This window comes from Thamnophis elegans, chromosome 15 (assembly GCF_009769535.1).
Source record: "Thamnophis elegans isolate rThaEle1 chromosome 15, rThaEle1.pri, whole genome shotgun sequence".
Taxonomy (NCBI): Eukaryota; Metazoa; Chordata; class Lepidosauria; order Squamata; family Colubridae; genus Thamnophis; species Thamnophis elegans.
The window spans coordinates 43,917,312-44,046,976 of record NC_045555.1 but is presented as its reverse complement, the minus strand read 5'-3'; the positions used below and the strand labels follow the sequence as shown (position 1 = coordinate 44,046,976).

At 42.0% G+C, this 129,665-nt stretch overlaps 4 protein-coding genes across 4 annotated transcripts in view; 2 read left to right on the top strand and 2 right to left on the bottom strand.

The window, feature by feature from the left end:
* Positions 1–9,349: 9,349 nt before the first annotated feature.
* LOC116518353 (lipase member N-like) lies at positions 9,350–28,677 on the top strand. Its single transcript, XM_032231687.1, is given in 12 exon segments — positions 9,350–9,421; positions 9,798–9,860; positions 9,985–10,026; positions 11,033–11,187; positions 18,632–18,758; positions 21,636–21,753; positions 23,119–23,317; positions 26,533–26,575; positions 26,577–26,643; positions 27,722–27,736; positions 27,739–27,854; positions 28,588–28,677. Coding segments are annotated over 12 exon segments (1,107 nt in total).
* Positions 28,678–47,115: 18,438 nt separating this feature from the next.
* On the bottom strand, positions 47,116–68,692 carry LOC116518796 (ankyrin repeat domain-containing protein 22-like). Its single transcript, XM_032232328.1, has 6 exons — positions 68,567–68,692; positions 60,091–60,282; positions 51,870–51,977; positions 48,952–49,029; positions 48,307–48,405; positions 47,116–47,217 (listed from the first exon to the last, which is right to left on the bottom strand). Exons 1-6 carry the CDS (start codon positions 68,585–68,587, stop codon positions 47,140–47,142), a joined length of 576 nt encoding a protein of 191 aa, XP_032088219.1. The 5' UTR covers positions 68,588–68,692; the 3' UTR covers positions 47,116–47,139.
* Positions 68,693–79,351: 10,659 nt separating this feature from the next.
* Positions 79,352–116,640, top strand: LOC116518788 (AMSH-like protease). The gene is made up of 11 exons (XM_032232318.1): positions 79,352–79,610; positions 90,752–90,832; positions 93,125–93,342; positions 95,870–95,945; positions 97,303–97,398; positions 101,487–101,823; positions 104,001–104,125; positions 109,963–110,100; positions 112,412–112,524; positions 113,746–113,845; positions 116,332–116,640. Exons 2-11 carry the CDS (start codon positions 90,803–90,805, stop codon positions 116,386–116,388), a joined length of 1,290 nt encoding a protein of 429 aa, XP_032088209.1. The 5' UTR covers positions 79,352–79,610; positions 90,752–90,802; the 3' UTR covers positions 116,389–116,640.
* Positions 116,641–117,787: 1,147 nt separating this feature from the next.
* The window catches only part of LOC116518792 (actin, aortic smooth muscle), a 22,761-nt gene continuing 10,883 nt past the window's right edge, over positions 117,788–129,665 (bottom strand). The window contains exons 3-9 of the mRNA XM_032232323.1: positions 128,525–128,653; positions 128,137–128,247; positions 126,185–126,269; positions 125,931–126,092; positions 122,362–122,553; positions 120,734–120,915; positions 117,788–118,113 (exon numbers count right to left, since the gene is read on the bottom strand). Of these exons, the coding sequence (XP_032088214.1) occupies positions 117,970–118,113; positions 120,734–120,915; positions 122,362–122,553; positions 125,931–126,092; positions 126,185–126,269; positions 128,137–128,247; positions 128,525–128,653 (1,005 nt within the window). The 3' untranslated portion in view covers positions 117,788–117,969. The remainder of the gene's footprint in view (positions 118,114–120,733; positions 120,916–122,361; positions 122,554–125,930; positions 126,093–126,184; positions 126,270–128,136; positions 128,248–128,524; positions 128,654–129,665) is intronic.

Here is a 129,665-nt window from a genome sequence, read left to right as displayed (position 1 = left end):
TAACCCTAACCCTAATCCTAACCCTTACCTTAAGTTGAATCGGCTTTCTTTCAACGCGCTATTTAAAGCGCCCTTCTTTCTCTACACTGGCTGTTGTCGCCGCGTTGATGACGTCAGCGACGCAGTTTAATCGGGCGCGGTTTTGTCATTCGCCCTTTTTTTTAAAAAAAAATATATATTTTATTCATTTTCACATTCCATTTTGCAATCACTTATATACAGGGTATTTGCTATAAGAAAAGAAAAAGAAATGAAATAAAACAAAATAAAAAGAAAACACAACTCATCATTCACAACCCTACCTAACACTTCCATCCTCCATACACCCCATCTACCCCCTCCAACTTTCCTTTCTCCCTCTAACACTCCCCTTTCCTACTTCCCTTTCCCCTCAGACCTTCCCTTCTCCCTTTACTCCCCACACGCCCTCCTTACATTCCCCTTACTCCTTCCTTGCTCCTCCCTCTTCTTTCCCTCTACCTCCCTCCTTGGTGTATGCCTTTATTCGAGTGTTGTTTAATCTGGTAAAAAGTAAAATAAACCAAGGAAAAAAAAATATAAAGAAAGAAAAGAGAGAGAAAAGAAGAAAAAAAACAACAACCGTATATAAGTACATTCTTGTTCTTATTGAGACTATGTTAACACCCCCCCCCCCACAAATCCCCATCCCTAATCCTCCCGACTTCCCAGGGCCCACACCTGGCACTACCTTCTGTCTAAAGTATCTTGTGTACGTATGGATTAAAAATAAAAGTAATATATTAAAGGAAAGAAAAACAAGAAAAAAGAAAGAAAAGAAAAGAGAAAAAAAAGAAACCACTCTTTGTGTTGAGCTCAGCCCCCCATCTTTATCTATGCTTAAATAGTATAGGTCATTCTATCTATATTTTATTCTCGTCTCTTACTTCTTTGTTATTTACCCCAACCTTCTGTAGACTCTCCCGTTCCTCTTCCTAAACCTTATATTCAGATAAACATTTATACAAATTTGTGTAGGCATCAATATACAATCTAACCAAAAATAATCCCTTCCTATAAAATTTAAGCAACGTGGTTCATGCCACATATTCAAATATTACTTTACAGAAGAATAATCAAACTTTCCCTTCTAATAAAATTTAAACAGCGTAAATAATCTTTCTTAACCTCATTTTCAAACAATAATTCAAAATAATCTAACCAAGCTATCCCTTCTTAGTAAAGTTTAAGCAGCGTAGATCAAGTATTACTTTACACAAAAATCAGTTTACATTCTATCTTAAGATAATCCCAACCGACTTTCTCTTCTAATAGGATTTAAACAACGTAAATCATTCCACATGCATTTTACCCTCATCCCTTGCTTGTCTGATATTTACCACTATCAAATTTATGCAGACATTTGTTTAAGATCTAGCTCAAAGTAATTTCAACCAACTTTCCCTTCTAATAAGAATTAAATAGCATGGATCATTCCACATATTCAAATAATACTTTCAACAAAAGTCAGTTAACCTTCTGTTTTAAGGTAGTCCCTTCTAACAAAATTTAAACAACATAATTCATTCCGCATTCATTTTACATCTATCTTAAGATAATCCCAACCGGCTTTCTCTTCTAATAGGCTTTAAACAACGTAAATCATTCCGCATACATTTTACCCTCATCCCTTGCTTGTCTGATATTTACCACTATCAAATTTATGCAGACATTAGTTTAATATCTAGCTCAAAGTAATTTCACCCAACTTTCCCTTCTAATAAGAATTAATCCGCTTTTTCTACCGGAGAGAGGTCGCAAACCCCCATTCGGTCCACAACTTTGGCAAATATTTTAAAATGTCTAAATCCTCGATCTCCGCTTTTCTGCTTCTCCGAGGGAGGAAAGGCTACCCCCTCCATCTTGCAGCCACGCGGTCTGCCGCTTGCCTTCTCCTTCCGCTTGTCTCTCCTCTCTTCCAAGTGAGTCAGGAAGTCCCGCCTTCAAAGTCCTACAATAGAAATCTCGGGCCTCCGAAACAGAGTTAAGACGAAATCTTTGATTCTCCAATGTGACCGTAATGCCGGCAGGGGCCTCCCATCTGTATTGAATCTGTTGATTCCTAAGCTCTTTAGTTAAAAAGGCGTAGTCTCTTCTTGCTCTCAACATCTGGAAAGGTATTTCTTTGAAGACAATCAGGTCCTGGTCATCAACTCGGAGACTGTTATTATGAAACTTTTGCACGATCGCGTTTCTGGATTCTTTTGTGGAGAAATATATAATTATGTCCCTCGGGAGCTGTCGCTGTTCCGCTACCAATGAGTTCTGGCGATAGATTTTCCGAATCTGCCAATCAAAGTTAAGTCCCGGGCTTCCCACCGCATGGCTGAAGGCTTCAGCAAAGGTCTGTTTCAGATTCTCTTGCTCCTTTTCACGGAGTCCTCTAACTCTTATTGCAAATGCCTTCCTATTAAAATTTATCATCACTAGCTGTTCTTCAGTGTCTCTAATTTTTTGTTGTAATATTTGAATATTAGTAGTCAAATTAAAATTAGCCTTCTCCAAGCTTTCCAATTTATTCTCTATTTCAGCAGAATAATCTGACAGGGCAGACACGGCTGCGAACGTATTCGCCTTCATTTGGTCAATTTTAGACTTTAAATCATCATATAGTTCCAATACAAATTCCTTGATTTCTTGTTTAAAATCATTAAACATTTGAAAGAAAAATTCCTGTGTTAAAAATTCTCCAGTAGAGGGCATAGGAGACAAAGGCTGTGATTCCAGTATAGATTCTTTAGATTCTTTAGGCAGATTTGTAGCAAGACGCTTCTTTGACCTGGGTGCCATAATAAATAAGCAAATAAGCAGCGCTTTTGCTCCCCTCTGTTTCCAAAGAAAAAGAGTTTATTTTGTTAAGGAGCGGTCTGCAGGAAGGTAAAACCGGCTAAGTACATCCCCTATCAATCACCAACGGAGAGAAATCGCCATTTTGGAGTCCGTTTAGACAAAGAAGTCTCTAAGGCAAATGGTGCTGGTATTTAAGATAGTAATAAAAGCATAAATCTCACAGGAGTGGGACCCGCCCGTATTAATCCTAGCTTGAAAAAAACTTTGCTTTGTCCTGGGGGCGGGCTCGCCTGTCTGGGGCTGCCAAAAAAGGCAGCTGAGAAGAACTGGCTGAAGATAAAAGCTCCGCTCCCGCTGGATCTAATCTCTGTCCACAGCCAAAAAAAAGAGAAAGGCTGTGGATTACGAATAGACCCTAGCATACAGAGCTACTCCCTGCCCCTTTCTTAGCCAAAAAGGGGTGATATCTATGATCTTATTTAGATATACAGACCAGATCTCTGAGAGGAGCTCGGTTGAGCCCTCCTCGGCAACAGGCCATGCCCCAGTTCTTCAGTCATTCGCCCTTTTGACGGGTCACGAAAGAGGCAAGATATTATAATTCCCCAAAGGAGAAATGGAGAAAAATCTTAATAAAGGCAGAAAGCAGCCCCAACAGGTTCCAGCAGATGCCCAAGGTCTTTAGAGAGAGAGATGGATATTTTGTGCCCATTAAGAAACCCAGCTCAACCTTCTCACAAATAAAACATCTTCTGTTCCAGATGATGGGATTAAGAATTTAGAATCCAAATTCTAAGAACAGGACATGATCTTTAGGACATAATAGGATTAACCCACCACCATTAGAATAGCAAAGGACACAGTGCTCGCTACATTGCACAACCCCCTAGAAGTATTTCAAACATTGCACAATCCCCTGCAGCATCTCAGAACCCTATAAAAATCCTTGCACTGATAAAGCTAATTTGTCAGCTGTCCCAGAATTACATGATGGTGTTGGGTGTGCTCATCAATAAGCAGAGTCCTCCTTTCCAATCAGCCTCCATTTTATTTCCAGCGCCTTTCTCCTGGCTTGGAACAGGACTGGATTTTTCTTCCAACACACGCTACTAACATACTAACTGCAGTGACTTAACAGCTATGGCAAGAAAGATTGTAAAATCACTTAACAAATGTCTCACTAACAGCAGAAAATTTTGGCTTAATTGTGGTGGCAAGTTGAGGATTACCTGTATTTCTGAGCTAGGTGCTATCCCAGAGAGCCAGTTTGGCTAGGAAGCGGTAGACCTGAATTTTAGTACTACCTTAGGTAGCCTTGGCTGAATCCAGAGGTGGGTTCCTACCAGTTTGCACCTATTCGGTAGAACCGGTCCATCAAATCTACCGAACCGGTTAGAAGAGGGTCCACCAGTGGACCCGGAAAGCAGGCCACACCTACAGGAGAGGTTCCAAAATTTTTTGAAACCCACCACTGGTCCTTGGATGTGATTATTCTACACTATCATGCTCATATTTATAAAACTCAGGGCCTCTGTGAAAGGCAAGGATGACTACTGCGTTTGTGGTGCAATCAAAACATTGCGTGTGTTGAAGTTGTTTTAACGCAAGCCAAAGATGCCTCTTAAAAAACAAGTTTACATCCTATTCTTATGCATGCCAGTGCTGTGTGTGTGAGGTGATTTAAGGTAGTTCTGACAAGCGTCGTCGACATCTTCATATCCGGTCACATGGGCGGCAAGCCACTCCCATCCAGTCACATGGGTGGCAAGCCACTCCCACAAAGGAGGCCACACCCACAGAGTAGGTTCAAACAATTTTTGAAACCCACCACTGGTCCTTGGATAGGATTATTCTACACTATCATGCTCCTATTTATAAAACTCAGGGCCTCTGTGAAAGGGAAGGATGACTACTGCATTTGTGGTGCAATCAGAACATTGCGTGTGTTGAAGTTGTTTTAACGCAAACCAAAGATGCCTTTTAAAAAACAAGTTTACATCCTATTCTTATGCATGCCAGGGCTGTGTGTGAGGTAATTTAAGGTGGTTCTGACAAGTGTCGTCGGCATCTTCATATCCGGTCACATGGGCGGCAAGCCACTCCCATCCGGTCACATGGGCAGCAAGCCCCTCCCATCTGGTCACATGGGTGGCAAGCCACTCCCATCCAGTCACATGGGCAGCAAGCCACTCCCACAAAGGAGGCCACACCCACAGAGTAGGTTGGAACAATTTTTGAAACGTAACACTGGCTGAATCCCTCTTAACCTCTTCTAAAACCTTTTCAAAAACCTCAGGGTCTCACCCAGGCAGCTACCAGGAATCAATCCTTACTTGAAAGCTGTTGTATTTAGGCTTCAAGCTACTTCTAGCAACTTAGATCTATTGAGCTGTACAGTAAAAACTGTGATAACCAGCTTTCCGGAGATATATTAATTGCAAAAGCCCAGTTCTTGTCATGCCTTGAAGACAAACCTTCATATAGTGTCGCGTTTTTTTTTTTTTTAATCTCAGTCAGTGAGTCCAAAACATGAGAGCCAACAGAAAAAAGGGTTCATCCTTCACACTGCTCTGACTCATTTGGAACAGCTGGGGGGGGGGGGAGCAGCTATGGAGGATGCTTTTTATAGATTTTTAGCTCTGCGTTTCACACAATACTTCCACATAGACTAGTGTCCAAACTTACGGATCTTGGACTGCCTTATTCAATCTGCTTTTGGATTATGGATTTCCTGTCTCTCAGAGGGTCAGATTAGGTAATCATATCTCTTCAGCCCTTATTCCTAACACCGGTACCCCCGCAGGGTTGCATGTTGAGTCCATTACTCCATACCTGTGATGGCAATCCTATGGCACGCACGCCAAAGGTGGCACACGGAGCCATATCTGCCGACACACAAACTGTCACTTCCAGCGCGCATGGACACGCCGGCCATCTTATTCTTAGCCTTCTGGAGGGCTGGGGGAGGCCGTTTTCACCCACTCCAGGCTTCAGGAATGAACTTCCGGTTAGGTTTCAGGTTTCAGGTTTCGTTTTATTTATATGCCGCCCTATTCCCAGCAGGACTCAGGGCGGCGAACAAACCCAAAGGGGGAAAGGGAAACACAAAAGTACAAATACAAGCATTTAAAAATAGCCAACAGCCACACAGATGGAGAGGGGAAGGGAACTCATCAACCCCAGGCCTGCCAACACACCCAGGTTTTAACGGCTTTTCGGAAGGCCTGGAGAGAGGTGAGGGTCCGAATCTCGGCGGGGAGTTCGTTCCAAAGGGCCGGTGCTGCCACAGAGAAGGCCCTCCCCTGGGTGGTAGCCAGATGGCATTGGCTGATAGACGGAACCCGGAGGAGGCCAGCCTTGTGTGATCTAACGGGTCTTTGGGAGGTAATTGGCAGCAGGCGGTCTCTCAAGTACCCAGGTCCAATACCATGAAGGGCTTTATAAGTGACGACTAGCACCTTGAAGCGTATCCGGAGACCGATCGGTAACCAGTGCAGCTTGCGGAGGATAGGTGTAACGTGGGTGTACCGAGGTGCACCCACAATCGCTCGCGCGGCTGCGTTCTGGACGAGTTGAAGTCTCCGAATGCTCTTCAAGGGCTGCCTGTTTTTCATCCTCCCCAGGCTCCGGAGGCTTTCCTGGTGCCTGAGGAGGGCGAAAACGGTCTCCCCTGGTCCCCCAGAGGAAATACCAAGATCAGCTTGCAGGCGAGTAGTGCAGCACACAGAGCGGGGGGAGTGTGGTAGTGGTAGTTGTGCGTGCATGCGAATATGGGGGGCGCTTTGCATTATGGGTGCCAGCAAGTGCGTGTGCGATAGCTCGCACACCCTCACATTTTTGGCACCCAACGACAAAAAGGTTAGCCATCACTGCTCTTAACTCTTTAACTGCATTCTCTAGGATGTGTGTGTTTGCGGGTGATTGCTTCTTACAATGGTTATTAAGCTCCCCTAGTGACTTTGCTTATTAAAAGCTTGCAAAAGGTGATGATCACATGACTTTGGGACACAGCCATGGTCATAAGTATGAACCAGTTGCCAAGCATCTGAATTTTGATTCCGTGGTCGTGGGAGCCATGATACTGTTAGATAAATGGTCATTTAAAAGAATAATAATTATCATGTATTATTATTTTGTGTAAGAAAATGGAGGTGGTATTGTACTAAAAGGGTAAATGCTTAAGGTGACCAGACATCCCGATTTTGACGGGACTGTCACGATTTCTAACAATTTGTCCCGTGTCCCGCAGCATTTTAAAAAAGTCCCGATTTTCTGGCTTCATGTTGAAAGCGCAGTGGATTTTCTTAAGAAATCCTAATCGGGGCAAGACAAAAGACACTCTGTTTAACCCCCTCTATGTCTCAGTACTTTTATTGAAGATATTAAAATGTTAAAGCAAGAAAACTGAACACCCCCCCCCCGCCCCTTTTACCTCCTTTTATAAGAAAAGATGACCCAGTACCATAGAGCTCCAGGAAATACTTTGGCTAGAGAAGTAGCAACTGTTTCTTCCTGGATTTTCCGGAGGGGAGGGGCACGGATGTTGGAGGTCGGCTCGTGTGGGAAAAATGGTGGCAAGGTTTCTTTGAAAAATATTTCCCTGGGACTAATTTCACCATTTTAATTTGCTCAGTTCTTTGTATTAACATCTACATCATTCTGGATTGACTTGGAGTGCCTGCCTGCCTTGTAAGTGAGCTGGGTTTTTTTCTTTTCTTTTTTTAATGTATTTTAAAATAATATTTTATTTATTGTGCATAGGATTTTTTAAAATAGTGTTATTCTGTGTGGATTCTTTTTTTAAATTGTCTTAGACTATTTAAAAAAAGATTCTATCCAAAATAAAGTGAAGTGAAACCATTTTTAAAAATTCTATGCACAATACTTTGAAATGTAGTTTTAAAAATATTGCACGGAAAACTATTTAAAAATAGTTTTACTTCAATTTATTCTGTGTGGAAGAGTTTGAAATGTTTTACTTCAATTTATTCTGTGTGGATTCTTTTTTTAAATTGTCTTAGACTATTTAAAAAAAGATTCTATCCAAAATACAAAATACCAGCTGAAGTTATTCACTTAAGAACGGTGGCAAGAAAGGTGGTATAGTGACCAAAGTTACAATGGCATTGAAAAAAGTGACTGATGACCATTTTTCACACTTAGCAATCATTTTCACACTTAGCGACCATTGCAGCGTCCTCATGGTCACGCGATCAAAATTTTGATGTTTGGAAACAGATTCGTATTTATGATGGTTTCAGTGTCCTGGGGTCATGTAATCGCCTTTTGTGACCTTTTGACAAAGTCAAATGGGGAAACCAGATTCACTTATGTTACTAACTTATCAGCTGCAGTTATTCACTTAAGAACTGTGGCAAGAAAGGTGGTATAATGGGTTTAGTGATCAAAGTTACAATGGCATTGAAAAAAGTGACTGATGACCATTTTTCACACTTAGTGACCATTTTCACACTTAGCGACCGTTGCAGCATCCTCATGGTCACGTGATCAAAATTTTGATGTTTGGCAACAGTTACAATTTATATTTGTAAATTGTAGTTATGTTGAAATAAAAAAAATATTACAACACTATTTTTGCATTGTATGAAAATTTTTGTTGCTCCGTATAAAATTTTTAATACCCCCCCCCCCCCACCGGTCAAAGGTGTCCCTCTTTACCAATCTGAACATCTGGTCACCTTATAAATGCTTGATATGTCAAATGGAACAATTATAAGCTGTTTCAAATCAAAAATGTAGGTATATGTAAGATGTACAGAAGTACTTCTAATCTGTATTGGAAATGTGGAAAACGGAAAACATGAAAGGTCATTTTACCATGCAGGTGACCTTATGAGAGGGCCAAAAAAATGCAAAATGCATAACAGAATATCAAGAGTTGGAAGGGACCTTGGAGATAGGAATATTCTGCCCTCTACTGTTGAGTGCACGGAAAATCAAGCTTTTGATTGATAGATGAGTAGAATGACATTTGTTTTGGGATGTTGCTCATTTGTTAATTCGTACAATGAAACATGTACTTTTGTAAGCATGATAAATTTTATACGTGTATTATAATATACGTGTATTTAAAATATTTAAACTTATCGTTTCAAAGATATTTTCTCAGAACAGATGTGTAGGATAAGTGCAGGAAAACTTGGACCAGACATTCGTGGCCCTCAGAATCCTCTCCAAACTTCTGGAGTTGTCCATCTTATATACTGTATGTGACTTTAGTCAGCATATAGTAAAATAAATGAATAAAATCAGAAGTGGCATTCAGCCGGTTTGCACCGGTTCACCCAAACCGGTGGCAGAAATTTTGCCCAGTTTGGCAAACCGGTAGTAATGACTGGCTGGCCATGCCCCTGAACCAGTCCCCTTATCACCGGTTGCTCACCTTGCCAGTCCGGCCGCCACTCACTTGTGCCGCCTCTTTGCATACCGTTCCGAAAAAGGCCAGCTGCTGGCTGCAGACCACTGAAAAATCCTCCGGTCGGCGCAAAAGTGGCTGCCATGGCCGCCATCTTCTTCGCACATGTGCATCTTGAAAGTCACTTGGATTTGCAAGACAATGGAATACGTATGCGTGAAGAAGATGTTGGCAATGGTAGCCACTTTTGTGCCGAATGGAGGACTTTTAAGTGGCCTGTGGCCAGCTGCCACAGAAGGTAAGCAGCCAAAGAGGCAGGGGAGGAGGAAACCGGGAAACGGGAATGATATCAAGTCACCCAGCATGTATGGGACCAACCTAGCCCATAGCTGATGGTACCCAGAGCAGGCCCTCCTGCTGGATGGGACAGATAGAGACCCCTGGGGAGAGACGGTCTTATAAATAACTGAATCCCAAATCATGAAGACTTTGAAAGGTGGCAACCAGCACCTTGAGCTACATCTGGAAGCCAATGTAGCTTGTATAGCAGTGGTATGTTATAAAAATGACTGGTAATTCTTTTACTCAGTTCTGTAATTATTATTCATTATAGATGTATGATGGAAAGGTGTTTCAAGCATATGATTATGGCACTAAGGAAAAGAACTATAACCAGGTATGAAAATAAAAGTTTTCCTATTAAATACTTCATCTGAAGCTTTTAGATCAGAATAATTTCCTTCTTGGTTGTGTTGTAGATGGGTAAAATTTTGTTTTGTACCTTATTTTAAATTTTGCAGGCTGAGGTTGAGCGAAGTAAGAAAAGTGTCATCAAAGGTATTGTAAGTGTAGAGAAATATTTCTGGTTCTTCCTCCTCTGAACATCTAAATTTAAGGCTGTCTACCTTTCCTGCCCAGCCAAGCCATTTAGCAATGGAAATAGCGATAGCATTTAAACTTATATACCACCCTTTACAGACTTTCTGGGCAGTTTAAAATATAGAAGCATTATCTGCACATTGCCTCAATAATCTGGATCTTTGCTTTACCAACTTCAGAAGGACCGAAGTCTGAGTCAACCTTGAGCCCCATCAGAGTCAAACTCTAGACTGCGGGCAGAGTTTGCCTGCAATATTGTGCTTTAACCACCATTCACCAGAGCTCCTTCACATCAGCAATTGCATCAAAAGACTAATTTAAGATAGCATGTTCTCCTTTTGGACCAATGGCAGAATGTCCTGTCGTATCTGGGGCTCTGATCTGCTCAGCTATGTACTGGAGGCAAATGTCATAGTTATTTTTTAAAAAAACACATGTAATCCACACACACACAAACACACACACACACACACACACACACAAATACACCCTTCAGTTTCATCACAATTTCATCACTGAAATTCAGAAATTAGAAATTACTTTGCTTTTCTTTATTTTTTTATTATTTTTTTATTTGTTCCCCCTCTATCACTCCTCTCTCCCACCCTCTCTCCCCCTCTTCCTTCTATCCCACTCCTCCTCCCCTTGGTGTATTTCTACTATATGTCAATGTATTCAGCTTGTCCTATTTTTACGGAGAAATTAAAGAGAGATAGTATACATGTGAAATCGCCTTACGTTGAAATCTAACATATAGTATATGTCCCCCCCTCCCCACCCCTCCCCCCAAACACCCCACCTCGCTCCCCCCCTGACTTCCCTAGGTACATATACCTAGTAAAAATAACTGAGGAGTAAACTTTATCCTACTTTGCTTTTCTTAAAGTGGTAATTTGCAATGTTTTACACGTTGAATCTCTTCCTTTTACTTTTTGACTAATTGTTTAAATGTGTTGCTTTCCTTCCCAGATGACTTCTCCTGTATACAAGTTAGAAGATATAAAAATACCCATTGCACTCTGGTCTGGTGGAAATGACTTACTTGTGAACATAAAAGACGTCCACGAATTAATAGCACGGCTAAGTAATGTCATGCCATTCAGGAACAACATGTTCCTGAACGGGTAACATCTAGATTTCATTTGGGGACTGGAAGCAACTGAGGTTATGTATAAGCATATAATTGAGATAATGAAAAGATATCTGTGATTCCCCAGCAGTGATGTACAGAGAAATCATGTTGCATAATGACAAACATAAAAAACATCTTAAGGCTGTGATGATAAACACACCTTGAAGTCTTAATGCAGCTTATCCGATGAATTAGTTAAAGAAATATTTGCAACTTGACTTAACACTATTTCTCCAAATAGTATTTACATTAAAAAAAAATCACTTCTTCAAACTGTCCCATTTCCTCTGAATTCTTTGCCTTATTCCTCTACAATTGATAAACGAACTAAATTCTCATAGACAAGCAGGGAAATTTCTTTTAACAAAGAAATAATTCTGAAAAGATAACCCAAAATAAATTGTGGGATTTACAGGATGGTCCAAACCAGGCTAAGCAGTGGTGGGATTCAAATCATTGAACAACTGGTTCTCTGCCCTAATGACCAGCTGGTTAGGCGGGCCTTGGTGGTCATGTGACTGGGTGGGCGTGGCCAACTCAATGTCACTCATGTCGATGGGCGCTTCAAGAAGAGTTAACCGGAGAGGCAGTTTCTGTAAGTATGGCAATAAAGATTAAGCTAGAAACAACCCCAGACTGTTTCCTTCCTGCCTTCCTTAAGAGATTAGCCCTGTAAAGTGGAAAAAACAAAACAAAATGTGATTTCTTCCAACAACCCATTCTCCGAACTGCTTAGAAAGTTAACAACCGCTTCTCCTGGATAAGTGCGGAGTGGCTGAATCCCACCATTGAGCCTAAGTTTATTAGTAACACCCAGATCTATGATTCAGAGGTGGCTGCGGTCATATAGTAAGAGCAAGAATCAGAATTAAAACCTAAAAGATCTCTAACTCCCTAATAAAGGAATTCCATGTGATAGTAATGTGCAAAGAATCACCCCAATCCCACAGAACTACCAAAAGGCAAGAAAGCATAGGCTACATCATGGTACTTGTGGTTATATGCCATGCCATAAACTGGGCTAACAAAATGCTAAATGAATAATCATGAAGGGGGTTATGATAGTTTTTTGCATGCAATTAAAGGAGCAAGCATCAAATTAGTATAGCACCATTCAGAAAACTACAGGTGGAGCACTTAGATATTAAGATAGCCTTTTCCTCCCATGTGTGATCAGAGAGAAGACATTTTACATGTGCTAACCATCAAGTTTGGAAGAGCCAGAAAAAGAAAATTGGTTTGGAAGAACCAATTTTTCATTGATCACGGGTGGAAAGAAAAATGCAACATGCTGCTCCCATTCATTTGTTTGGGCACATAGTAAAATATATCCTCTACAGGAGTGAAATTCGACCAGATTGGACTGGTTATTTCAATAATTGGTTTCTTTGCAGTTAGTGTTTTCCCTTCTATACATTTCTATCTTGCATTCATGGTCTCCTTATTCGTTATCCATTTTTATGTGCAATTCTATATTTATTTATACTTAGCTATTTATAACCAAATATTGTTTACCTATATTGTGCTTTATATTCTTACTGTCATTTATTCTCTTACATACAATTATAGGTATACATTCACATAGTTATTCTTTTTCTTTGCCATTCTTATATTATTGTTATTCCATTTAAAAGGTTATAAGGTATAGTTTGGATTGCTTTGTTTACCATCCTTCGCACCTGCTATGACACCACCTTATTTTCTCTTTCTTTTCTTTTCTTCCTCCCTTCCTTCTCTACTTCCTTCCTTCCTCCTCTCCTTCCCCTTCTTCCTTCCCTTAATTCTCCCCTACTCCTACCCTCTTTCTTCTCCTTCCTACCCTCTCTCCTTCTCTTTCTCTCTCTTCCACCCACCTCTCCTTACTTCTTTCTTCTTCCCCTACCTCTCCTCCACATTTCACCTTATTTTCTCTTTCTTTTCTTTTCTCCCTCCCTTCCTTCTCTACTTCCTTCCTCCTCTCCTTCCCCTTCTTCCTTCCCTTACTTCTCCCCTACTCCTACCCTCTTTCTTCTCCTTCCTACCCTCTCTCCTTCTCTTTTTCTCTCTTCCTCCCTCCACTCCTTCTCTTTCTCACACATTTTTTCTTACTGGGTCCTGTGGGCATGGCTGGAGGGGGGGTCGTGTGACTGAGTGGCAGTGGCCATGAGTGACATCAGGTTAGCTACACCCACTCGGTCACAGGATACCATCAAGCCAAGCCCAGAGAACTGGTAGGGGAAAAATTTGAATGTCACCCCTGAATCCTCTATATGTATCAGTGTGTGTGAGAGTTTTGTTGGCAGGATGCAGGCAACAATAGATTGGGTTCCAAGGTTGCCAGGATCTTAGGTTGCCAGAAGCTGGACATCAAGAGCTAAGCAGAGGGAGCAAGACAGAACAAATGGACAATAAACATGTGATGGGAAATAGGGAGGGCAGAATGATAGCTTGACAAAGACCAGGGCAGTACAGAACCAGTTTGTGCCAGCACTCAAGGCCACACACCCTGAGAATGGAATGCGGATTGCTCCAAACATCTCAGTGATTCTCAAAACGCCTAGATGACCTTCCATTGCCTGAAGATGAATTGGTCAAAGAGGGAAGGGCTGGGATGAGGAAAACAATGTGTAACCTTTTGCACAGGAATCTTTCATTCTGGCTTTACTGCAACCAGAAACCTTTAGTAGAAGAGCCTATCGGTTAAGTGGAGTCAAGGGTCTTTCTTTCCTAAGGGATCTGACTGGGGCAGGTTTGACAAAAAGTCTTCAAGGAAAACCAAGTCCAGTTGCCTTTTGAAAAAAGCACCTTTGGGGATATTGCCAAATTAGAACTTCACATGACTGAAATCAATATTCCTTCTGGTGAGAGCTGGCAGCTCCACAAGGAACTGTATTTTGGCTTCCTTTCTATCAGCCCTCATTATCTGAATTTAATTTTAAGGGAAGCACTGGTTCACAAGCAATTCCATTAGCTATTCCTCCCTTGTTGATGCTGTTCAAAAGGATCAACCACTGAGAACATTCTATGTCTATGGACAGAAAAGTGGCTGTAAGGAAAACCTCATGAGCAAAGTCCTCCCCCCCCCCCCCCCCCGGCAGCTATAAACGCCAAATTCATATCAACACTGACTCCTTCCACAGATTCAGCTTTGACTGAGCCTTCTAGAGAGATGATAGAAGAGCTAGGAAATTAAGAAATCCCCTATTTGTTAAATTCATTTAAATAAATCTACACACTGAATTTGTTTTCCTGTTCAAAAACTATTGGTGCTTTCTTTCAATAAAATAGTGAATGAGAACAGATCTTTCTGAGCTTAACTCACCTAGTTAAATTGCGATCTACATCTCCAAGTATTATCTGGAAATTCATCTAATGATGGCCAGTTACATGAATGAACTCTCATTGTCATAGGTTTTCCCACCCCTTCTACAAATTTATAGTTCTGCACAGGCCCTATATTTTCCAGTGGTAACTCTTTCATGTTCTACCCAGGCTGGATGAAAATATTGGTCTCCTCACCACCTCCCACTGTACTGCACAGGCTTCGGTTTCTTCTGAAACCTCATTTTTCTATAATTTACAATCTGCTTTTATGTTTAGATGGTGAAGGGTGCTTAAAGACTTTGGATTTTGGCTATCTCACTCCCTCTTTCTGTGCCCAGATGATGCAATGGTTAAAGTGCAGTATTGCAGGAAACTTCTGCCCACGGCCTGTGGTTCAATCCTGCTAGGGCTTTAGGTTAGCTTGACCTTTTATTCTTCTGAGGTTGGTAAAACAGTTTGTATATAAGCCAGACATGTTTTATTGCATAATACTGCATAAGTAATATTGTGTAATGAAATTGAATCTTTGCAAGCAACCAATACAGTAAGCTCCATGATGATCATGAATAGTTCACCTTGGATATAATTTTATTATATGACTTTCCATTGGCTGATTCTCAAAACACCTAGATGACTTTCCATTGGCTGAAGATGAATTGGTCAAAGAGGGAAGCGCTGGGATGAGGAAAACAATGTGTAACCTTTTGCATAGGAATCTTTCATTCTGGCTTTACTGAAACCAGCAATCTTTAGTAGAAGAGCCTATCAGTTAAATGGAATCAAGGGTCTTTCTTTCCTAAGGAATCTGACTGGGGCAGGTTTGACAAAATGTCTTCAAGGAAAACCAAGTCCAGTTGCCTTTTGAAAAAAGCACCTTTGGGGATATTGCCAAATTAGAACTTCACATGACTGAAACCAATATTCCTTCTGGTGAGAGCTGGCAGCTTCACAAGGAACTGTATTTTGGCTTCCTTTCTATCAGCCCTCATTATCTGAATTTAATTTTAAGGGAAGCACTGGTTTACAACCAATTCCATTAGCTATTCCTCCCTTGTTGATGCTGTTCAAAAGGATCAACCACTGAGAACATTCTATGTCTATGGACAGAAAAGTGGCTGTAAGGAAAACCTCATGAGCAAATTCCCCCCCCCCCCCGGCAGCTATAAACGCCAAATTCATATCAACACTGACTCCTTCCACAGATTCAGCTTTGACTGAGCCTTCTAGAGAGATGATAGAAGAGCTAGGAAATTAAGAAATCCCCTATTTGTTAAATTCATTTAAATAAATCTACACACTGAATTTGTTTTCCTGTTCAAAAACTATTGGTGCTTTCTTTCAATAAAATAGTGAATGAGAACAGATCTTTCTGAGCTTAACTCACCTAGTTAAATTGCGATCTACCTCTCCAAGTATTATCTGGAAATTCATCTAATGATGGCCAGTTACATTAATGAACTCTAATTGTCATAGGTTTTCCCACCCTTTCTACAAATTTATAGTTCTGCTCAGGCCCTATATTTTCCAGTGGTAACTCTTTCATGTTCTACCCAGGCTGGATGAAAATATTGGTCTCCTCACCACCCCCAACTGTACTGCACAGGCTTCTTTCATATTCTAAAACCTCATTTTTCTATAATTTACAATCTGCTTTTATGTTTAGATGGTGGAGGGTACTTTAAGACTTTGGATTTTGGCTATCTCACTCCCTCTTTCTGTGCCCAGATGATGCAATGGTTAAAGTGCAGTATTGCAGGCAACTTTTGCCCACGGCCTGTGGTTCAATCCTGCTAGGGCTTTAGGTTAGGTTGTCCTTCTATTCTTCTGAGGTTAGCTTGACCTTCTATTCTTCAGAGACTAAGGTTATTGGGGCAATATGCAAATAATGCTTCAACATTATAAACCAACCAGAAAGTGTGGTAAAGTGCTATGGGCAGTGTATAAGCCTAAATGCTATTGCTCTTTCTCCATGAGTTAAAAAGGAGGAAAGGTATTTTTCAACATACAGTTGCTACACCCTTGACTTGAATATTCCAGCTATGAAGAGACACCTTACCTCTCAGCGATATTACCAACAATTTTTCTATCCCTCCTTAGATTACCAGCCTTCCAGTGTAATCAGCAAAACAAATGAAACAGCACTATAAATTAAGAATAAGTAAGACTAACAGCACTATAAATTAAGACTGTCACAATGCAATTAATAATAGTGTAACAGATATTCACGTAATATTCCACCAATTAAGCACCATCTGAATTGCAACAAGGGTGATGGGGCAGCCTCAATTTCAATAACACGTTTTTTGCATAATACAGAGTCAGATAATAAAAGCACACGCTCGTCATCACCATTACCACTGCAATAGGCTGGGGGTTGGACTAGAAGATCTCCAAGGTCCCTTCTATCTCTGATATTGTATTGTATTGCATTGTATCAAGATTTCTTGCCAAACAAGGGAATAAATCCCTTGATTATGGATAGCAGACTGTACTCTTATTTAAGAAGCAGCTTTGATGCACGCTGCCTTTTCCTGTCTCTGGGAAACAGTGACTGATTTCTAGCTCTTATATGATACTTGTGTGTGGCTTCTATCTGTGTAAGAAACTTGGAACCTCTGATCTTTCGACTAGATGACAACCCTGGCTTGGCTTTTGGACCCTGGCTGGATTTAGATGCATCTTCTGTCAGTTTCTATTAAAAACAAGCTTCTCAGGTAAGCTCCTGTTTTATTTACATATTTTGTTCACTGTTTATCTCTCACGTCTTGAAGTGAAGTGTTAAATTCCATTTCAATTCCCTCTCTCTCTCTTTCTCCCTCCCTCCCTCCCTCTCTCTCTCTCTCTCTCTGGTTAGAACTTGAAACAGGACAAATTGCATATGCAAATTGCTTATTTTGGGTAAGAAAATGTGAAGAAAAATGTAATATCTAGTGTCCTACAAATGCTTTGAACTACAGTGGCATCTGGCATCCAACTGTTGTGAAACCATTGCATTTGGTACTCAATGCATTTTGACATAAAAAAATGACCCGGTACTCATCGTTTATTTAGTATTCAATGCAGAAGCTAGACTTCAATGTTTTTTTTAATATATATATAAATTTATTTATAGGCCGCCCTTTTCCCTGAGGGGACTCAGGGCGGCTTACAACGTATAGGGAAGGGAGTACACACAATGACATATAAAAACAGTACGTAATTAAAAATAGAAGCAACATTCATTCATCATTCGGGAGGGGACGGATTATAATCTTTAACCCCAGGCCTGACGGGATAGCCAGATCTTGAGGGCTGTGCGGAAGGTCTGGAGGGTGGTGAGGGTACGAATCTCCACGGGGAGATCGTTCCAAAGGGTCGGAGCTACTACTGAAAAGGCTCTCCTCCGCGTAGTTGCCAGTCGACGCTGACTGGCGGATGGAACTCGGAGGAGGCCTAATCTGTGTGATCTAATAGGTCGTAAGGAGGTAATTGGCAGGAGGCGGTCTCTCAAGTAATATCCCTCCTTAGATTGGCTACCTTGTGATTCACTACATTATTCCTTAGGGGAAAATGTATTTAGTACTTATTTTTTTGGTACTCATCACATGTCCTGAAACCAATAAATAATGATTAACGAGACACGACTGTACAAACTCTGTAGCACCTCTTGCCTATGGGTAAGATAATGCAGTGTAATTATCTTTGGCAAAATCTGCAATATTAAAACTCAGCAGTTGAAATCCAAAGGGAGACTGAGCAGATGGCTTCAACTATTTTTGATTGGTTGGAAATTCATCCTAGGGTCCTTTTTCTTTTCGTTTAATTCACATTAGGGGTACAATAGGTGAAACTGGTAACAGGGGAAGATGAGAGAAAGATCCCTATAAATCCTAGCCAGTAAATGCCTTTGTGGCTTAATCTTGATGCAGATCCTCGGCTAGTTATGTGTTTAATTAATTATTTTACAACACTCTTTCAGATTTAAGCTCAGCGGGATTTGACTTGTTTCCATTGTTTTTAGAAAGTAAAATTCTGCTCAATGGGCTGTTTCTGGTTAAGGCCACAGATAGCAGAAGATATTTGAGGGCAAGTGTGATGCTTTGTATCTCCAGGAAGCTTATGTTTCTCAAAGGTGACTAAATTGCTTCGTACAGGATGAAGATGAGGAGTTTCATCATCATGGCTTGTTTATGCCATGGACTGCTCAGCTTGGAAGAACTGGGAACTTCAGAAAGACTTGACACTAATTCCAACGCGAACCCTGAGTGTTTTATGAATATCGTATGTTAAATTCATTTTTTACTGATTTTAGATTTAGATTTTTTTTTTTTAGATTTAAAGTTTATTTATATGCCGCCCTTTTCCCTGGGGGGACTCAGGGCGGCTCACAACTTAAAAGGGGGGGGGGGAAGACAAACTTTTAACATATAAGACAATACATAATTAAAACACAACATTCATACTATTCGGGCGGGTTGTAGTCTTAACCCCAGGCCTGATGGGATAGCCAGGTTCTGAGGGCTGTGCGGAAGGTCTGGAGGGTGGTGAGGATACGAATTTCCACGGGGAGATCGTTCCATAGGGTCGGAGCTACCACCGAGAAGGCTCTCCTCCGCGTAGTTGCCAGTCGACATTGACCGGCAGATGGAACTCGGAGGAGGCCTAATCGGTGAGATCTAATAGGTCGTGTGGAGGTAATTGGCAGTAGGCGGTCTCTCAAGTATGTATTTTGATGTATTTTGATAGCTGAAGCCAGATACACAAAGGAAATGCGAAAGAGGCACCACTGCCAAATCTATACCCTTCGAAGGGTTCTTTATTAAATTTACTCCAGTGTGATGTAGAAATGTTTAATGCCAAATGCTATTTTATACAATATAGAAACCACCAAATAATAAGAGTAAAGTCAAGAACATTTTTTTAATTTTTAATTTAGTTTTTTATATCCAACCTGTATTTACATCCGGGTTATATCCAACCCATCATGCTGATGTCTCAAGTATAAGTGATTTAAAAGTCTTTGCAGAATCTTTATCCCTCGGTGCTTATGAACAGATGGTATCAAGATGGTACGGATATAGGTAACCCTTGATTTATGACCACATTTGAGCCCGTATGTTGTTAAGTGAGACATTTATTCAGTGAGTTCTGCCCCATTTTACACCCTTTTTTGCCTCAGTCAGTTGTTAAGTGAATCATTCCAATTGTTAAGTTAGTATCCCGTTGATAAGTGAATCCAGCTTCCCTACTGACTTTGCTTGTCAAATATTCGGAAAAACGGATCAGGTGACCCCAGGAAACTTCAACCGTCATCAATCGGGACCAAGCATCTGAATTTTGATTATATGATCACGAGGATGCTGCAAAGGTCATAAGTCACTTTTTTCAGTGCCACTGTAACTTTGAACGGCCACTAAATGAACTGTTGTAAGTCGAGGACTACCTATAGATAATTTCCATTATAGGAGAGATGTCAGCTTCTGCTTTGCTGCTGCTTCGGCTGCCATTGAAACAGGGAGGGGGGGGGCATGGTATTGGGGAAGGGAATCATGATGTGCTGGAGGAAGATTCTAGACGCTGTCCTGACCATCTCATTGCGCATGCGGAGGAAGGGAGTTTCCCGCCAAGGTTTACTGTCCAGCATTCCACCCTGGTGATGTTTTTTGAAGATATCTCCCACCTGACAGTTGGGTGAATTATAATTGGACTATGGACTGGGGTGCCAAGGGAAGGGGATTGAATTATACATGATATTCTTTGCTTTCGTGCCTAATTAACCAGATTCAGCTTTGCTTCGCTACTATTCATTTGTAATTAGTAAAAGTACACTTAATCTCAAGCATATACAATAATTGTTATAGAAATCTGTGGGCTTAGAGATGATGTTTCAATGTACTTTATTTTTTCTGAGAAAAAAAATAATCGATTCCAGGACCACCCTAATCCAGATCTTAAGTTCTAGACCCCTAATGAGGATCCCTACAAATAAAATTGTTTCCCAATCTTATCACAGGCCAACTATGAAATTTATATTTCACATGTTAAATTTTTACAGGCTTGGTTCTGATAGCCCTTGCACTAAGCATAGAGTAATAGCTTTGCACATGTTAAAACAATTCCATCTACACCGAAAGGAAGACAATTATCTAAGTGCAGGACTCTGTGCTCTACAAAGAAGCCAAAATACATTTATTATTATTAATTATTATATCTATATCTATATCTATATCTATATCTATATCTATATCTATATCTATATCTATATCTATATCTATATCTATATCTATATCTATATCTATATCTATATCTATATCGTCTATATCTATCTATCTATCTATATCTATATCTATATCTATATCTATATCTATATCTATATCTATCTATATCTATATCTATATCTATATCTATATCTATATCTATATCTATATCTATATCTATATCTATATCTATATCTATATCTATATCTATATATCTGTCTATATCTTTCTATCTATCTGTCTATATCTTTCTATCTATCTATCTATCTATCTATCTATCTATCTATCTATCTATCTATCTATCTATCTATCATCTATCTATTTATCTATCTAATCTAATCTATATCTATATCTATATCTATATCTATATCTATATCTATATCTATATCTATATCTATATCTATATCTATATCTATATCTATATCTATATCTATATCTATATCTATATCGATATCGATATCGATATCGATATCGATCTATATCTATATCTATATCATCTATCTATCTATCTATCTATCTATCTATCTATCTATCTATCTATCTATCTATCTATCTATCTATCTATCTATCTATCTATCTATCTATCTATCTATCTATCTATCTAACATTTGAGATTCTCAATTCTCCTAAAGGAGAAAAAAAATCCTAGTATTTATTTTTGTCGGTGTCATTCAAAGTACTTCAGAAAAACACCAGTTTTTTGTTCCACTGACTTTGGGGATGGATCCTCAACAAATAAATTGGATCTTGCTTATGCTTCACCCTTTGAAGGTTTATATTTTTGGCAACCTCTTTGTTGTTCCTGAGCTTTCTGCACTATTCATCATCTTGTCTGCCCGCTTAAGTTCAAAAATATAACTTCAGACAAGTGTGCTCTGTTATCTTATTTTTCTCCTTTTAGAGTGAAATTATCCATTTTCATAACTATCCAAGTGAGGAATATCGTGTTGAAACAGAAGATGGATATATACTTACCATTAACAGAATACCATATGGAAGGTATAATGGCGAAAATAAAGGTAAGACCAGGGACAAATCAAATGGCATCCAATGGCAGTCGGGTTTGAGAAATGACAAATGGGCTACCTTTGCTCTCCACACCCGGGAAGCAACTATTTCTCTTCAGATCTGAAGTGGAGGACCATTCTACTCTCAACGAACCTACGTGACCTCGTGCGAGGTTCTTATAGAACATGGCTGAGAATACTTTTCAATAACTGAGGTGGAATGATCTATCTCTTCAAAATGAAATGCGATAATCTCAGAATGGACACCGACATTTGTATTGGGTGTTACAAGAAATTGTGCTGTAACCTTCCTCCTTCAATATCTTAGAAAAGAAGATGGTCAAAGGACCTATAAGCTGAAGAGACCAACTGACAAATCATGGTAAGATGTTGCAAGAAAGAAACTACCATGAACAAAACCGCCCAATTATAAACTATTTTGTTTCAGATGTTCAAAGGTGAATCCCTTTGAACATCCCATAGACCTCCCATAGACCAATTAGATCTCACAGGTTAGGTCTTCTCCGGATTCCATCTGCCAGCCAATGTCGGCTGGCGACTCCCCGGGGGAGGGCCTTCTCTGTTGCAGCTCCGGCCCTCTGGAACGACCTCCCCGTGGAGATCTGGACCCTTACTACCCTCCCGGCCTTCCGCAAAGCCACCAAGTCCTGGCTGCTCCAGCAGGCCGGGGGGCTTTTGAAATATCCAGCCCCACGGAAACTGTGACTGTTGTGTATTTTAAAGTGTTGTTTTGTTTATTTATCCCCCTTCCCTTGTTTATTGTAAGCCGCCCGGAGTCCTTCGGGAGTGGGCGGCATACAAGACCGATAAACTCAACTCAAACTCAATCCCATTTAAGAAGAATTGGGAAAAAGTTTTAGCTATTAAACCGTCTTAGTAGTCCAATGCATAATTTAAATAGGTTGATTCTTGAAAGATTAAGAAAAATATATCCTCAATTTGTGGGAATTCTGAGGGATCCTGAGGTATTGTACGTCATGATACTGCTTCTAAGACAATTGATAATCCAATAAGATAAACAGCCTAGGTAATTTCTTTTAAAAAAGAAAAGTTCTACATCCTTTGCATATAAGATTTGGAGATTTTATCACTGTTGAGAATATATCATAATGTTGGAGGCAAAGTAGATCCAATGCATCATTAAAACCTCTGTTCCTAAATTCTATAAATTTAATCACATAATGACCATGCTTTCATTCCAGCCAGTGTAACATATACTATTTCTAATAAGAGATTATGACAATGAACCACAAACACTGATTCTTTGAAAGTTTTATTTCAAACAATAATTCAATTGTTTTGCAGTCTTCAATGATCTGGCTCATTTTTAAAAAAGCATCTGTTCTTATTTTATAGCTCCAAGACCTGCTGTGTTTTTGGCACATAGCTGCCTTGGAGATGGTTCCCACTGGATTTCTAACCAGCCCCACAACAGTTTTGGTTTCATATTAGCAGATAACGGTTATGATGTTTGGCTTGGAAATAGCAGAGGAAACACCTGGTCTTCGAATCATAAGACACTGAAACCATGGCAGGAGGAATTCTGGAGCTTTAGGTAAGAAAATCTAAAGGGGATTAGCAGATTATTATTATTGTATTGTTATTATACTTTGTTCATTAAACATGAAACTCAATCAACTGAACATTAAAAAATGCATCACAAATACCATTGACTGGTGCTAAGGGTTAATACGGGTTGCTGCCAGTGTCCTAGATATCAAGCAAGTATCTTCTTAAAATAGTATGTTATGTCCGAGTAATGCAGATTTTTGTAGTTCTCCTTGTGTTATTGCAGGAAGATGCGACTTGGATTTGGATTTGGATTTATTACATTTATATGCCGCCCTTTTCCCCGAAGGGGACTCAGGGCGGCTCACAATTCAGTCAGGGAAAGGGGTACAGACAGGGGATAAAAAGACGAAACATAACAGTACACAATTTAAAACACACAATAACCATACCATTCGAGGAGGGGGGCAGAAGCTCTTTAGCCCCAGGCCTGTCGGAATAGCCAGGTTTTAAGGGCTTTGCGGAAGGCCTGGAGGGTGGTGAGGGTTCGAATCTCCACGGGGAGTTCATTCCAAAGGGTCGGAGCAGCCACAGAGAAGGCTCTCCTCTGGGTAGTCGCCAGTCGGCATTGGCCGGCGGATGGAATTCGGAGGAGGCCTAATCTGTGGGATCTGATCGGTCTATTGAAGGTAATTGGCAGATTTCTTGATATGTTTTATAAAACTCTTGGACATGGTACCAAGTGCCTCGATAACAATGGGTATCACTGTGGTGGTGGGGCAGAGGTGGGTTCCTACAAGTTCGCACCTATTCGGTAGAACCGGTTCGTCAAATCGACCGAACCGGTTAGAAGAGGTTCCACCAGTGGACCCGGAAAGCAGGCCACACCTACAGAAGAGGTTCCAAAATTTTTTGAGACCCACTACTGGTCCTTGGATATGATTATTCTATACTATCATGCTCCTATTTATAAAACTCAGTGCCTCTGTGGAAGGTAAGGATGACTACTGCGTTTGTGGCGCAATCAGAACATTGCGTGTGTTGAAGTTGTTTTAACGCAAACCAAAGATGCCTTTAAAAAACCAGTTTACATCCTATTCTCATGCATGCCCAGTGCTGTGTGTGAGGTCATTTAAGGTGGTTCTGACAAGTGTCGTCGGCATCTTCATATCCGGTCCCATGGGCGGCAAGCCACTCCCATCCGGTCACATGGGTGGCAAGCCACTCCCACAAAGGAGGCCACACCCACAGAGTAGGTTCAAACAATTTTTGAAACCCACCACTGTAGTGGGGATTATCTAAAAGGGATAGCAGATTATGATGGATTATCCACTTTAAAAGATAGGAGCAGGAGGCAGTTTGTCCATCAGGTTAGAAACCAGGTGATTATGACTTCTAATTCTATCTTGGGCAAGAAACCAGTCTGTCTCTCTTAGTCCTAGAATACAGGCAATGACAAACCACTTCGGAAATCTTGCCAAGTAAACTTCAGGGACTTTTCCAGACAGTTTCCTGCAATCAAGGCTGACTTGAAGGGGCCAAAAGATAAAATAATGAGATTAAAATTAAAATGAAAGATAAAGGCTTTCATTCTACCGATTTTATTCCAGTTCTTTCCTCAAAACAATATATAACTCCCTCAGAGTCAAACAGTGGTTGCTGGCCATGTGTTTCTGGAGAATACGAAGACCAGGTTCAGAAGGGAACCTGAAGAGAAAGTTCTTTAATGCTGCAATATCTAGTGATAAATAACAAAAATATATTTGCTAACTTATGCAATTGACCTATGTGTGAATTTGATTGAACCAAGATTGACTTGAGGGACAAAAATAAAATAAAGAAATCAATATGAAATCGAACATAAAATAAAATAATAAAATATAAAATATGATATAAAATGTAATAAAACAAAACAATAAAATAAAATACAGAACTAGGGGTTAAAGCTGATCTCTGAGGTTTTATTCCACTGAGTTTATTTCCATTCTTTCCTCAAAACAATATATAAACTCACTTGGAGTCAAATAGAAGTTCGTGGCCATGTGCTTTCAGGCAACACAAAGACCACGTTCAGAAGAAGAGAGGATTTGATTTGATTTGATTTATTGCATTTCTATGCCGCCCTATTCCCAGAGGGACTCAGGGCAGCTCACAAACCAAAGTAAGGGGGGATACAAACAGGAGGAAAACAAGGGACAAACAACTACAACAATTTAAAAACAATCAATAACCACACAATTCGAGCGGGGACGGGGAACTCGTCAGCCCCAGGCCTGTCGGAACAGCCAGGTTTTAAGGGCTTTTCGGAAGGCCTGGAGAGAGGTGAGGGTCCGAATCTCCACGGGGAGCTCGTTCCAGAGGGCCGGAGCAGCCACAGAGAAGGCCCTCCTCAGGGTGGTAGCCAATCGGCATTGGCCGGTAGATGGAATTCGGAGGAGGCCTAATCTGTGGGATCTAATAGGTCTGTTGGAGGTAATTGGCAGCAGGCGGTCTCTCAAGTACCCAGGTCCAATACCATGAAGGGCTTTATAAGTGACGACTAGCACCTTGAAGCGTATCCGAAGACCAATAGGCAGCCAGTGCAGCTCGCGGAGGATAGGTGTTACGTGGGTGTACTGGGGTGCACCCACAATCGCTCGCGCGGCTGCATTCTGGACAAGCTGAAGTCTCCGAATGCTCTTCAAGGGCTGCCCCATGTAGAGCACCGTAGAGCGCCATGTAGACGAGAGGAGAACAGAAGAGAAGAGAAAGTTCTCTTTTTCTGAAGAGAAAGTTCTTTTAATGCTGAAATACCTAGTGATAAATAACATAAATATATTTGCTAAGATATTTGATATTCAGTGAACTAGCTACTTCCAAGATTAGGTTCTGGGCTGTGAGTATTAATCTGGTAATACTAGTTCAGCAAGTCTTCCAGGATTGGGCGGCATACAAATCTATTAAAATTACAAATTACAAGTTCTTATTTTCTCCTAAGATTTTCCAACAACCTGATTTTGATTTCCCTCTTCTAAAATCCTTCTTACGCCTGCAAGAATATTATTACAGCTTTTACCCTGTGATCCTTTCCATGTGATCAACGGAGATAATTTCTGAGCAAGATGACCTAGGCTGGCATTTATAAATCAATGTTCTTTCTTCTTTCTCTTTCTTTCTTTCTTTCTTTCTTTCTTTCTTCTTCTTTCTTTCTTCTTTCTTCCTTCCTTCCTTCCTTCCTTCCTTCCTTTCCTTCCTTCCTTCCTTCCTTCCTTCCTTTCCTAGTTTCCATGAGATGGGATACTATGACATTCCAGCCGTCATAAACTTTTATCCTGAACAAAACCAAACAGCCGCAGCTTTATTATGTGGGCCATTCAGAAGGCACAACTGCTGGTAAGTTATAGAGGCAGATCCATGAGCAGGGATGAATGGGAAAACTAATACAGTCTACGCATTGCAATTGTGCAACTTGCAGTGAACAATTTGAGAATGAACCTCTCATGGCAAATAGTTTATGGAGGAGGCCGAGGCAGGAAGAATTGAACAAATCAGCTTCTGAATTCCTATGAATCATGAGTCACTTTGAAAGGCTTGGCTCATCTAACCCAGCCCTTCCTCTCTAAGGGTTTTCTTGCAATTAGCCTTTCTACACTCTGCACATAAGCCTAGGACTTTTGCATGTAAACAATGTGTTCTAGCATGAAGTGATAGTCTTGTGTTTCAGCAATTTTCTTCTGGCTGATCAGTGAGGGCACCTGAATCATGTAATGCATCTTCCCATTGTGACATGAGAGCAAGAAATAGCTGTATTCCTCCTCCTCTGCATCTCACACTCATCATGCAATCCAGCTCTTTGATTGCAATCCAAAGATTTAGATTTAGATTTAGAAGGTTATTTATATGCCGCCCTTTTCCCTGGGGGGACTCAGGGCGGCTCACAATCAAAAAGGAAAGGGGGGGAAAACAGACTTTTACATATAAGACAATACATGATTAAAACACAACATTCATACCATTCGGGCGGGTTACAATCTTTAGCCCCAGGCCTGACGGGATAGCCAGATTCTGAGGGCTGTGCGGAAGGTCTGGAGGGTGGTGAGGGTACGAATCTCCATGGGAGATCGTTCCATAGGGTCGGAGCTACCACCGAGAAGGCTCTCCTCCGCGTGGTGTTGCCAGTCGGCATTGACAGCAGATGGAACTCGGAGGAGGCCTAATCGATGAGATCTAATAGGTCGTGTGGAGATAATTGGCAGTAGGCGGTCTCTCAAGTACATTCTCCTCCATGCATTGTGTACAGAATGCACAATTACTGTGTACTTGTACACTGTGTACAGAACACACAATTACCCTGCAGAAATGCAGGAGCAAGAAGAAAAATAATAGTTGTTTAGTGCAAAACTTTGCTCTCCTATACAGTTGAAGAGATCCAGGTTTGTTTGTTTTTTGCAAACCTTTTCTTTTTCTTCAGGTTTTATCTCATTCTCTTCTTGGCCAAACTGGCTGAAAAAATCAAGGTCTTTTTTGGAATGGGACCGGCAGCCGCAGTAAAATATACTACATGTCCTGTACTGAACATCTTTTTCAATCGTCTGGTAATAAAGGTAAGTGCTTTTGGGCTCTGCTGATGAATAATTTAGTCAAATGCCTTATTCCAAAGAAAGTAATAAAAACTGGGCATAACTCAAAAGGTGGGCAATTATCTTACCTTAGCCTGATATTTATCTCTAAGACAGGGAGGCACAAATTGTACTTCCTGACCAAAATTGACTGGGGGGTGGGGGGGTGGTTGAACAGATTTGTCTAATGCAGTGATGTGCGGTGAGGTTTAAGACTGGTGAAGCACTGACACAATTTTTTTAGACTTGTGGACTTCAACTCCCAGAATTCCACAGCCAGGCATGCTCAGTTCCGATTTAAAGAGACAGCATTTGTTTTTCTCCTTTGTGAAATAAGTTTCCTTCTTTTTTTTTCTCAGGAGGAGGCAGGAAAACGATGTGCTTCACCTATGTCGGGAATTTTTAGGCTTTTAACCCTTGCTTAACTCTGCTCGAGTGATCATAACATGCCTAAAGTCAGACTAGATGAGGCACATCATTCTCCTGCCTCCTCCTGTAGAGGGCGCTTTTTATAGGCTTTTTTTAAACAGTTAAGCACTAAGCAGAGTCATCCACATTGACTCTGGGAGCAACTAGCTCAGCCTGACCTCAGCTCTTGCCTTTTTCCTTTTATATTTTTTTTCTTTTCATGATGACAGTGGTGAGGCTCTGCCTCCCCTGCCTCCCCTGACTGCACGTCACTGGTCTAATGTGCCAATTGTGCCCTCTTGTGGATCAGGAGGCCTTGATCATGGTGCCCCTGGAGAAAAAAACACGAAGAATGGTTGCGGGAATTGGGTATGGCCAGTGTAGAGAAAAGGAGGTCTAGGGTTGACATGACAGCAGTGTTCCAGTATTTGTGGGGCTGCCACAAAGAAGAGGGGGGACAACTTATTTCCAAAGCACCAGAAAGCAAGAAATAAACAATGGATGGAAATTAATCAAGGAGAGAGGCAACCTGGAATTCAGGAGAAACTTCCTGGCAGTGAGTGCAATTAACCAGTGAAGCGGTTTTGCCTTCAGAGGCTATAGGAGCTTCACCACTGGGGGATTTTTAAGGAAAGATGGGACAGCCACCTGTCTGAAATGGTACAGGATCTCTTGCTTGAGCAGTGGGATGGACTAGAAGACCTCCAAGGTCACTTCCAGTTCTATTTTGATTGATTAATTAATGAATCGATTAACCCATGCCTGTTCACCTCCTGTATGGATTACAGAAACACGATACACACAGGACTGCCCTTGAAGACCAGCTAAAAACTTCAATTGGTCCACAGTGTGGTAGAACTCAAAGTAATGGCAGCCGCAAGGTTTCCCCATGTAACACCTCTGTTGGCGTTTCTTTCATGACCTTCTGTTTCCCTGCAAACAATGAAACAGAAACGCATGAAAGGAAAAGATCTTACCTCTTGCCATGCTTCTGGTGTTGGGATGCCCCACCTCCACCCAGCCAGCTGGTCTTTGGGTGTCTGCTCCACATGCATGCATATCAACATGTGCGTGTATCAGAGGTGGGTTCCTACCGGTTTGCACCAGTTCGGTAGAACCGGTTCGTCAAATCTACCGAACCGGTTAGAAGAGGTTCCACCAGTGGACCCGGAAAGCAGGCCACACCTACAGAAGAGGTTCCAAAAGTTTTGAAACCCACCACTGTCATGCATGCACATGTACATATATCCGCACATGTCCACATGCATTTGTGCATATGCACACACCTTTCATTTTGGGCACTTGCAAACATGCAGTTTAGGTGCATGCAGTTTTAGACTTGGTGTCTAAAAGATTCACCTTCACTGGGCTAGTTTATACTATTATGTAAAAGTAAAAATAGCAATAGCAATAGCAGTTAGACTTACATACCGCTTCATAGGGCTTTCAGCCCTCTCCTAAGCGGTTTACAGAGTCAGCATATCGCCCCAACAACAATCCGGGTCCTCATTTCACCCACCTCGGAAGGATGGAAGGCTGAGTCAACCCTGAGCCGGTGAGATTTGAACAGCCGAACTGCAGATAGCAGTCAGCTGAAGTGGCCTGCAGTGCTGCACCCTAATCACCCGCGCCACCTCGGCTCTTTTCAACTTCAGAAAGTTGAAGTTTGATGTTAATATCCTATTCTACTGCAAGTCAATGCCTTTTCTTTCTTTTTCCCTTTTCCCCGTACTTTCCCCTTCCGTTTTCCTTCCTTAATTTCCTAATGTTTGCTTTTTATATTATAATCTAATAAACAAAAACTTGTTTTTTTTTAATCTCCTGGAGCCACCCAAGTTGGCTGAAAGATGGTGGCTATATAAATGTTTGAAATAAAATAAAATAAGATAAAAACTTCAAAACTGACTACAGATTACTTGTAGGAAAAAAAACTCATTAAAATCATTATATGATACGTGAATATTATCTATCACATTACCGATATTTTATTATATAGTTCTAATTAAAATCACCTAAATTAAACTTTTTTTTTTCCTTGTCCACCTTTTGGAATTTCAACTCACATGTAGCGTGCAAAGATCCAGTTTGGTGTATTCCTGAACGAAGGAGTTTCTTTCTTAAATTTATAGTAGGAGAGAAACATCTAGGATTTACAGCAGAGATGGGTTTGGAATGACATTGATTTGACTGAATTACATCAATTCTAATTAATTCATTAATTAATATATTTCAGACACTGTTTGGCTACAAAGGAATTATGCAAGATCCTAGTGCTCTGAGAAAGCTAAAAGTGCGATTTGCAACCGTAAACCAGAATTCTGCGAATCGTGTATGTCTGTAATAGTTGGTTCTAATACGCCCAATTACAACATGGTATGTATAAAGGGAAAATGAGGTAAGGCTTGTTTTCTGTTCAATATGTTTGCAATGCCAGTTGCAAAATAACACTTTTTTCTTAGATTAAGGCAAAGTATGGCTCACAAACTAAATCTCACCTGCCACCTGTTTTATATGGCCTCCAAGCTAAGGATGTATGTATAGGTGGGCAGCAGATCAGAAAGCCCAAGACTCAGATGAGCTTCAGATGAGGGTTTGGTGGAGAACCAAGGGACAAGGTTAGGAAATTCTGGGCAGGAGTGGTCTATCTGTTGAGCCCTTGCTGGGCCAGAATTATGCAGTGGTTAGGGCGCAGGACTGCAGGCCACTTCAGCTGACTGTTATCTGCAGTTCAGCGGTTCTAATCTCACCGGCTCAAGGTTGACTCAGCCTTCCATCCTTCCGAGGTGGGTGAAATGAGGGCCCAGGACTGTGGGGGGTGATATGTGACTCTGTAAACCGCTTAGAGAGGCTGAAAGCCCTATGAAGCGGTATATAAGTCTAAACTGCTATTGCTATCCAATGGCCGATGTGTTCCTTAGCCTGCAGTCCTGTCAGCCACTCCTATGGTGGTGGTGGTGGTGGGGGGGATAGAATCTCTTGCTATTTACAGAAAAGGTTTGCCACCCTTAGATGTTAAATTTTAAATAAGACAAGGTTGACTATTCATCTTTGCATTTCAAGATTTCTTGGAAGAAAGGATTAACTACCCAAAAGGTTAGAAGAGTAGGTGTCACTGTGTTCATTATATTGGAAGTGGAACTTTCCAAGATGCTTTTACCAAATGTCATGCCAATAAAACTGAAGAATCAAGTACCATGATGGTTCCAAAAACTAATAGCTTGTATAAAGAATCAGCAAACTGGAATGAGAATTGTTTGAAAATGAAAAATACAAAGCTCTTTCTGGCTAGTTGCAGGATAACAAATGGCTCTAGTCATCCAAAACTATTGATGTGTATATGCATCAATTTCAAATACAACGTAACTATACAGCAAACGAATAGGGTAAACTCCAGCTGAGTTATGAAAATTAAATCTACTGCACTGTATCTTGGATTGGGGATGTTCATCTATTGCATCAGGTCTATTCATGAATGTAAATCAGTGACGTGCGCTCAGCTTTAGCCCCGGTGAGGCTGTTTTTAGACTTGTGGACTTCAACTCCCAGAATTCCACAGCCAGGCATGCTCAGTTCGATTTAAGCGACAGCATTTCCCCCCCTTGCAAAATAAGTTTCTCCGTTCTTTTTCTTCTCCTCCCCTCCTTCCTCCCTCTCTCCCTCCCTCCCCCCTCTCTCAAACAAGACACACGCACACAGAGAACTTCGATCCTTCTCTCATTCACTCACTCTCAAACACAACACAGAAGTTGGATTGGATATATTTTCCAAGGCTTGAAAGCAGCTCCTCTGCCATACCTTCCCCTTTCCCTGTTGCCTTCCGATCAAACTTTTTGAATTCCTCCCCCTCCCCACACACGGACCTTTTCAGCTGTTTCAGAGACGATTTCAACTCTGCTTCTGCCTGCCCTACCCTGCCCTCTTGAAAGCCAGAGCTCTGAAGTCAGACTGAGCTAGTCGCTCCTAGAAAACTCGCAAAAGCCTTTAAAAATGCCCTCTACAGGAGGCGAGAGAATACGTGCCTCCTTTGCATAAGAAATTCTTCCCTTGTTAACCTTGCTTAACTCTTAAAAGGCGAAAAAATCCTTATGCAAAGAGGCCCCTAGTTCTCTGGCCTCCTCCTAGTTAATACTGAGAGGAGACACCAAGCCACTGTGACTTGAAATCTGGTAGCAACTACCCTGCTTTAATTATTTTAAGAAAATTATTTAAAATCCTTTCCTTTCCCTGAGGAGACTGGTGAGGCCCCGCCTCCCTTGCTCTAGTGACTGCACGTCCCTGATGTAAATAGACACGCAAATTTACAATAAGCTCTAATGGAATTTTTGCTACACGGCAGATGAAATTAATTAGGGAATTAAGATAAACAACTGTTTTATTTTCAGAGTCGCATGGACATGTATGTAGCACATTCTCCTGCTGGAACATCTGAACAAATCTTCTTCACTGGAAACAGGTAGGTTTTTGTACCATAGATTGAATCCAGTTCTAACCATAATATAAAGGGATCTGTTAATCATTGTACTATATGTGGGTTTCTTCTGACTAATTCTGGATGCAGTGGAAACTATGTGGAATTTATTAAACACCAGTTTTATTACCAGTTTAAATAAATTTATTTCAAGCACAGTGACAATCGTAAATGATGCATACACATTAACCCCATTATGCTACCAGTATGGGACACATAGATAGAACAAGTCAATGAATAGAGTGGAATGGAAGAGAATGGAATGGAAGGGAATGGAACAGAACAGAACAGAACAGAGCAGGAAAAAGAAGTCCACCAAATAAATATATTTAAGTATATGATTTATAAACTCCCTTGTTATAATAAAATTATATCCAAGGTGAATATTCAGATCAGCATGAAGCTTACTGTATTGGTTGCTTGCAAAGGTTCAATTTCATTACACAATATTACTTATGCAGTATTTATGCAATAAAACCTGTCTGGCTTATATACAAATTCGAGCTAATGACACATACACACATACATACACCACACACACACACCCACGTATGTGTGTGTTTTCTGAGGTTTTTGCAGGTGTTTGTATGTAGGTCTTTGGTTATTCGGGTTTTCTCCCGCGGTAAAATTGGAAGTGTCTTGGCGACGTTTCGACGAAGTCTCATTGGTCATCTTCAGGCTGGTTTGCTCGGCTTCATGCTACTCCTGGAAGCACGAAGCCGAGTAAACCAGCCTGAAGATGACGAATGAGACTTCGTCGAAACGTCACCAAGTCACTTCCAATTTATGTGGGAGGAAAACCCGAATAACCGAAGACCTACATATATATAACAAAAACAATAACACATAACACATTGGCATTATCTAAAAAATTATAGCAATAGCAATAGCAGTTAGACTTATATACCGCTTCATAGGGCTTTCAGCCCTCTCTAAGCGGTTTACAGATGTCAGCATATTGCCCCCCACAGTCTGGGTCCTCATTTCACCCACCTCGGAAGGAGGAAGGCTGAGTCAACCCTTGAGCCGGTGAGATTAGAACGCTGAACTGCAGATAACAGTCAGTGAAGTGGCCTGCAGTACTGCACCCCTAACCATTGCACCACTCGGCTCTTATCACCACAGTCAGAATTATGTCACTCACCAGCACAATGTCAGCGTTGCAGTGGAAGATTGGACCATGTGATGGACTTGTGGGTGTGGGGGCAAGATCATATTTCTAACACTGACACACTACAATCTTGGGCACCAATCCAAGTTTTTCAAAGTCTTGCAGAAGATCAGCATGGATGCAACCAAACCAGCCCTCAGAACAGGCCTCCTGCTGGATGGGACAGATAGAGACCCCTGGAGAGAGAAGGTCCCATAAGTAACTCAGTCCAAGCATGAAAACTTGAAAGGTGACAACAGCACCTTGAGTTGCATCTGGAAGCCAATGTAGCTTGTATAGCAGTGCGTATGTTATCAAAATGACTGGTAATTCTTTTATTCAGTTTTATAATTCTATACTATTCATTGCAGAACTATAATAAAAGGTCTTTGAAGCATATGACTATGGCACCAAGGAAAGACCTGGAGAAGTATAACCAGGTATGAAAATTAAACAGTTTTTCCTGTAAAATATGTTGTTCCTCATTGTAGTTTTTAGATCAGAATAGTTTCCCTCTTCGATGTATTGTAGTTGGGAAGGATTTTTTTTCTTGTTTCTTGTTTCAAACTTTGCAGGCTGAGGTTAAGCAAAATAAGAAAGTGTCATCAAAGGGATTGTAAGTGTAGAGAAATATTTCTTGCCCTTCCTGGTCTGAAGGTAGTCAACACCTAAATTTAAGACTGTCTACCTTTCCTGCCTAGCCAAGCCACTTAGCATTGGAAATATGTTATAGCCCAGCAACAGCCTGTGCTGCGTTCTAATTGGTCGGGCGAAGCACAGCCTGTGATTGGAGGTTCTAATGACAGTTGGTGACCTGAGGGTATAAATACCGGACATTTGTAACGGATTTCTGAATCGCTTGTCATCTTGTCATCTGGTACTAATAAACATCATTACTCTCATGATCCATGGCTCCTGCGTTCCTTTCACCCAATCTTTAAAACTGGCGATGAGGGCCAGTATTGTAACTTAAGAATGAAGACAGAGGCTCTGGTTCGGTAACTCTGTAACCAATTTAATATAACAGTAACTATTAACAAAGTATCTCAGGAAGACCGGCTGTGAGCACGGTTAGAAACAATTGTAACAAAGATTAGACCGGTAGTCTGTGGAGAAGAAGCAGCGAAGCAGTTCCAGGTAGACTGGTATGTTCGGCTGCCAGTTGAAGAATCAGTTGACAGTTGGAAGAGCCTGCCTTTATATACCAGCAGCTCGGCAACTGACAGGCGCGTCTGATTGGCTAAGACGCGCCTGGCTGCTACCGAGCTGTCATTCGTAACTGTGAGGACTTTCTTTCAGTATACAACAAAATAGCAATCGCATTTAGAGTTATATACCACCCCATAGTGCTTTACAGACTCTCTGGGTGGTTTAAAATATCGAAGCATTATTTGCACATTGCCCCCAACAATCTGGGTCTTTGCTTTACCAACTTCAGAAGGATGGAAGTCCGAGTCAACCTTGAGCCCTTTCAGGATCAAACTCCAGGCTGCGTGCAGATTTTGCTTGCAATATTACAACTTTAACCACCATACACCAGAGCTCCATCAGCAATTGCATCAAAAGACTAATTTAAGCTAGCATTTTCTCCTTTTGGACCAATGGCAGAATATCCTGTCCTATCTGAGGCTCTGATCTGGTCAGCTATGTATTGAAGGCAAATGTCAGTTTTTTTTTAAAAAAAAAACACATGTAAAAAACACACAAATACACACAAAAAATACACCCTTCAGTTTCATCACAGGTATAGTGGTTGCACTGAATTCTAGAAAGCCCTATTACTCTGCTTGCTCACCGGCTTTTCTTAAAGTGGTAATTTGCAATGTTTTATATGTTGTATCCCTTCCTGTCAGTTTTTGGCTAATTATTTAAATGTGTTGCTTTCCTTCCCAGATGACTCCTCCTGTATACAAGTTAGAAGATATAAAAATACCCGTTGCACTCTGGTCTGGTGGAAATGACTTACTTGTGAACATAAAAGACGTCCAGGAATAATAGCACGGCTTAGTAATGTCATACATCACCAACATGTTCCTGAATGGCAACATCTGGATTTCATTTGGGGACTGGATGCAACGGAGGTTATGTACATGCCTATCATTGAGATAATGAACAAATATCCCTGATTCTTAAGCACAGAGAAACCATGTTGTTTGAGGACAATTTAAAACACACATTAAAGCTATAATGACAATTGAAAATACACCTTGAAGTTTTAATGCAGCTGAACCTATAAATTAGATGAAGAAATATTCGCAGCCTGATTTAACACTATTTCTCCAACTAGTATTACATCACCAAATCACTCCTTCAACTGTTCCCATTTCTTCTGAATTCCTTGTCTTATTCTTCTACAATTGAGAAACAAATTAAATTCTCATAGACAACCAGGACATTTCCTTTTTTAAAAAAAAAAATTGTGGCTGCCCATCAAAGCAGCAATACTAGCTGACCAGTCAAAGTACTAACAAAATTGGGTAGCAATAGAAAAGAATCAACGTTTGCTAAACATGTTGATAGCCTTCTGCTGGGTGAAAACCTCTTGAATAAATTCTATGGAGAAGAAGAAGAACTTCACAAAGCCAGGAACACTCAATATATGGAAGGGGAGCAAGTCCGCGAAAGGCATTTGGTTGCATAGCCCTAAAGAAAAAAGAATAAATTAAATGGCACATTTGGAGCAAAAGCTTAAGGGTTTTTTATTTAAATCATGGAGAAGTAAACATAGGAAGTGTTATTCTTTTTAACGAAGAAATATTCTGAAAAGATAATCCAAATAAGTTGTGAGATTCAAATGATAGTCCATAGTGCTTTCTTTCAATAAAATAGTGAATGAGAACAGATCTTTGTGAGATTAACTCACCTAGTTAATTGTGATCTACCTCTCCAAGTATTATCTGGAAATTCATCTAATGATGGCCAGTTACATTAATGAACTCTCTTTGTCATATGTTTTCCCACCCCTTCTACAAATTTATAATTCTGCTCAGGCCCTATATTTTCCAGTGGTAACTCTTTCATGTTCTACCCAGGCTGGATGAAAATATTGGTCTCCTCACCACCTCCCACTGTACTGCACAGGCTTCGGTTTCTTCTGAAACCTCATTTTTGTATAATTTCCAATCTGCTTTTATGTTTAGATGGTGAAGGGTGCTTAAAGACTTTGGATTTTGGCTATCTCACTCCCTCTTTCTGTGCCCAGATGATGCAATGGTTAAAGTGCAGTATGCAGGCAACTTCTGCCCACGGCCTGTGGTTCAATCCTGCTAGGGCTTTAGGTTAGCTTGACCTTCTATTCTTCTGAGGTTAGCTTGACCTTCTATTCTTCAGAGACTAAGGTTATTGGGGCAATATGCAAATAATGCTTCTACATTATAAACCAACCAGAAAGTGTGGTAAAGTGCTATGGGCAGTGTATAAGCCTAAATGCTATTGCTCTTTCTCCATGAGTTACAAAGGAGGAAAGGTATTTTTCAACATACAGTTGCTACACCCTTGACTTGAATATTCCAGCTATGAAGAGACACCTTACCTCTCAGCGATATACCAACGATTTTGCTATCCCTCCTTAGATTACCACCTTCCAGTGTAATCAGCAAAACCAATGAAACAGCACTATAAATTAAGAATAATTAAGACTAACAGCACTATAAATTAAGATGGTCACAATGCAATTAATGATAGTATTGCAGATATTCACATAATATTCCACCAATTAGCACCATCTAGATTGCACCAAGGGCAATGGGACAGCCTCAATGTCAGTATTTTTTTTCAATCATATAGAATCAGCTCATAAAGGAACACACTCCTCATCACCATTACCACTGCAATAAGCCCATCAAGGTTCTGATATGTAAGGAGAGGCAACCCGATCCAAAACAGGCATATCTCTAATAGAGGACTCTGCATACGAAAATAGGAATAGGCCAAGGCAGCTTATTAAGAAATGCATATCCACAAAAACTTTACCGAATCTGGTGCCTGCTAGATGTGCTGGACTCTGTCCAGCAAAACAAGTTGTAGGATGTATTGCCTATTTCTTTGGCTCCTGGCCACTTGATTTTCCAAGACATAATTATAGTTCGGCTTGGTCAGGGTTTTTAAATTATTTACTTGCAACACACAAGGCTTCCTCCAATTGAAGCTGATCTAACAGAAATCGATCTAATAGATATGTTAATTTATTTTGCCATTTCTGTCAGGATGGATAAGTACCCGCCATCCATCCTCCCATAAGGCCTCCCATACCTGGACTCAATGAGTAGAGAAGAGATTAAAGCAGCAAGATTCTATGAGACGTCTTGTCAAACAAGGGAGTGAATCCCTTGGTTAGGGATAGCTGACTGTACCCTTATTTAAGAAGCAGTTCTGACGCCCTGACGCCTTTCCTGGATCTGGGAAACTAGGACTGATTTCTAGCTCTTATATGATACTTGTGTGCGGCTTCCATCTGGATCTCTGATCTTTTCAACTGGATGACAATCCTGACTTGGCTCTTGGACCCTGGATTGGATTTAGACGCATCTTCTACCAGTTTCTATTAAAAAACAAGCTTTCTCATGCAAGCCCCCGTTTTGTTTACGTATTTTGTTCCACTGTTTATCTCTCACATCTTGAAGTGTTAAAATGTGTGTCTCTGTCTCCGTGTCTCTCTCTCTCTCTCTCTCTCTGTCGCTCTCTCTCTCTGTCGCTCTGTCTCTCTGTCTGTCTGTGTGTGTGTGTGAGAGAGAGAGAGAGAAAGAAAGAGGGGGGGGAGAGGGAGAGAAACCTGAAACAGGAAAATAGTATATGCTAATAGCCTAGCTAAGAAAAGTTTAAAGACAAATGAGAGATATAAACGAGACTGGAAAAAATGGATTGACTATATACAAAATAAATACGGGACCAAGAAATTCCAGTTAGCCTATGCTTAAGATCAGAAATGATTTAAATTGTTTAAAGTTAGTTCAGCAAGAAGAAGCTAAGGTCAATGTAGAATGTCATTAATTTCTTTATTCTTTTTTCTCAATAGATTTTAGACTGTGTTTGTTAAAAATCCATACCGTGTACGGGTTCTGGGAAGTCGGGGGGAAGGAGGAGGGGGGTTGAGGGGGAGGGGGGAGGGAGGGAGGGAGGGGTATACATTAGGCTAGGCAAGAATTTGGTGGTAAACTAGAACTATTTTGACATACAAAAAATTGTACTCCAATGTCTTACTGATTGAGGAATGATGAAATGTTTGTTTTAAAAGAAATAAAACTTTTGAACCCCCCCCAAAAAAAGAAAGCCCCCCCAAAAAAGTTTAAAGAAAATGTAATGGTCTAGCGTCCTACAAATGATATGAAATACAGTGGCATCTGATACCCAACTGCTCTGAAACCACTGAATTTGGTATTCAATGAATTTTGGTGTAAAATTTTTGATCCGGTACACATCATTTGTTTGGTTAACCCTACACCTTCTCGATATCAGCTGCCTTGTGACACACTACTCTATTCCTTAGGGGGGGAATTGTTTGGTACTCATTGTTTTTGGTACTCATTGGGCTTCCTGGAACCAGTTAACAATGAGTGCCAAACAGGGGTGGGTTCCGTCCAGTGGTAGGTTCTGGATCCCGTTGCAACCAGTATGGTGCAATGGTGCAACGGTGCCTGGCATCCACCACATGAATGCACAGTACATGCGCAGGAATTGTTACCTCCTGCGATGCTCCACAACACTTCCGCAATGCTCCAGCTGCTTGGTGGAGCGTCGCGCAGGTGCCATACATTCCATGTATGTGTACGGCAGCATCAAAGAACTGTAATACAGGTAAGAACAGTGGGTGGGCAGGTGGGCCCACTGGTTCCCAGTGCTCCCAGCAGGCACCGGTATGCCCGTACCGGGGTGTACCGCCTGCAACCTACCACTGATTCCATCCAGCTTTACTGCCGATTTGCTCATGCGTGCTTGCGGGATGCGTACTATGCATGCATACACAGTTCAATTAAAATTAAAAAGCAAGACGGCGGTGACAACGACGGCTACCGGGGAACTGGTTGGGGGGCGTGGCAGGCCTGAGTCACTGCGGTTCCAGCGACTCAGGCCACTATACCACTACCAGTTGGGCTGAACTGGATCCACCGGTAGGAACCTACCACTTGTGCCAAAGCACCTTTGTACGAAACCTTTAGCATCATTCGGCATAGCCTATGGTTAAGATTATGGAATCCAACTATAATAATAAAGCCAAGGAAGAACTTTATTTATTTATTTATTTATTTATTATTTATTTGTTTATTTACTTATTTATTTATTTTTATTTGTCAACAAGTACAAGGAAACAAGAATGAAAACACATGAAAAAATGTCACAAATGAATGGATATAAATAAGCAAAAGATAGCCATAAACACATAAATAGAGTACATACAAATGGGATAGTTGGACAGGGACGGTAGGAATGCTGGTACACTTATGCACACGTCCTCATGCACGCACGCAGTTTACGCATGCGTCTTAGCGCCTGTGCGATGCTCCAGCTGCTCGCGGAGAATCGCGCAGGCGCTGTATGTGCCATGTGCCTGCGTGGAAGCGCAGAAGCCTTCAAAGACTGGTAAGGAGCGCGGGCGGGCGGGCGGGCCCTTCGCCGTTCCCGGAAATTACTTACTTCCGGATTCGCCAACCAACCGGTTCGCGGGGACTGCCGCGAACCGGTTGAAACCCACCCCTGTTCTGGACCCTCTCTAATGTTTTAAAGTCTGTAATGCAGTGGGGATTCCAGGCAAGAGAGCAGTATTCAAGGATAGGTCTGCAAAGGTTTTGTATGCCCTAGTTAGCAGCATAGTGTTACCAGAGAGAAAACTACATAAAATAAGGTTGACAACTCTGAATGCCTTTTTGGCAATGTTTGTAACAGTGAGCTCTGGGGCTTAGGTCTTTCGAATGAGCACTCCTAGGTCTTGCACAGATGTGGTTCATCTTTTAGATCGTTTCCACCCAGCTTGTACTTGATGTTCTGATTGAATCAGAACGATTCAAGATGAACTTGAATAATAAAGGTGCATATGCCACTGGTTCACCTATCAACAACGGAAAGGTTCTTCTTTGCTTAGAAGCTAAGATCAATGTAGAGATGTTATTAATTTCTTTATTCTTTTTTTTCTCAATAGATTTTAGACTGTGTTTGTTAAAAATCTATACCGTGTTTAAATTGTTTAAGTTGGTTCAGCAAGAAGAAGCTAAGGTCAATGTAGAATGTTATTAATTTTTTTATTTCTTTTTTTTTTCTCAATAGATTTTAGACTGTGTTTGTTAGAAATCCATACCGTGTACGGGTTCTGGGAAGTCGGGGGGGGGAGGTGGATGGGGGTTGGGGGGGAGGGTGGAGGGAGGGGTATATATTAGGCTAGACAAGAATTTGGTGGTAAACTAGAATTATTTTGATATACAAGAAATTGTACTTTGATGTCTTACTGATTGAGGAATGATGAATGTTTGCCTTAAAAGAAATAAACTTTTGAAAGGGAAGATGGAATGTACAGACATCAAGAGGATGAGCTGTGAGAATCAAGGACACTTCCTCAGGCATTTGCCAAACCCAAGACTTTTTCTCATAACAAACAATGACACTCAATTGGATAATGTGACCTGCACTAATATGGGGAGGGAGAATTCTATACTTTAATTATGTGGGTTTGTATGGGAATTAGCTAGAGCTGGTATTGCCTTAATCAGTGCTGAAATGATGTACTCAATAAAGTTTTGTATCAGGAAAAAAAAGCGCAAAAAAAATCTATACCATGTACGGGTTCTGGGAAGTCGGGGGGGAGAGGAGGAGGGGGGTCGGGGGTCGGGTGGAGGGAGGGAGGGATATATATTAGGCTAGACACGATGTGTTAGATCTCAATGCAATGTGACTTCACATGTATACTGTTTTCTCAATTTTTCTTTAAAAATAGGATAAGCCAAATACATTAACATATAGTGGAATACACCAAGGGGAGTAGTAGTAGGAAAGAAGAAAGATGGGTAGAGAGGGATGGGAGAGAGGGTGGGGGGGGAGGTGAAAAGGAACGGGGGGAGTGGATCTGGAGAGAGGAGTGGTAGAGGGCGAGGGGAAGTAGGGTAGAGGGGGACGATGGAGGAGAAAAAGAAAATAAAACAACAGAGGAATAAGGAAGAAATGGGATCAGCTTGAATAAATGATTGGTTAATGTAAATATTATTTGGAGAAATAGTGTTAAGTCAGATTGTAAACTTCAACTAATTCAAAGGTTTTAAACTGGATTTTAAAAATTATGGATGTGATTTTGTTAAAAAAATGAATTGGAAATTTCATTACATGGCAATGATGATCATATTGCTAAAATCTATAACATGTAAAAACATTGTAGGATTCAGTGGACAAGGAACGTTGGATATAATGTGATGTTTGAACAATGGGAAAATATGTGGACGGAGGGTTTAAAATTCACATTAAAGTTTAAATATATTTAAGTATATGATTCATAAATTCCCTTGTTATAATGACATTATATCTAAAGTGAACCATTCATGATCCTCATGGAGCTTACTGTATTTGTTGCTTACAAAGGTTCAATTTCATTATACAATATTACTTAAAATGTATTATGCAATAAAACCTGCCTGGCTTGTGTACAAATTCGAACTAATGAAATATAGAAGAAGTTAAGGAGTGGAGTAGAGTGGAATAGAATAGATCAGGAAAAGAAACTCACTAAACAAATACATTTAAGTATATAATTTATAAATGGTTAGGTTAGATTAGGTTTATTAAACTTGTATGCCGCCCTATTCCCAGAGGGACTCAGGGCGGCTAACAACCGAGGGGAAGGGAACAATACAAAATAAAAACAAGACGAGAAACAAATTACAAAGAACAGATTTAAAAAACTCACAACAGTCACAACAATTCGAGTGGGGCTGGGAACTCATCAGCCCCAGGCCTTCCCGGAACCTTGGTACACCCAAATACACCTATCTCCGCGAGCTGCACTGGCTCCCTATCAGTCTCCGAGTGCGATTCAAGGTGCTGGTTATTACCTTTAAAGCCCTACATGGCTTAGGACCCGGATATCTGCGAGACCGTCTTCTGCCGCACACCTCCCAACGACCGATAAGATCGCACAGGGTGGGCCTTCTCCAGGTGCCGTCAGCCAGACAATGTCAGCTGACGGCTCCCTGGGGGAGGGCCTTCTCTGTAGCTGCTTCGACCCTATGAAATGAACTACCCAGAAATCCGGACCCTACCCACTCTCACGGCCTTCCGAAAGGCTATCAAAACCTGGCTATTCCGGCAGGCCTGGGGCTGTTGACCTCATGACCAAGGTCCAGCCCCGATTAGACTGGGTGCATGATGTGGCTTTTTAAATCTGTTCTTCCTCCGTTTTTAACTTTTCACTTTTTAAAAATTTATTTTCTGTAAGCCGCCCGGAGTCCTTCGGGATTGGGCAGCCTTTAAATTCATTAAATCAAATCAAATCAATCAAATATTTGGTCTGTTGTTTGGGGGGGACTCTGGGAAGCTGCCTACAGAGTTGCGTGGGGTGAAGCCAGTGGTTGGATTCAAATTTTTTTTTACTATCGGTTCTGTGGGTGTGGCTTGGTGGGCCTGGCTTGGTGGGCAGGGCAGGGAAGGGTATTATAAATTCTCCATTCCCACCCCCACTGCAGGGGAAAGTTACTGCAACATCCCCATTTCCTCTCAATCAGCTGGGACTCAGGAGAGTCACCATCAATAGATGGGGGCAGGGCCAGCCAGAGGTGGTATTTACTGGTTCTCCGAACTACTCAAAATTTCCGCTACCGGTTCTCCAGAACTGGCCAGAACCTGCTAAATACCCCTCTGGGTGGAGCCTTACTGGGCATTGGAGGGCCATTTGTTGAACAAGTCTTGAGGGCAAAAAAAAGACTTTCTAAAGATCTACATTGCCTTAATCACCCTGGGTCATAACAGGCTCTGACCTGATCAGCTATATATTGGAAGACAAACATCAGAGTTAAAAAAAAAAACCACATTTAATCTATAACACCCTCAATTCGTCTCAGGATTCGTCTTTGCACTGAGTTCTATTACTCTGATTGCTCACTGACTTTTAAAAAGTGGTAATTTGCAATGTTTTATATGTTGTATCTCTTCCTGTCAGTTTTTGGCTAATTATTTAAATGTGTTGCTTTCCTTCCCAGATGACTCCTCCTGTATACAAGATAGAAGATATAAAAATACCCGTTGCACTCTGGTCTGGTGGAAATGACTTACTTGGTGAACAGGGGTGGGTTTCAACCAGTTCGTGGCGGTCCCTGCGAACCGGTTGGTCACCGAACCGGAAGTAAGTAACTTCCGGGAACGGCGAAGGGTGCGCCTGCCCGCCCGCAGTCCTTACCCGGTTTTGACGAGTTCTGCACTTCCACGGATGCGCAGGACGCATACAGCGCCTGCGTGATCGTCCAGGAGCAGCTGGAGCGTTGCGCAGACGCTAGTACGCATGCGTGCACCACACGCGTGCACGAGGACGCCACCGGCCCCGTTCCACCGAACCGGTTGGAACGGGGTGAGAAACCCACCCCTGCTTGTGAACATAAAAGACCTCCAGGCATTAATAGCACGGCTGAGTAATGTCATACATCACCAACGCATTCCTGAATGGCAACATCTGGATTACATTTGGGGATTTGATGCAACTGTGGTATGTACATGCCTATCATTGAGATAATGAAAAAGTATCAGTGATTCCTCAGCAGTGATGTACAGAGAAACCATGTTGCCTAATGACAATTAAAAAAAGATCTTAAGGCTGTGATGATAAACACACCTTGAAATGATGACAATTTAAAAACACACCTTAAGGCTGATTTGAAGTCTTAATGCGGCTGAGTCAATCAATTAGTTGAAGTTTGCAATCTGACTTACACCATTTCTCCAAATAATATTTGCATTAACCAATCATTTCTTCAAGCTGTTCCCATTTCTTCCTTATTCCGCTGTAACTGAGAAATAAATTAATTTTCATAGACAATTAAGAGATTTCCTTTTTTTAAAAATCTTGACGCCCATTATAATAGCACTACTAAGTTATAGCACTAACAAAATGGGGCAGCAGTAATAAATTAAATGACACATTTGGAGCAAAAGCTTACCAGGTTTTTAGCTCAGATACCAGAGAAGTACAATTCTTTATTGGCCAAGTGTGATTGGACGCACACAAGGCATTTGTCTCCAGTGTATAAGCTCTCAATGTATATGAAAACAACAAGTGATAAATCGTAGTCCTAAAATATAATCATCATAATCAAAAATACAACATTCAGTTTGCAGTTGTAGGATACTAAATAAGCAATCAACATAAATTGTAAGATACAAATAACAAAGTTATAGTCCTGAGAAGCTAAAGAGATAGGTAATAGGAAAGATGAGAAGGATAATAGGAATACTGCCTACTGCCAATTACCTCCACTCGACCAATTAGATCCCATAGATTAGGCCTCCTCCGACTTCCATCAGCCGGTCAATGTCGACTGGCAACCACGCGGAGGAGAGCCTTCTCGGTGGCAGCTCCAACCCTATGGGGAGATTCGTACCCTCACCACCCTCCAGACCTTCCGCACAGCCCTTAAAACCTGGCTGTCCCGACAGGCCTGGGGTTAAAGACTGTAACCCACCCGAATAGTATGAATGTTGTGCTTTTAACGATGTATTGTTTTATGTGTTTAACATGGTTTGTCCTCCCTCCCCCTGAACTGTGAGCCGCCCTGAGTCCCCCCAGGGAAAAGGGTGGCATACAAATAAAATATCTATCTATCTATCTATCTATCTATCTATCTATCTATCTATCTATCTATCTATCTATCTATCTATCTATCTAATATAGCTCTAGTAGGTGGTTTGACATTCCAGGGCATAAGACAGTGTTGTAGGAATTAGTTGTTTAGCAGAATCAGTGGAGGGTTCCTACCAGTTCCCACCAGTTTGGCCCAGTTCAGTGGTTTGGCAGTCTGGGTCTCTGGAACTGGCAGTGACCCAGGCCTGCCATGGCCCCCGAACCAATTCTCTGTAGGTGCCGCCATCTTGATTTTTGGTTCTGCGCATATGCAGAACTGTCAGCCTCTGTTTGCTGCTTGTTTTTTTCGGCTGCCATTGAAACGGGGAGGGAGGGCATGGTGTTTGGGTGGGGGAAATAATCTGTACAGGAGGACTGTTAATCGGGAGTTGTTCTCACCATTCGTTTGCGCATGTGGAAGGAGAGGAGTGATGAGAATTAGAAGACCCTATAAGCTGCTATAAGCTATTTGATGATAATCTGCCTTAGTTATGTCCCCCTCTTTCCACTTTTAATATTTATCCTTTTTGTCTTTCAATTTGTCAGAGAGTTCTTTATGCAGTCATGCTGGTTTCTTTTGGCAGCTGTTATTTTTCTTCTTCATTGGTATTATGCTAGACTGGGCTTTTATAATCTCATTTTTCAAAATTTCCCAAGCTCTTGAGTTGTTTTCCCCTTGTGGATTCTCATCCATGAAATCCTTCCCAAGCTCTCTGTACGTTTATTGAAATTAGCTCTCCTAAAGTCCAAGACTCTAGTTTGACTTTGTTCTACTACTTGTGTTTGCATAATGTTGAATTCCAGTATCGCATGATCGCTTGCCCCCCAAGGTTCCTGTAGCTTCAACACCTTCTATCATTTCCTCTCTGTTAGTGAGAATTAAGTCCAATATGGCCGATCCCCTTGTTCCCTTTTCTACCTTTGTTCCTTGTTCCATTACTATTCCATACATTCAGAACAAATAGACACACACCTTTTGTCAAGCCAAAAGTCAACTTACAACAGATCTTTATTGCTAAATCTGCTTTGGATTACAACACATAAAATAGCACACTTTAATACCAATTGAATAAATAATATGGCTTATACTATACTAATGGTTTTCAAATTGACAAACCACTGCGTAAATTTCAACTAGCTGGGGAATTGTGGGAATTGAAGTCTACACATCTTAAAGTTGCCAAGTTGGGAAAACGCTGACTTACACTCTTACAAATGTTGTACTTAGTAAGAAAACAATCATGAAAATAAAAACGACCTTTTGATGCTCACATTTTGATTTTATCACCCATTAAACCTCAGCAACAGGGTTTAATGCGGTCTATTCTTTTGCATAAGCTTATTGGCTGCTTGATGTCACTTGAATTGTAAAAGGAATTACATTTATTGCAATGAATCGGCCCCAATGAATCAGAGCTTTTCTAACAATGTCTGATGTAATGATCTAAGAATCCTTCTTTAATGTATGTTCTATGTTGACGAACTTTAATCTTCTTGCTATGTCCAATGGAGTCTCTCCATCCTGAAATAAAAAGATAAAATGAACAAAGGTGAAAATACTGAATGAAGAAAGCATCAACATAGATAAAATCTAACTTGGCCAACCCAAAGGTGCTTTTTCAAGAGGCAGCTGGACTTTCTTGTTTTTCTTTGAAGACATCTCGCTTCTCATCCAAGAAGCTTCTTCAATTCTGAAGGGATACTGTCTTTCCATCCTTCCATCCTCCACCATCCAGTCAGAGCTGGATGAGAAGCAAAATGCCCTCAAAGAAAGTCCAGTTGCCTCTTGAAAAAGCAACTTTGGGATAACCATGACCTGGACAACTGAGAATCTCCACAGATATCTTACTTGGCCAACTTTAGATATTTGAAAGTGTACTATTGCCAACATTTCATTGTAACTTAAGCAGAATGATTTGTTTTGGATAATATCCTTTTGAAGCAAATGTTGCAAGTTCTGGGAGGAAGTAATAATCAATCTTCCTTCCTTCCTTCCTTCCTTCCTTCCTTCCTTCCTTTCTCCGTCTATCTAATCACAAGGAAACTGGGCAGCTTATAATCATGAATGATAAATATAAACATAATAAAACACAAATAAGTTAAAACAAGCCAAACACTATGATCCAATTAAGATGGGGAGGAGAGGGGCAGGTTGTGGGAGAAGTGGGATCTGTTGTTAATCACACAACCACCTCCATTGTGTTTGCATAATTGTGTTATCTCTAATTCTCAGTGTAGGGATCCCGCATTGTCTGAGAGATTCTTCTGTCATCATGAAAGAACAGAACAGAAAAACCTTTCCCACTAAAGTGGTACCTATTTATCCACTCGCATTTGCATGCTTTAGAACTGCTAAGTTGGCAGGAGCTGAGGTAATATAAATGAAAGCTCACACAGCTCTCAAGTCTTCAACCCTGTCTGTCCGCATTCCAGCTGAGAAGTCCAGCATCTTAACCGTTGAGCCAACGTACTGCTCCATTAAAAAAGAACCCCATTTATATATTTTTCTTTTCTAAAATAAAAAATAGATTCCTCTTTCTTAGTAGAGGAATAGTCCAAATCACAGAGGATGAGCTAGAGATCAAAATTGTAATAAGACTACTTTTCATACCTTGTCCTTTATGGAAACATCAGCACCTGCTTCAACTAATAATGGAATGATGGATTGGTTCTTCATTTCACAAGCGTAGTGGAGAGACGTCCGTCCTGACTAGAGAAAAAATATAATACATGTTCTTCAGGAATAAGTTGTACCCTTACCCTAATATCCTTCTCAGTAGGTATAAAATTTAAAAAAGGAGCTCTTTCACATAAGCTCTTGAATTATCATATATTTATACTTTTGGTCTATTGTTTCATCCATCTTTAGTTGGATGAAGAGCTGAGGTGGTGCAGTGGTTAGGGTGCAGTACTGCAGGTCACTTCAGCTGACTGCTATCTGCAGTTCAGCGGTTCTAATCTCACCGGCTCAAGGTTGACTTAGCCTTCCATCCATCCTTCCGAGGTGGGTGAAATGAGGACACAGACTGTAGGGGCGATATGCTGACTCTGTAAACCGCTTAGAGAGGGCTGAAAGCCCTATGAAGCGGTATATAAGTCTAACTGCTATTGCTATTGCTATAGCTCCACTGGCCGCTGGTGGGTCACAACACACATATTGTATTGATCCTTGCCTCACGTGGCTTGTATCTATTTACCAGCTACCTCCCAAACTATAATCTAGATACAGTTCGAGTATATGAATAGATGCACTTACATCATCTTGAGCGTTAACATATGCGCCAGCTCTAAGCAGCATCTTGATGAGGTGTTCATTCTGCTTACTTTTAGAAACCTGTTTAGCAAATTTTAGGGGTGAGAAAGGCAAAAAAATGGAACATTATTGGGAAATGGGTAACATTATCATATCAAGCAGTCAGCTAATAAAGACCTTCTCTTATACATTTATCCAAATCCAGCTGAGGACATCTTGGTCAAGGGTGTCAAACTCGATTTCATTGAGGACCACATCAGGTTTGTGTTTGATTTTGGGGGGGACCAGGGGGTCATGGCCAGATCAATGTTACTCATGTCGGGGGTGCCTGGGGTGCAGTGGTGGGTTTCAAAAGTTGTTGGAACCTACTCTGTGGATGTGGCCTCCTTTGTGGGAGTGGCTTGCCGCCCATGTGACTGGATATGAAATTATGAATTAGTACTTAGGTCGGTCCAAGTAGCTATTCAGAAACTCTGGCATTGAAGCATGCAAGTCTTAAAGCTGTCAAGTTACAAGACCCTTGCCAGTGGTGGGTTTCAAAAAATTTTGGAACCTCTTCTGTAGGTGTGGCCTGCTTTCCGGGTCCACTGGTGGAACCTCTTCTAACCGGTTCGGTAGATTTGATGAACCAGTTCTACCGAATAGGTGCGAACTGGTAGGAACCCACCTCTGCTGTGGTGGCTGGAGCCCTCTGAAAGTGGGAAAGGGCTCCCAAGCTCCATTTTTGGCTTTTGAAAAAAAAAAAAAACAGCCTCAGAAAAGCTTCACAAATGGCTCGAAAAACGCCTCAAAAAAGCATTAAAAAGTGGTCGAAAAGGCCTCAAAAATGGCCCTCAAAAGCCTCAAAAACATCACAAAAAAGCCTCAAAAAACGGACTGAAAACACCCTAAAAAACGGGCCAAAAAAACAAGGCCCGAAAACTTTTTCAGAGACCTATAAATGGCCGGTGTTTGGGCAGGGCTTCAGCAATATTCGGTCTATAAGACGCACAGACATTTTCACAAAAAGGTGCGTTTTATAGTCCAAAAAAAAAATACAATACTTATTCTCACTCTCAAGAAACCTCTCAGTTCAAGGTTTATCTGTCCTTGATTAATTTCTACCTATTGCTTCTTCTCTGCTCTCAGATTCTTTGGGGAATAACTTGACTTTCTCTTGGTTGGGACAGCCCCTCAAGTACTGGAAGACTGCTATCACATCTCCCCCAGTCCTCTTCTTCATTAGATATATCTAGTTCCCTCATTGTATGGTTCAGCCTTCAGACCCTAATCATCACTGATGCTCTTCTCTGTATGCCCAGGAACCTCTCTTGATTTGTAGAGAGAGCTGGCTAATGCTAAGAAGATGCTCTGAGGATGTTCTAAATTTCTGGTGCTTTAAAAAAAACCTGGGAACAGCCCAGGGGTGGGTTTCTCGCCCCGTTCCAACCAGTTCGGTTGGAACGGGGCCGGCGGCGTCCTCGTGCACACGCGCAGTGCACGCATGCCTACTAGCGTCTGTGCAATGCTCCAGCTGCTCCTGGAGGATCGCGCAGGCGCTGTATGCGTCCTGCGCATGCGTGGAAGCGCAGAACTCGTCAAAACCAGGTAAGGAACGCGGGCGGGCGGGTGGGCCCTTCGCCGTCCCCAGAAGTTACTTACTTCTGGGTTCGCCGACCAACCGGTTCGCGGGGACCGCCGCGAACCGGTTGAAACCCACCCCTGGAACAGCCTGTAGAAATACAGCGTGCAGCTTCTACAAAAAGCCTTTTTGGGGTTTTGCCAGAGACAGAAACAAGAGATAAGAGACTCTAGGGAGGGCTGCATGGCAGATTTTACCAAGCAGAGAGAATTCTAATCATTAGAATCCATCAGAAGGTCATTGGAATCCAATATCTTCCAATAAGAAAAATGAGAAAATCATTATCAAGAATCCCTGCAACTTTCAAAAGTGAAGTATATACATATAAAAAAAATCCCAATTTCCCAGAAAACCTTTTTCTCATTCTTGTCCTATATATCAGATTCTCTAGCCCTGTCTTTTGAGTGGGCTGGTCTGTTCCCATCTGTTCTTTACTTTTTGAACTCTATCATATAATTTTTCAGTATAGGCAGTCCTCAACTTACAACAGTGTGTTCAAAGTTATAGCAGCACTGAAAAAAGTGACTGTTTTTCACACTTACAACCTTTGCAGCATCTCTATGGCCACATGAATGAAATTCAGACATACTGACTCACACTTATGATGATTGCAGTGCCCAGGAGTCATGTAATCATCTTTTACAAATGTCTGACAAGCAAAGTCAATGGGGAAGCCAGATTCATTTAGCAATTGTGTTACTAACTTAACAACTAGCAATAGCAATAGCAATAACAGTTAGACTTATATACTGCTTCATAGGGCTTTCAGCCCTCTCTAAGCGGTTTACAGAGTCAGCATATCGCCCCCACAGTCCGGGTCCTCATTTTACCCACCTTGGAAGGATGGAAGGCTGAGTCAACCTTGAGCCGGTGAGATTTGAACCGCCGAACTGCAGCTAAGCAGTCAGCTGAAGTGGCTGCAGTACTGCACTCTAACCACTGCGCCACCTCGGCTCTGCAGGAAAGGTTGTACAATGGGGCGACATTCACTTAACAACTATCTTGCTTAGCAACAGAAACTGTGGTGCTCGGTGGTGGTGGTAAGTTGAGGACTGGCTGTATTGTGGAAGGACTAATTTTCACATGGGAACGATATGAAGTGCTTCATGGAGATAAATCACAGTTACCTCTTTGAGTCAGGAAAAGGAATTATGGTATCCTTAGAGACCAAAACTCCTTGCTAAGTTGAATCCAAATCTAAAACATGTAACTTCAACAACCATGATTGGGTGGTAGAAAGAACAGGGCACACAGATATAACTGTAGGCATCATTTGATACTTGTTTGACCTAGAACTTACCATGAGAAGATATCCTAGCAGCATAACAGGCATTAAAAGTATGATGAGCAAATAATCAAGGAAACCAAATCGTTTTTTGACTGCATAGTGCAAACAGGTTCTTTCTTCCTAGAGAGAAAGGAAAGAGTTTGAAGGCAGTTTCTCATTCCATCTACCATAAATTATTTATGATTTGTTTGATGTCAGTTTGGAAATGTTTTTGATGCTTTCCCACTGCAGAAATTACCCTGGGGATATTCTCGGTTCCAGGAGAGTTACCCTCAGTTAAAAGGAAAGAAAGAAGGGCCTGGTTGAAAAAATAATAATAAGAAATACGGAATCGAGGAAAGACTAGAATTTTCCTGAATTGTTATCAGCCTGCGGTGGGAATGAGACAACTTGGCACAGTCAACTTGCTGTGGTCAACTCATTATGGCCAACTCATCATGGCCAACTCATCATGGCCAACTCATTATGGCCAACTCATCATGGCCAACTCATTGCAGGACAACTCATCATGGCCAACTATCTGCAGCCAACTCATCATGGCCAACTCATTATGGCCAACTCATCATGGCCAACTCATCATGGCCAACTCATCATGGCCAACTCATTGCAGGACAACTCAGCATGGCCAACTATCTGCAGCCAACTCATCATGGCCAACTCGCTGTGGGACAACTCACCATGGCCAACTCACCATGGGCCAACTTATTGCGGGACAATTGAACAATTCTATTTAATTGTTTAAAATAAAAATTATATAAATTTTTGCCATTCACATTTCATTCTGTCCCTCTTTTTACATTCTTTTTTATTCTATTCCACCATTTCTTTGATATGAGTGTAACTCTTGTCCCACACTGAATTGTCCTATGGCAAAATGGCCACGGCAAGTTGTCCTGCAGCAAGTTGGCCATGGCAAGTTGGCCATGGTGAATTGACAGTGGTGAATTCTCATAGACCCACCTGCAGCATTCTTCTTTTTTCCTAATTCCTACATGAATAATGTATAAATTAAAATCTGCATGTTTTTGAGGACCTGGATAATTTATTCAGAGAAGTAAAATCTACCACATTGTTCTGACCATGAAGCAAACTCCATGTCCCAACAAAAAAACTCTTTTATTGATTTACTGTGAATTCTGCTCATTCACATCCAGCTAAGTCTTTCAAGGGAGGATTTATAGTCACAGAACTTATCTGGCTTTGAGGACCTGGATAATTAATTCAGAGAAGTAAAATCTACCACATTGTTCTGACCATGGAGCAAACTCCATGTCCCAACAAAAAATTATTTTATTGATTTACTGTGAATTCTGGCCATTCACATCCAGCTAAGTCTTTCAAGGGAGGATTTATAGTCACAGAACTTATCTGGCTTGGAGAGCTGCCAGGCAGATATCTGCAAAACTTGGCAAGGAGCCTCGGAGAGTCACGAACCAATTAAGCGAACTAATTGTCTCCTGCAATCTCCACTCCCCCTTCGCTCCTCTTTTATTTCCTCTGGGAGGGGCCATTCATCGTCCACCTGTGGCATTACTCCCAAGTCGACCCTGTTCTTTAGCTGTTCTCTTTGTCTGGCAATTCTGCACATGCGCACACTGGGAACAGGCTCCATCTGTTTGTCTGCCTCACTGATGTTTGACTCTGAAGGCAGCCCCCTCTCTGCTGCTGACACAGAATCCTCATCAGAGCCTTCCCCAGACTCCTTCCCCCGCCCATGTTCCTCCCCAACCTCCTCACTGTCCGAATCTGCTGCCAGCTCCAGCAGAGAGGAGCCGAGGTGGCACAGTGGTTAGGGTGCAGTACTGCAGGCCACTTCAGCTGACTGTTATCTGCAGTTCAGCGGTTCAAATCTCACCGGCTCAAGGTTGACTCAGCCTTCCATCCTTCCGAGGTGGGTGAAATGAGGACCCAGATTGTTGGGGGCAATATGCTGACTCTGTAAACCGCTTAGAGAGGACTGAAAGCCCTATGAAGCGGTATATAAGTCTAACTGCTATTGCTATTGCTATAACTCCACTGGCCGCTGGTGGGTCACAACACACATATTGTATTGATCCTTGCCTCATGTGGCTTGTATCTATTTACCAGAAAGCTCTGGGAGTTGGCCTGACAAACATTATTAATATCTCCTCTAGGGAAGGGAGGTTTCATCCTTTTTAAAGCCATCTTCAAGAAGTCCTCACTTAATCTCTTAAATAATCTAATTAAGGTGAGCTTCTAAAGTTCCATGTTTTCAAAGCAATCAAAGGTGGTGACTACTTAGTTTCAGGCAGTGCTAGATGGAATCAGGTTTTAGCAGGCAATGAGGTTCAGGTTGCCTTAATCATCTTGATGTATGATTGGAGAGAGAGAGAAGGAGTATGATTATGTTGGCCCGCCTAGCAGCTTTTGTGAGATCTAGCATCAAACTGCTTCAGCCCAGCTTCGCTTCGCTTTGATGGCAGCCTGCCATAAAATGTGGCGAGGAGGAATGGGAAGGGAGGGAGGGGGGAAATGACAAGATCCAGAGACGGTACCTAGAAACAACAATTGACAGATCCAAGGACACATGCCTGGGAAAGCAAAATGCCCGTTCAAAGGGGTGCAAAATATGGAACTGATACCAAAACTCCTAATTGGAATCTTATTGGATACGGCCAAGATGACCAAGGGGAGAGAGCCTTGGGAGAAGGGGAAAATCACCTGGGTTGTGCAGGAAATCCTCAGATCTGGCTTTGCTACATTGAAACCCCTTGTCTTCAGTAAAAATTATTCCTTTCATTAAAAATGGAGTCGAGGGTCTTTCTTCCCCTGAATATCCAAGCCAAGACAGGCCTGGCAGTTATTTTCTTCCTGATATTTTGAAATATACAGTATATATGAAACTGCTGGAGATAGCATCAGAAGCTTTCACTGAGTGCTCTGATAACAATCAAAGCAATATCTCTTTCCCAGAATCACCAGGCAATAATGTGACTCAAAAATCCCCATTTTAAAATAATAGACTGGATGAGGCGCAATAAATTGGCTCTAGAAAGCCCATTCATTCATTCATTCATTCATTCATTCATTCATTCATACATACATACATACATACATACATACATACATACATGTATCCATGTGTCCATGTGTCCATGTGTCCATGTGTCCATGTGTCCATGTGTCCATGTGTCCATGTGTCCATGTGTTCATGTGTTCATGTGTTCATGTGTTCATGTTCATCTTCATATGATATTTCTTAACAGCCCATCCCCTCAGATAAGTGAATTAAATCCACTTATTTATTTTTTATCCTGGTGACCTTCTACTGCTGCACCATAGAGAGTATTTTAATTTACTGCACTTGTGTATGGGTTTGCTAATTGCACAGTGGCAGATGGGACAGAGCTCCAGAGGTTTAATGTCATTGCCCAGAGGACCACTGGTTGCCCTCTCGCCTCTTTGGAAGAGCTTCATAGCTCCTGCTGCCTTAAGAAAGAGCAAAACGTTCTTAAACAGAGGTGGCATTCAGAAGGTTCTGACCAGTTCTGGAGAACCGGTAGCGGAAATTTTGAGTAGTTCGGAGAACTGATGTCAGGGCTGCTTCACTTAATAACCAAGAAAGAAACCACTCAACTCCATTCTGCAGAATTAAGAGTAGTTTTACTGGTTATAAGTACATAGAAGCTAAGCAAGGCTGGATCTGAGATAAAAGCGCGTGCAAGCATAGATATGTGTTCTGACCCCCCTCTTCGCTCGTTCACAAACGACAGCCAGACAGAACTTCAAAGGAAATATCTTTATCAGTCCCGGCTCAGGCTGGCTGAGAGCCCAAAATAAACATAGATAAAGTCTCTGGCAAAAAGTTACACAGCAAATGCAAAAACAAAACACTTATAGCAAACCAGGTTTACAGAAAGCAAATCACTTATCCAAGTGCCTCTTTGAATCACTAACTCGAACGGAACTGAACTCACGAACAAACGAACGACAAACAAACGAACCACGAACCACGAACGTTGACTTCTGCAACTAAGGCGTGGCACCATCAGTCTTTTATCTCCAGGAGATGACCCTAACGAGCAACAGCTGCTCATTATCCTGCATCCCGAAACAACTCACAGCAAGCTTCTGCTGAGTCACAACAGATATGTATGACCCATTCCCCTCCCCTTGGTAACCCCAGCCCATAGTCCAATCCAATTACTCCACAGGTGTCATGTGGGAGACATCTTCAAAAATCATCATCAGGTTTGTATGCCGGACAGTTGGCCTTGGTGGGAAACTCCTCTCCCTGCTACATGCGCAGTAGATGGTGCGAACAACTCCCTTCTTAAAGCCTCTCCTGTACAGAATATTTCCTACACCCAAATACCATGCCCCCCTTCCCCGTTTCAATGGCAGCTGAAAAGCAAGCAGCAAAACAGAGGTTGACATCTGGTAAATACCACTTCTGGCTGGCCCCGCCCCCATCTATTCTCTGCCTCTGGAGTCCCAGCTGATCAGAAGGGAATGGGGATTTTGCAATAACCTTCCCCTGGAGTGGGGAGGGAATGGAGATTTTACGGTATCCTTCCGCTTCCGCACCCACCAAGCCACGCCCACAGAACTGGTAGTAATTTTTTTTTTGAATCCCACTACTGTTCTTAAAGATCTATCTCATCGTGGGCCCACTTTTTTTTTAACTATTACCATCTGGCACATGGTACCGGATTAAAAAAAAAACAAGGACTAATAGGCTGAAAAACAGCTGCTATCCTAGAGCAGTAACTATATTGAATGCTATCGTATAGTGCAATATTAATGCAATATCAGAGGTTTTCAATTCAATTGTATAGAATGTGAAGGATGTTTGTGCTTTATTTTTTATGTATAACGTACACTGAAGGTGGTGTTTAATTTCCTTGTACGAGGTGGAATGACTATCAAGTAAACTAAGTAACTTTCTCAATGGGATCACACTCTCCTAAAAGATTACATACACTTGGGCAGTAATTCTGAATCTAGATCTCTCCTAATCCCCAGAAGGAGACAGAGTTTCAGTTTTAGTTTCAGTTTCAGTTTAATAAAATTTGTATGCCGCCCACTCCCATTGGGACTCTGGGCAGCTCACAAGCAAGATAAAAGCGTTTAAAAAATTTAAGAAAAGATACAATTATTAAAATAATACAACATCCATTCAGTCTAAGTGGGGCTGGATATAATCAACAGCCCCAGGCCTGCTGGAACAGCCAGGTCTTCGTCGCTTTACGGAAGGCCGGGAGAGTGGTAAGGGTCCGGATCTCAGTGGGTAGATCATTCCACAAAGCCGGTGCAGCTACAGAGAAGGCCCTCCCTCGGGGGGCCGCCAGCCGGCATTGTCCGGTCGACGGCACCCAGAGGAGGCCCAACCTGTGCGATCTTATTGGTCGTTGGGAGGTGAATGGCAGGAGGCGGTCTCTCAGGTAGCCAGGTCCTATACCATGTAGGGCTTTAAAAGTAACGACTAGCACCTTGAAGCGCGAGGACTCATTGGATGATAGCTGCACCCATTCCTAGATTCAACTAGCTTTAAAACAGTAGTGCATTGACAGATAACTTCCAAGTTTTATTTCTCTACTACGTTCTACATAGGGCTTCCCTTATGTGTTTTTGGAACTTCAGCTGGTACACAGTGTTGCAGCAAATTGGTCCCCATAGAAACCACGTTGCAGCAATTTTGATTTCTTTAAGTAGTTCTTATTATCTATAAAGCCTCAAATGATTTGAGCTCAGGAGCTCTGAAGAATGCCTTCTCCTTGCAGATTAGCATTTCACACTTAGATCCTACAAAGCTTAAACCCCAACAAGTCACCAGAGCCAAGATTTTCCCATGGTTACTCCACATCCATGGAATTTATTTCTCAACATAGTACAAATATTACATCAACCGATTCGATCGCACAGACGAGGCCTTCTCCGGATTCCATCTGCCAGCCAATGTCGGCTGGCGACTCCCCCAGGACAAAAGGAAGAGCTGTCAGAAATGTTGCAGATTCAAAATACAAGTAAGGTTAAATATTTGGGGATATACTTATCACCTAGATGTAGCACTCTTAAAGAGGATAACTATACCAGACTAAAGACTTGCAAATAGAAATAGAATGACTATAGCAAACCAAACCAATAGTCATAGGCACCTGTGGCACAATTCAAAAAACATCTGCTTGAGCAACATCTTGAACACCACTGACATTGACAAAATCACCAGCGGTCAATTGCAAAGGCCAGCTATAATTGGAACAGTTTATAATCCTGCGATAATATCTTAAACACCGTCAAACGATATCAACTTATCCTAGATCCCTAGGGAGAACCCAGCAGACGTATAAAATCCCACATCCAGTCTAAACATCTGGCTAACTGTGCAACCATCCATAATAATAATGGATAATAGCAATAATAATAGGTACTTTCGGCTGCAATTCCAAAACAACTGGAGCACCACACAAAGACACCATCAACATTGAGAAAAATCACCATCAGTCAATTGCAAAAGGCAGCATTACTCAGAACCACTGACATCCTACAATGATGCTTTTAATATTATTAAGCAACGATCTCAGGTCCTTGGGAAAGGCTCAGCAGATGGACAAAAAAGGCCAAATGCAGATTAAACTTCTGGCTGACTGTGCATCAAACCGTAATTTTAAAAAAATCAAGCTGGAAAGCCACAATTGGATAATTGAAACGTTATTCTTTTGGTTGTGATTGTTGCAAGCTTCGCGTACATTACATGTACAAATCTAGATATTTTTAACTGTTATTAGAAATTATAATTACAATAGAAAAATACTACAGACTAAAAAGAATTAAAAGGAAAAAAATAGAAGGTGCAGAAAGTAGGAAAGGAAGAAAAAATAAGAATACAGCAAAGAAAAGATTTTTCCTCACAACGTATAAAATTTTAGTAGCCATCTCTTAAAATTCAACAAATGATCTTTTCTTTTCATATCTTATCTACAAACCAAGATACAGGTTACCATAAAAATTATGTCAGGTATGCAGCCATCTTTTCTTTTGGATCTTTGGCCTGCTACACTTTCTATTACTCTACTATGCATTTTCTATTGTGGGAAAATGGGAGGGGAGATTGTATGGAGTTTGATGCTATGTAGCCATAACAAAATTCTTTCCAGAAAACCAAGGTCATCCTTTGTCTCTGCACCTCTGCACCTGACTGGAACTGGATGGGTGAAACTACCAGCATGGCAATGGAAGATTGGACCATGGGATGGATTCATGGGTGTAGGGGCAAGATCTTGAACTTTCAACTGGGTGGGGAAAACCGTGAAGCCTTCAGATTTGGGGTTTCCCAAATGTGCCAACATGGCTCTCTTAATAAATTAGAACCTTGAGCAATACTTTGCCTCGGAGTCTGATTTACTTTTGGGTGCTATTTGGAACCCTAACACATTAGTTATGTCTCCTCGTTTTGCCTGTGTCTGGATTTTCTGTCTCACCTTTCAGAACTCAGAAAGGAAATCTACATGCCCCCAAAGCTTCGAGGCAGTCGTGGGGTTCAAATAATTTAACAATCGGTTCCCTGCCCTAATGATTTCTTCCAACAATCAGTTCATCAAACTGCTCAGAAAGTTCACAGTAGGTTCTTCTGAAGTGGTGCGAACTGGCGGAATCCCACCACTGCTTAGAGATGATTTTAAAGCAGTGTTTTTTCAAACCTGCCAACTATAAGATGTGTGAACTTCAACTCCCAGAATTCCTCAGCTAGCATATCCTTCCTCTCAGTGGTGGGTTTCAAATTTTTTTCGAACCTACTCTGTGGGTGTGGCCTCCTTTGTGGGAGTGGCTTGCCGGCCATGTGACCTGGTGGGAGTGGCTTGCCGGCCATGTGTTTTCTCTCTCTCTCTCTCTCTCTCTATCTCTCTGTCTGTCTGTCTCTCTCCTTCCTTTTGTTTCTCTGTCCCTTTTTCCTTTTTTTCTTTCATCTCTCTCACTTTTTCTTTCTTTTTTCTTTTTTTCTTTATTTCTTTCTTCCTTTCTTTCTCTTTCTGTGTGTGTGTGTGTGTGTGTGTGTCAGTGGTGGGTTTCAAAAAATTTTGGAACCTCTTCTGTAGGTGTGGCCTGCTTTCTGGTGGAACCTCTTCTAACCGGTTCGGTATATTTGACGAACCGGTTCTACCGAACTGGTGCGAACTGGTAGGAACCCACCTCTGATTCCTCTATTCTCTTTCGACATCAGTCCTGGTTTTAGCAACCTAAGACGAGGTACAATTGCAGTAGCTGCTCTCACCTTATTTTTAATGTTCACATCAGCGTTCATTTTCAGAAGGTAACTGACGATTCTGTTGTGCCCTTTTTTGCATGCACAGATTAACGCCGTGTCTCCACTAAAATAGTCCTGGATATTCAGATTATTTCTGTCTTCTTCCAATAGGAGCTGAAGTTCATTTAAGTCGTTATTATAAGCGGCCTGGCAAATGGGCTGAGGGAAAGAAAGAGAGAAAGGCAGGAGAATCTCAGTAAGGAGTTTCAACAACTTTTGATTTAAGACAAAACGATAAATATATGGTGGGTTGTGGCTCAGACGCTGAGCTTGTTGATCAGAAAGGTCGGCAGTTCGGCGGTTCGAATCCCTAGTGCTGCGTAACGGAGTGAGCTCCTGTTACTTGTCCCAGTTTCTGTTAACCTAGCAGTTCGAAAGCATGTAAAAATGCAAGTAGAAAAATAGGAACCACCTTTGGTGGGAAGGTAACAAGTGTTTCATGCACCTTCGGCGTTTAGTCATGCCAGACACATGACCATGGAGACGTCTTCGGACAGCGCTGGCTCTTCGGCTTTGAAATTGAAATGAGCACTGCCCCCTAGAGTCAGGAACGACTAGCCCGAATGTGCGAGGGGAACCTTTACTTCATCACATTCATCCACCATTTTGAATTGTAGCACACACACTTTTTTCTTTTTCCTTTTTTTAAATATACTTTTTTTATTTTCCATTTTCATAACATACAATCACATGTATACTATTACATAGCCAATATCCTATTGTATTAAGTAGTAATTACATCAGTTCCTCTTGTCATCAACGCCCAGAAAGATAAAAAACCATTATTAGCTCTTCTGCTCTCCATACACCTCTTTCTTCTACCTCTCTCCTACCTCCTTTCTTCCCTCCATCATCCTTTTCTACTCTACTTCCCCTTCCTTTCTCCTTCTCCTCTCTCTTCATTCCACTCCTCCTTATCCTCCTCATCTTCCCCACTTACCCTCTCTCCTATCCCTCTCTTCCTATCTTTCTTCTCTCCTCTGTTTCCCACTCTTCCTCTCTCCTATCCCTCTCTTCCTATCTTTCTTCTCTCCTCTGTTTCCCACTCTTCCTCTCCTTGGTGTATTTCCGCTTCTGAGCAAACTCCATTCTATGTTGATGGTATTTATGCTTCCATATCAATATACTTAACGTATCTTAGTTTTAAAGAAAAAATAAGAGAAGACAGTATGCATGTGTGATCATATTACTTTAAAATCTAACACCCCTCGTCAAGCCTAAAATACAAATTCTTGGTGAAACAAAAAATAAAAATAAATAAATAAACTGCAAACATCCCTGTTTTTTTATTTCCAAAGAATGGCTCTTGGGTCTTTGTTGGTATACAAACACTGTTTTGGAAATACGGTTATCATGTTATCAACATGCCGTTTTCTATTTCATCGTTTTGTTTTATTTTAAAATCAAATTAAATCAGCACAGCACCTGGTGAGCGCTTTTGGAAAGATCACAGGAGAATTAATGCCTATAGGGATCACCCTGGATACAAATGTGGGATGAAGAAATTAATGTACATGCTAAGGTAAAGTAAAATAGTTTTGAAAAAGTGTGCAATTCAGGGACCCCTTGAGTAAGTATTGCACTAAGGCTGCAGTTCCACATTAAATCCACAAAGTGGTGCCAATACATTAACCATTAATCTAAAATTACTGGTGTGACAGCTTCAAGGACTGCTGAGTTACCAATCACTCATGTTTTTTTCCTGAATCATTTTCCCCTCACTGTAAAGCCCAATGGGCAGGATACAGTGAGATCTTCATGCTTTAGCATCCATTCTCAGAAGAAGAATTCTTGAGTCATTTGGGAAAGAACTACTATTGCAAACTGTACAACTGATAGGTTCCACCACAAAGGAGAGCTTCGTGGAGATGACTGTCTTCTTGGGGTTTGCAGGGGGTACCCTATTCTATCATCAGCTCCAGGTCCAGCTATGACAACTTCCTGGGAGTCCTCCTGGCTACACGGCTTAGTTTAGAAGAACACCGGACGGCCGTGACCCGGGGGGAGGGGGGGGCTTTTACCAGGTTCACCTGATACGTCAGTTGCTCCCCTTTCTGGATCGGGATGCTCTGTGCACAGTCACTCATGCCCTTGTCCTTTCTCGCCTGGACTACTGCAATGCTCTCTACATGGGGCTGCCCTCGAAGAGCACCCAGAAGCTTCAGCTGGTCCAGAATGCAGCCATGCGGATTATCATGGGTGTACCTAGGTGCTCCCATGTTACACCCCTTTTAGGCGGCCTGCACTGGTTGCCGGTTGTCTTCTGGGTGCGATTCAAGGTACTAATTATGACCTTTAAAGCGCTCCATGGCTTAGGCCCAGGGTACCTGCGAGACCACCTACTGCCACCAGTAGCCTCCCACCGTCCAGTGCAATCCCACAGAGTTGGCCTCCCCAGGGTGCTGTCGGCCAGACAGTGTCGGCTAGCGACCCCCAGGGGGGAGAGCCTTCTCTGTGGGAGCCCCTTCCCTCTGGAATGAGCTGCCCCCGGAGCTTCGTATAATCCCCGACCTCCGGCCCTTCCGACGCGCCCTAAAAAGTTAGCTTTTCCAGCAAGCCGGCCTGGCCTGAATAGAATAAAATACAGGATTAATTTGGTTGTTAATTTTAATATAATTTTTAAATTTTTATTGTAAATATCAATTGGGCTTTTTTTTTGGATACTTTATTTAATGTCCCTTTTAATTTTTGTAATATGTTACATATGTTTTGTAATATGTGTTTTCTTATAATATGTGTGTCGTCACTTGTAAAGCCCTTCATGGTATTGAACCTGGGTACTTGAGAGACCGCCTGCTGCCAATCACCTCCACTAGACCGATTAGATCCCACAGACTAGGCCTCCTCCGAATTCCATCCGCTGGCCAGTGCCGACTGGCTACCACCCGGAGGAGAGCCTTCTCTGTGGCTGCCCCGACCCTCTGGAACGAACTCCCCGTGGAGATTGGAACCCTCACCACCCTCCAGGCCTTCCGCAAAGCCCTTAAAACCTGGCTGTTCCGACAGGCCTGGGGCTAAAGAGCTGTTGCCCCCGTCTCGAATGGTATGACTGCTGTGTGTTTTTAAATTATGTATTGTTATGTTTCGTTTTTTTATTTCTGTCTGTACCCCCCTTCCCTGATTTGAATTGTGAGCCGCCCTGAGTCCCCTTCGGGGGAAAAGGGCGGCATATAAATATAATAAAATCAAAATCAAATCAAATTTTATGTTGTACGCCGCCCTGAGTCCTTGGGAGAAGGGCAGCGTATAAATCCAATAAACCGCATAAACCTCAAACCTCCAATTCATACACGTGGACTGTTGTTTCAAAGATCTGTAAATCTAATCGGCTGTGCCATGCAGAGAACCCTGACTTCTAATGTTAATGAATCCAAATTGGCAGCTCTTTAAGGAATGCAAACTGCTTAACAAAAGGCTGGTGGAAAAGGCTGCAAAATAGGTGAGAACTGTTGTTGTTTTATCATAACCAATCAAAAGGTAAACGACCATCCGACCTTCTCCTTTCCAAGGCTATAAAACTTACCGTAGTTTTCGGAGTATAAGATGCACCAAGATTTTGAAGAGGTACATTAAAAAAAAAAAAAACAGTTTTTGCAGTCTCCCAAACCCTCTCATGCCTCATTTTTTTGATGAAATTACGGGGCATGCAGAGAGTTTGAGAGACTTGCAAAGTGCTAGCATTAGCAATAGCAGGAAACCCTACACCACTTCAGACAAATGGTTATCCAACATCTTAAAAACATCCACTGGTGGAATAGCCTAATGATGTGAAATAAATAAAGTCCATTCCTTATGTATTACTGTGCCTTGTCATGACACCGATATGAAATGGTGGATTATGATAACACAAACCATGTTTCATCATTCTGGCACCTTTGGGACAAAGTGTGGGCCCCCTCTAATTTAGAGGGCACATATATCATCCTGGGACACAGTGGCTCAGTGGCTGAGATGCTGAGCTTGCCGATCAGCAAGATCAGCTGTTCAGCTATTCGAATCTCTAGTGCTATGGAGTGGCTTCTGCCAACCTAGCAGTTCGAAAGCATGTAAAAAGGCAAGTAGAAAAAATAGGAACCACCTTTCGTAGGCGTGGCACGACAAAACCGCGCTCAACTAAAGCGCGCCCGATTAAACCGCGTCGCTGACGTCATCAACAGGGCAACAACAGCGAGCGCGGAGAAAGAAGGGCGCTTTAAATAGTGCTTTGAAAGCAAGCCAATTCAAATTAAGGTAAGGGTTAGGTTTAGGGTTAGCTTTAGGGTTAGGTTAAGGGTTAGGGTTAGGGTTAGGTTTAGGGTTAGGTTTAGGGTTAGGTTTAGGGTTAGGTTAAGGGTTAGGTTAAGGGTTAGGGTTAGGTTTAGGGTTAGGTTAAGGGTTAGGGTTAGGTTTAGGGTTAGGTTAAGGGTTAGGATTAGGTTTAGGGTTAGGTTTAGGGTTAGGTTTAGGGTTAGGTTAAGGGTTAGGTTTAGGGTTAGGTTTAGGATTAGGTTTAGGTTTAGGGTTAGGTTAAGGGTTAGGTTTAGGGTTAGGTTTAGGGTTAGGTTTAGGGTTAGGTTAAGGGTTAGGTTTAGGGTTAGGTTTAGGATTAGGTTTAGGGGGGTTAGGTTTAGGTTTAGGGGTTAATTTTAGGTTTAGCGTTTACAGCGTGCTTCTGTCTCCGCGCTCTTCTCGCCCTGTTGATGACGTCAGCTACGCGGTTTCATCGAGCGCGCTTTAGTCGAACGCGGTTTTGTGGTGGAACCTTTCGTAGGAAGGTAACAGTGTTCCGTGCACCTTCGGCATTTAGTCATGCTGGCCACATGACCTACGGACAGTGTTGGCTCTTCGGCTTTGAAACGAAGATGAGTACCTACCCCTAAGAGTCAGGAATGTCTAGCACATATGTGCGAGCAGAATCCTTTACCTTTATCTTTATATCATCCTGACTTTCTCTTTCATCTGGGAATGTTTTATATACAAGCGTTTCATTCAGCATGGATTGTGCTTTGGTATCACCGCATGTCTTAATTTTGCATTTCAAGACAGTGGATGAACAAGAGCCGCAATAACCCAGGTGAAGGATTCAGAAATCCAAATCGTTTCTGAAATGGAATGCAGTTCAACTGGATATGCGTATACTACAAATCTGTGTGTGTTTATAGATAAGAGGGTTCAGAATCCAAATTGCATTTTTTTCTCATTACTTTTGACAAAGAGGGATCTTCTCCCCTAGCTGCAGAGTTTTTAAATGTAAAATTAATTTTTCTTGAACAACGACAGAGAGTTGTATCTGTTAACCTTGTGAGATAATCAAGGCAAAAAGCACAGCCAGGAATTTTAGCTTAACCTTTATTGTAAAAATGCATTAGCAGAATCTTGCAAGTCTGAAAGCACATCTTCCATCCCTCGTTTTTACTTTCCCAAAAACTATGGATTGTTCCTTCTGAGATTCTTTTACCATACCTCCACTTTTAGACTGAAATTTAATTTATCAGGCGGTGGCTCTTCCTCGTGTCTCCCAAGATCATTGCCACATACTAAAGGAGAATATAATGTTTCCCCTTGCACATATGTGCTAGTCATTCCCGACTCTAGGAGGCAGTCTCATCTCTGTTTCAAAGCTGAAGAGCCAGCGCTGTCTGAAGGCATCGCCGTAGTCATGTGGCTGGCACGTCTAAACGCTGCAGGTGCACGAAACGCTGTTATCTTCCCACCAAAGGTGGTTCATATTTTTCTACTTGCATTTTTACATGCTTTCAAACTGCTAGGTTGAAAGAAGCTGGGACAAGTAATGGGAGCTCACTCCATTACGTGGTGCTAGGGATTCAAACCGCCGAACTGCCAACCTTTCTGATCAACAAGCTCAGCGTCTTAGCCACCGAGCCACCAATTCCTTGATTTGTAATGTAGAAAATCCCAAAATACTATTTACTACGGTTTAATACAGTTTACTATTCTTTAAGCTTGGAATTGTAAGCCAATTTGATGTAATCAATAAAGGCTTGACACGATGTGTTAGATCTCAATGCAATGTGACTTCACATGTATACTGTTTTTCTCTAATTTTTCTTTAAAAATAGGATAAGCCAAATACATTAACATATAATGGAAATACACCGAGGGGAGGAGGAGTAGGAAAGAAGAAAGATGGGTAGAGAGGGATGGGAGAGAGGGTGGGGGGGAAGGTGAAAGGGAAGGGGGGAGTGGATCTGGAGAGAGGAGTGGTAGAGGGAGAGGGGAAGTAAGGTAGAGAGGGATGATGGAGGGAAGATAGAAAGTTGGAGGGTGGTGGAAGAAAGAGGTGTATGGAGAATGGAAGAGGTATATTGGGCTTTTATTTTCTGGGGCATTGTCAACAAGAGGAATTGATGCAATTACTGTTTAATACTGTATGGTGTATACATGTGAGTGTATGAAAATGAAAATAAAATATACTAAAGGGAAAAAAATAAATAAAGGCTCTGTGGAAGTGAAAGTTGGATTTTAAAAAGGAAGAATACTTGTGAACTGTATTAATGGAGAAGACTCCAGGAAGACTATGGGGAATATCAGGGATAGCTATATAAATATAGCTATAGCAAATATAGGAGTGAATAATCAGAGTCCTCACTTAAATGACCAGGCACAAAGTATGCAAATATATATTAATATGAAATGAATTATGCAAAGACGTAACTCTGGATAAATCTATAGTTCTGGGAAAGGTAGAAAGAAAGAGAAGAGGACAAGCATTCACAAGGAGATAAGGAAAGACTCATTAAAGCAATAATGGGTGCACCATTGGAAAACGTGAAGGATCAGGAAGAAAATATATCATTGTGGCTGATAAGAGTGAATGCATAAAAAAATAAATGGCACATAATCAGGTTTGGAATTAAATGTAGACATAGGAACTTAGAAGAGGTTTTGGCAATATACCTATAATCACGGAGTTAAGTTTCTGTTTTAGATGCTGCTCATACTTCCTAATGTAAATTGAAACCTTTAGTTAGGGTGATGAAGCAAGATATATCTTTTCATGTAAATGTGTTTTTATTTTCCATTTTCATTTTCGTACAGTCACATATATACTGTGCAGAACCCGGGGCCTTATAACTTTAAACAACAAACACAGCCATTCCTCTTGTCAATAATACCCCCAAAAATAGAAACCCAATGTACCTCTTCGATTCTCCATACAACCTTTCTTTCGCCCCCCTCCAACTTTCCATCTTCCCTCCATCATTCCCCTCTACCCTACTTCCCCTCCCCCTCTACCACTCCTCTCTCCCGGTACACTCCCTCCCTTCCTTCTCACCCTCCCTCCAGTCCTCTCTCCCACCCTCTCTACCCCTCTTTCTTCTAACCCTCTAGTCCTCCCTTCAGTGTATTTGTACTATCTATTAATATATTCAGCTTGTCCTATTTTTACACTGGAATTAAAGAGCAACAGTATACAAGTGCAATCACGTTACTTTAAAATCTAACACATACTATATATCCCCCCTCCCCCCTCTCCCCTAAAACCCCACCTCCCTTCCCCCCCCCGACTTCCCAGAGCCCGAACACGGTGTAGATTTTTAACAAACACAGTCTAAAATATATTAAGACAAAGGAAATTAAAAAAAAAAGAAAGTCAATAACATCTCTGCGTTGAACTCAGCTTCTTCCTGTTGCACTAATTTTGAGCAATTTAGATTATTCCTAATCTTAAGCATAGGCTATCTGGAATTTCTTAGTCCCGTATTTGTTTTGTGTATAGTCAATCCATTTTTTCCAGTCTCGTTTATATCTCTCATTTGAGTGATCTTTAAGATATGCCGATATTTTAGCCATCTTGGCTAGGTTTGTAACTTTCAATGTCCATTCTTGAGTTGTAGGCAAGTCTTCCTTCTTGCAAGATATATCATTATTATGTTTATACATTTTTCTTTGCTAACTCAAATTCAACACGCTGTTCCTGTTAGAGTGCTTTGAACAGGTTCTGTCCTGTTAGGAACTGGCATATGCTTTAAATATCCAGCTCTATTTTAATTCCATTTCTTTTACTAAAAAAGACTAGATTTGTCATTAGAACATTCACTAATTTATAAAGGTACGGAGAAGGTAAATCTGCTTTTTTCTTATTGGTAGCAAGCAAGCCCTTGATAGAACTTTCATTGCTGTATCTCCCACTGACAACTTTAACCAACAGCTCCAAACTCCCTGATCAAGAGGTCTCATGAGCCACTTTTTCTGATTTCCATAAGCCACACAACCCAATTTCAAATATTTCCCTCTTCTAACTTCAATTCGATTCATGTTTTAATGGAAAACTGTTGATTATTCCACTAGCAACTGATTCCCCATAAAGATGCAATTTCTTAGACTTGACAATTTATCAAATTGCTTGAATTTGATAAAACAAAATCAAACTGGCTGCAGTGCATAATAGCTACTGTTGACGCCCATTTTAATAGTAGTAAATTGCTACAGAGTAACTTACCTGTGAATATAGTATCCCCATGTTTTTCCTTTTGCTGCCACTTGAAATCCTTTCATTAAATGTCTTTAAAATGTGATCCTCAAAGCCTTTTTAGCGGAATAGGGTGGAAAGCAAACAAGCCCAGAGAACGTGCATTTTCCTTAAGTTCCCTACATTCTTCCTATACTTGATCTACGTGCTTTCTTAACCAGACGCAGAATGAGAGGCTCCACCCGGTGAAGTAGACGTGTTCAGTCACTTCCTGCAAGTCCATACAACTCTGTGTAAGTTACAACAGAGAAGGTATTGGCACAGTTTGTCAGTGAAGCAATAAAACAGTGGTTGGCTTAAGGAGGGTTTTGCAAACAACCGCAAAGATAAATTAACATCCATACAGGTTTATGTCTAAGGAGACTGGAATGAAACCTCAGAATGTGCAGGTAGAGGAGTTTAAAAAGCTCTCGCTTCCTAAATAGTAACGGCCTAATCCTTCTTTGTATGAGTCCCGTGTTTAATCTGCCTACTCTTATGGAGGGATGAAAATTAAGTCATAACCTGTTAAAGGCTTGATGGCAGTTGCAACAATTGTTCAATAAGGAAGAGAGAGAAGGAGGGAGGGGGAGAGAGGGAGGGGAGGATCTCAACAGTACAAAAATCAACTCATGGAAACCAAATACATTATTGAAATGTTCCAACTTTTAAGATATCCCAATGACAAATCTTAAAGGTAGGTCCACCTAAAGCATTATTTTTACAAGGTTACCTTTGTCAAAATAGTCGTGATTACCGTGGCACGACATAACCGCGAACGTCAAAAGCGCGCCGACAACACCGCGGCGCTAAAAACGCGATGTCAAAAGCGCGCCGACAACAGCGTGCCGACAGAAGCGCGATTTAACTTAAGGTAAGGTTTAGGGTTAGGTTTAGGGTTAGGTTTAGGGTGAGGTTTAGGGTAGGTTTAGGGTAGGTTTAGGGTTAGGTTTAGGGTTAGGTTTAGGGTTAGGTTTAGGGTTAGGTTTAGGGTGAGGTTTAGGGTAGGTTTAGGGTAGGTTTAGGGTTAGGTTTAGGGTTAGGTTTAGGGTTAGGTTTAGGGTTAGGTTTAGGGTTAGGTTTAGGGTTAGGTTTAGGGTAGGTTTAGGGTAGGTTTAGGGTTAGGTTTAGGGTTAGGTTTAGGGTTATGTTACAGCGCGCTTCTGTCGGCACGCTGTTGTCGGTGCGCTGTTGTCGGTGCGCGGTTTTGACGGTGCGGTTTTGTCACCGCACTTTAGTCACACGCGCTTTAGTCTACCGCGGTTTTGTGGTGGAACCGTGATTACAGCTCTCCACCCACCCATGCTATCTATATTCAACTATAGCCATCTGCAGTTCAGTATGGGAGATGCTTGCAAACATTTTTTTTAAAACTTCTTTAGTGCACCTAATCAAATTTGGCCAATTTCAAAAGGCCTAGCTGGGAATTCGAAGGGGGAAAAAAAACGTACAGGAGAAAAGCAAGATCTATATTATTGCTTTTAAAAAAGAACATAATAATCAGGGGTTGACCTTAACTCAAAGATCTTCTTGATATTAATTAACTGCACAGCAATTGAGCTTTTGGGATCAATTGGAGAATGTATTTAAGCAATGTTGGGGGGAACAAACACAGACGCTCCACTCCTATTCCAAGCACCCCTGAGTAATATTGTGTAGCCAGATAAATATTGAATGCAGAAGTAAATTAACAGATTAACATAGTTGAAGGGGACCTTGTAGTCATCTAGTCCAACCCCCCCCCCCAACCAAGGAGGAAACCCTACAGCATTTCTGACACATGGCATTCCAGTCTCTTCTTGAAAGCTTCCAATGATGAAGCTCCCACAACTTCCAGAGGCAAACTGTTCCATTGGTTGATTGTTCTCACAGTTAGAAAATTTCTCCTTATTTCTAGGTTGAATCTCTCCTTGATCAGCTTCCATCCATTATTCCTTCAGATGCCTTGGAAAATAGCTTGACCCCTTCTTCTCTGAGGTGGCGCAGTGGTTAAATGCAGCACTGCAGGCTACTTCAGCTGACTGCAGTTCAGCTGTTCAAATCTCACCGGCTCAGGGTTGACTCAGCCTTCCATCCTTCCGAGGTGGGTAAAATGAGGACCCGGATTGTTGTTGGGGGCAATATGCTGACTCTGTAAACCGCTTAGAGAGGGCTGAAAGCCCTATGAAGCGGTATATAAGTCTAACTGCTATTGCTATTGGTAGCGCCTCAAATATTGGAAGACTGCTATAGTGTCTCCCCCTGGTCCTTCTTTTCAGTAGACTAAATAAGCAAGAGTTTGCTTTAAGAATACATTAGGAATAGCTATAGCCATAAATCAAAAATAGACGCAATACTTCTGATGAGTCAGGTGGCCTGCAGTCATAACTGGATGATCCAGATTAAATACCTAACATAGGTGGAGTGGTGACTTTGGTCTAAAATTTAACAATTTCCCAGACCCATTCCATCTAAAGCAGTTTCATTAATCACATTTATTATAGGAAAAGCTGGTTGCTTTTTTTACAGGATTGTACCACACACATATAGGAAAAACAATTTTGTTTTGGGTTCCTGGAGCTCTAAGTTAAATACAGAAAAAGGAAAATTATGAAATGGAGGTACAAACAAGTTTCTATAAGGCCGTGAAAAAAAAGCATGATTTTGTTTTTAAAAAGGATGCTATTTGCGAGAATTCATCTGTCTTATTGGCTTCTTTAGTTAATTAACATAACTGAATGCCATCATGATTCCATGGCAATGACCACACATTGTTCCATACACCTAACTGTTCTGCCCTCCCTTCTCCGTCAGGAACGAAAGCCAAAACAGACGTACAAAAGAATGTTTTAATCAGTCCAGGTTCTTGTTGGTTGCAAGCCCAAAATAAACAAAGAGATAATCACTCTGGCAAAAAAAGTCCTACACTCCGACGCAGCACTGGAAACAGGCTTCTCACAGCAACTAATTGTAATTGTAATTGTAATTTAATAAATTTAGAGGGAAGGAAGGAGAGAAGGAGAGAAGAAAGGAGGGAAGGAAGGAGGGAATGAAGGAGAGAAAAAAGGGGGGAAGGAAGGAGGGAAGGAAGAAGGAAAGGAAGGAGAAGGAGAGAAGGAAGGAGGGAAGGAAAGAGGGAAGGAAGGAGGGAGGGAAGGAAGGAGGGAAGGAAGGAGGGAAGGAAAGAGAGAAGGAGAGAGGAAAGGAGGGAAGGAAGGAGGGAATGAAGGAGAGAAAGAAGGGGGGAAGGAAGGAGGGAAGGAAGGAGGGAAGGAAGGAGAGAAGGAGAGAAGAAAGGAGGGAAGGAAGGAGGGAAGGAAGAAGGGGAAGGAGGGAAGGAGAGAAGAAAGGAGGGAGAGAAGGGGGAAGGAGGGAGGGAAGGAAGGAGGGAAGGAAGGAGGAAAGGAAGGAGAAGGAGAGAAGAAAGGAGGGAAGGAAGGAGGGAAGGAGAGAAGGAGAGAAGAAAGGTGGGAGGGAAGGGGGAAGGAGGGAGGGAAGGAAGGAGGGAAGGAAGGAGAGAAGGAGAGAAGACGGAGGGAAGGAAGAAGGGAAGGAAGGAGAGAAGAAAGGGGGGAAGGAAGGAGGGAAGGAAGGAGGAAAGGAAGGAGAGAAGGAGAGAAGGAGAGAAGAAAGGAGGGAAGGAAGGAGGGAAGGAGGGAAGGAAGGAGGGAAGGAGAGAAGAAAGGTGGGAGGGAAGGGGGAAGGAGGGAAGGAAAGAGAGAAGGAGAGAAGAAGGGAGGGAAGGAAGGAGGGAAGGAAAGTAGAAGAAGTAGGATTGTTGTAAAATAAGATGGGTTTATGGGATGGTAAGAAAGCAACTTCAATTATATTGTCAACTGTAGGGGAGAAAAATTGTTACAAGCACATATTATTAATAACAGTTATGAGATCATATAATTGTGAATGTATATATGAGAAATAAAAATTAAAAAAATTAAAAAATAAATAAATTTATATGCCGCCCGATCCCGTAGGACTCCGGGCGGCTTACAAAATACATGAATTGACATGAATTAACAGAAACCAACTTGGAGAAATAAGATAGTCATAATTGCATCTGGTATGAGGAACATACTCCACACACATATGCAATACACACACATGTATGTATGGTGACATGAAAAGGTAGTTTGGAAGAAGAGGAGATGGTACAAAAAAGTAAGCTATTAAAAAACCCACAAACGAATGGGGCTAGTGTTTGGTGTGTATTAAGTTGAATGACAAAATGAATAGTCTATCAAAAGAAAAAAAACCCAAATCCACCCCATATTGAAGTGGGATTTTTTTTTAGAGTGCAGAAAAGTTAAATATAACCACCTGGTGTGAAGCTGTGAAATAACAAGCTTATCATTTGAGAACCATTTGTATCAGACGTTGAAGAACAGAAAGTCTATGGATTCAAATAAAGTCAATATTTGAACTCAAACAGAGGAGAAGAACTGAATTACAAAACCAGGATTTGAAGCGAGAATAAATGGCTTGAGGAAGAAGAGGGGAAGAGCGAGAGAAACTCGTGGTTAGATGGAGCTTATACATTCTTCAGAAAGAGGTGAGAGGCTTAAAGAAAAGGGATTGCATGGAATTGGGAGAAAGTAATGGATTGCAAGGACAGAAAAAGTTTGGAGAGATGCGGTGAATGGTGTTAGTATAAACTAGATTCATCTAGGTTTCCTTTATCTCTTTCCGTTTCTGCTCTTTGCCACTACTTATTTCAAAAAGGGTATAAATTAAAAAAAAAATCGTTGGGTTTTTCTGCTTGATAACCAATCAAGCTCAACTTCGGCAAATCTTTATCTTTATTTTCCTACTAGTATCACAAAACTGCAATGAGCTGATTGCACATCACATAAGTGATGAGCTGAGGTGGCGCAGTGGTTAGGGTGCAGCACTGCAGGCCACTTCAGCTGACTGTTATCTGCAGTTCAGTGGTTCTAATCTCACCGGCTCAAGGTTGACTCAGCCTTCCATCCTTCCGAGGTGGGTGAAATGAGGACCCAGACTGTGGGGGCGATATGCTGACTCTGTAAACCGCTTAGAGAGGGCTGAAAGCCCTAGGAAGCGGTATATAAGTCTAACTGCTATTGCTAAGTAGAATTGTTACAACTTGCTTTTAGCTAAATCTATATACTGGTAGAATGGCACCCAATATATGGCACACTGTATACTTCGGCATCATTAAGTTAACCAATAGATTGGACACCCTAGAAATGTATGTAAGGTTACTTTAAAAAAACATTATATTCTAAAGACGTTTGGAAGGGGGGAAAAATCAAAATAGTAGGCTATATCTTAGCTGTAGGGGCATGAATGGTGAATGTCAGAGGGGGCATTCAGCAGGTTCTAACCAGTTCTGGAGAACCAATAGCAGAAATTTTGAGTAGTTTGGAGAACTGATAAATATCACCTCTGACTGGCCTTGCCCCCATCTATTCTCTGCCTCTCGAGTCCCAGCTGATCGGGAGGGAATGGGGTTTTTGCAGTAACCTTCTCCTGGAGTGGGGTGGGAATGGAGATTTTACAGTATCCTTTCCCTTCCAAGCCCGCCAAGCCACGCCCTCCAAGCTATGCCCACAGAACCGGTAGTAAAAAAAAATGTTGAATCTCACCACTGGTGTGTGTGCGGGAGTGAGAATGTAGCGAAGATCTAATTAACAATTAGAGCAGCAAATAACTACTTTCTTACATCAGCAGAAAAACTATACTGGGGTAACAAGGGGGAAAAAAACATATATTCTGCCTTCCTTCTCCACTCCCTGCCCGGCCCAAGGTGACGAATGGTTTCCTCCAATGTGAAAAAGAAACGAAGTGGGTGGAGAGCAAGCATTTATTACTCAGGGAGGAAACCTCAGCAGCAGATAGCATTTAATGTCCTTCAGAGTACAAACCCTTATGGGCAGGGAAACAGGTATTGCAAGAAAAGCATATAAGTAGGAAGGGAATTCTTTGCAAAAAAAAAATAGCAGGTAGAAATGCCACCTAATCCAATGTGCGCAGGTGAGAAGTGAAAAAAAAAACATTCTCTCACTGCCTGGGGGATGGAGAAAGTCCCCAAGGATTTAAGCCAATGCTTGGTGTCATAACATTGGTTGCAGATTTTGAAATGGGTGCTGTCAGTGGCAAACAAGCCAGACACTCATTCTTCCATAACCACTAAGCTACACCATTCGTGGCAAATCTGACCACGTGAACTGATCTGAACCAAGGCTGAAAGCTGGAAGAGATGCCTAGTTGGTCATAGGACAGATATAGATGTTACACTGCATTTGCCTTTTCATAAATAACTTGGTTTTTCTCGGGTTTCTGTACGATCTAGAACAGTGTTTCTCAACCTTGGCAACTTGAAGATGTCCGGACTTCAACTCCCAGAATTCCCCAGCCAGCAACATTCGCTGGCTGGGGAATTCTGGGAGTTGAAGTCCGGACATCTTCAAGTTGCCAAGGTTGAGAAACACTGATTTAGAAGGAAGTTAAATGTAAAATTCGTGACCCGTCAAAACCGCGGTCCACTAAAGCGCGCCCGATTAAAGCGCGTACCTGACGTCATCAGCAGCGCAACGAAAAAAATTAAAAATAAATTAAATTAAAATTAAAATAAAATTAAAGCAAGCTGATTCACATAAAGGTAAGGGTTAGGTTTAGGGTTAGGGTTAGGTTAAGGGTTAGGGTTAGGTTTAGGGTTAGCGTTAGGTTTAGCGTTAGGTTAAGGGTTAGGTTTAGGGTTAGGGTTAGGTTAAGGGTTAGGTTAAGGGTTAGGTTTAGGGTTAGGTTTGGGGGGGTTAGGGTAAGGTTTTCGCTTTAATTTTAAATTTACCACTCACAGCGCGATGTTTTCGTCGCGCTGTGATGACGTCACGTACGCGCTTTCGTCGAGCGTGCTTTAGTCTACCGTGGTTTTGTGGTGGAACCGTAAAATTAGGGTGCATACACAAACTTATAGAGAAAAGTCGAGATAAGCATGCACATATGTGTGAATACACAAGACAGACAGATAGTTATATAGAGGGAGATGCAGTGGTGGGTTCCTACCGGTTCGAACCGCTTCACCTGCAACCAGCAGCGCCCCAAGTCTGCCACGCCCCCGAACAATAGGCATTGCCATCTTGTTTTTCGCTTCTGTGCATAACAATTTTTACTGTATACTATGCATGCACGCACAGCGTGCACCAAACGTGCGTGTGAAGCACCCATGTGCGTGCAGCGCGCCCACGAGCAAACCGGCAGTAGTACCTGCCGGAACCAGTTCCACCACAAATCCGCGAAGCCCTTATCCGCGGAGACATAAGCGCGAAGACTAATTCGTGCCGTTCTAAGCACTAAGGAAAAACGCGACCCTACCACGATGACATAATCGCGGAGGGCAAATTCGTGCATTCCCAAGCACTCAGTACCCTAAACCTAACCCTAACCCTAACCCTAACTCTAAACTTAACGCTAAACCTAACGCTAAACCTAACGCTAAACCTAACGCTAAACCTAACCCTAAACCTAAACCTAACCCTAAACCTAACCCTAAACCTAACCCTAAACCTAACCCTAAAACAAACCCCTAAACCTAATCCTAACCCTTACCTTAATTGAAGTCGGGTTTCTGCCGCGGCGCCGTTTTAAAGCACTCTTCTGTTGCCGTGCTGTTGTTGCGGCGGTGATGACGCGCGGTGATGACGTCGCGGCTTTAGCACCGCGATTTTATCACCGCAATTTTGACGAGCGCGGTTTTGTCGTGCCACGGCCGGAACCCACCCCAAGGAGATGATAGAGATAATAGGGAGACCGGCATCCCTATAACAGCATAGATTGACGGGAATATTTCTTGGCCTGGAAAAGTTTCGAGTTTCGAGTTTAATTTTATTTATAGGCCGCCCAATCCCAGAGGACTCCGGGCAGCTTACAACGAGGGGAAAAAGAAAAGCAATAAAGAAAATAAGAATAAAAAATAGACAAGTTAAAAACAACACAGATACATTCGTTTTCGGTTCGGGGCTGGAACTCAACAATGAGGTCAACAGCCCCAGGCCTGCCGGAATAGCCAGGTCTTGACAGCTTTTCTGAAGGCCATGAGAGTGGGTAAGGTCCGGATCTCCGGGGGTAGCTGGTTCCAAAGGGTCGGAGCAGCCACAGAGAAGGCTCTCCTCCGGGGAGCCACCAGCCGACATTGTCTGGCTGACGGCATCTGAAGGAGGCTCACCCTGTGGGATCTTACCGGCCATTGGGAGGAGTGTGGCAGTAGGCGGTCTCGCAGGTACGCTGGCCCTAAGCCAAAAAGGAATGAGATGGGCCCATCCTCCGAATGTAAGAATAACCTTGGGAGCTGAAGCCAGGGCAAGATTAGATAACAGACATTTCAGCCCACAGCAGGAACAGGAACATGGAAAGCACCTCAGAAGGGACTCTCCTTAGTTCTTTGGAAAGTAAAGGCTATAGATAGATAGAAATGTGCTTTCAGGCTTACAAGACATTATTTTTATTTGCTTTATTTCTATTATCAAATTTAGACACTACCCATCTCACTCGCAGATGAACTCTGAGCAACGTGCAATTAAAAACATACATAAAAACTATGCAAATATTTTATTTCAATAAAAAGGTTAAAACAGTATCGGAATAATTAAAGTTAAAAAAAAGTGGGGAGGGCCTTCAAGTCGATAACATCCCCAACGTTGTTGGCTAAGCCCTAGCAAGTTAGCAAAAGGCAGATCCTCAACTCTCCATCCCCTTCCCAAGTTGCTTTTTTCAAGAGGCAACTGGATTTTCTGTTATTTTTTTTTTATTTTTTTGGAAGATGTTTTGCTTCTCATCCAAGAAGCTTCTTCAGCTCTCCAGGTGCCTCTTGGGGGAAAAAAAACCCCATACCTTTGGGACAACCATTACCTGGATTTCTGAGAACCTCCATCTACATTTCCATTCCCTTCCAATAAAGGTTTCCATGTTTTTTTTGGTGCCCACTCTGCAGTGATGAATTGAGGCTTACTGGTGCCCTAAACACTGACAAATCTTGGTGCCACCCCCTCCTTTGTACCTTCTGCACAAATCTTCGTTGTTTTTTTCTCTCTCTCAACTTTGTGACGCCCGCTTTGGGGCTTGACAGAGCCGAGGTGGCCCAGTGGTTAAATGCAGCACTGCAGGCTACTTCAGCTGACTGCAGTTCCACAGTTGGGCTGTTCAAATCTCACCAGCTCAAGGTTGACTCAGCCTTCCATCCTTCCGAGGTGGGTAAAATGAGGACCGGGATTGTTGGGGGCAATATGCTGACTCTGTAAATCAGTTCAGTTTATTATTAAATTTCTATGCCGCCCTTTTCCCCTGAAGGGGACTCAGGGCGGCTCACAACTCGAACCGGGGAGGGGGATACAGACAAAAGATTTAAAAACAACAACATAACAATATATAATTAAAAACTCACAACAGTCATACCATTCGACTCTGTAAACCACTTAGAGATGTCTGAAAGCCCTATGAAGCGGTATATAAGTCTAACTACTATTGCTATTGGTGTCCTAAGCACCTGCTTAGTCTGCTTAATGGTTAATACACCACTGCCTCTCTGGTTTACACTGAAGAGCTGGCATCACCCTGCCTCTGGTCCTCCTTTGGCACTGCTGCTTCTCCTCTCATCCACCTGATCCCTGTATTTTGGGGCTGACTTGAGCGGTGACCCCCAAAGTTTCGCTCCCATCCTCACCCCAATTACTGGGTTCCCTGAGGCTGGCGTGGAGGGGGGGAGGTCGGGGGATGGGCGGACCACCACCTCCCCACCCCAAAAGGAGAGGCGGACATGCGGAGCTCGCCGTTGGATCCCTTCCCTCGGAGGTGTCCGCCTTTTGCCCCACCCCATCCCCGTTAGCTCGGTGGAAGCAGCAGCACGTGCGCGGCGCCGCCCCCTTCGCCTTGCCAGGGGAAGACATGGGGGCTTCTCCTCCATCCTCGGCGAGACCCTGCCAGGACGCATGAGAGAGGAATCCACCCCCCCCCCCCGGTGTCCCCGGCGGCTTGGGGAGGAAGCGAGGCCGGCTCAAGGTTGACTCAGCCTTCCATCCTTCCGAGGTGCCGAGGTGGGTAAAATGATGACCCGGATTGTTGTTGGGGGCAATATGCTGACTCTGTAAACCGCTTAGAGAGGGCTGAAAGCCCTATGAAGCGGTATATAAGTCTAATTGCTATTGCTATTGGTGTCCTAAGCACCTGCTTAGTCTGCTTAATGGTTAATACACCACTGCCTCTGTGGTTTACACTGAAGAGCTGGCATCACCCTGCCTCTGGTCCTCCTTTGGCACTGCTGCTTCTCCTCTCATCCACCTGATCCTCGTATTTTGGGGCTGACTTGAGCGGTGACCCCCAAAGTTTCGCTCCCATCCTCACCCCAATTACTGGGTTCCCTGAGGCTGGCGTGGAGTGGGGGTGTGTCGGGGGACGGACGGAGCAGAGGTGGCGCAGTGATTAGGGTGCAGTACTGCAGGCCACTTAGCTGACTGTTATCTGCAGTTCAGCGGTTCTAATCTCACCGGCTCAAGGTTGACTCAGCCTTCCATCCTTCCGAGGTGGGTGAAATGAGGACCCAGACTGTGGGGGCGATATGCTGACTCTGTAAACCGCTTAGAGAGGGCTGAAAGCCCTATGAAGCGGTATATAAGTCTAACTGCTATTGCTATTGCTACCTCCCCACCCCAAAAGGAGAGGCGGCCATGCGAGCTCGCCGTTGGATCCCTTTCCTCGGAGGTGCCCGCCTTTTGCCCCACCCCATCCCCGTTAGCTCGGTGGAAGGAAGGAGCAGCCCGCGCGCGGCGCCGCCCCCTTCGCCTCGCCAGGGGAAGACATGGGGGCTTCTCCTCCGTCCTCGGCGAGACCCTCCCAGGACGCGTGAGAGAGGAATCTGCGCTCCCCCCGGTCTACCCGGCGGCTTGGGGAGGAAGCGAGCCCGCTGTGCAGCTGTGCCGGGCCGGCTTCGGCCTCTCTCCCTGGGGAAGAGAGCGCGGCGGGCTTGGCAGCAGCCGCGGCTGCCTCCTCCGGGCGGGCAAAGGAGAGAGAAGAATCCGGCCGCCCGGCGCAACGGCGCAGCAGGGTAAGCGAGCCTCCCGGGAGCCGCCCGCCGCCTTTGTGGCTCTTTTCCTGGGAAGGGGTGGCGGCGCCCTTCGCCGAGCGGAGATGCCGCCGGGAAGGGAAGGCAAAAGGAGGAGAGCGGGAGCGGAGGGAGGTGGGTGGAGGAGGGAGACCCGCGGGCGCGTTGCGCGTTGCAGCCGAGGCGGTGGTCTCCGTTGCCCGTCCGCTTTTTCGCCTCGCCTAGCAGAGTAGACCGGGTAGCGTTTGTAGCACTTGGGCTGCCAAGGGCTTACGAGGGTGGCGTTTATGGGAGGTAGGGGATACAGCGGGCTTCTACGGCTGCAGAACTGCTCTCTCTCTCTCTCTCTCTCTCTCTCTCCCCCCCCCCCCGAAGCTTCCTCAATTGCGGAAAATTGGTGCAGCGATTATTCATAGCGACAAGGGCATGGAGAGAGAGCAAGCGGTCGGTTGCCGTTGTGGTTTGTCGTAACATCCCTCCTCCTCCTCCTCATCATCATCATCAGCCCACAACGGGACCGGCTGCTGGGTTTAGTAGTTGTCCCACGGGGGTGTTGTATATCCAACCTCCACCTCCCACTCCCGGGGGGGGGGGAAGTGCAATTGCTACGATTTCTTGTGCTAGCAAAGCAAAGGGGTGCCTGGGACTCGAGCGTGGTTACCGCGGCTCTCCTCGCCTCCAGGACTGCGGCTTTCCTCTTTGCCTGCCCTCAGCAGTTTGGCGTGTATTGATCGCGAGGTGTGTGTGTGTGGGGGCGTTTAAAACACACACACACACACACACACACACACACACAAAGACCATGGGCTGCCTTTGAACGCAATCGGATGCCTGTCAGAGCAAAAGGATGTCGGGGCAATGTGTAAAAGCCACGTTGTGAAGATCCAAGGGCCAATAATTGACTTGGAAGGCCCTGTTGGAAACGGATAACCATAAATTGGATGGATGGATGGATGGATGGATGGATGGATGGATGGATGGATGGATGGATGGATGGATAAGTAGGTAGATGATAGACAGACAGACAGACAGACAGACAGATAGATGATAGATGGATAGAAAGAGATAGAGAGATAGAGATAGATAGATAGATAGATAGATATAGAGAGACTGATAGATAGATAGATAGATAGATAGATAGATAGATAGATAGATAGATAGATGATAGATAGATGATAGATGGATAGAAAGAGATAGAGAGAGAGAGAGAGAGAGACTGATAGATAGATAGATAGATAGATAGATAGATAGATAGATGATAGATGGATAGAAAGAGATAGATAGAGAGAGAGAGAGAGAGAGAGACTGATAGATAGATAGATAGATAGATAGATGATGGATAGAAAGAGAGAGAGAGAGACTGAGAGATAGATAGATAGATAGATAGATAGATAGATAGATAGAGATAGATAGATAGATAGATAGATAGATAGATAGATAGATAGATAGATAGATAGATATGGGGCAGAACACTTCATAATTTAAGTTGAATGTTGAATGTTTGAATGTTTATGTTGAATGTTTATTTTATTTATATGCCGCCCTTTTCCCCCCGAAGGGGACTCAGGGCGGCTCACAACTCAAACCAGGGAAGGGGGGATAGAGACAAAATTAAAAACGACACAAAACAATACATGATTTAAAACACACAACAGTCATACCATTCGAGACGGGAGCAACGGTTCTTTAGCCCCAGGCCTGTCGGAAAAGCCAGGTTTTAAGGGCTTTGCGGAAGGCCTGGAGGGTGGTGAGGGTTCGAATCTCCACGGGGAGTTCGTTCCAGAGGGTCGGAGCAGCCACAGAGAAGGCTCTCCTCCGGGTGGTCGCCAGTCGGCATTGGCCGGTGGATGGAATTCGGAGGAGGCCTAATCTGTGGGATCTAATCGGTCTAGTGGAGGTAATTGGCGGTCTCTCAAGTACCCAGGTCCAATACCATGAAGGGCTTTATAAGTGACGACTAGCGCCTTGAAGCGTATCCGGAGACCAATAGGCAGCCAGTGCAGCTCGCGGAGGATAGGTGTTACGTGGGTGAACCGAGGTGCACCCACGATCGCTCGCGCGGCTGCATTCTGGACAAGCTGGAGTCGCCGAATGCTCTTCAAGGCGCTAGTTGACTTGATGTTTTGGCAGAATTAAAGCCGTATTCTATTTCCATTCAGGTTCAACGTCCTAAAGATGAAACTCTGTCTTAGCAATTATTCTTGCCCTGTTTTTATCATAGGTGATTCAAAGTGATACATAGAAATCACATTCTCAAGAAAGCAGAACAGAACTTCCAGGCAGTTGTTACGTTGTCTTGAATGGTGTCATCCTTCCTTGTAAATCCTCCAGGTGTATTGGAACTCAAACTGCTGGAATGCTTTGAAATACATCTGGATACTTCCTGGTTGGAAAATGCTGGTCTGCGAGGCTGGCCTAGTTTGTCCTCCTAAGATTTTGAACAGACCATGTTTTCCCTTGAAATAATATATTTTAATGAAATAGAAATGTTGTTATATCACATTACACGTAAAGAAAGGTTTGCCATTTCTATACTGGATCCAGTATAATTTATCTCTGAATTTTCTTGTGGTTATAAACTACGTCAGTCATGAATGACTCTGAGTGGTATCCTTCCTAACCTTCCTATATGGCAGTGATGGATAACCTTTCATATAGTCTCTAACATGACTGATATGACTAGGACTGGATTAAATCTGAATCATCTTGAACACTTCAGCAATTCAGGATCATAAGATCACAGTACAGGGCGGGGCATAACCTTTTCCTAGGGGGTCACAGCAAGATCGACAGCAGTTTACAACTTCCGCGACACCTCATTTTAAAGCCCATAAAAAACTGAATTGAATGAGCTATTAAATGTTAAATTTGCTTTAAGAATGGCTGGAAAATTCGATTCGGAAGAACAAAGGATCATTGACAGAATAAAATGCATTGCCTTTCGAGAGGCTCGCGATGCTGGAGCGACGTTTATCAATCGAAAATGGATTGCAAACAAATTGAAACGTCATCCGGATTGGGTTACTGATAATTGGAACAAAACAGCCCAAGAATGTTTCACAAAATTTGGAGAAGGGCGTCCTCTGCAACTGTCCCAAGAAAGCAAAGCCATCATTGCAACTGGCAGTCGCAAACAACGAAAAGGAAACCGAAAAGTGGCCCAAGAAATCCTTCAAATTCGTGGAAAACGAATAACGTCTGGCCGGGAAATTCGCCAGATCTCAATCTGGCAGAGAACATTGGGGCCATAATTAAGGATGAAGTGGAAGCTCTGATGATTCAGGAGCAAGGTCAAAATCGATATTCGGTTGAAACTTTGAGAATGAATTTGGAAACTGTGTTGAAAAATCTGGAAAATCGAACGGAACTGTTTGAAGATTTGTTGTGTTCTTATCCACCTCGTTTGAATGCTGTTCGAAGGGCTAATGGTGGTCATACTGACTATTAAATCGTGTCAATAAACTCAGTTTTTGATGGGCTTTCGAATGGTGTATAAATTATTTGTGTTGTTATTACAAGTGTTGCTGTGACCCCCTAGGAAAAGGTTATGCCCCGCCCTGTACAGAGGATAATGCCAGGCATATGCTTTTAATAAACAAGCAAAGCTTAATTTTAATCATAAAAGCGGTACATTTTAGATATACATATTTTGCATTGGTTATATTAGATGCATAAAGCCAATTTTACCCAGTGCATTGCCTTCGGCCTTTACATTTTAAAATAAACTGGTTGGTTTCTCTCTAAATTTCTTTTCTGGATGGAGATGAAATCCTGGCGACATCAGGGTAAGAGGTTGGCGTATCATTAATTTGGTTCATCACCAAGCAGCCTTATAGCCATTTTTTTACCTATTGTAGCACTTCTACAATGAAAGAGCCGAGGTGGCCCAGTGGTTAGAGTGCAGTACTGCAGCCACTTCAGCTGCAGTTCGGCGGTTCAAATCTCACCGGCTCAAGGTTGACTCAGCCTTCCATCCTTCCGAGGTGGGTAAAATGAAGACCCAGACTGTGGGGAGCGATATGCTGACTCTGTAAACTGCTTAGAGAGGGCTGAAAGCCCTATGAAGCGGTATATAAGTCTAACTGCTATTGCTATTCCAGTGATGAGGACAGCAATGGCTGTGCCAATTGAGGAGTTCAGCAAATTGACAATCCCATCCTCTGGAAGTTGCCAGGCTGGAGAAATACTATAAAGAAAGTCCGATTTCTTTATTTTATATTTATCTCTTAATTTTCTTGGGCTTATAAACTGTGTCAGTCATGAATGACTCTGAGTGGTATCCTCCCCAACTTTCCCAAATCAGTCAAAAAAGATAGAGTACATGTAAAAAAATATCCACATGAAGAGCCTATATGGCAGTGGCGGCTAACCTTTTCGGCACCGAGTGCCGAAACTGGAGTGTGTGTGCGAGCACTGGAGCGCTAGAACCCAGAAAAGAGCAGCTGGCCAGTGCGCATTCGTGGGGCGGCCAGCTGCTCTTGCGGCTTCTGTGACGTGCAGGTGAGCCAGACAGCTGTTCTGGCACACATGCAACCAGCTGCTCCATTCTGGGTTCTGGTGTGTGCATGAACGCTGCACAGCTGATCTTCATATGAAGACCAGCTAGTGAGAGCAGCTGTCCAGCGCACATACATGTGACGAAACCCGAAGGGCAGCTGGCAACAGTGCACATGCCCACAGAGAGGGCTCTGTGTGCCACCTCTGGCACATGTGCCATAGGCTCGCCATCACGGCTATATGGTGTAATGATTAAGGCATCTAGTTAAAAACCTGGAGCGTTCTTGTTCCTCCTCCAGCTGGACAACCTTGGGCCAGTCACTCACTAGGAAGGAGGAAATGGCACATCGCTTACAAGAAAACTGCAGACTAGTCAAGAATCAAAACAGCCAGGAATCACAACCGACTCAAAGATCAAAAAGGAAGAGAAAAACCGCAATCGATCATATTGCTTTGGTTGATTATGTGCCACGAAGTCAATGCAGATTTAGTAACTATACAGCAGTGGTGGGTTTCAAAAATTGTTCGAACCTACTCTGTGGGTGTGGCCTCCTTTGTGGGAGTGGCTTGCCACCTCATGTGACCAGATGGGAGTGGCTTGCCGCCCATGTGACCGGATATGAAGATGCCGACGACACTTATCAGAACCACCTTAAATGACCTCTCACACAGCACTGGCGTGCATAAGAATATGATGTAAACTTGTTTTTTAAAAGGCATCTTTGGTTTGCGTTAAAACAACTTCAACGCACGCAATGTTCTGATTGCACCACAAACGCAGTAGTCATCCTTACCTTTCACAGAGGCACTGAGTTTTACAAATATGAGCATGATAGTGTAGAATAATCATATCCAAGGACCAGTGGTGGGTTTCAAAAAATCTTGGAACATCTTCTGTAGGTGTGGCCTGTTTTCCGGGTCCACTGGTGGAACCTCTTCTAACCGGTTCGGTAGATTTGACGAACCGGTTCTACCGAATAGGTGCGAACTGGTAGGGACCCACCTCTGGATCCGACCCATAGGGTGTTTAGACCTGACCCATGGAGCTGCCCTTGAAACAGCAGAAGCGGCCCACTGAACTCCGTTTTTGTTGGCAGGAGGCCGTCACAGTTGGAGACGGAGCTCAGGAGCTCATTTTTGCTGGCAACGTGCTACGGCCTCCACAGGAACCCTTGACATGAGTAACATTGAGCTGGCCATACCTAACCTGGCCCCCTGAGGGCCAACCGAACCCTGATGTGGCCCTCAATGAAATCGAGTTCGACACTCCTGTCTTAGTGCATCTAATGAAATAGCCAGCATGTAATAAACAGGCTGGGGAAAGTAATATAGCAATAGCAGTTAGACTTATATACCGCTTCATAGGGCTTTCAGCCCTCTCTAAGCGGTTTACAGAGTCAGCATATCGCCCCCAACAACAATCCGGGTCCTCATTTTACCCGCCTCGGAAGGATGGAAGGCTGAGTCAACCTTGAGCCGGTGAGATTTGAACAGCCAAACTGCAACTGCAGTCAGCTGAAGTAGCCTGCAGTGCTGCATTTAACCACTGCGCCACCTTGGCTCTATATGGAACTTATATTTCCATTTGCTAAGTTCAGAGCTGATAGTCATGGGTATTACTAGCAGTTGAAGCCGTTGCTGATAGTTGTAATATTACTAATAGTGTTTCCACACTTGTGACAGTCACACACTATCTTCGTCTGCTCTCTCTGTCATGAAGAGTTGCATCTTCACTTCTCTTTGCCTGGATTGAATCCATTTTCTAATTGAAAGTAGAAATTAATCCCTCCGGGGATTCATACAACTGTACAAAACACTAATTGTTCCTTTGGGGTCTAAAACTCTTATCTTCTACTTTCTGTTTTTCACCGCTTAGAGGAAGTGGAATTGTGCTTCTCAGCCTGCCTGAACAAACAGTTATAAAACCAACCGTGATTGGCTAAATATATGCAGAAATGAATCTCAATGCATGAATAGCTTGCTTCTGTACATCCTGTATATTAGGGCGCTTCCACGTTTTAAATATGGCTCATCATATTCTGCAGTGTCAGAAACTAGTGAAGTCTAATGGTTTCGTAAAAGTAATCGGTAATTGAAAAATAAAATAATAACTTGGGTAGCAGTTACTTCCTGGGAATCACAAAGGTAAGTTAAAAAACAGCATTGAATATTTGGATGAAATTAGTTATTGATCAGGCCGTTCAGTGTTCGGATTCTTGTTCTGCCATGAAATATACTCCTTGATGTTAAATTCGTTATTTATTCACTAATTTAATTCGCAAGATTGCAATCATGAAAACAGAACAGGATAATTTTCGTCTGTCACCCGGTAGTAGAATGCATATGCTTTTTTTCATAGGGAATAAAATCAGATAAGTTATATAGGTTTTTAATGTATTGTGGCATATGTTGGAAATGTTATGTTTAAGCGCTGTGCATTTTAAAATGGGAAAAGTATTATCTACCATGTTTCCCCAAAAATTATTTTTATCCCTGAAATAAGAGCTTGGCCTTATTTTTTGGGAGGTCTTATTATTTTTGCTGTGAGCATAGTCACTTCATGTCTGCTGCTGTGTTGCAATATTTTGGGGGAGGGCTTATTTTTGGGGGAGGGCTTATTTTTGGGGGAGGGCTTATTTTTAGCGCATGCGCTCAAAAGCTTCATTGGGCTTATTATCCGGGGAGGTCTTATTTTCGAGGAAACAAGGTAGAAACCTTTTGTTTTGAGCAGAAGTTATGTTGGTTCAAAACCAGAACTCAAAACCAGCATAACTTCTGTTCAAAACGAAAGCATAATTTTCCTATTTTAAAATGCACAGTGCTTAATCACAGCATTTCCAACACGTGGCATTAAAATCTGCAGTTCTTCCAAGTTTGATGCTGAACCTCAAAGGTAGAACCTGCTATGATGTCATTGGAAGCTATATGAACCCCAACCCTATTAAAAAACGATGGAGTAAATACTGAATTTTTCATGAGAGAGATGCAGGTCAAACCTGGTCAGCTTCCCCCCCACCCCCCAATCTTCAATTATTTGGTTTATGTATGTTTCATATTTGTACTATTTTTGGAGGAAGATGGTACATAGTGACAGCATTGAATAGAATGTTAGCTTTGTGAGGGCAGAATGACACTAATTGTTACTTGTGTGTTTTTTTTAATAATTGATGATTTATACAGATGTCTTATGATTAAGAAAAAGATTATGTCAACCGCGCTGGAACTGTTGGGAGGAAGGATGATAAAAAAAATAAGTAAATCATATTGGTACAGAAGTTGCCTATACAGTACCTTGCCTTATTTTTTTGAAAACTGTGTTCATTGTCAATTTAATGAAATTAAAAGGGCTTGGTTGACAGATTAAATGAAGTATTATACTTAGATTCTGTCGAAAATGATAAAAATCAATCTTCCACTGTAATGCTTCTTCCAAAACGTTATGGATTGTGTTACTGCCCAAGTTGTTGTTGTTGTTAGTTGCAAAGTCGTGTCCCACCCATCGCGACCCCATGGACAACGTTCCTCCAGGCCTTCCTGTCCAGTGCCCAAGTACTATTAGCTAACAACATAGGCATATGTGCCTTGTGGTTAAAGTTTTGAATTCGAATGCAGGTCACCCTCACCAAAATAAGTTCATTGAGTGACTGGGCTGATCATTCCTGACAGTCCAACTTGTCTCACAGGGCTGTTAAGAGGAGATCATGAAGAAAGAGAATGTGACATATGCCATCTTGAATTTCTGGAGAAAAGGATGGGATATAACTCTAAAGACTCCATAAAATAAATCATCTTCAGTGTCTTCACAGAAGTTAGAAAAAAAACCAACCAACAACAACACGCAGGGACACCGTATTAAAACATTATTTCAAATGAAAATACATGACTTAATACTGTACAGTGCAATATGATTTTTATTTTAACTCCTCACACTCATCCCTCTACCCTCCAAAAATCTTGGAAGGTTGTTAAGGCACACAATTAATTGTTCGGCCTGAATCTACCATTAAGAGGCCCTCCTTGAGAGTGATGGGCAGTCTAGAAACATGAAAAATAAATAAATCTGAACTATTCCAGTACTGGCCAGTGATGGGGTTCAACATTTTTTACTACTGGTTCTGTGGGTGTGGCTTGGTGGGCTTGGTGGCTTGGTGGGCGTAGCAGGGGAAAGATATTGTAAAATCTCCAAGAGCCGAGGTGGCGCAGTGGTTAAATGCAGCACTGCAGGCTACTGCTAGATCAGCAGTTCAGCGGTTCAAATCTCACCGGCTCAGGGTTGACTCAGCCTTCCATCCTTCCGAGGTGGGTAAAATGAGGACCCAGATTGTTGGGGGCAATATGCTGACTCTCTGTAAACCGCTTAGAGAGGGCTGAAAGCCCTATGAAGCGGTATATAAATCTACTGCTATTGCTATTGCTATCTCCATTCCCTCCCCACTCCAGGGGAAGGATACTGCAAAATCCCCATTCCCTCCCGATCAGTGGCTCAGTGGTGGGTTCCGGATTCTGTTCCAATTGGTATGGTTGGAACGGCCCAGGCGTCACCTACTATACGTGCATGATGCATGCATCTCACTGGCTTTACTATGAATTGTAGCTATATAGAGTTACAGTTTTCTACTAAAACCTCACAGCCCAAACCTTGGTTTGATAAGAATTACTGCATATTCAAACCAAGACTATGGTAATTTCAGTCTGTAAAAACACCGTTTTATCACAATTCTCCCTCTTGTAAAATTGTTCACTTACTTAAAAAAACGAAACAAAAATAATTTTTAAAAAAATCTTCTGGAAGGGAAAAAATAAATAAATCCGCTAGTGAAATGACAGTGCTCCCGCAAAGCACCTGAAGGCCATATGAGGAATAATGGATGGAAACTGAACAAGGAGAGATTCAACCTGGAAATAAGGAGAAATCTTCTGACTCTGAGAGCATTCACCTAATGGAAGAGAAGTTGCCTTCAGAAGTTGTGGGAGCTCCATCCCTGGAAGCTTTCAAGAAGAGACTGGCCTGCCATCTGTCCGATATGATGCAGGGTCTCCTGCTTGAGCAGGGGGTTGGACTAGATGACCTACAAGGTCCCGTCCCTTCCAACTCTGTTAGTTTGCATCTGACTAGTAACAAATTAAGATGATCTTCTGTTCTGGCATCTTAAACTTGCATTCAGATATACCTAGTTCCAGTGCAAATGACGTAATCAGTTTGGAATCCTGGGTGAGATATTTTGGCAACGTAGTGTTCCTTTATTGGTGATTCTCTTGAGTCTCCTTTATCTGATCCCTATCCCACTTGGTTTGACAATCGGAAATCCCAAAAAACAATTGATTGTGAAGTGGCACAGCTCGACGTAAAGATATGATTTTGCCAATGTCGCTGGAAAAAAAAAATGACTGACTGATTGGCCTCTTTATTGCCTTTACATAACTTTTTATTAGTCTCAAAAGAGTGACGTAATTCTGTCCTCCTTCCTGTGTACTCGAAAGGCAATTACAGGAGGCAAAATCTTGCCCAGTTGTAATATTGTCAATAATTAGTAAGTCTATACTTGATTTTTGTATCATAAATGTTTAGATTAGAATATTTTAGATTAGGAACAGGCAGGTTTTCATTCAGAATGTTCCTCTGTGAATCAGTGTGCAATTTTGCCCAATTTAGCTATAAAAAAACTCCAGCTCTACCAAAGGCACCCTTGATGTTGCCTTTATTGATTTAAGGACAGCCTTCAATCCAATTCCTTATAAGGCACCGTGGAGGAAATTAGCTACAACCTCAAATAACCATTGCTTTCTCAGCTTGATAATTTTGTTATGTGAAAATATTACAATACTAGCTGATAACCCGGCGTTGCCGACATATCTATTTTTTTTTGGGGGGGGGGAGGGAAATGTCTGGACCAAACATAATTTCTAATGTTGGATTTTCCCCCTTACCAGAGAGAGCCTCCTTGTGGAGTACCGTGAAGCTGTTACCATGGCAACTCCACTGCGCAGTACAGTAGAAGCCATTTTAAGGCACAAAGGCTGTATCTTAACAGAACACCACCACACCCTGAGGGGTGTTAACGGTGTCTAACCCCCACAGTGTTTTTTTTTCCCAGAGAGTAAGTCATGTGTGTACCAAGTTTGGTTGAGATTGCTTGAGGCGTTCCAGAGTTATGCTGGAACACATGCACACACACACACACACACACACACACACACACACACGGAGCCATTTATAGATAGATAGATTAGAGGTGTCAGTGTGTTCAGACACAGCAGTTGAGTCAGTATCTGTGTATCATTACAGTGCCCATTGTACCACCTATGACATCTGGCATTCACGAATCTGATTATCAGGAAATTGTTATCTCTCTGATCAAGGAATAACAGTCTTCCTTCTGCCAGACGTAATCTAGATAAGCACTGTAAAGGTCGCCAGGTTTCTGGCTGTAGCTCGCAGAAGCGGGTCAGTATCCATTTTTCATTATGGTTTGTTTAAGGGCTGATTTTTTAAAATTTATATTTGTGCTTTATTGTTATACACTGAATTGATAGGATTCGATTTCATTTGCTTATATTCCTTCGGAATTTCTCCAATGGCTACTGATTTATGCTGTTTGCTGTTTGCACTGAATTCTATACGCTTTCCCATTCTCTTTTGTGGCTAGATGGCATGATTGGAAAGAAGAAAAAAGAATAAGCTGGGTTGCTGACACAACATGGAAGAACCATTCACTGTGAGTTCCTTGGTAAGGGTGAATGCTTTTTAATATGGGGGAAACTGCTGATCAGGCATCACATCTGCCGGCCTTTTGTAGACCAAGCATTCTATTCAAATTCAAATATGTCCTGGGATGCACTGATTCCCCAAATCTAGTAAAGATGTATCTAAGTTAATCCCAGTTTGGGGTTTATAATGTCCTTAAGTGCTATTGCTATGAAAATGTTATTTTTTTTTAATGTAAATGTGTTTTTATTTTCCATTTTCATTTTCGTACAGTCACATATATACTGTGCAGAACCGGGGCCTTATAACTTTAAACAATAAACACAGCCATTCCTCTTGTCAACAAAACCCCCCAAAATAGAAACCCAATGTACCTCTTCGACCCTCCATACACCCTTTCTTTCGCCCCCCTCCAACTTTCCCTCTTTCCTCCATCATTCCCCTCTACCCTACTTCCCCTCCCCCTCTACCACTCCTCTCTCCCGATACACTCCCTCCCTCCCTTCTCACCCTCCCTCCAATCCTCTCTCCCACCCTCTCTCCCCCTCTTTCTTCTATCCCTCTACTCCTCCCTTCGGTGTATTTCTTCTATCTATTAATATATTCAGCTTGTCCTATTTTTACACTGGAATTAAAGAGCAACAGTATACAAGTGCAATCACGTTACTTTAAAATCTAACACATATATCTAATACTATATATCCCCCTCCCCCCCTCCCCCCTAAAACTTTTCAATAACAGTTTCTTAACCTTAGGCTTTTTAGCATGAATCATGGTTTGTTTTTTTTAAATCTCTCTCATGGTCATCTCCATTAGAGAATAATAGAGCATTAATTCACATTGATTTTAAAAATAGAGACCGAAAGGTTCATTGTTAAAATGCATTTGCGTAAGTGTACACAAACGAAAAGGGGAAAAAAAAACCTAAGGAAATACAACACAATGGGACTCACTTTGGTTGCATGTCAGTTGCAATAAGTGTCAAGGTAATTGTGCTTTCAATGAATGTGTGTGCATGCATGCATGCATACAATGCAGTGGAGATGTTTGGTTTAGTGTAATCATTTATTTTGCAGGAGTTTTGGGGAAACAAAATGAAAGCTTCTTAAAAGCGTGGGGTGTATCTAGCCCATAATTTCATTTGCCTATCAGAAATATTGCGTGGCACGACAAAACTGCGCTCGTCAAAATAGCGGTGATAAAACCGCGTCGCTAAAGCCGCGATGTCATCACCGCGCGTCATCACCGCCGCGACAATAGCGCGGCGACAGAAGGGCGCTTTAAAACAGCGCGGCGGCAGAAAGCCGATTTAAATTAAGGTAAGGACTAGGATTAGGTTTAGGGTTAGGTTTAAGGTTAGGTTTAGGGTTAGGTTTAGGGTTAGGTTTAGTGCTTCGGGAGGTGCGGATTTGCCCTCCGCGGTTATGTCATCGCGGTAGGGTCGCATTTTCCTTAGCGCTTCGGACGGCGTGGATTTGCCTCCGCACTTATGTTGGCGCGGATAAGGGCTTTGCGGTTTTGTGGTGGAACCAAATATTGAACATGCATGAATAAAAGTCACCTGTCAAATTAAAAATCACACTGATTTTAAATGTGGAGGCCGAAAGTTTCATGATTAAAATGAACCCTTTTGCATAAGTGTACACAAAAGACAAGGGGAAAAAAATGGGGAAATGCAACACAATGGGACTCACTTTGGTTGCCTGTCAGTTGCAATAAGTGTCAAGGTAATTGTGCTTTTTGATGAGTGTGTGTGCATGCATCCATACAATGCAGTGGAAATGTTTGGTTTAGTGTCATCATTTTGCAGGGGTTTTGTGGAAACATAATGAAAGCTGCTTCTTAAAAGCGTGGGGTGCAGGGGTGGGTTGCTAATCCCGTTCCAACCGGTTCGGTTGGAACGGGGCCGGCGGCGTCCTCGTGCACGCGCTCAGTTCACGCATGCGTCTTAGCGCCTGCGCGATGCTCCAGCTGCTCGCGGAGACTCACGCAGGTGCTGTATGTGCCATCCAGCTGCTCGCGGAGAATCGCGCAGGCGCTGTATGTGCCATGCGCCTGCGTGGAAGCGCAGAAGCCTTCAAAAACCGGTAAGGAGCGCGGGCGGGCGGGCGGGCCCTTCGCCGTTCCCGGAAGTTACTTACTTCCGGGTTCGCCGACCAACCGGTTCGCGGGGACTGCCGCGAACCGGTTGAAACCCACCCCTGGTGGGGTGTATCTAGCCCATAATTTCCTTTGCCTATCAGAAATATTGAACATACATGAATCAAAGTCACCTGTCAAAATAAAATGCAGCGTATGACCTCTGTTTTAACAGAAAAGGTTAGCAGCTATTCCTGACCACACAGATATTTCCTTGAGCCCAGAGGAGCGTGTCCGTGCCTTAAGCAAGCTTGGCTGTAACATCACAATAAATGAAGACATTACACCCCGACGCTACTTCAGATCCGGAGTGGAGATGGAGCGCATGGCTTCTGTCTACCTGGAAGAGGGAAATCTTGAGAATGCCTTCGTCCTCTACAATAAATTTATAACGTAAGGATCAGTTTGAAAATACACACTAGAAATTATACTAATTTTATTAATCTTGGTACAGGACTAGCAGAATATACTGATTAGGACTTTGGATTCAATTTCAGAAAGGTTTTGGGAACATGTGAGGTCATGAGAGAAAGCACTGATTTGCAACTGTCCAGAAGCAATTACGGGGACGTGGTGGCTCAGTGGATAAGACGCTGAGCTTGTCGATCAGAAAGGTTGGCAGTTCGGCGGTTCGAATCCCTAATGCCGCGTAACGGAGTGAGCTCCCGTTTTCTTGTCCCAGCTTCTGCCAACCTAGCAGTTCGAAAGCATGTCAAAAATGCAAGTAGAAAAATAGGGACCACCTTTGGAGGGAAGGTAGCAGCATTCCATGCGCTTTCGGCATTTAGTCATGCCGGCCACATGACCACGGAGACGTCTTCGGACAGTGCTAGCTCTTAGGCTTTGAAATGGAGATGAGCGCCATCCCCTAGAGTTGGGCATGACTAGCACATATGTGCAAAGGGAACCTTTACCTTTTAGAAGCAATCACATGCTGTTAGTCCATGGCTGCCGCCAGTCCTGGAGACTAGGGAAGGCTCTGACGAGGGCTATGCGTCAAAGGTAGAAATGGGGCCAAGGCCGTCTGATAGTTCTCATCTGCTTTCGGAGCTAGACAGCAGTGAGGCAGAGGAACAGCTGGAGCCTGGTTCCCAGTGTGTGCATGCGCAGAGCTGCCACAAGAAAAGAACAGCTAAGAAATCAAGGTCAGTTTGGAAGTAAAGCCACAGGTGGATGGTGAGTGGCCTATCCCATAGCAAACAAAAGAGGAGCAAAAGGTAAATGGTCTTCTGTAGGAAACAATTCGTTTGTTCGTTCATTCATTTAAGGAATGTGAAGATCTGTCCGTGAATCTCAGAGACTCTCTGCCAAGTCTTTTCTTGCACAGCACTTGCCTTTGGAAAATATTTACATAACAGCTTTCCAAGCTAGATAAGGTCTGTGGTCATAAATTCACCTTTGAAAGACTGTTTACCAGGCCTTTGCTGAATGTGAATGAGAGGAATTCACATTAGTTTGGTCAGGACCAGGAATCTGCTTCATGCTTTTTGGGGAAGCCTAGGTCAGAACAGGCAGGAGCTGGGGCAAGAACGGGCACTCACCCCGTTATGCAGCACTTGGGTCTTGAACTACCAACCTTCTGGTCACCATCGCAAGCTTGGCTTATGCCATCACCACCTTGGCTTATGCCTTCAAACGAGCAGTACTTTGAATTGATGAAGCCCTTCACGATTAGTATCATTAGATGCAGGGGTACCACAGGGTGCATCTCACATGGAAATGACTCTCCCATTCATTCAAGGCCTCTTCTGGGGTTCCACCACAAAACCGCGGCCGACTAAAGCGCGCTCGACGAAACCGGGTACCTGACGTCATCACAGCGCGACGAAAAAAGCACGCTGTGAGCGCTAAAGTTAAAATTAACCCCTAAACCTAACCCCCCGAAACCTAACCCTAAACCTAACCCTTAACCTAACCCTAAACCTAACCCTAAACCTAACCCTTAACCTAACGCTAAACCTAACGCTAACCCTTAACCTAACCCTAAACCTAACCCTAACCCTTAACCTAACCCTAATCCTAACCCTAACCCTTAACCTAACCCTAATCCTAACCCTAACCCTAACCCTAACCCTAACCCTAACCCTAACCCTAACCCTAACCCTAACCCTTACCTTAACGTGAATCGGCTTTCAAAGCGCTTTTTAAAGCGCCCTTTTTTCTCCGCGGTCGCTGTTGTCGCACTGCTGATGACGTCAGCGACGCGCTTTAATCGGGCGCGCTTTAGTGGACCGCGGTTTTGTCGTGCCACACTCTTCTGGTACTTACTGTCTGGCCGAGGTGGAAGAGGCTTCTGCCCATTCATCATTTCTAACTGTTCAGATGGCCAAGTGAAGCTTTGGTGTGACCATTTTGTGTTTAGAAGGAGGTGGGGGGTGAGTAGAGATCCCTTTCCCGAACAGTTTCAGAGGGCCACACGCTAATGGACTTTCAGAATAGCTAAATATCCCTTCAAAACTCTGAATATTGTATTGCAGTCTTTGAGCCTGAAGGACCCAACAATAGAATACCGTGTTTCCCAAAAATAAGACAGGGTCTTATTTTCTTTTGACCCCTGAAATAAGCACTTGGCCTAATTTTCGGGGAGGTCTTATTATGTTTGAGGTGCAGGAAGCAGTGAGCATGGTACTGTGTTGCAATATTTTCAGGGAGGGCTTATTTTAGCGCATGCACTCAAATGTCCGATTGGGTTTATTATCCGGGGAGGGCTTATTTTCGGGAAAACGGCGGTAGCAGCACTGCTAATGTAAACTTCAAAGATACGGAAAGCTCCTGTGAATGAAAGAAGAAGAAAAAACATTCCTTCTAACCTCATTTATCTATTTTGCAGTGGTCTCAGTGGAAAAGCGTTAGCATTAGTTCATCGGGCTTGCAAAGGGGTAAATGTGTGTGTCTGTGTGTGTCTGTGTGTGTTTTCCAGTTTGTTTGTAGAGAAGCTGCCGTGTCACCGAGACTACCAGCAATGTGCGGTTCCGGAGAAACAGGATATTATGAAGGTAGAGTGTCTTTTTTTCAAAAGAAACGGCCGTCTAGGGGATTTCTCTCTTTTTCCAAGAATGACCCATGAAAGAAAATCCCTGACAGTGGCCTGAGAATGTTGAATGCTCTTATTGACCTGTTAAGGCTCAAATTTACAAATTGTAATCAGTATTTGATTTTTTTTTGATGCTAGGTTCAAGCTTGAGGGTTTTTTTTAAAAATCCTGAAAATTAGTTAACAATCTATAATCTGAGGAATGTTTTGTCTATTACCCAAAGGTGGAATGAGTCCTTGATTTACGACCACAACTGACCCCAAAATCTCTGTTGCTAAGCGAGACTTGTTAAGCAGTGGGGGGTTTCTACCAGTTTTACTACTGGTTTGCTCCTGCGCGCATGCGATGCTTCTGCGCATGTGCGGAAATGTCAGGGTGGGTGGGTGGGGGAAGCCTCCCGCCATCACCACCACTACCAGTTTGGCCAAACCGGGAGCTACCCACCTCTGTTGTTAAGTGAATTTCACTCCATTTTACGACCTTACCTGGCACAGCTGTTAAGTAAATCACTGCAGTTAAGTTAGGGACACATTTGCTTGTCAGGTGATCACAAAAGATGTTCACACCACCCCAGGACATTGCAACTGTCATAGAGCCGAGGTGGCGCAGTGGTTAAATGCAGCACTGCAGGCTACTTCAGCTGACTGCAGTTCTGCAGTTCGGCTGTTCAAATCTCACCAGCTCAGGGTTGACTCAGCCTTCCATCCTTCCGAGGTGGGTAAAATGAGGACCCGGATTGTTGTTGGGGCGATATGCTGACTCTGTAAACCGCTGAGAGAGGGCTGAAAGCCCTATGAAGCGGTATATAAGTCTAACTGCTATTGCTATTGCTACTTATGAATCAGTTCCCAAATGTCTGCTTTTTGATCATGTGGCCATGGGAATTCTTTAACGGTCGTAAGTGTGAAAAAGGGTCATAAGTCACTTTTTTCAGTGCCATTGTAACTTCAAACATCCGCTAAACGAATGGTTGTAAGTTAAGGAGTACCTGTAGTTGCATAATCTTTGTGTTGATAGAAAGAATTAACTTGCCATTTAATGTCAACTTTATTGATAAATATTCTGCAGCTGGAGCTGTTTTCCACAAGTGCTTTATGGCTGGCTTTCATGGCTAAGATGGGACTAGAACTCACAGTCTCCAATTTCTAGCCTTCATGTAATTTAATTCTATACTAGTAAATCATTTGTTCTACCTGTAGAGTTAAGCTAATTGGCACATGAAGCATCAGAAGTATTTATGTGTGTGTTTGTATATGTTTGTGTGTATGTATATGTGTCTAAAGTTGCATTTTATTTCTCTTATTTTCTCTCTAACAAAGAAACTGAAGGATGTAGCATTTCCAAGGACTGATGAATTGAAGAAAGAGTTGTTAAAGAAATACAATGAAGAATACCAGGAATACATGCAAGATAAGGTGCCTTTTACTTTTCAGCTATATAGATAAGTATAAACTCGTACATTCTCTGAATAGCAGTGCCAAAGCAAAAATTATACATTTATAATTTGTATAAATTATAAATGTATACAAATTTATATAAATTTGTGGTGAAAGCTACTATAAACTAAATAGCAATTTTAAAACTGTTATCTTTCATTTTAGTTTAGACAAAGTGACTGCTTTTGCCTTAAAATGTCCAGGTGATATAAAAGAAAGTTGATGTGGCTTTATAATCGCCCTGATGAAAAGTGTTATGAGGTCTTGGAAGCAACAACATTTTCCATTGAGTGATGTTATATCAGGCCAAGCTCAGAGACAAAAAAACAGTGAAATCCAGTTGAGTCCAATTCTTTATAAGCTTACACCAAAGAGACAGAATCTTGCCAGACTAAAGCCATATCTTCTAACCAGTGGTGGGTTTCAAAAAAATTTCGAACCTACTCTGTGGGTGTGCCCTCCTTTGTGGGTGTGGCTTGCTGGCCATGTGACCTGGTGGGATTGGCTTGCCGGCCATGTGTTTTCTCTCCCTCCCTCTCTCTCTCCTTCCCTTTGTCTCTCTCTGTCCCTTTTTCCTTTTTTTCTTTCATCTCTCTCTCACTTTTTCTTTCTTTTTTTCTTTCTTTATTTCTTTCTTTCTTCCTTTCTTTCTCTTTCTCTTTCTCTCTCTGTGTGAGTCTGCCTGTGTGTGTGTGTGTGTGTGTGTGTGTGTCAGTGGTGGGTTTCCAAAATTTTTGGAACCTCTTCTGTAGGTGTGGCCTGCTTTCTGGTGGAACCTCATCTAACCGGTTCGGTAGATTTGACGAACCGGTTCTACCGAACTGGTGCGAACTAGTAGGAACCCACCTCTGCTTCTAACCTAATAGACGTATCTTAAGATTCTAGGGTGGCTATCCTGAATCTCTCTTCCTACCGCCCACACACATCTTGAAACTGAATAGTCTCTTAATTAGGTTTCTCCACTGAATGTACTGCCTCCTGAAAATCCCCCCTCCTTCTCATCCCACCACATGCTGGTCCTTTTTGTGTAATGTGTGTGGGAATGACTTTGGCAGATAGGATGAATTGCCACAGACAAGACAACAGTGAGATGATAAGCACCTGAGTTTGCAGAAGGATTGTAAGTGTGGCAGTTACATCAGAAGGAAACCCTCTCTAGTTTCTTGGATAGTAGAAACAAGGGGATGGGGAAAGATGTAATTTCAGACTTGCAAGATTCTGTTAATATCGTGGCACAACAAAACCGCGCTCGACTAAAGCGCGCCCGATTAAACCGCGTCACTGACGTCATCAACAGGGCGACAACAGCGAGCGCGGAGAAAGAAGGGCGCTTTAAATAGCACTTTGAAAGCAAGCCGATTCAACTTAAGGTAAGGGTTAGGTTTAGGGTTAGCTTTAGGGTTAGGTTAAGGGTTAGGATTAGGTTTAGCGTTAGGTTAAGGGTTAGGTTTAGGGTTAGGTTAAGGGTTAGGTTTAGGATTAGGTGTTAATCTTAGGTTTAGCGTTTATAGTGTGCTTTTTTCTCCGCGCTGTTGTCGTGCTGTGATGACATCAGCTACGCGGTTTCATCGAGCGCCCTTTAGTCAAACGCGGTTTTGTGGTGGAACCTGTCAATATAACCTTACAATCAAGGTGGAACTAGTATTCCTGAGTGTGCTTCTTGTCCGGACTAACTCGCAAGGCTAACTCGCAAGAACATTTTTCTTCTTTCACATGGGGGTATCAGAGAAGGAAGGGGCAAGGATGGTAATGGTAAGTACAACTATTTGATCCAAGCCCTTCCTCTTCAGATGTGTACACAATATCATATATGTGCCTAAAGGCCTGTAATTCTGCAGGTACAGTCATTATCTTGGTTTCGTATCATTACTGATCTATGGACACTCAATTGAGCTGATAATGAATGTCACAATGCCAGCATCAAAGAACCAGTTTTGTCTAGTGCTGTGATGGTGAACCTATGGCACGAGTTCCAGAACTGGCATGCAGAGCCATCTCTCCGGGCAAGTGAGTCATTGCCTATTGCTCTTCCAGGTTCTGGCATGCTGGCTACTAGTCTTCATGCACATGGGAGCACCGGAAACCAGAAGAGCAGCTGCTTGGTGCGCATGTGCGCGCATGAAAGCCAGCTGGGTGACTTTGGACCAGTCATTTTTTCTCTCTCTCTGAGCCCAACTCACCTCACAGGTTGTTGTTGTGGGGAAAATAGGAAGAGGAACAAGTGTTGGCTATGTTCACTGCCTTGAGTTATTTGTAAACAATAATAAAGGCAGAACACACACACACACGTTTGTGTGTGTTCCAGCATAACTCTGGAACGCCTAGAGCATTTTCAACCAAACTTGGAACACAGATGACTTACCCTCTGGGAAAAAAATACTGTGGGGGTAAGACAATCCTAACGCCCCTTGATGTCTGTGTTCTGTTAAGATACAGCCTGTTGTGCCTTAAAATGGCTTCTACTGTACAGTGCAGTGGAGTTGCCATGATAACAGCTTTACAGTACTCCACAAGGGGGCTTCCTCTGTTAAGGGGAAAAATCCAACATTAGAAATTATATTTGGTCCGGACATTTTCCCCCTATAAAAAGTACCTGAGCAATGCCGTGTTATCAACTAAATAAGAGATAAGAGTACATACAATCCATTGTCGTCTACTCATCGCAAAGAATGCCTTGTTCCAGTGTCAGCAATTGTTGAAAATGCACTGATTTCTTTTGCCAATCTTTGCTGCTCTATTCCAGACAGAAGAACCAGATATACAATTTTCTTAAATGCCTTTTTGTGTCCTTAGGTGTTTTTATCACTGTTTGAAAATTACAACTGTTCTCCTTTAGAGAAGCTACTTAAAACCTATGAAAATAATTAGGTTTTAAGTTGGGGCCTAATGGCCCCCATTATTTATTTACAATTTAAAATGTTGTGCTACCCTTTGGAACTAAGTTTTTCTACTGCAATTTACAATCCATTAAGTTAAAATTAGTATTGCAATAATCATTAAGACAGACAGTAACATAAACAAAAGCAGCAATCAGAGCAGTTAAAAGTTTCTGTGCACCATAAATATGAATAATTAAGATATTGATATAAATGAAAAGGCCCGAGAAAATTTTTTAAAAAATTCCTTGGTGCTGAAAACAAAGACAGTCAATGCCAAGAATATTTCTTTGCTGAAATATTGCAGAGATGGAGAGTTGTTGTTGATATTCACTAGAAGCAATTATGTGTGTTTTTGTAGCCTAACATTATATTGTTGGTGAGATTGTATTTGCTTTTGTATATGGAGTCTTCTTCCAATACTAAAACATTACAAGATAAAATGTGTAATGAGTATGAAATGTGCACCAAGAAACAGCTTCTTCTGGATGCATGTGCAAATAGCAAAATATATTTTCTTCTGGCACTTTCTCTATGAATAACTTTCTAAAATGCAATGTAACTCTCCAGATTTATTTCACATGAGCCTAATGATTTAGTTAAGGTTGCAGTCCTTTCCTGTCTATTATACTGTATATTTGTGATATAAGTTTTTGTTTCCCAAATTCAAACTAAACATGCTGGCAAAGTTTTGAGTAAATATGACCTAATGAAATTTGCAAAATGGGGCAGACGGTGGCAAATAATTATTCAGACATTAGAGAGGTATTGAATTCTAGCAGTCTAATATTGGGACTTCAATAATCAGAATAAATTAAGCTGGAGAAAATCTCCGGTCCGAAGAATTAATCATCTTCCAGATCCAGATCCTTCGCTTTTAAAATCTATTTTAAGTATAGAAACTTGACCCTTTGGTCTTCCAGATGTTCCTGATTTGCAGCTGTTAGCAGTCCTCATTTTAGCCATGCCGGGCTAGAGCTGGCTGCTGGAGTTATCAACATCTGGAGAATGATGTTGCAGCACCACTCTTCAGATGTTAGTAACATCTGGAGAAGTTCTTGGTAAATGCAACGGATATTAAAATATTCAGATCTGTTATGCTTCATGTTGTTTAAATGCATTGTACCCTTCTCATTTGGATTAACCGTGTTTAGCCAATGACGTGTTCTTTTAATGTATTCTATTTTCCAGAACAAAGGCAAAGCTGAATTACTGAAGAAACTAGAGCAAGAGAAATTAATTGAGGCAGAAAAGAAACGGATTGCACAGATCCGTCAACAGCAACTGGCAACAGAACAGTTTCAATTCTTTGAAGATCAGTTAAAAAAGCAAGAAATCGCTCGGGGTCAGAAAACTAAGAATAATTCAGTTACATCAGAGCCAGCTGATGCGAACACATTGTCGCCTGCTCCACACCTGAACAATACTTTCCCCAAAATAATAGCCAACAAGTGTGATGCTTCTGCTAGTCACTCTCCTCCAATCAGTCGGGCCTTAAAGCCAGCTGCTACCTTAAGTGCCGTTCAGAGTAAGAAAGTAAAATTTTTGTTGTCGTTTACCTTTCTAAGTTATTGGCTGGATAGGTTTTATCGATAATTCTATAGCGATAGCAATGGCACTTAGCGATAGCAAAGCACTTAGACTTATATATCGCTTGACAGTGCTTTACAGCCCCTCTAAGGAGTTTACAAAGCCAGCATATTGCCTCCAACAATCCTTATTTTACTGACCTTGGAAGGATGGAATTACACAATGGTACTGGGTCTCATAACTGGAGGGGACGAATCAGCATACAGGGAAGAAGTCCAGAAGGTATCCGCATGGTGCTCGAAAAACAACTTACAATAGCAATAGCAGTTAGACTTATATACCGCTTCATAGGGCTTTCAGCCCTCTCTAAGCGGTTTACAGAGTCAGCATATTGCCCCCAACAACAATCCGGGTCCTCATTTTACCCACCTCGGAAGGATGGAAGGCTGAGTCAACCCTGAGCCGGTGAGATTTGAACAGCCGAACTGCAGAACTGCAGTCAGCTGAAGTAGCCTGCAGTGCTGCATTTAACCACTGCGCCACCTCGGCTCTTACATCTAAATACTAGTAAGACAAAAGAGATGGTGCTAGATTTCCGGAAGCACAAAGAGGAACCTGCCCCACTGTATATCGAGGGGGGCTGTGTGGAGAGGATTTCCTCTTTTAAATTCTTGGGAGTGCTTATTAGTCAAGATCTCACTTGGAGAAACAACACGTCCGTGGTGATTGGCAAGGCCCAACAGAGACTTCATTTCCTTAGAGTCCTGCGGAAAAAAACAGGTAGAACAATGGCTGATGATCTCTTTTTATCAGTCCACGATAGAAAGTGTCCTCACCAAGGGTGGGTTTCAACCGGTTCGTGGCAGTCCCCGCGAACCGGTTGGTCGGCGAACCCGGAAGTAAGTAACTTCCGGGAATGGCGAAGGGCCCAGCCGCCCGCCCGCGCTCCTTACCCGGTTTTGACGAGTTCTGCGCTTCCATGCTGCGCAGGACACATACAGCGCCTGCACGATCCTCCAGGAGCAGCTGGAGCATCGCACAGACGCTAGTACACATGCGTGCACTGCGCACGTGCACGAGGATGCCGCCGGCCCCGTTCCAACCGAACCGGTTGGAACGGGGCGAGAAACCCACCCCTGGTCCTCACGTACTGCATTACAGTATGGTACGCTGGTTTAACAGCTGCAGAAGGCACTACCGAGAGTGATCAATTCGGCACAAGAAACCATTGCCAAATTGCAGGCAGCCGGCAGTCAGCAGAAGTAGACTGCAGTACTGCATTCTAACCACGGAGCCATCACAGCTCTTAGACTTATATACTGCTTTGTAGTCTTCACTAAGCAGTTTACAGAGTCAGCATATTGCCCCCAACAGTCTGGGACCTCGTTTTACCGATCTCAGAAAGCACCAACCTCCCAACTGGTTAGGATCGAACTCTTGGCAATGGGCAGAGTTAGCTTGCAATACTGCATTCAAACCACTGTGCCACCACGGCTCTTATCATTTCTTAGTATAAAGAATAAATAAAGGTTCCACCACAAAACCACGTTCGACTAAAGCGCGCTCGACGAAACCGCGTACCTGACGTCATCACAGCGCGACGAAAAAAGCACGCTGTGAGCGCTAAAGCTAAAATTAACCCCTAAACCTAAACCTAACCCCCCGAAACCTAACCCTAAACCTAACCCTAAACCTAACCCTTAACCTAACCCTAAACCTAACCCTAACCTAACCCTTAACCTAACGCTAAACCTAACGCTAACCCTTAACCTAACGCTAACCCTTAACCTAACCCTAACCCTAACCCTTACCTTAACGTGAATCGGCTTGCTTTCAAAGCGCTTTTTAAAGCGCCCTTTTTTCTCCGCGGTCGCTGTTGTTGCACTGCTGATGACGTCCGCGACGCGCTTTAATCGGGCGCGCTTTAGTGGATCGCGGTTTTGTCGTGCCACGTAAAGAAACAATAAAGAAACAAAAGGGGAATCAGGCCCAAAAAGTCTGTTTTGATCAGGATAAGTCAGATCTATAGTCTTTAGATCAGCTGTAGCGCTGAACACTTAAAACACCGACTCTAAAACAGCACACTGCCTGCTGAGTGCTTTTCAGATTATGTGGTATGAGAACACATACTGTGGACTGTTGTCTAAGTGTCACTCTCTCACTTCTCTTTGTTAGACGATGCTACCGAAGGACTGCGAAGTGTGGTTCTACCCAGTGATCTTTGTCACAAGTTTTTGCTGCTGGCAGACCCAAACACCGCAAGAGGAATAGAGACGTGTGGCATTCTCTGTGGAAAACTGGTACAATAAAACCTTCACATTTGTATGGCAAAGGCACTTCGAATGGTACTTTGACTGGAACGAGTTTTTTGTTATGACAACATAATGAAAGTATATCTGAAACATCAGTGTACTGATGTGATAAGCGAGGGTTTTTTTCCCCCCCCTCTGTGAGGGTCTTTTCAATAAATCTTTTATGTGCTGCTTGCTACTTTCGTGGCAATATTCTTGATCTTAAACCTGCAACTATTAAGCTATTTTCCTGCTTCCTTTTTGTGATTCTGCATTGCATTTTTCTTAGTTTTTGTGAAATTTTATTAGAAGCAAAGTGATGTTAAATACAATGATGGGTATGTTGCGCCAGATTCTTTGGAGGGAAGGAAGAAAGCATTTTAGCAAATATAGGGTAACTTGGATTTTTTTTCTTTTTTCTCTCTTTCTTTTGCTGTTGAATAATGCTTGTTTAGCTGTCTCTAAACCATGACTCTCATATGAAATGTTGACTGCAGGCCCTAAGGACATATATGTATCTGTATTAAAATAATTCTAATCAAACTAAAACTGAAAAAAGTTTTAAAATCCAGTCTGTAGCAGCTTTATCCTGTATACTTTAATATGGAGTGGAGTTATCTGAGTTTAATAAGATTTCTCAAGTAAAACACTTAATTTTTTTAAAATTTATATTGAAATTTATAAACTAGCCTCAAACAATTTTAAGATAGTCAAGGAAAAAAACAATCAGCCAAATCTGATAAAATTACTAAAAAAAAGCCAGGCCATTGATTCGGACCACACTTTTAGAAACTTCTGGATTCGGGGTGTGTGTGTGTGTGGGGGGGTGATGCAAATAATCAATGTGCTGTAGCCGAGACCTTCCTGGCATTTTTCCCAAGATCAGATCAGCACCAAACCTGCTGTCATTCAGGAAGGCCACCTGATCAGAAATAGCAATAGCAGTTAGACTTATATACCGCTTCATAGGGCTTTCAGCCCTCTCTAAGCGGTTTACAGAGTCAGCATATCGCCCCCAACAACAATCCGGGTCCTCATTTCACCCACCTGGGAAGGATGGAAGACTGAGTCAACCTTGAGCCGGTGAGATTTGAACAGCCGAACTGTAGAACTGCAGTCAGCTGAAGTAGCCTGCAGTGCTGCATTTAACCACTGCGCCACCTTGGCTCAGAAAGGCTGTGAAGATCAGTGATGAGACATGATTTAGGGACCTATCCATAGGAAATGATTGTTGCTATGAAGAATGATTTCCCATGGCATGAGGGAGAATGGGAAGATTTTGTTCTTGTTCTTCACTGTCTGATTTGTGATATGATTTTTGTGTTACTGGGGAAGTGGGGCTGATGATGGTTTTGTGTTACTGGGGAAGTGGGGCTGATGAAGACCCCTTCATGGTATTGGACCTGGGTACTTGAGAGACCGCCTGCTGCCAATTACCTCCTAAAGACCCATTAGATCACACAGATTAGGCCTCCTCCGGGTTCTGTCTACTAGCCAATGTCATCTGGCTACTACCCGGGGGAGGGCCTTCTCTGTGGCGGCTCCGGCCCTTTGGAATGAGCTCCCCGCAGAGATTCGGACCTTCACCTCTCTTCAGGCCTTCCGAAAAGCCGTTAAAACCTGGCTGTGTCGGCAGGCCTGGGGTCGATGAGTTCCCTTCCCCTCTCGAATCGTGTGGCTGTTGGTTGTTTTAAATTCCCTGTACTTTTTGTTGTAGTTCTTGTGTTTCCCTTCCCTTCCTTGGGTTTGTGCGCCGCCCTGAGTCCCGCCGGGAATAGCATATAAATAAAATGAACCTTGAACCTTGATGGGTTTTGGTACTATATAAGCTTTTTGGGTGATTGCAGACTATGTACATTCAGTAAGAAAATATATAATGCAATTTTAATCTGTAGGGATTTATTTAGAAGTTCTATAGAACTAAATCATTTGACTCATCATTTGTGTTTGGGAATTTTAATCAATACCTCAGTGAATCTTTGCCACTTAGCAAAGAGACCAATTATCTGTTATTCTTAGTAATGATTTTGTAAAACTTTCAAGCTGGGGTGAACCAATCCTTCCCAGAAAATGATATAAAAGGAAGAACAGCTCGGAGAACTTCAGCAATTCAATATCTTTTACTTGTTGGTTAAAGAATTATTTGGGTCTCTAATACTTTGGGATGTTTAGCTGCAGTAGTTTAGAAAAAATATCCCATTAGGAATCAATAAAAATGGATAGCTAAGACTTTGAGGTTGTCAATAAGAAACACTGGCAGTTTGGTGGTTCGCATCCCTAGTGCCACATAAAATGGAATGACCTCCCGTTACTTATGTACATTACAAATCAGGGAATCGGTCGTTCGGTGGCTAAGACGCTGAGCTTGTTGATCAGAAAGGCCAGCATTTCAGCAGTTCGAATTCCTAGCGCCGCATAACTCTGTGAGCTCCCATTACTTGTCCCAGCTTCTGCCAACCTAGCAGTTCAAAAGCATGTAAAAAATGCAAGTAGAAAAATAGGAATCACCTTTGGTGGGAAGCTAACAGAGTTCCATGCGCCTTCGGCATTAAGTCATGCCAACCACATGACCATGGAGACATCTTCGGACAAAGCTGTCTCTTCGGCTTTGAAACGGAGATGAGCACCGCCCCCTAGAGTGGGGCATGACTAGCACATATGTGTGAGGGGAATCTTTACCTTTAGGAATCAATCTGTTTATTTTAAAATTAATTTTATTTTCCGTATTTCTTTACTACCATTACGTATCCCTAGAAGACTTACAGATAATGGAAACAATTAAAGATATAAACATAATCATAACCCTCAGTAAATAACTAAAATATAAAATAGTCTACTGCAAACTGGGCAGGAAGGAAAGCTTTATTATTATTTATTATTATTTATTATTATTATTTATTTATTAGACTTATATACCGCTTCATAGGGCTTTCATCCCTCTCTAAGCGGTTTACAGAGTCAGCATATTGCCCCCAACAACAATCCGGGTCCTCATTTTACCCACTTCGGAAGGCTGGAAGGCTGAGTCAACCCTGAGCCGGTGAAATTTGAACAGCCGAACTGCAGAACTGCAGTCAGCTGAAGTAGCCTGCAGTGCTGCATTTAACCACTGCGCCACCTTGGCTCTTCTAGCTGTTAGTCTTCAGACATTAGTTGAAAAAGACATGTTTCAATCAGTTTATATCCAAAGTCGAGGCTAGTTCGATCTTGGAAATAGGGAGAATGTTCCAGAGATTAAGAATGGAATAATATCCAAAATCCATATGGGCACATTTCTAAGAAGCTGTTAGATTGCAGCGTTGAAGACTCATTCTGCCCACAGCCCAGAATTCGATTCTGATGGGCTCAAGGTTGACTCAGCCTTCTATCCTTACGGAGGTCGGTAAAATGATTTCCCAGATTGTGTGTGTGTGTGGGGAGGCAATATGCTGACATTGTAAAATGCCCAGACAGTGCTGTGAAGCACTATGGAGCGGTATATAAAACAAAGTGCTATTACTGTTGGTATTGCTAATTGTAATGCGAATCATTTTGATATCAAAGACTTAATTGCCTTCCCTCAAAATGGATTCATTTGAACCCTCCAGCCTTTTGAGGCATGAAAAAACTTCCACATCTCTAAACCTGCGCGATTGTTCCCGTTCTTTGTCATATATGTTTGTGTTGAGCTGTTCTCTTCATAAATGTGGCTTTTATCTATAGTCAATAATCTTATCCTTACCTGAACAGGAGGAGGCAGCAGTTCTAAATTATTTCTTAGTGCAAGAAGAGAAGTTGAGGCTATTCCTGCTGCTTCAGATTACAGAAGTACTAAACACAGCCTTACTGTGTGGCCAATTTTTTAATGTAAAAAAAAGCTAAATGCTAGCATGGACTAAATACCATATTTTGCATAGCTTTAAATTCAGTTCAAACCATTTTGAATTTGAAATGCCTCATTGTGAAATGGGTTCCACCACAAAACCACGGACGACAAAATCGCGTTCGACGAAAGTGCGTACGTGATGTCATCACAGCGCAACGAAAACATCGCACTGTGATCGATAAATGTAAAAATAAAGCGAAAACCTTACCCTAACCCCCCCATACCTAACCCTAAACCTAACCCTAAACCTAACCCTTAACCTAACCCTAAATCTAACCCTAAACCTAACCCTTAACCTAACGCTAAACCTAACGCTAACCCTTAACCTAACACTAAACGTAACCCTAACGCTCTAAACCTAACCCTAACCCTTAACCTAACCCTAACCCTAACCCTAACCCTAAACCTAACCCTTACCTTTATGTGAATCGGCTTGCTTTAATTTTATTTTTATTTCAATTTTTAATTTTTTTTGTCGCGCTGTGATGACGTCAAATGCGTGCTTTCGTCGAGCGCGCTTTTGTGGACCGCGGTTTTGACGGGTCACGTGTGAAATGTGAAGTTCCCTAATTTGAATGAAACGTAAATAGCTGTTGCAACATTTTTGTAACATTTACAATAAATGTTTTTGTCTCAGGAGCAATAAAAACAAATTAAAATCCAAACCAACAAGGAAGAATCCTGTATATGCCAAAGATTAAAACAATATTTTGATGTGTCTTGAACAAGTGTTTTACACTCAGAAGAGAAATATTAATACTAAAAAAAAACACCCTTCTAAGATATACAAAACACTCCATCCTCTTTTCAGATGCAGATGCGTTGCGTTTGAAATAGGGTATTTTGAATTCAAAAGTATTTCCCCTCAAAACATTTTGTGTATGTCTACTTTGAACTGTTGAGCAGCTTTTATGAGACTCACATATTCTGGGCAAGAAAATGGAATTTAAATAATAAGAATAAGGAAATGATAGTGTTTATTTTTATTTTTTTTAAAAATAGATACATATCATTTAAGAAACTTCAGTAACTTATAGCCATATAAATATATAAGAAAATAAGTTCTATGTAGGCCACGAGGTTTATTCTTGGAATTTTATTGTTGGAATTTTATTGGAATTTTATTATTTATTGTTACATCCTCAAACCCTTAAACTTCAACCTTAAACTGTCTACTGTGGATCTCACCCCATTCCTAAGAGGTCCGTAAAGGGGGTGTGCATAATAGTAATAGCAGTTAGACTTATATACCGCTTCATAGGGCTTTCAGCCCTCTCTAAGCGGTTTACAGAGTCAGCATAATCGCCCCCACAGTCTGGGTCCTCATTTCACCCACCTCGGAAGGGTGGAAGGCTGAGTCAACCTTGAGCCGGTGAGATTAGAACCGCTGAACTGCAGATAGCAGTCAGCTGAAGTGGCCTGCAATACTGCACCCCAACCACTGCGCCACCTCGGCTGGTGCATAAGCGCACCAGCGTGCCTCCCATCCCTGGCTTACCGTCCCAATTTATTTGTACTCATTTCCTTTGTTCATTTGACATTTTTGTAGCAGTACACAGAGGCTCCCTAGTACAGGAACTTCCAGGGCCCCTGTTCTGCCTGTTGTCTTGAAGATTCTTTAATATTGATTGGTGTAAATGAGCATAGCTGCTGTGAAATAAATAGTTCTAAAATTTGGTTGATGCCAATGCTTGTCTTGGATGGTCTCTGGAGTCTTTAATAGCAATAGCACTTAGACTTATATACCACTTCACAGTGCTTTTACAGCCCTCTCTAAGCGCTTTGCAGAGTCGGCCTATTGCTCCCAACAATCTGGGTCCTCATTGGAAGGATGGAAGCCTGAGTCAACCTTGAGCCGGTGGGATTTGAACTGCCGAACTGCAGCTAGCAGTCAGCTGAAGTAGTAGCTGCAGTACTGCACTCCTAACCACTGTGCCACCTCGGCACCTCTAAGCTATTTTCTTGGGCTTGTGTCTTACAGACTCATAATGAATTCACTATTACTCATGTAATTGTACCAAAACAGTCTGCAGGACCAGACTATTGTGACATGGAGAATGTGGAAGAGCTATTCGGCGTTCAAGACCAACATGATCTTCTCACGCTGGGATGGATCCATGTAGGTAGAGATAAGTATGCTTGGCGAGATAGTAGGCATTCCTTGCAGCAGGAGGAAATTCCAATGTAAGATGGCATTTTCTTTAAGCTAATGTTCAGAGCTCCATGCCATCTGGTATTAGATCAGATCAGTTTCCTTTCTCCCAGACTAACATATCTTTACATACATATGTTTGCTTTTTATAGTCATATGTACATTCTAACAGATGACGTAGATTGGATTTGGGGCAAAATCTAACCTTTCTTCATTCAGAAGTGTCTCCCTTGATCTAAGTAGGCCTGAAAAAGTTTTAAATTGAAAAAAAATGTTTCCAAATAAGATCACTCCAGAACAAGGGTGGGTTGCTAATCCCGTTCCAACTGGTTCGGTTGGAACGGGGCCGGCGGCGTCCTCATGCACGCGCGCAGTTCACGCATGCGTCTTAGCGCCTGTGCGATGCTCCAGCTGCTCGCGGAGACTCGCGCAGGCGCTGTATGTGCCATCCAGCTGCTCGTGGAGAATCGCGCAGGCGCTGTATGTGCCATACGCCTGCGTGGAAGCGCAGAAGCCTTCAAACACCGGTAAGGAGCGCGGGCGGGCGGGTGGGCCCTTCGCCGTTCCCGGAAGTTACTTACTTCCGGGTTCGCCGACCAACTGGTCCGCGGGGACCGCCGCGAACCGGTTGAAACCCACCCCTGCTCCAGAAGGAGAGATGATGTCAGTTGTGGAATGAGTGATGGGAGGTCAGGTTAGAAGGGTGCAATGTCCTACATCAAAGATTTTCCACTACACCATTAGAGCAACAATATTTAAATGTAGTGTTTGAATAAAGTTCAAATTTGGTGATTGCTTCTCCTCCCCCCCCCTTTTTCCTTAAATCTCAATCAGTTCTTCTATTAGTTACAACATTAATATTGTATGGCATCGAGTCACTCGGTATGAGTAGGGTGGCTGCATAAATGTGTTTAATAAATAAATGGAAAAAATGTCCTGGGTCAATACTAAAGAGCATTTTCTGTTATGGTATCAACTATTTCGAACATCATCCCCATGGAGATTAGATTGCCTATCAGCCTTTCATAAAGCCTTGAAGACATCTCTATGTCACCACAGATGGTGGCTGGGCTGTATAGCAGAACCTGTGAGGTGGTGATGTAAACATTGACTTGACAGTGTTCTAGTTTTATTTCAGTTGCCTATGTACTATGTTTTTCTATATGTCATTTTTAAACTTTTGATAGCTACCCGGAGTCATGTTTTGACATTGTGAGAGAATAGCAGTGGTGGGTTTCAAAAATTGTTCAAACCTACTCTGTGGGTGTGGCCTCCTTTGTGGGAGTGGCTTGCCACCCATGTGACCAGATATGAAATTATGAATTAGTATTGGTCCAAGTAGCTATTCAGAAACTCTGGCATTGAAGCATGCAAGTCTTAAAGCTGTCAAGTTACAAGATCCTAACCCTTTAGAAAAAAAAAAAACTAGGGGTCTTCAAACCTGACAGCTTTAAGACTTGTGGACTTCAACTCCCAGAATTCCTCCTCCAGTCACGTTGGCTCAGGAACTCTGGCATTGAAGCATGCAAGTCTTAAAGCTGTCAAGTTACAAGACCCTTGCACCCCTAACCCTTTAGCAGTGGTGGGTTTCAAAAAAATTTGGAGCCTCTTCTGTAGGTGTGGCCTGCTTTCCGGGTCCACTGGTGGAACCTCTTCTAATCGGTTCGGTAGATTTGACGAACCGGTTCTACCGAATAGGTGCGAACTGGTAGGAACCCACCTCTGGAGAATAGGATGCCTCAAAATGGCCACCATCTATGACTGCTGCCTCTTTAAGACTCTTCATAGCCAACACAGCAATTGCTGGCTATAAAAGTTGAGCAGAGAGACAGCTGTGTGTGGTGGTGTTTCTGTGTGGGAAAGAGAGAGAGAGAGAAGGAGGTAGGTGTATGTTTGTAAAACAGCCTGAAGCTCATAGAAAGAGTTACTATTCTCCAGCAATAGGACTCACAAGCAGTAATAGTTAGAGGAACAGGAGGAGGAGGAGGTGTAACAGCTACGGGGAAGAGTGGAGTAGAGAACATAGAGTACTAGCCTGTATGAGTTTGGGAGTGGAATATCTAAGGACCTGTGGTGTTGTGTTAGCTCTCTTGACTTTTGAAATCCACTAACTTGGGTATACTTAAAAGAATCTGTGGCAGAGTGGATGAAATAAATAACATGTCTGTATTATTTAGCAAATGATAAGTGAGCGCAACTAATTCTGACTTGCTCCTTTTGTATTCATAAAATAGAACAAAAAGTCACGTGCTATGTAAAATGTTGCCTTTCTCTGCAGTCCCATCCAACCCAGACGGCGTTCTTATCCAGCGTCGATCTTCATACGCATTGTTCTTATCAGCTGATGCTGCCAGAGGCCATTGCAATTGTTTGTTCACCAAAACATAATGAGTGAGTCTGAGCTTCCTTTCCCATCCTCAGATAGCTACATTCAGATAATTAGTTTCCTGTGTTCTATGCTATGCGTTCTTGGTTTATTGTGTTCTATGTCACCTGTAAAATGCTCAAGAAGGCAATTTGAGGGAGAAAGGGGAACACACATATTGTACGAGTTTCAATCTTTACAGATAATGGTACACTTTAGAATCAAATTTAATTCCTGAATATTCTTTGCTATGTTATGCCTTCTGTTATGCCTTCCCATACTTTCTCTCTCTTTCTCTCTCTCTCTCTCTCTCTCTCTCTCTCTCTCTCTCTCCCTCCCTCCCTCCCTCTCCCCCCTCTGTGTGTGTGTGTGTGTGTGTTTTATTAAACCTTTATAGTTTTATTATTGAACCTCAGGTTCTCAAATCACCAACTCACATTTTAGTTTTTTTGGGGAAGAAAATATTAGGGATAGATGCATAGACATAAAGACTTAATGGAAGTCTTCCTTCTCCTCCGTGGGCCAGAGAAAGAAACCTTTGTGAATCCTGCTCTGTACTCCAAACCATGTTATTATAGCCCAGAAAATGTCTCATTAAATGGTAGTGACATTTTTATGCTTGTGGTCTTCTCTATATTTATTTACATCCTTTATGTTAAAAATGCCAGGGATTTATCTTTTTCATGTAACATGCAATATGTTTAGCCTTGGTTAAACCATTAAACTATTTTTGGTTCATTTTTAAGTGGTGTTTTTTTTTTTTTTTCAAAAGTAGGGTTTTATTTGTCATTTTAACATTTTTTGCTGAAGCAATCAAAATACCGCAGACCTCTGGCCCATCATTTCAGAGATCACTTAAATCATTTGTGGAAAAAAATGTGCTATAGGGATGACTGTCTTAATTCAGGGAAAGATTATCTTTGCAAGGAAGCCTCTCAGCATGAGAAGGAAATTTATTCTTAGCATTAGATAGTCCTTGATTGTCATAATATTGTAGTAACAGGTTTATCCACAAGGAGACTCTTCATTAATGTAATTTTCAAGAAGTGCCTTGAAATTGTTGAGTAAATGGCTCCTCTCAGTACTGTATGCTGCGTCTCCATTAGTAGCCAGCTGCAAATTCAATTTGCAGGCAGATGTCACGACGTTCTTGTATTCTTTGTGCAACTGAGATCAGCATTATCTGCTGTAGATGATTGTTGGGTTAGCGCTGCTTTCTTAGATGTAATATTTCTTTTGTTTTCTAGGGTGGGAATCTTCAGACTTACTAATGCTGGCATGTTGGAAGTTTCTGCTTGTAAGAAGAAGAGCTTTCACCCTCATACCAAGGATCCTAAGCTATTTAATGTAAGGGCAGCATATTCATTTTTAACGTTCTGTACATTCGCTGCCCCACTATTCAAACATGCAGGAATGGGAATGTGGCAGGGGTGGGTTCCTACCAGTTCGCACCAGTTCGGTAGAACCGGTTCGTCAAATTTTTGAAACCCACTACACACACACACAGACAGACAGACAGACAGACTCACATAGCGAGAGAAAGGGAAATAAAGAAATAAATAAAAAAAGAAAAAAGAAAAAGTGAGAGAGAGGTGAAAGAAAAAAAGAAAAAAGGGACAGAGAGACAAAAGGAAGGAGAGAGAGAGAGAGAGAGAGAGACAGAGAGAGAAAGAAAACACATGGCCGGCAAGCCACTCCCACCAGGTCACATGGCCGGCAAGCCACTCCCACAAAGGAGGCCACACCCACAGAGTAGGTTCGAAAAAAATTTGAAACCCACCACTGGAATGTGGTATAAGTTAAAATCTTTCTCCAATTTCTCCAATCTAGTTCCTCCAAATGGTGCAATTCATATCACCAGCCAGCTTGGAGAAATCTCAGGTTTATATTTTGGCAGGAAGGTGGAAAAGAATGGCACCAGGACCGAGATTAGCCCAACAATACTTAGATATGTGTTGCTGTTCATTGCCTACATCATTTTGGATAGGAAATATGGAGGCAAATTCAAACATGCCTGCAGTGAAAATATAGAAATTCTGTCCAAACTGCTAAAGGCAAAAATTACCTTGCAGATGCATTGAGAGGCTCAGATGCAGGATATGGAAATTAAATTGGGACATAATAATTTACTATAGCTGCTGTCCCCAAAAGCATCACCTTCCAGATGTATTGCACTGCAGTCTGCAGAATTCAGAGTTTGCTAACAAGATAGTCATGAAAGTGTTTTCTTCACTATTCCTGTCTTGTTCATATTCTAACCTCTGTAAAGACAAAAGCCGAGGTGGTGCAGTGGTTAAATGCAGCACTGCAGGCTACTTCAGCTTACTGCAGTTCTGCAGTTCGGCTGTTCAAATCTCACCGGCTCAAGGTTGACTCATCCTTCCATCCTTCCGAGGTGGGTAAAATGAGGACCCGAATTATTGTTGGGGGCAATATGCTGACTCTGTAAACCACTTAGAGAGGGCTGAAAGCCCTATGAAGCAGTATATAAGTCTAACTGCTATTGCTATTGCTAAAAGATATACCGCTCAGTGTCACTCTATGAGTGAGGTGAATGCTTTCTCAATGAGGATGCTTACAGCAAGGTGGTAGAGGGTTTAGTGAACTGGTGTAACAAAAACAGTCTCATTTTAAATGTAGGAAAAACTAAAGAGATTATTGTCAATTTCAGAAAAGGCAGGTACAGCCACACACACCTCTGCGTCTTAACGATTCATCTGTGGAGGTCGTTAGAAATATCAAGTTTCTGGGTGTGCAGCTAACAAATAGGCTTGCTTGGTCACTCAACAGTGAGATAAACTGGTGAAGCAGTGTGTCCCATGGGAAAGGTTCATCCTCCTTCCCCTGTCCTTACCACTTTCTATAGAAGGACGATCGAGAGCATCCTGTCATATTGCATTATTGTACCAACATGTCTGTCTTATTAAATTGGAACTTTAAGGATAACTCTGCCTTGGACTCTGATGTAATTCTGAATGATATTTGGAACCATTTACTGCTTCGGACAGGAAAGCAGTGCAGAGAGTGGTGAGGATGGCAGAAAAGATCATTGGCAGTTTGCTTCCTTCTATCCGGGACATGGCACATAAACGATGCTTTAGCAGAGTCCGCAGGATTGTCTGGGATGCTACATATCCTCTTCATGACCTGCTTTCCTTGTTACCTTCTGGGAGGGCGCTTCGTGGTATTCAAAGCAGAACCTTTAGATCAGGGGTGTCAAACTGGCTGCCATGCAGGCCATGCCCACCCCGTTATCATTCATATATATATATATATATATATATATATATATATATATATATATATATATATATATATATACATACATACATACATACACACATACATACACACACACACACACACACACACACACACACACACACACACATATATATATATATATATATATATATATATATATATATATATATACCAGAAGCTGATATTAGGCAGATGTGTTAACCACTAAGCCACAGGCTCTCCTCCGTTATCATATTCATATGTATGTATGTATGTATATATGTATATATGTATCCCAGAAGCTGATCATGAAAATTATATAGATGTGTAAATGAAATCACTAGGAATCCAGCTTAACTCAAGGAAATCTTTATCTTCTCCAAAGGAAGGAAGAACAGAACATTGTTGTTTGAAAATGCCTCTTTCAGGGTTGCAATATGGATCAAAGGGGAACCTTCGTCCCCAGACGAATAACCCAGTGAAATAAAATCCACATTTCCCTTCAATTGTTGCAGATTTAAATTATTTAATTTTGCAGCAGCTGCCTCATGACAGATAATCTAAGATTAATCTGGTGTTTTCTTTTGCAGATCTGCAAACATGTCATTGAAAAAGAGATAAAAATAACTGTGCTGGATCTGAGGTGATGCAGAGGGAAGAATGCCTTCGGTAAAACATAAAAGCCAATGGAAAACGAGGTTTTGCCAGGTTTTGCTAGCATTTTCCAAGTTACTGACATTTTCTATTTGTATGTTTTGGATTTAACACTTTGATATTTATTGCCCTTTTCTCATTTTGAAGTTGTTTCATTGTACAGTCAAAATGAAGCTCACAGTGGCATTCAGTCCGGGTATGTTATTTTATTGGAATAATATGACAATAAAGTGAACTCGACACAATGACAGTCTCGACCCCGTTTGCAAATTTTTGTTTATTTTTCCTCCCCTCTGGAGTATATATATATGATTGCTTTCCTGCCCTACAAGGTATTCAGGGGTGCCTAAGTGTGACACGTGAATGTTTACAGCATTCTCGTTATAACACTAGCTATAAAACACAACAAGAAATATGGAAGAAAGAATAGACTAGTCGACAGGATCAAAGCAGATTCTGCTGAGAAACACACAGAAAAACTCCGCGCAAATAATAAAGTGAACTATGAATGTGTGAGCTCACAAACAGAGGAGTTCCCTCTATTCAACTAGCTTCAGTCCCAAACAGCTGCTACTGCATTATTACAGGGTCGGTGTTGCCTTCCTATAAATTCACTGTAGAAGAAAGAACCTTAAAATAGTTCTGATTTTTCTGAATCACAGCAGGTATGGAGGGTTCACCGACAAAACCACGCTCGACTAAACCGCGTCGCTGACGTCATCAAGAGGGCGACAACAGCGCGGAGACAGAAGCACGCTGTAAACCCTAAATCTAAAATTAACCCCTAAACCTAAACCTAACCCCCCTAATCCTAATCCTAAACCTAACCCTAAACCTAATCCTTAACCTAACCCTAACCCTTAACCTAACCCTAACCCTTAACCTAACCCTAACCCTTAACCTAACCCTAAAGCTAACCCTAAAGCTAACCCTAAACCTAACCCTTACCTTAACTTGAATCGGCTTGCTTTCAAAGCGCTATTTAAAGCGCCCTTCTTTCTCCGTGCTGGCTGTTGTCGCCCTGTTGATGATGTCAGCGACGCGGTTTAGTCGGGCGCGGTTTAGTCGAGCGCGGTTTTGACGGGTCACGGGTATGGAGAGGGCATGGAGAACTGAAAACTAGATTATAACCAGAGGATTTAGGGAGGAGTGGCAAACAATTCTACTTTCACATAAATCGCAGTGTGTCCATCTAAGTTTAAAATGTAAATATAGCTACTATCTTTGTGTGTTCTCCAGTGGATGATTAAAATTAGCACAAACTTCCTTTAATCACCAAGGTTCACGTTTTCCACTATCCATAGAACTTTAATGCAAATATTGACTAGTATAATGTTGATCTGCCATGTCTCACGCTTTTTCCAGAGGAGAAGGAATACTATTTACTCCAAGTAGAGTATGAAAAAGTTGAGGTTTATTAATAAAAATCCAAAGCACCCGAAAAGCATGTTTACAATTCTTTCCTCCTCTGCCCCCTAAAAACCTCAAATACATCTTATTGGGAACCCAGCTAATTTTAAGGAAGGTACTTGGGGTAGGCTAATTAGAGTATTTTTCACAGAAGGAGAAGGAGCTCAGAAGCATTTGCGGTGAACAATGGATGGGCCAGCTTCATCGTACTCTGGTTTGCTGATCCACATCTGTTGGAATGTGGAAAGAGAAGCAAGAATAGATCCTCCAATCCAGACCGAATACTTGCGCTCAGGTGGAGCAATAATCTGAAGAAAAAGGATTGAACAGATCCAATTGAACCACTTTAAGCAGAGAATGTAACAAATTATGCAGGGCATCATTTTTCACATTACAAAACTGGTGACAGAGACTTCATATCTGTATGTGGTTACGTATCTAACCCAAGCAAATGTGTTTATTCTTGACGTTGTTGCACATCTGAAGGTGAGATTATGCATATCATTTTGGACAGAAAAATGAGCTAGACTCAGTTACCTTACACCAGTCCTGGCAAACCTATTCAGCACCGAAAAGCCGCACACATGTGCCAGAAACCGCATAGCAGCTGCCTGGTTCCACATGTGTGTGCTAGGAAGATTGTCTTCCAGTTTCTAGCATGCCCAGGCGCAATGGCCGGCTGGTCTTCTCACATGCACGCGTGCCAGAAACCGGAAAACCTGGTGGCCAGGGCGCATGTGCACACCAGTGCATGACGAACAGCGTGACCCGTAAAAACCGTGCTCGACTAAGCTGCGCCCAATTAAACCGCGTCGCTGACGTGATCAACAGGGCGACAACAGCCAGCACGGAGAAAGAAGGGCGCTTTAAATAGCGCTTTGAAAGCAAGCTGATTCAACTTAAGGTAAGGGTTAGGTTTAGGGTTAGGTTTAAGGTTAGGTTTAGGGTTAGGTTAAGGGTTAGGTTTAGGGTTAGGTTAAGGGTTAGGTTAAGGGTTAGGGTTAGGGTTAGGGTTAGGGTTAGGGTTAGGGTTAGGGTTAGGGTTAGGGTTAGGTTAAGGGTTAGGATTAGGATTAGGGTTAGGGTTAGGGTTAGCGTTAGGTTAAGGGTTAGGGTTAGGGTTAGGTTTAAGGTTAGGTTAAGGGTTAGGTTAAGGGTTAGGATTAGGGTTAGGGTTAGGGTTAGGGTTAGGGTTAGGTTAAAGGTTAGGTTTAGGGTTAGGTTTAAGGTTAGGTTAAGGGTTAGGTTTAGGGTTAGGTTTAGGGTTAGTTTAAGGGTTAGGTTTAGGGTTAGGTTTAGGGTTAGGTTTAGGAGGGTTAGGTTTAGGTTTAGGGGTTAATTTTAGGTTTAGGGTTTACAGCGTGCTTCTGTCTCCGCACTGTTGTCACCCTGGGTTAGGTTTAGGGTTAGGTTTAGGGTTAGGTTAAGGGTTAGGGTTAGGGTTAGGGTTAGGGTTAGGGTTAGGTTAAGGGTTAGGGTTAGGGTTAGGGTTAGGTTAAGGGTTAGGATTAGGGTTAGGGTTAGGGTTAGGGTTAGGGTTAGGTTAAGGGTTAGGGTTAGGGTTAGGTTTAAGGTTAGGTTAAGGGTTAGGTTAAGGGTTAGGATTAGGGTTAGGGTTAGGGTTAGGTTAAAGGTTAGGTTTAGGGTTAGGTTTAAGGTTAGGTTAAGGCTTAGGTTTAGGGTTAGGTTTAGGGTTAGTTTAAGGGTTAGGTTAAGGGTTAGGTTTAGGGTTAGTTTAAGGGTTAGGTTTAGGGTTAGGTTTAGGGTTAGTTTAAGGGTTAGGTTTAGGGTTAGGTTTAGGGTTAGGTTTAGGAGGGTTAGGTTTAGGGGTTAATTTTAGGTTTAGGGTTTACAGCGTGCTTCTGTCTCCGCACTGTTGTCACCCTGTTGATGATGTCACCTACGCGGTTTAGTCGGACGCGGTTTAGTTGAGCGCGGTTTTGTGGTGGAACCGATGAACAGATTGCCGAACAGAACCTGGAAGAACAATGAGCGACAGCTCGCATGCCGGAGAGATGGCTCTGCACACCACTTCCGGCATGCATGAGATATGTTCGCCATCACGGTTTTAGACTTACAAACATTATCTACTCTGGTTTCATTTCTATTCTGTTTTTAAAAGCAATGCAACTGAAGATTCTATGTGAAAATAGGAACCTTTCCCCCAAGATTCACTGTGATAAAGAAACATGATAGGTACTTTAAAAAAATGATATTAGTAAGTTAAATCCCATCACTACTGATGCGATGAATCTCCTTATGGGAACTTTCTTTCAGCAGCTACCTCTTCAGTTTAGGAATTTGGATTAGGATTTAGTTTATCCCAATGAAATGATTAAAAACAAAATTACCATTGACGCTTAATTTTTATGTTTAAAGTATTAAGTTAAATCCAAATGTGCTTATTTCAATTTATGATTTTCATTTCATTTCCATTCAGATTCCTTTTGCTGGAATGTTAGCGCTTAGTGTAACTGCATTTTGTTAGCGTTTTCGTTGACTTGTATTTGAGTGCATGTTGCTGCATTTCCTCATATGGCTACTGTGAGATAAAATCCATCTCAAGCTGAAGATCCAATTTTCTAAAGGCAAAATAAAACTATCCAAAGGAAAGGAAACATAATTTCAAATTATGAAATCAAATCAAACCAAAAATACATTTCCAATAACCATTCCCAGTTCAAGGGTAGAACTGAGACAATGATTGGTTTGGGATTTTTCATGCCTTCAACTCGCTGATGATTCCCAAATGTTGCTGAACTACAATTCCCAGTGGTCCTAGCCAGCATGGCTAGTGGTGAGATTGCTCACAGCTGCAGTTCACCATCTGAAACCTAGCAGATTCCTCATCTCTAGGAGTCCTGACATATTATGTAAACATAGCCATCTCTGGCACTGCAAATTATGTAGTGATCAATCTAACAATACCTTTATTTTCATAGTGCTGGGAGCCAGGGCGGTGATCTCCTTTTGCATACGATCTGCGATGCCAGGATACATGGTGGTCCCACCAGATAGGACATTGTTGGCGTAAAGGTCCTTTCTGATGTCTATATCACACTTCATGATGCTGTTGTAGGTAGTTTCATGAATGCCAGCCGATTCCATACCTGATGAGGATTTCCAAAGGAATGCTTGTTAAATATTCTTAAATAACAAACATATTAAACCTTTTGATTTACAGTACCGCCTCAAAATGATTTACAATCAAATGTCGAAAGTATTTATAACCTTTTACAAATAGAGCAAATGGAAACTGAAATAAAATTGCATGAAAACTACAGGTAGGTTTATGCCAGAAATCTGGATGAACAAATTGACTTTTTTAGAGCTGTCAAAGGGCAGTCCAGTCAAATGGCATGGCATGGTGACAGGTGATGGATGGATGGATGGATATGATAGAGATAGATAGATGATAGAGATAGATCAGGGCTGTCAAACCCGTGACCCGCAGGCCGGATGTGTCACACGCTGGCCATGCCCACGCTTGTTTTAGCGAAGTGGAAAAAAGTCATCATACATCACATGATGATGCCATGACGACACAAGTTTGACATCCCTGAGATAGATGATAGAGATAGATGATAGAGATGATAGGTAGGTAGGTAGGTAGGTAGGTAGATGATAGATAGATAGATAGATAGATAGATAGATAGATAGATAGATAGATAGATAGATGATAGATGGATGGATGGATGGATGGATGGATGGATAGATAGATAGATAGATAGATAGATAGATAGATATGATTGAAATGATAGGTAGGTAGGTAGGTAGGTAGATAGATAGATGATAGATAGATAGATAGATAGATAGATAGATAGATAGATAGATAGATGATGGATGGATGGATGGATGGATGGATAGATAGATAGATAGATGATAGATGATAGATAGATAGATAGATAGATAGATAGATAGATAGATAGATAGATAGATAGATAGATAGATATGTTTGAAATGATAGGTAGGTAGGCAGGCAGGCAGGCAGGCAGATAGATAGATAGATAGATTGATTGATTGATAGATAGAAGATAGATAGATAGATAAATAGATAGATAGATAGATAGATAGATAGATGATAGATAGATATGATTGAAATGATAGGTAGGTAGGTAGGTAGGCAGGCAGGCAGGCAGGCAGATAGATAGATTCATTGATTGATTGATTGATTGATAGATGATAGATAGAAGATAGATAGATAGATTGATTGATTGATTGATTGATAGATATGATTGAAATGATAGGTAGGTAGGTAAGTAGGTAGATGGTAGGTAGGTAGGGAGAGAGAGAGAGGGAGAGAGAGAGAGAGAGATTAGAGCCAATATGGTATAGTGGTTAAGACACCAGGCTAAAAACAAAGAGATTGTGAATTCTAGTCCTGCCTTACTCCCCGGAGCCAGCTGGGTGACATTGGGCCAGTTATTTTCTCTATATATACTATAAACCACTTCCCAAAAGCCTAACACTTCAGGGATTAGTTTAGGAAGTCACCAGGAACCAAAACTGACTCGAAGCACGCAAAAATATAGCATTATCTGTATATATTAACATACCAATGAAGGAGGGTTGAAAGAGGGTCTCTGGGCAGCGGAAACGCTCATTCCCTATAGTAATCACCTGACCATCAGGCAACTCATAGCTTTTCTCTAATGATGATGAAGAAGCAGCCGTGGCCATCTCATTTTCAAAATCCAGGGCAACATAACAGAGTTTCTCCTTGATGTCACGGACAATTTCACGCTCAGCTGTGGATGAAATTTGCATGAACTCCCGTTCCATCAGATACAAGGAAAAGTGCAGTCTTGTGCTATTTGCTTCAGCTACACTTTAATATTTATGCTGACTGAAACTAAATAAGCCAATTCAACGTTCAGCGTTTTGATCATAAATGTACTACTACCCTGCCAATATTCTGAATTCGCCAAACATTCTTATTTTTTGTTTTCCTTTAATTTGTCAAAAGTAAACATTCTAGATGGACTTGTCTAACTTCAGAAACTGGTGGTTTGGAAAATAAAACCCAGGGTACTATTTGGTGGCTATTATATTGCCATCAAATGTCAGGCTTGAAAGACCAGGTCCATAGGTGAAGATCCAATTCAATTGATTCAATTCAATTGATTCATTGCTCAACAACCTAGGCATAGAAATCTTCTCAACTAAAGTTTAGCATCTGCCTGGAGTTAGATAAGGGTCAACAGAATTCATGGTTGGTGGTGGTGGTGGTGGTGGGGTTGGATTTGTGGCCACATAAGGATTCTAGGCTGGTTCCTTTTTTAACTCCACCTCTAGATTTTCCATTCCTCCTACACAGTGTTTCAATTTCCATATTTTAATTTCAATGTTTAAAAAGAAAAAAAAATCCTATCAAATTTTAAATATTTGAATTTAAATTTAAGTAGTATTGGGTAGTGGATATATATTATATATATCCCCCACCCAAAAAAACTCAGTCTATCTATCTATCTATCTATCTATCTATCTATCTATCTATCTATCTATCTATCTATCTATCTATCTATCATCTATCTATCTATCTATCTATCTATCTATCTATCTATCTATGTATCTCTATCTCTATCTCTATCTCTATCTCTATCTCTATCTCTATCTCTATCTCTATCTCTATCTCTATCTCTATATCATCTATATCTATATCTATATCTATATCTATATCTATATCTATATCTATATCTATATCTATATCTATATCTATATCTATATCTATATCTATATCTATATCTATACCTATACCTATACCTATACCTATACCTATACCTATACCTATACCTATACCTATATCTATATCTATCTATCCATCTACCCATCTACCCACCTACCCACCTACCCACGTATCTCTCTCTATCTCTATCTCTATCTCTATCTCTATCTCCATCTCCATCTCCATCTCCATCTCCATCTCCATCTCCATCTCCATCTCCATCTCTATCTATACCTACCTACCTACCTACCTACCTACATACATACATACATACATACATACATACATAGTTATAGTTATAGTTATAGTTATAGTTATAGTTATAGTTATAGTTATAGTTATAGTTATAGTTATAGTTATAGTTATAGTTATAGTTATAGTTATAGTTATAGTTATAGTTATAGTTATAGTTATAGTTATAGTTATAGTTATAGTTATAGTTATAGTTATAGTTATATTTTTGCTGATAAATAAATGGAGACTAATATAGATCTATTTCAAGCTATTTAGCTCTCATCAGCTAGCCATACCCTTACTGGGATTCGAACTTGGGCTGTTTTTACATATTAGGCAGTTAGGTGGCACCTCTAAGCCACAAACTCTCCTTCCTTATCAGCTGAGGCAGGGGAGTAATTAAGTGTTGTTGTTTTGTCAAAGCACCATGTGTGCCCAAATATGGGAGGGAGCATACTGCTTCCCTTGAAGCTTGAAATAGATCTATACTGGTGTCCCTTCAGTTATTTATCAGCAAAAATGTAACACAAAATGGTTTGTCATGTAAACAACTGTCTGGAAGGCTCCTGGAGTGGGGCTGAAAGGCGAAAGGGAAGCAGTATGCTCCCTCCCATATTTGGGCACACCAGGTGCTTTGGCAAAAGGAAACACACACACACACACACACACACACACACACACACACACACACAAACACACATTTGCACATTCTACTCTATGCCCTAAAGAAGACTTCCTGATTGCAGGGCTAGTAGCTACATGTATAAGGGCAGCACGAAATGAGAACAACACAACACCGAGATGGCGCAGTGGTTAGGGTGCAGCACTGCAGGCCACTTCAGCTGACTGTTATCTGCAGTTCGGCTGTTCTAATCTCACCGACTCAGGGTTGACTCAGCCTTCCGAGGTGGGTGAAATGAGGACCCAGACTGTGGGGGCGATATGCTGACTCTGTAAACCGCTTAGAGAGGGCTGAAAGCCCTATGAAGCAGTATATAAGTCTAACTGCTATTGCTATTGCTATTGCTACCCCGTGCAATAAAATCCCCCTTCTTCTTCTTTCTTCTTCTCCAGTCCCTTGAAGCACCAAGCTGCTCGATGAAGTTCTCCAAAGCCCTGGAACTGGTATGCAATAATGCAAGGATAATAAGGAATCTATCCTACACTAGGATAGACACTATTCATTGCAACCCTCTATAAATAAGGATTCCTCGTTCAGAGCCTGTAAGATGCAGCAAGGGTTGTCTATAGTAGACAATTCTGATTTTATGTCCCCAGAGGGCCATGGATTAGCAGACAATGATTCAGAGGAAAAGAAACTTAGCCATGCAATTTCTCATCTGGTGTCAAACTATAATTTGAATTGCTCTTGGCAGAAAATAATTTATTGCATCTGGAAAGGTACCAATTTCTGCTCCGCTTTTTTCAAACCGTAAGTAGGGTTTCCTTTTCTTGAGGTTTCTGAGAAACTAGCTGTGGGTTTGTCAGGAAAACATCATAAATTGCAACACATTTTTTCTCTTAAGAGAATTTGGTGCCAACTAGGGATACCTTATGCAATGAACCAGTTCAGCGATCTGCCTGTATTCTGACTGCCAACAACAGAACATTTGAACCCAGCCGCTAGGTCACTTTTTTGAAATATTGATAATATATACTAAATTTTACATCAGGAAAATACATCAAATGGATTCCTTGTGAGAATATTGGAAAATAATGTGTTTTATATACACATATAAAGGTAGGACCATACAAAGGCTCTTTGTCAGTGAAGATCATATGTATAGAATAGAATAACAGAGTTGGAAGGGACCTTGAAGGTCTTCTAGTCCAACCCCCTGCTTAGGCAGGAAACCCTATACCACTTCAGACAAATGGTTATCCAACATCTTCTTAAAAACCTCCAATATTGGGGCATTCACAACTTCTGGAGGCAAGTTGTTCCACTGATCAATTGTTCTAACTATCAGGAAATTTCTCCTCAGTTCTAAGTTGCTTCTCTCCTTCATTAGTTTCCACCCATCGCTTCTTGTCCTGCCCTCAAGTGCTTTGGAGAATAGCTTGACTCCCAAATCTTCTTTGTGGCAACCCCTGAGATATCGGAACACTGCTATCATGTCACCCCTAGTCCTTCTTTTCATTAAACTAAACATGTAATTTCCTTACCAGTAGTAACAAATGAGTAGCCACGTTCTGTCAAGATTTTCATGAGGTAGTCTGTAAGATCACGGCCAGCCAGGTCCAGGCGCATGATAGCATGGGGCAGAGCATAGCCTTCGTAGATTGGCACATTGTGGGTGACACCATCGCCAGAGTCGAGCACGATCCCTTGAGGTAACACAAAACAGGTTTTGATTGCCTTCAAGTCAACTTACTCTCACTCATGTTTCTGAAGGCCCAACGCGGTTTCTCACTCTTACCTGTTGTACGTCCAGAGGCATAGAGAGACAGAACAGCCTGAATAGCAACATACATGGCTGGGACATTGAATGTCTCAAACATAATCTGAAAATAATAGGGAAAAAAATGAATGAATCCTTCTCTTGGCTTATTTTAATTTGAACACCTGTGTGCCATTTTTCTAAACCAGGCATTGGGATTGCACTGTTATAAAATATTTTGTGACTGTATTTAATGGGTAGATCACTGGCAGTAGATGCTTATTATTAGAGGTCTAGAACCTCCCACAATTCTGCAATTCCATGCAATTACTGATATATAGCAATAAAGGCATTCTCAATCTCTGAGGGAGATGGGGTTAGATATAGGGAATACAAATAGATGATAGATAGTTAGATAGATAGATAGATAGATAGATAGATAGATAGATAGATAGATAGATAGATAGATAGATATAGAGGTAGGTAGGTAGGTAGGTAGATGATAGATAGATAGATAGATAGATAGATAGATAGATAGATAGATAGATAGATAGATATAGAGGTAGGTAGGTAGGTAGGTAGGTAGGTAGATGATAGATAGATAGATAGATAGATAGATAGATAGATAGATAGATAGATAGATAGATAGATAGATATAGAGGTAGGTAGGTAGGTAGGTAGATGATAGATAGATAGATAGATAGATAGATAGATAGATAGATAGATATAGAGGTAGGTAGGTAGGTAGGTAGGTAGGTAGGTAGATGATAGATAGATAGATAGATAGATAGATAGATATAGAGGTAGGTAGGTAGGTAGGTAGATGATAGATAGATAGATAGATAGATAGATAGATAGATAGATAGATAGATAGATAGATATAGAGGTAGGTAGGTAGGTAGGTAGATGATAGATAGATAGATAGATAGATAGATAGATAGATAGATAGATAGATAGATAGATAGATAGATAGATAGAAACAGGAAATATAAATAGATGATGGATGGATGGATGGATGGATGGATGGACGGACGGACAGACATGATTTAAAAATTCAACCATGTTTGGCAGTTCATAAATTTTTCCATCTTTTTGTTTGACTATTTTACATTTAAAGGAGTATTAGATTTTTAAAATGTTCTGCTGGAAAATCACAGCACCAATTTTCTTGAAAGCCCCGTGAGTCACATGGAGCTAATTGATTGCCCATTGATGAGACTGGTGGGCATTCTTTGACTTACTGGGTCACAATTGTCCAGACTGATAAAAAAAAATATCAGAAGACTGTAAAAAAAAAATCGGAAGGCTCATTCACAAGCAGCTAGGACACCAGGATGACATCCGAACTGTAAGTGCTGATTAAGACCCAAACACAGCGTCAGAATTTTATCCGAATGTAGTTTGTGAGAAATTTACTTGCCTGAACAAAGATCAAAAATTAGAAATAGAAGAAATGGTCCCTTGTTAAATCTGCTCCATAAATAAGTAATTCAAAACTCAAAGATGATTTCAGAAGGAATACGGGATTTTGTAAAAAAAAAAGGAAGGGAGGAAGGAAGGGAGGAAGGAAGGAAGGAAGGAAGGAAAAGGAAGGAGGGAGGAAGTTAGCATTGAGACATTAATATTGTCTTAATGTGTTGGATCCATTCTTTTCCTCAAAAACTTAAATAGGGATCACCTTCCACAGGTGTATGGGGTACAAGCCAGTGGTGAAATTTTTGTTACTACTGGTTCTGTGGGCACGGGTATGGCAGGGGAAGGATACTGCAAAAACTCCAGTCCCACCTCACTCCTTGGGGAAGGATACTGCAAAATCCCCCTTCCCACCCTACTCTGGGCCCAGCCAGAGATAGCATTTGCCGATTCTCCAAACTACTCAAAATCTCCGCTACCAGTTCTCTAGAACCTGTTAGAACCTGCTGAATTTTCACCCCCTAGTAGAACCGCCACTTTGGCAGGTTAACAAAGCATGATACCTATATTCCACTTACCTGTGTCATTTTTTCTCGATTAGCCTTTGGATTCAAAGGTGCCTCTGTAAGCAAGGTTGGGTGTTCTTCAGGAGCCACGCGGAGCTCGTTGTAGAATGAATGATGCCAAATCTGGAATAAATGCCAAAATGGGTTATGAGAAACATCTCTAACTCAGCCCCACCCCCTTGGACAATTAAGCGGAAATCCAAGAACAACGTAATGCGTCTTGGGTTTCCAGAAAGAGAAAAAGAACCCTTCATCAAAAATTTGTAAACATTAGAAACATCTTTGCCCGTGTAATAAAATTCTAAAAGTTAAGACGTAATATGAAGCCACCTCTGATAGACATCGTTAAATCTTAAGACAGAAAGAGAGGTTAAATCGATCAAAATGGCAATTTAAATACCTTCTCCATATCATCCCAGTTCGTGATGATACCATGTTCGATGGGGTATTTCAGGGTCAGGATTCCTCTCTTGCTTTGAGCTTCATCTCCTACATAGCTGTCTTTCTGTCCCATGCCTACCATCACACCCTAAAAGTTAAGAGGAAAAAGATACATGGCCACATCTGGCTTAGAAGCAAACTGGGGCAGAAAGCAAAGTTATCACCATTTTTCACAGCGTTACTTTTCTCCAGCATGTAGCTCAGTGGTGGGTTTCAAAAAAAAAATTCGAACCTACTCTGTGGGTGTGGCCTCCTTTGTGGGAGTGGCTTGCCGGCCATGTGACCTGGTGGGAGTGGCTTTTCGCTCTCTCTCTCTCTCTCTCTCTCTCCTTCCTTTTGTCTCTCTGTCCTTTTTTCCTTTTTTTATCTCTCACTTTTTCTTTCTTTTTTTTTCTTTCTTTCTTTCTTTCTTTCTTCCTTCCTTCCTTTCTTTCTCTTTCTCTCTCTGTGTGAGTCTGTCTGTCTGTCTATCTCTCTCTCTCTGTTTGTGTGTGTGTGTCTGTCTGTCCGTCTGTCAGTGGTGGGTTTCAAAAATTTTTGGGAAGCTCTTCTGTAGGTGTGGCCTGCTTTCCAGGTCCACTGGTGGAACCTCTTCTAACCGGTTTGGGAGATTTGACGAACCAATTCTACCGAATAGGTGCGAACTGGTAGGAACCCACCTCTGGTGTGTGTGTGTGTGTGTGTCTGTGTGGCAGTGGTGGGTTTCAAAAAAATGTCGAACCTACTCTGTGGGTGTGGCCTCCTTTGTGGAAGTGGCTTGCCGGCCATGTGACCTGGTGGGAGTGGCTTTTCTCTCTCTCTCTCTCCTTCCTTTTGTCTCTCTGTCCCTTTTTCCTTTTTTTAATCTCACTTTTTCTTTCTTTTTTCTTTTTTTATTTATTTCTTCCTTTCTTTCTCTTTCTCTCTCTGTGTGAGTCTGTCTGTCTGTCTGTCTCTGTCTCTCTCTCTCTCTCCACGCCCCTCCATGCATGCGTGCGACAGCCCCCCATGCCGCGTTTTGGGCCTAAGTCTCCCTGGAGCCTCCTGGGACCAAAACTGGGGTGTAGGGGGAGTGTACCTCATCCCCCATGCTCCCCTACCCCTTGCACATGCACATGTGA

Bases quoted from the DNA above. Each gene is read 5' to 3' on its own strand.
- LOC116518796 (XM_032232328.1), bottom strand. From the start codon at position 68,587: ATGGGGATACTATATTCACAG. The intron at 49,030-51,869 runs GTAAGTTCTAGG...TTTGCTAAACAG, and splicing joins TGCTAGGATATCTTCTCATG to GTTTCTAAAAGTAAGCAGAA. The intron at 47,218-48,306 runs GTATGAAAAGTA...TTTTTATTTCAG, and splicing joins ATGTTTCCATAAAGGACAAG to GATGGAGAGACTCCATTGGA.
- LOC116518788 (XM_032232318.1), top strand. From the start codon at position 90,803: ATGGAAGAACCATTCACTGTGAGTTCCTTG. The intron at 90,833-93,124 runs GTAAGGGTGAAT...CTGTTTTAACAG, and splicing joins CATTCACTGTGAGTTCCTTG to AAAAGGTTAGCAGCTATTCC. The intron at 97,399-101,486 runs GTGCCTTTTACT...TCTATTTTCCAG, and splicing joins AGGAATACATGCAAGATAAG to AACAAAGGCAAAGCTGAATT.